We start from the raw sequence: 144,179 nt of genomic DNA on the forward strand, positions 1-144,179 counted from the left end.
GGAATTATAGGGGTCGCCAAGATCGCCATGGCGACTGGGCCCCTTGCTGCAGGGGGCCCAAGGGCCCCCTGTACTTCTGCGATAGGAGGGAAGGCTGAGAGGAGCTCACAATCATCAGCCGAACTGAAATTGGCACTGTGCGGCAGCTCCTCATATTAGGCTTAGTGAAAGCAGTGCGTGCTCTTTGTCTCCCCCTAGAGTGCAGTACCCGCCAGGAAGAGGTAAATGTCTGCTGTTTTTTTTAAAATAAGCCTATCTACTGTATTTGTGATTGTATGTGTGTGTGTGAGCATGCTTGTATGAGTGAACATGCTTGTATGTGTGTGTGTGAGCATGCTTGTATGAGTGAACATGCTTTTATGTGTGTGTGTGTGTGTGAGCATGCTTGTATGAGTGAACATGCTTGTGTGTGTGTAAGCATGCTTGTATGAGTGAACATGCTTTTATGTGTGTGTGTGAGCATGCTTGTATGAGTGAACATGCTTGTGTGTGAACATGCTTTTATGTATGTGTGTGTGAGCATGCTCGTATGTGCGTGTGTGTGAGCATGCTTGTATGTATGTTTGTGAGCATGCTTGTATGTGCATGTGTGTGAGCATGCTTGTGTGTGAGCATGCTTGTATGTGTGTGTGTGAGCATGTATGTGTGTGTGTGAGCATGCATGTGTGTGAGCATGCATGTATGTGTGTGAGCATGCATGTATGTGTGTGTGTGTGAGCATGCATGTATGTGTGTGTGTGTGTGAGCATGCTTGTATCTGTGTGCGTGCATGCTTGTATGTATGTGTGTGTGAGCATTAATGTATGTGTGTGTGTGTGAGCATGCTTGTGTGTGTGCGCGTGTGAGCATGCTTTTATGTGTGTGAGTGTGTGTGAGCATGCTTATATGTGTGTGTGTGAACATGCTTGTATGTGTGTGTGAGAGCATGCATGTATGTATGTGTGTGTGTTCATATATGTATGTGTATGTATGCATGTGTGTGTGCATGTGTTTATCAGTGGCGGTGCATCCAAAAGGGTGCACAGGTTCCACCCCCTCTATGACCAATGGATAGATTCATGCATAGCATAGCATGAATCTATCCATGGCCACCGCTGCCACCCCCATATTTAGGTGTCTGGTTCCTTTTGGGGTGCCGGGTGCCTGAATTACAGCGGCGGGGGGTGTTTTTGTAGCGCCTGATTAGAGCCATGGGCTATAATAGGCTTCAAAATAGGTGAACTGCGAGCGCCATGCTTGACGCTCACAGTCTACCCAGCCAGGTGTGTTAGAAAAGTGAATTAATATTCACTTTCCTAACACTGAACCGCCTCTCCACCAATCAGGTGTGCGGGTCTTTTACCCATCACTTGATTGGCTGAAACGATAGACACAGCTATTGGACGCCCATCAGGAGGAGAGGACGGGAGATGAGGATGGCAGTAGCTGCATGGAGGACCCCGCTCAAGGCCGTTACCCGCTGCCCCACCAATACAGGGTAAGTGGCGGGCAGTGGGGATTCACAGTGGCAGCATTTGATGGGCACAGTAGCAGCATTTGATGGGCACAGTGGTAGCATTTGATGGGCACAGTGGCGGCATTTGATGGGCACAGCGGTGGCATTTGATGGGCACAGCGGTGGCATTTGGGCACAGCGGCAGAGTTTGATGGGCACAGTAGTGACATTTGATGGTACAGTGGTGGCATTAGATGGTACAGTGGTGGCGTTTGATGGGCACAGTGGCTGTAATTGATGTTTTTTTAAATCGGTTCCTTTATATGCAGCCACCCACTTGGGACTGGGCCCTGGTGTTCCACCATCGGGCTCGGAGAAAAGAGCCCTGTCCGGAGGTTGGGGGGGGGGGGGGGGCCCGCCATGGTTTCCTGCATCGGGGCCCTGAAGGTTCTAGTTACACCACTGGTGTGGGGGATATTTTCTTGCCACACTTTAGGCCCCTTAGTACCAATTGAGCATCGTTTTAAACACCATGGCCTACCTGAGTATTGTTACTGACCATGTCCATCCCTTTATGACTACAGTGTCCCCATCTTCTGATGGCTCCTTCCAGCAGGATAATTCCCCATGTCACAAAGCTCAAATCATCTCACCACTGGACAATGTGGTCCCTGTACTCCAATGGCCTCCACACTCACCAGATCTCATCCAATAGAGCACCTTTGTGATGTGGTGGAACGGGATATTTGCACAATGGATGTGCAGCCAACAAATCTACAGCAACTGTGTGATTCTATCATGTCACTATGGAGCAAAATCTCTGAGGAACTTTTCCAACACCTTGTAGACATGTGCGATTCGTTTCGTACGAATCTCAAATTCTTACGAATTTACCTAAATTCGTACGCTTGGGAGGATCCGAAATACGAATTGCCATGCGTCCAAATTCTGTATGAAATACGAACTTTTGCTTACGAATCCGAAGGAGGAAGTCAGCACAGCACAGGGATGGTGGGAGCCCCTCATCTAATGAAAATTCATATTTCGGATAAGAAATCCTTCAATGGAATTTCGGATAAAAAACAAACTTCCATCAGCATCGACTGTCATATTGAGGTATATTTTTGCCGTTAAATTCATCGTAACGAACGTTCGTACAAGTTAACGAACCTAACGACAATTCGTATTTCGTACGAATTGAAACGGAATTTCAGACATGAAATACAAAGTACAAATTAATTTTAATACGAACCGTAACGGAACAGAACAAAACAAATTTATTGACGGTGCCCATGTCTAACACCTTCTTGAATTTATGCCACGAAGAATGAAGGCAAAAGGGGGTCCATCCCGGTACTAGCAAGGTGCACCTAATAAAGTGGCCTGTGTGTGTGTGTATATATATATATATGTGTGTGTGTGTGTATATATATATATATATATATATATATATATATATATATATATATATATATATGTATGTGTGTGTGTGTGTGTGTGTGTGTGTGTGTGTATATATATATATATATATATATATGTGTATATGTATATGTATATATATATGTATATATGTATATATATATATATATATATATGTGTATATATATATATGTATATGTGTATATATATATATATATATATATATGTATATATATATATATATATATATATATATATATATATATATATATATATATATATATATATATATATATATATATATATATATATATATATATATGAGAGTGAGAAGGGCAGAAGGTGGGGGGAAAATTTGTTTTAATTTAAGGCGGAGGCCGTTAAAATGAGACAAATGAGAAATAACACCTGGCGTTATCGCTATGATCGTTCTAATAGTGTCTCGTTTAACGTGAAGCTTGTCCCCACACCGGACATGACCTGACACATGGCACTCTTGTGAGCCAGAGATGGTAACACGAGATGTCAGGGGCCCGGGGCCGGGAACAGACTGTGTATGAAGTGTTAGTGCTTCAAAGCTCACATCATTACCCTGATCTTATGTGATGAGACATGATCTGCGTCACAGCCAACCTGTTTAGCATCACCGGCCTTTTCTAGGTGTCTGGTCCTTTTAAAAGCTCAGGTCCATCACCTCCCATGTAAACAATGAAAGTGACACCCAACATTCGGAGACGGTTCCGCTCATAATGAAATGACTTCACTCCTTTTGTTTTTGTTCAGCTCAATCACACACATATGACAATCCCTAAAGCCGACCTCCAGCCTCACCTTCAGTCTTGCACAGTTGTACCGGTTCCTCTCCTGTACTGAAAATGCTTACTCTGTCACTGCACACCGTGAGCTTCTCGTAATGTGCTTTAGAAGTTGCAGTAAGTCAGAGGGAGCCCACCTCATTTCTTGGCTGGAGAATGGCCAGCATCATCTAGTCCGGTCTTCTCCAAACTGTGGCCCGGGGGCCAGATGTGGCCCTATATTTGCTTTTATCTGGCCCTCGAGGCAATATTTCACCAACAATGGGGCCTAATTCAACCCACTGACACCAACGAAGGGGCACAATTCCTCCAAATGACACCAATGATGGGGCACACTTCCTCTCAATGACAACAACCACGGGGCACCAATAATGGGGCACAATTATTCCCAATGACACCGACGATTGAGCATGATCCTTCTCAATGACACCAACCATGGGGCACGATTCCTCTTACTGACACAAAAAATGGGGCCTACTGATGCCGGGACATATTCTATTCCCAGTGGCCACAGTCTGGCCCCCCTAAAGTCTTAAGGACTGTAAACTGACCCTTTGTTTAGAAAGTTTCAAGACCCCTGATTCAGCTCAAGGGTCTCCAAACTTTCTAAACGAAGAGCCAGTCTACTGTCCTGCAGACTTTAGAGGGGTCAGACTGTGGCCAGTGGTAGCAAACAATGCCCTTTTTTTGGTATTAGATAAATAGTGTCCCATCATTGATGTTAGTGAGAGGAATAGTGTCCCCTCATTAGTGTCAGTGGGAAGAATAGTTTCCCTTCATTGGTGTCAGTGGGAAGAATAGTGTCCCCTCATTAGTGTCAGTGGGAAGAATAGTTTCCCTTCATTGGTGTCAGTGGGAAGAATAGGGTCCCATCATTGGTGTCAGTGGGAAGAATAGTGTCCCATCATTGGTGTCAGTAAGAGGAATAGTTTCCCTTCATTGGTGTCAGTGGGAAGAATAGTGTCCCATCATTGGTGTCAGTGGGAGGAATAGTTTCCCTTCATTGGTGTCAGTGGGAAGAATAGTGTCCCATCATTGGTGTCAGTGGGAGGAATAGTGTCCCATCATTGGTGTCAGTGGGAGGAATAGTGTCCCATCATTGGTGTCAGTGAGAGGAATCGTGCCCCATCATTTGTGTCATTGGTGTCAGTGGGAAGAATAGTGTCCCATCATTGATATCAGTGAGAGGAATAGTGTCCCATCATTGGTGTCAGTGGGAAGAATAGTGTCCCATCATTGGTGTCAGTGGGAGGAATAGTGTCCCCTCATTGGTGTCAGTGGGAGGAATAGTGCCCCATCTTTGGTGTCAGTGGGAAGGATAGTGTGCCCTCATTAGTGTCAGTGGGAAGAATAGTGTCCCATCATCGGTGTCAGTGGGAAGAATAGTGCCCCATTATTACTGTCAGTGGGAAAATGAATCCACAATCATTTATGTCAGTGGGAGGAATAATTCCCCATCATTAGTGTTAGTGGGAAGAATATTGCACAATCATTGGTGTCAGCAGGAAGAATAGTGCCCCATCATTGGTGTCAGTGGGAGGAGTGCAGTGCACAGGAAGACCTGTAAAATATGTTATCACATAAAGGGCTATTGGTGCCCTATTTGATAACAATAAAGTTGTGAAAACAAAGTAAGAAGATATTAAATGAAATGATATATAATATATAATAAAATACAATATTGAAATGGAAATTAAATTAAAGTGTCAAATTGAAGAATTAAAGCCCCCCTGACCTTTACGTAAGCGCACATACATACATAAGCACGCGCATTGAGGAGCCTAATGCCCCGTACACACGAGAGGGATTAAGTCTGACAGACCTCCAAAGGAGTTCCGCCGGAGTTCCGACGGAGTTCTGGCGGACTTTTCGACCGAACGGACTTGACCACACACCATCACACCAAACTCCGACGGAGTCGAACGTGATGACGTACGACTGGATTCGACGTAGGAAGTTCCTAGACAGTAGCCAATAGCTGCCCTAGCGTCGGTTTTAGTCCGTCGGAGTAGCACACACACGAGCGGATTTTTCAAAGGGGACCGGGTCCGGCGGAGTTCCGTCGGGAAAATTTAAAGCATGCTTCATTTCTAAAGTCCGTCAGACTTTAGCTTCGCTAAAGTCCGTTGCAGCCCACACACGATCGGATAGTCCGCCGGACTCAGTCCGTCGGAGTTTGGATGTCGAAAAGTCCGCTCGTGTGTACGGGGCATTAGTGTGAAAACCGTGATTGTGCAACACATGTTCTGTATCTCCATGAACACCAGTAAGAACCATAATTCTAGGGTCATTATTCATGGCTAACTATAAACCAGCTTTCTCCAAACTGTGGCCTGGGGGCCAGATACGGTCCCTTGCTTTCTTTTATCTACCCTTTGGGGCACTATTTCACCCACTGATGGGGCATAAATTCCCTGCATTAACACCAATGAGGGGCACAATTTCTCCCAATGACACCAATGATGGGGCACAATTATTTCCAATGACAGCAGTGATGGGACACAATTCCTACTAATGACACCAATAATGAGGCCCAATGACACCAAAGATTGGACACAATTCCTCCCAATTTTACCTATGATGGGGCACAATTCCTCCCAACGACGGGGCACAATTTCTCTCAGTGACACCAACAATGAGGCAAAAGTCCTCCTTTTGACACCAATGATATGGCACAGATTTTCCCCAATATGGGACACAATTCCTTCCAATGACGCCAAAGATGGTACACAATTCCTTCCCATGATACCAATGATGGGGCACAATTCCTCCCAATGATGGGGCACAATTTCTCCTAGTGACACAAATGATGGGAAAAAACGCTTTTCCCAATAACACCAACAATGAGGTTCAATGACACTAATGATGGGACACAATTCCTCCCACTCACATCCATAATGTGGTACAGTTTCTCCCAATTACACTAACAATGGGGCCCAATGACTCCAATGATGGGGCACAATTTCTTTCAATTACACTAATGATGGGACACAATTCCTCCCACTCCCACCAATTATGAGGCACAGTTCTTCCCACTGAAAGCAATGATAGGACATTGTTTTTTCCCACTGCCGTTGGGACCTTTTCTACTCCCACTGGCCACAGTCTGGCCCCCCTAAAGTTTGAAGGACAGTAAACTGGACCTTTGTTTGGGGACCTCTGCCCTAAACTGATAACCTCTATAGACCATATCACACTGATATATATGAGATATGAGATATGAGATATGAGATATGAGATAGACCAAAACACACTGGAACACCCATGTTCTTATTTAAGGTTAAGGTAAAAAAAGGGGGCGTCGGAATACACTGGACTGCATCAAAAATGCACTGGAATGCAACAAACGCACCTGCATCTGGAGCGCATGCGGACTGCGTTTCTATAGTGTGAACTGGCCCTAATTATGCGTTTGATAAACTGTTGAATTAATATCATATGACAAAAAAATGCTGTGTTGTGTTTGGGAGGTTTTAACTAATCTTCAAGCCTAAAATGTGCATTTTAACATGCGTGCAAAAATAAAATAAAAAAGGGGGTTAAGTTGAAAGTTCAACTGAGCCTTCAAGCCTATTGATTTTTTTTTAACTGTTGTCAAAAAGTGTTTTTGTTCTAAACTTGCTCTCATTGTAATTCTTTTCCCCTTGTTACATAAACATTGTTAATGAAATCAATGTTCACAGGGATAAAGTGTATCTGTGAAATGAAAATGCTTCTCTCATCTCGCAGGGTACCATGGGAGTTCTGCTCTGTCATCCACATCTTCATCACTAACAAAAGATTTATAAATGTCATTCTTTATTTCTCCTGGGGACAGTCACTGTCTCTGCGCTATCCTATTATCTTTCCCAAAAACAAGAATGTGAATTCCAGCAGGGCTGGACTGGGACAGAAATTTAGTCCTGGACTCAATCCAGACCGGCCCACTTTAATTGAATAACATGCTGCCCCCCCAAAAGGCCCCCACATCCACTATTGTATATCAGGAGAGAGAGAGGGGGGGTTGAGGGAAAGGGGGTTAGATGAGGGGGGCTGAGAGACAGAGGAGGGGGGCTGAGAGACAGAGAGAGGGGAACTGAGAGACAGAGGAGGGGGGTCTGAGAGACAGAGGAGGGGGGCTGAGAGACAGAGGGAGGGGGACTGAGAGACAGAGGAGGGGGCTAAGAGACAGAGGAGGGGGACTAAGAGACAGAGGAGGGGGGGGCTGAGAGACAGAGGGGGCTGAGAGACAGAGGGAGGGGGGCTGAAAGACAGAGGGAGGGGGGGCTGAGAGACAGAGGGAGGGGGGGGGCTGAGAGACAGAGGAGGGGGGCTGAGAGACAGAGGAGGGGGGGGCTGAGAGACAGAGGGGGCTGAGAGACAGAGGGAGGGGGGCTGAGAGACAGAGAAGGGGGGGTTGAGAGACAGAGGGGGCTGAGAGACAGAGGGAGGGGGACTGAGAGACAGAGGAGGGGGCTAAGAGACAGAGGAGGGGGACTAAGAGACAGAGGAGGGGGGGCTGAGAGACAGAGGGGGCTGAGAGACAGAGGGAGGGGGACTGAGAGACAGAGGAGGGGGCTAAGAGACAGAGGAGGGGGACTAAGAGACAGAGGAGGGGGGGCTGAGAGACAGAGGGGGCTGAGAGACAGAGGGAGGGGGGCTGAAAGACAGAGGGAGGGGGGGCTGAGAGACAGAGGGAGGGGGGGGCTGAGAGACAGAGGAGGGGGGCTGAGAGACAGAGGAGGGGGGCTGAGAGACAGAGGGGGCTGAGAGACAGAGGGAGGGGGGCTGAGAGACAGAGAAGGGGGGGTTGAGAGAGGAGGGGGGCTGAGAGACAGAGGAGGGGGGCTGAGAGATAGAGGAGGGGGGCTGAGAGACAGAGGAGGGGGGGCTGAGAGACAGAGGAGGGAGGAGGGGGGCTGAGAGACAGGTGGCTGAGAGACAGAGGAGGGGGGCTGAAAGTACCTGGAACGTACCTGGAACGTACCTGGACTGCATTTCTATGGTGTGAACTGGCCCTCAAGGTCAAAGTGACAGAGGGAGGGGGACTGAGAGACAGAGGAGGGGGCTAAGAGACAGAGGAGGGGGACTAAGAGACAGAGGAGGGGGGGCTGAGAGACAGAGGGGGCTGAGAGACAGAGGGAGGGGGGCTGAAAGACAGAGGGAGGGGGGGCTGAGAGACAGAGGGAGGGGGGGGCTGAGAGACAGAGGAGGGGGGCTGAGAGACAGAGGAGGGGGGCTGAGAGACAGAGGGGGCTGAGAGACAGAGGGAGGGGGGCTGAGAGACAGAGAAGGGGGGGTTGAGAGAGGAGGGGGGCTGAGAGACAGAGGAGGGGGGCTGAGAGATAGAGGAGGGGGGCTGAGAGACAGAGGAGGGGGGCTGAGAGACAGAGGAGGGAGGAGGGGGGCTGAGAGACAGGTGGCTGAGAGACAGAGGAGGGGGGCTGAAAGTACCTGGAACGTACCTGGAACGTACCTGGACTGCATTTCTATGGTGTGAACTGGCCCTCAAGGTCAAAGTGACAGTTTTTTTTTAAAGCTAAACTCCAGGCACAAAAACTTTCATTTAATTATATTCTTCATTAGCCAATTTGAGTGTACCATTTGCCTTTAGAAACCTAGATACTACATTGAAAAAGTAGCAGGATCATCAGCACTGTGCTGTCCATTGCCTATGCAGAGAGCAGAGATATGGGCGGGGCCCAGAAGGTCCTCCTATTACAGGCTGCCTGCAGAAAACTACAGGAGGGGGCGGAGACAAGACCAGTCACCCTGCACAAGGAGAGAAACCAGCAGTGAGCGGTCTTTATTACAGGAAGCTCCTACACAGAGGGCTTGACAAAGAGGCCGCCACCTTGAAACGTGTTACCCTGGAGACAATGTTGCACTCTTCTGGTATCAGGAGCAGCTTGGAGTACGGGCAGTTACATCGTGTCCATTGGCGTCACTTCTGCTTCTCAGGGAAGTGCTTTGGCGCAGCCGGTGCCAGTACTTGGAAGTGCGCTATAGCAGTAGAGCAGTGGACAATGTCATTCGTTTTTTTTTTGTTGTTTTTGTTTTTTATTATTATAAATACTTTACAATTTTATAATTTTTTACAATAATTTATTAATTTATTATTATTTTACAATTTTTAGGAGCCCCGTTTGGGGGCTTTGGTGAAAAATCATGAATCTAACCAGACCCCCAACGTCTCACTTTTGGGACAGAGAAAGGTGCTGAGGACAGAGATTCCCCCGGTTCCTTTTTCGGCAGCCAACAGCAGGGGGAATCTGCACAGCAGAACGTGATTAAGGTGTGCCCAGGCACACCTGGCACACCCTGTGTGCACGCCTATGATTTAGCCCTTGTTCACACAGGGGCGACTTGCCATGCAATTTCTGTTTAATCTATATTTATTGATTAAAAGTTTTTTACAATTACAAACATTACAATACAACGTAGAACATATCCTTTGAAACACATAGATCACATATAATAAATTGATCTTAACTAAGCAGTATTAACTAACAGTGTCAAGGCATATATATCCACAACGCCCTTTTCAATAAAAAAAAAGAAAAAAAAAAAGAAAGAAGAATGTATATCAAATTCAATGCCAAAATATTTTAGGTCAGGCTGGATCGAACAATAAAAATGAATAGTGGCATATCCTGAATATGAAGGGCTAATAGACAGAGAGCCCTCTTATTAGTATCATGGGCCCCAGGGAAAAGTAATGCACTGGGGCCCCTACCAGTATGGCCCAAATTTACGCATCTACTCTTAAGAATTAAAGTATAAATAGTCAATAGAGTTAAACATATATTTATTAGCACGTTCAATAAAATCGATTGTAAACAATAAGAAAACATGCCATAAATCAAAGACTAATTTAACGCAAAGGGCCCAGTACAGGGGGGAGACAGAAGGGCAAAGTAGAGGGTGGGGATCAGGAGGGCAAGATACTGGGATCAGGGGGGCAAAGTACAGCATCCCAAGAAAGCCTAATAAAAAGCATGACTATCCCCGCAGATCTGGGACATTTGGCAAGTATGATGTAATGCAAGATTAGCATGGGGCTCCCCATGCACCCAGAGCCCCCGGGCAGTGCCCAAAGGTGCCAATGCATTAAGACAGCCCTGAATAGACCCTAATTTATAAAAAAAGGATAATAAAAAGACAAATTTAAGATATTGAATATATATATATATATATATATATATATATATATAATTCTTCTTCTTATTTTTTTTACCTTTCACAAACAATAAGTACTTAAAGCGGTTCTTCACCCTAAAGGGTAAGTTCCGCTCATCTGATCCCTCCCCCCCTCTGGTGCCACAATCGGCACCTTTCAGGGGTGAGGGGGTTGCAGTTACCTGTATAATCCAGGTATCTGCACCCACTTCCGGGACAGACTGCCACAGATGCCCGCCCCCCTGTTGTGTCCTGGGAAACACACAGTTCCCAGGACACAGCGGGGACCAGCAGAGACACGCAGCGCGACTCACGCATGCGCAGTAGGGAACCGGGCAGTGAAGCTGCAATGCTTCACTTCCCGATTCCCTGACAGAGGATGGCGGCGGGGGCAGCAGAGAGACGAGCGATCGCTCGTCATCTGCCGCCGACATCGCTGGACCCTGGTACAGGTAAGTGTCAATTTATTAAAAGTCAGCAGCTGCAATATTTGTAGCTGCTGGCTTTTAATATTTTTTTTTAAGGTGCAGAACCACTTTAAAAAGAAAAAGAAAAGAGAGATTAAAAGAGAGAGAAAAAAAAAGGAGAAATAAATAAAAAGGAGAAAGGGGAGGGGGATAAAGCATGCCCCTATCCCGGGACCTAACACCATCCCTGGAGCCTTCACATATTTCTTAGAATATAAACAATTAGATGATAGTCAAGTACACAAAAAATAAATAAAAAATTGTCATGCAATTTGACAGTTCCAAATCGGTGCGACTCTGATGTTGCGTTGCTGCATTGATTTGAAAAAAAAAAAAAGGTTCCTGCGCTATTTTTTGGGATTTCAGGTGCGATTTGCTTAGACATCTGTGCATGAAGTCGCATAGATGTTAGGCAAATCGTACCTAAAATCGCACCGACCTGCGGCTTTGAAATCGTGCTACTTCAAGTGAAGTAGGACGATTTCAAAGTCGCATTCAGTGTGAACAAGGGTGCTAAAAACTGTAGAGCAAGATGACAGTGAAGAAGTAATATAATAAAGAATGGAGACTTAGAACAAGAATTTACAATTTACAAGCTAATAAATAATACTGTATGACAACATTTCCATTAGCGGCACTCACATTATGGCCCCCATTAAAACACCATTAACTTGTGTTAAATACATTTCAGTTCCTCCAATGATAAACGCATTCTAATCCCATTTCACCGTGTGCTAATCGTTATCCTAATTCATTTTACTACATTTAATTAATTTCACAAATTATTAGCGGTATATTTAGCTCTGGAAATTGTACAATGGCAGAATATAAAAACAAAGATGGCTTTGGACTATTAGAAGTAAATTAATGAAAGCTGTCTTGTGCAACTCTAAATAATGAAAAACATTATTCTGCAAACAGTTGTCACTATAACCACCTGGCCTTCAGAAGATTTACTCCCCTTCGTGACCAGGCCATTTTTTGCTTTTGACACTGAGTTACTTTAACTGACAATTGTGCAGTACAATGTGCACAAAATAATTTTATATAATTTTTTTTTACAGAAATAGAGCTTTCTTTTGGTGATATTTGATCACCACTGTTTTTTTTTTTTTTTGCACTATCCACAAACAATTATCAAAAATTTAGAAAAAAACAAACAATATTTTTAACTTTCTGCTATAAAACATTTCCAATATAAAAAATTTTAAATCGAATTTCCAATCGAATGACCAAAATATATCTCACAAAAGTCAGTACACCCCTCACATTTTTGTAAATATTTTCTTCTATCTTTTTATGTGACAACACTGAAGAAATGACACTTTGCTACAATGTAAAGTAGTGAGTGTACAGCTTGTATAACAGTGTAAATTTGTTGTCCCCTCAAAATAACTCAACACACAGCCATTAATGTCTAAACCGCTGGCAACAAAAGTGAGTACACCCCTAAGTGAAAATTTCCAAGTTGGGTCCAATTAGACATTTTCCCTCCCCGGTGTCATGTGACTTGTTAGTGTTACAAGGTCTCAGGTGTGAATAGGGAGCAGGTGTGTTAAATTTGGTGTTATCGCTCTTTCACTCTCATACTGGTCACTGGAAGTTGAACATGGCACCTCATGGCAAAGAACTCTCTGAGGATCTGAAAAAAAAGAATTGTTGCTCTACATAAAGATGGCCTAGGCTATAAGAAGATTGCCAAGACCCTGAAACTGAGCTGCAGCACAGTGGCCAAGACCATACAGCGGTTTCACAGGACAGGTTCCACTCAGAACAGGCCTCGCCATGGTTGACCAAAGAAGTTGGGTGCACGTGCTCAGCGTCATATCCAGAGGTTGTCTTTGGGAAATAGACATATGAGTGCTACCAGCATTGCTGCAGAGGATGAAGGGTGGGGGGGGGGGGGGGGGTCAGCCTGTCAGTGCTCAGACCATATGCCGCACACTGCATCAAATTGGTCTGCATGGCTGTCATCCCAGAAGGGAGCCTGTTCTAAAGATGATACACAAGAAAGCCCACTAACAGTTTGCTGAAGACAAGCAGACTAAGGACATGGATTACTGGAACCATGTCCTGTGATCTGTGACCAAGATAAACGTATTTGGTCCAGATGGTGACAAGTGTGTGTGGCGGCAACCAGGTGAGGAGTACAAAAACACATGTTTATCTTGCCTACAGTCAAGTATGGTGGTGGGAGTGTCATGGTCTGGGGCTGCATGAGTGCTGCCAGCACTGGGAAGATACAGTTCATTGAGGGAACCATGAATGCCAACATGTACTGTGACATACTGAAGCAAAGCATGATCCCCCTCCCTTCGGAGACTGGGCTGCGGGACAGTATTCCAACAGAACGACCCCAAACACACCTCCAAGGCGACCACTGCCTTGCTAAAGAAGCTGAGGGTAAAGGTGATGGACTGGCCAAGCATATCTCCAGACCTAAACCCTATTGAGCATCTGTGGAGCATCCTCAAACAGTGGAAGAGCGCAAGGTCTCTAACATCCACCAGCTCCGTGATGTCGTCATGGAGGAGTGGAAGAGGACTCCAGTGGCAACATGTGAAGCTCTGGTGACCTCCATGTCCAAGAGGGTTAAGGCAGTGCTGCAAAATAATGGTGGCCACACAAAATATTGACACTTTGGGCCCAATTTGGACATTTTCACTTAGGGGTGTACTCACTTTTGTTGCCAGCGGTTTAGACATTAATGGCTGTGTGTTGAGTTATATTGAGGGGACAGAAAATTTACACTGTTATACAAGCTGTACACTCACTACTTTACATTGTAGACAAGTGTAATTTCTTCGTTGTTGTCACCTGAAAAGATATAATAAAATATTTACAAAAATTGTGAGGGGTGTACAGGCATACCCCACTTTTAAGTGTATTCACTTTTGTGAGATACTGTATGTATTGATCCAAGCTTGCCCAATGTAACTATGCACATTTCTCCATACCTGGAATTCTTTGTTAGGCTGATCAGCACTGCTCTCCTACATACCTGAACACTGTCATATATTTCTATTCTATATGTCAGAGATGATTGTATAGGAAAAGCACACTTCCATTCTGAAGCAGAAATGAACATCAGGGAACACATGTGTAGCGCCCTGCTCCTAATGAGCAGACACTATTATTTTTATAAATTTAAGTTTGTCTGAAGCTGCAGTTTGTTCAGACTAATTATGTCAAAGTCCTGGTTTCTGTACCAGTTCAGCTGGGTTGTGCTAGTTTCCACTTGGCCATGGGTGTCGCTCTCACCACCAGTAAGTGTTGGAAATGCAAGAGGCTGAATGCATTGGGTACCCCTTTTACTCAGAAATAGCCCGGTGGGAGTGGTTCACCCGCTGTGCATTCTGGGTAAGGGTACTTAAGATAAAGGTGCCATATTTTTGGGGAGTTCGTTATCCCGATCCTCGTGGCCCTCCTGGCCTGAGGTGTGTGCTGCCTTTCTCTATGTCTTGGGGCCTGCTGGCCCAAGGCTTTGCAACTGAAAGGGTGGGCCGAGAGGTCTTGGGGCCTACCGATCCAGGGGGGTCCTGTGCTGTCTTGCCTGCGGGGAGAAGCTAAGCGACTAGAGGGGATGACTTATTCAGGAGAGGACCGAGCAACAAGGCTGGTATCTCTGGAAGAGCCTGGAGACTCAGTTGGAGGATGCATCCCGGGTCACCTACCACACAGGATCGCCAGATCGGCTGAAAGAAACTGGTACCGTGTGACAACAACTTTACAACAAGTTGCTGGTTGTGCTTTCCTGTGGCAGGGAATTGCACAATGATTTAGTTGAATTGATAAGTCTGTGGTAGAGACTTTGTTCGAACATCTCACCGGCTGCTAGGTCTGTGAGAGAGGCCTATCTGGTGGTTGTCAGATCCAGCCTGTGGAAGCTGTTTATCCTCTGGATCAAGGAAATACCTCTAACCCGCAATTACAAGATACCTGAATCCCCCTTAACCCTCTATTGCAAAACTTCATGTTCTTTCAAATAAATCTTTGGAAAAAGGAGTGTCAGAGCTAACATTTTTTAATCCACTCTACAATGGGACCCCTAGGACGGACACAGTAAACAGGTGAGGTAATGGTAAGCCCAACAAAAAACCCAGCAGCTCCTTCGGGGGTTAGTGCTACACATGTAAATGTCATCTGCTTTATCCTCTATATCCTCCATCTATTCCCAGTGCTGATTAGAATGAATTCAGATTGTATATTTATACACCATTAATATGACCACACAACCCAGTTGTCCCATTTCCCCCACAGACTGAAGACTGCGGTCTCCATGGTGAAGGGCGAGGAGTATCAGCGATGATCTGGAATCATTAATGAAAGGAAATAAGAGGTCCTGGAAGTCTTAATTACATGTGTTGGGCACGTGGAGGAGGACACTCATACTTCAATTATCAGACGTGTTTCCATGTCTCCGGGGGAAGGGATGCCACTGGAAAAAGAAGGAGAATTAATTAAAATAAAATCAATAATTATGCAAGCTGGGTGATAATTAATGCTAGATTGGTCTAAAGATAGAACTCCTTGAAGAATCATAAATGCATGTTTTTTTTGTTTGTTTTTTTAAAGGGAATCTATCATGTTTTCTTTGATGACACAGAATAAGTCCCGTATGTGCCTGCAAGTCAGAATTCTCTGGCTGAACGTTCCACATCAATGGTTAACTGATATAAGTGCAAGGCTTACTCAGCAAATATGTCATTGTCTCATGACAGCTGCCCTTTATAGAAGACCTTTCAGTATAGCTAGATTTAGATGTGCAACAAGATTGCCGCACCTTTGAAAAGCGATCCAACTGTTTTAATCTCATATATATCACACCGACATATTCCAACAATGGGACAGTTGTGCCATGGCCCCAGTCCCTAGAATGGGTTGTGCTCGGCAGCGGTACTGCCAGTGGAACGTTTTTGCTGGTGCTGAAAAGCAAAGCATTAGAGTGATTGCATGTGAACACCCCCATCCCCTTCCATTGTAGTGCAGCTGAGCTGCTTGTTTTTACTGCCCCCTAACCACAAGTGTAAATGAGCTCTAACTTTATAAGTCTTCATTAAAGGGGTTGTAAAGGTAAAAAAAAATTTCACCTTAATGCATGCTATGGTGGTGGTGACGGAACATCACTTCCGTTACACATTCTGACGGGTCACCTAATCTGACAAAATACCGGAAATGCTGAAATCCTTGAAGTATAGTTTATTGGTACATTGGAGTAACAATAAAACAATAAAGCTGGGGAGTTTCGGCAGAAGCCTTAAGCCTTGTACACACGATCGGATTTTCCGACGGGAATTGTGTGATGACAGACTGTTGGCGCAAAAGCTGACCATTTGTACGCCCAATCCGCCAATTGTTGCAGACAAATGTTGGATGGCAGGTTTTAAAATTTTCTGCGGACAAATGTCTGTTGGTGGATTTTCCGAGCGTGTGTACACAAGTCAGTCGGACAAAAGTCCAAAGTACAAACACGCATGCTCAGAAGCAAGGACGAGACGGAAGCGGTCGGTCTTGTAAACTAGCGTTCGTAATGGAGAATTAACATTTTTGACGTGGCAAATTATGAAATCTCAAAATGCAGCGCACAATTCTCTTCTTCTGTAATGGGATAATAATGAAGCTGCTTTGCAGGTGATACTGATGGAGACAAATTTTCAAAGGCTTTTTTTCCTAGTGATAGCAAGAATAATATTATTATGCTTTTTTTTTTTTTTTTTAGCAAGTTATCACAACACCGATATCCCGTAGTTTTTAAGATCAAAGATACAACTATGTTGGTGTCTCTTGTCAATTTTACATTGTATTTTTTAAAATGTACCTGCCTACTCCCAAACTGTCGTTTGAAGTAAAACACATAGCCAAAGCCAAGTATTATTCTACACAATTTTTTTATTGTGCATTATAAAAATATATATCTATAAAATTAGACATGCTATCTACCAATAGAACTATATAAGACTTCCTGCCAATCGGGTCTCAGGACCGCTTCCTGATTGGCCGGGAGAAGAAGCATGAAGACATTATTATTTGCTAATGTGACTCAATTCACACAAGTAGGTGGGCTCTGCGCCCCCAGCCGACCCTTTTTGGAAGCCAATTAGAGCCTCAGGCTCTAATCATGTGCTTCAAAAAAAAAAAATAACACATTGAAGTTCTTGCATCCGGCGCCCTGCATGTAGATTAGGAACTGGGCACTCGGATTGGGGCGGCGGCGTCCCTGCGCCCTGCATAAGCTTCTGCCATTGCGATTATCCAAAGTGAATACTTTTATAGTAAAGACTAATTTTAATCCATTAGATTCTCAAGTTCATCAATAGTTAAAGCTTTCAATAAAAAATTAATTAGCCCTAATGAATGTCAATGTCACACTTCAAAAGTGAAGTGTGACTGTGACATTCATTAGTGCTGATTATTATATTTTTTGTTATCTCAAGATGATAGTTTCTAAGAGAATTACAGTGGCTGTGACTGGAGATTCTATTGGCCAATTTGAATGCTTTTAACCATTTATGAACTTGAGAACCTAATCAATTAAATCTTTTGTAATAAAGTATTATGTTTGGATAATCAGTAGTTTTTTGTGTGTATACAGTGTATATATATATATATATATATATATATATATATATATATATAGCATTTATTTGGAATGTGTATGGATTTTAGGAAGTAACCTAGAGCAAAAAATAAAGGTGTAATGTCCCCCCGAGTCCATACCAGACCATAGCTCCCAACTGTCCCTGATTTTAAGGGACTGACCCTGATTTGGAGCAATGTCCCTCTGTCCCTCATTCCTCCTCATTTGTCCCTCATTTTGGCCTGATGTATATAAAATGCACTTTTTATCTTTCAAAAAGTGTTTCCCAGCGCTAAGCCTTTCAAACTATTTCTAAATTGCTGCATTTATACATTTTATAAGCCAATATAAAGGAATAGTAGTGGTAAAAAAAGCACTTGTGGATTTAATAAACCTTTTTTTTTTTTTGGTTAATTCTACTTTAAGGGGGCGTGTCCGATGTCTACATACGTTTGGTAATAGGTGTTCCTCATTCCCATCTCAAAATGTTGGGAGGTATGCCAGACCCTTAACTACTTCAGGCCCGGAAGATTTTACCCCCTTCCTGACCAGAGCACTTTTTGCGATTCGGCACTGCATTGATTTAACTGACAATTACACGGTCGTGTGACGTGGCTCCCAAACAAAGTTGAGGTCCTTTTTCCCCCATAAATAGAGCTTTCTTTTGGTGGTATTAAATCACCTCTTTGCTTTTTTTTTTTTTTTTGTGCTATAAACAAAAAAAGAGCGACAATTTTGAAAAAAGACTCAATATTTTTTGCTTTTTTCTCTAATAAATATCCCCCAAAAATATATCCAAACAATTTTTTTTCCTCAGTTTAGGTTGATACGTATTCTTCTACATATTTTTGGTTAAAAAAATAACGCAATAAGCGTATATTGACTGGTTTGCACAAAAATTATAGCATCTACAAAATAGGGGATAGTTTTATGGTGTTTTTTTTTACTAGTAATGATGGCGGTTTTTCTCAGGACTGCGACATTATGGTGGACACATCGGACAATTTTGACACATTTTTGTGACCATTGGCATTAATACAGCGATCAGTGCTATGAAAATGCATTGATTATTGTAAAAATGTCACTGGCAGTGAAGAGGTTAACACTAGAAATTGATCAATGTGTTCTCTAGTGTGTGTTCTAACTGAAGGGGGGAGGGGACTGTGCAGGGGAGATGACAGATCGCCATTCATACTCTGTATGAACAGACGATCTGTCTCTTCTCCCCTCCGAGAACCGGAAACTGTATGTTTATGTTTACACACACAGATCCTGGTTCTTGGTGTGCCCAGAGTGATCGCGGGAGCCCAGTGGGGATCAGGACCACCAGGCACTTGCATCAGGTCCGTAGGAGAGCAGGGGCTGTGTGCACGCACCTCACACCTGCCCCCTAGTGGCCGAATATGTTACCGACGGAACATGATGGCGATTCGCGTTGCCAAGCCATGTTGCCGCAGTACAACTGCGGCGGCTGGTCGGCAAGCGGTTAATCTGAGTCATAAAGCCTGAAGAAGGAAAAAAAGTTGATACGCAGACCCACCCGCTCCCACGCTTATGATCTATGGCTATGGGATTCCTGGCCATGTAAGTTAATGAGGCCGGTGACAACATTGTTTGTTACGAACTCGGTGTTGCCTGCTCTCAACTGTGTCTTTAAAACAGACCTTCAGTCATTTTTTAAACTTTCCATCTATTAAACCTTCTGCCCCTTTCTGCCAGTAAATCCCTTATACAGCCCTCTTCCTGTTTCTTGTCTGGTCATTAGCCTAGGCATATGACATCATGCACAGCTCTCTCTCTCTCTCACTCTTGTGAGAGTTTGCCAGGAAGGGAGGGGAGATGAGTCATAAGAGGGCCAATAAAAGCTGCAGAGCTGGAGGTGTGCCTCTGTGTGTGTCTGTGTAAATCCAGGAAACTGAACAGGCAGCAGCTTCAGCTGGCCACAGTTAAAATGGCTGCAGCCAGACTCAGCGGAGGGAGATTTCTGCAGCACATTTGGCAAGTACAGAATCACAGTATATATAAAATAATATGCAAAGTGTTTGGAGGGAAGCTTCAGAACGGCAAAGATGTTTTTATTACAAATTACGTGAGCCGACTGCAGTTCCTATTTAACAACCATTACCCATACCTCCCAACTTTTTAAGATGGGAATGAGGGACACCTATTAGCAAAAGTATGTAGGCATAGGACACGCCCCCTGCCACACCACCTTAAAGGATAATTATACAACAAAAAATTATTAGCAAATCATAGCTCCCAACTGTCCCTGATTTGGAGGGACTGTCCCTGATTTGGAGCAATGTCCCTCTGTCCCTCATTCCTCCTCATTTGTCCCTCATTTTGGTCGATATAGTTGTATATAAAATGCACTTTTTAAGTATCTAAAAGTGTTTCCCAGTGCTAAACCTTTCATCCGATTTCTAAATTGCTCCATTTGTAAATTCCAAAAGCAAATATAAAGGAATAGTAGTGGTAAAAAAAAGCACTTGTGGGTTTAACAAATCGTATTTTTTTTGTACAATTCTCCTTTAAGGGGGCGTGGCAAGGGGCATGTCCTATGCCTTATTACTTTTGCTGATAGGTGTCCCTCATTCCCATCTCAAAATGTTGGGAGGTGTGATGTTGACTCCATAAGTGCTTTTTTTTACCACTACTTTTCCTTTATATTTGCTTTTTAAATTTACAAATGCAGCAATTTAGAAATCAGATGAAAGGTTTAGCTCTGGGAAACACTTTTTGAGAGATAAAAAGTGCATTTTATATACATCCAGGGCAGGACTTACCATTGGGCTTGACTGGGCTCAAGCCCATGGGCCCCCGCCCAATAGGGGGCCCTGCCGAGATACATAGCCCGTGTACTCGGCTCCACTCACAGTCATGCCCAGTCCTACCCTACGATGGACATAACACAGGGACTTGGCGTGACTGTGAGCCGAGCTGAGTACACTCGGCTACTCTCGGCTCCGCTCGGGACTGCGAGAGGACCCGAGAGCCGCCAAGAGGACCCGAGAGCCGCCAAGAGGACCCGAGAGCCACCGAGATACACAGGACTCTGTATCTTGGCGGCGCTATTTTTAAACTTCAAGACTGCAAATGACAAGACTGCAAATGACAAGACTACACTGACAAGGCTGCAATGACACTGGACAAGGCTGCAGATGGACACTGATAAGGCTGCATTTATGTGCGTTTAAATGTAAGTTTGGGGTGTGTGTTATACGCCGATAAATACGGTAATGAATAGAAGGTGACTCAAGCCCAGGGGCCCCCACCACCCTAAGTCCTGCCCTGTATACATCTATATAGATCAGACCAAAGTGAGGGACAAATGAGGAGGAAAGAGGGACAGATTGACATTGCTCCAAATCAGGGACAATCCCTTCAAATCAGGGACAGTTGAGAGCTATGCCATTTAGAGCTGGAAGCTGTCATGTATTAGTAGTGATAGTAATACCATTATTATACATGTTATTTACTAAAGGCAAATCCACTTTGCACTGCAAGTGCACTTGGAAGTGCAGTCGCTGTAAGTCTTATGCTACATACACACGATTGGACTTTCCGGCAGACCGGAATCGGTCGGATAATTGGATCGTGTGTGGGCTCCAGCTGACTTTTTTTCCCCAAAAGTCAGACGGACTTAGAAATAAAACATGTTTCAAATCTATGCGACGGACTAAAAATTGTGAAAACCGTTCGTCGGTATGCTAGTCTGATGGATCAAATACGACGCAAGGGCAGCTATTGGCTACAGGCTATTGACCATCCTTGTTTAGTCCCGTTTACGTCATCACGTTCAAAATGAACTGACTTTTGAACTGACTTAGTCCGGTCGTGTGTGGCCAAGTCCGTTCGTTCAGAAAATCAATCGGACCTCCGCTGAAAGTCCGTCGGGAAGACCGTCAGACCTAGTCCGTCGAAAAGTCCAGTCGTGTGTACGCGGCATAAGGGGTAGATCTGAAATGAGGGGAAGCTCTGCTGATTTTATTATCCAATCATGTTCAAGTTAAAATACTGCTTTTTTATTTTCCTTGCATGTCCCCCTCGGATCTACAGCGACTTTACTTCCAAGTGCACTTGTAGTGCAATGTTCGATAATTTGTCCGAACGCCTGGACAGCCAAGGTTTGGACTGAACCTTAACCACTTGCCGACCGCCTCACGCCGATGTACGTCGGCAGAATGGCACGGGCAGGCATAAGCACGTACATGTACGTGATTTGCCTCCCGAGGGTCGGGGGCCCGATCGGGCCCCCGCCCGGTGCCTGCGGCGGTCGGTTTTCGTTCGGGAGCGATTCCGGACGAGGGGACGGCCATTCATTCATGGCCACCCCCTCGCGATCGCTCCCGACGAATGGAAATCCCCGGTGACATCACTTCCTCTCCTGTAATGTAAACACAGGAGAGGAAGTGATGTATTCTCTCCTCCGTGTCGGTATTTTTCGTTCCGACACGGAGGAGAGCGGATCAGTGAGTTGCACCAACACATCCCACACACAGTAGAACATGCCAGGCACACTCACACCCCCCCTTTACCCCCCGATCACCCCCCCAATTACCCCTGCCCCCCCAGTCACAGTGACACCAATGTCATTTTTTTTTTTTTTTTTTTGCATTGGTGTCATTTGTGACTGTAATAACTGTTAGGGCAGTTAGGGTTAGCCCCCTTTAGTTCTAATGTACCCCCCTAACCCCCCCAATAAAGGTTTAACCCCGTGATCACCCCCCGTCGCCAGTGTCACTAAGGCTGGGTTCACATTGCAGCGGTTTATGAGAACGAATGTGATTCGCACCGCACTGCAGTGCAAATCACATCCGATCTCTGTGCGATTCGAGTTCAGCCATTCGCCGCACCCGCCGCACCCGCCACACCCGCCGCACCCGCCGCAAATTCGCACGGGACCCTTTTTTTGGCCCGCAGCAGAATCGGATCGCATGGGTGTTCACACCATGCGATCCGAGTTTGCAGATCGCACTGCGATATGCGAACTGATCTGGGGGTGTCAGTAACATTTCACTGACACTCCCAGCAGTTCGCATAGGGCAGTGTGAACTGCCGCCGGGAGGCATGCGATGCGGGAACCCGCCGCGGATTCGCGGCGTTTCCGCATCGCTCCAGTGTGAACCCAGCCTAATAAGCGATCATTTTTCTGATCGCCGTATTAGTGTCACAGGTGACGCTAGTTAGGCAGGTAGGTATTTAGGTTCGCCGCAGCTTTTTATAGCGCTAGGGACCCCCATATACTACCGCATAAAGCCCCCTGATTGCCCCCTAGTTAACCCTTTCACCAGTGATCACCATATAACTGTTACAGGTGACGCTGGTTGGTTAGTTATTTTTTTATAGTTTCAGGGCACCCGCCATTTATTACCTAATAAAGGTTTAACCCCCTGATCACCCGGCAGGTGTCATTTGTGACTAATAACTGTTAGGGCAGTTAGGGTTAGCCCCCTTTAGTTCTAAGGTACCCCCCTAACCCCCCCAATAAAGGTTTAACCCCGTGATCACCCCCCGTCGCCAGTGTCACTAAGGCTGGGTTCACATTGCAGCGGTTTATGAGAACGGATGTGATTCGCACCGCACTGCAGTGCAAATCACATCCGATCTCTGTGCGATTCGAGTTCAGCTATACAGATAGTATGGCTGAATTCGTGTCGCACCCGCCGCACCCGCCGCAAACTCGCACGGGACCCTTTTTTTGGTCCGCAGCAGAATCGGATCGCATGGGTGTTCACACCATGCGATCCAAGTTTGCAGATCGCACTGCGATATGCGAACTGATCTGGGGGTGTCATTAACATTTCACTGACACTCCCAGCAGTTCGCATAGGGCAGTGTGAACTGCCGCCGGGAGGCATGCGATGCGGGAACCCGCCGCGCATTCGTGGCGTTCCCGCATCGCTCCAGTGTGAACCCAGCCTAATAAGCGATCGTTTTTCTGATCGCTGTATTAGTGTCACAGGTGACGCTAGTTAGGCAGGTAGGTATTTAGGTTCGCCGCAGCTTTTTATAGCGCCAGGGACCCCCATATACTACCGCATAAAGCCCCCTGATTGCCCCCTAGTTAACCCTTTCACCAGTGATCACCATATAACTGTTACAGGTGACGCTGGTTGGTTAGTTATTTTTTTATAGTTTCAGGGCACCCGCCATTTATTACCTAGTCTCACTAGTGTACCCCTAAATTTAGGGGTGTCTACTTTCTAAAATGGGGTCATTTGGGGGGGGGGGTTTGTGCCATCTTGGCATTTTATGGCCTTCAAAACTGTAACGCCCTTAGAAAGCCTGAAGGCGGTGCTTGGTTTTTGGGGCCCCGTACGTGGCTAGGCTCCCAAAAAGTCCCACATATGTGGTATCCCCGTACTCAGGAGAAGCAGCAGAATTTATTTTGGGGTGTCATTTCACATATGCCCATGGCATGCGTGAGCAATATATCATTTAGTGACAACTTTGTGAAAAAAAAAAAAAGTTTGTAATTTTCCCGCAACTTGTGGCAAAATATAAAATATTCCATGGACTCAACATGCCTCTCAGCAAATAGCTTGGGGTGTCTACTTTCTAAAATGGGGTCATTTGTGGGGGTTTTGTGCCATCTTGGCATTTTATGGCCTTCAAAACTGTAATAGGTAGTGAGAAGTGAACTCAAAAAATTACGCCCTTAGAAAGCCTGAAGGCGGTGCTTGGTTTTCGGGGCCCCGTACGCGGCTAGGCTCCCAAAAAGTCCCACATATGTGGTATCCCCGTACTCAGGAGAAGCAGCAGAATTTATTTTGGGGTGTCATTTCACATATGCCCATGGCATGCATGAGCAATATATCATTTAGTGACAACTTTGTGAAAAAAAAAAAAAAAAAAAAAAGTTTGTAATTTTCCCGCAACTTGTGGCAAAATATAAAATATTCCATGGACTCAACATGCCTCTCAGCAAATAGCTTGGGGTGTCTACTTTCTAAAATGGGGTCATTTGTGGGGGTTTTGTGCCATCTTGGCATTTTATGGCCTTCAAAACTGTAATAGGTAGTGAGGCGTGAAATCAAAAATTTACGCCCTTAGAAAGCCTGAAGGCGGTGCTTGGTTTTCGGGGCCCTGTACGCGGCTAGGCTCCCAAAAAGTCCCACATATGTGGTATCCCCGTACTCAGGAGAAGCAGCAGAATTTATTTTGGGGTGTCATTTCACATACGCCCATAGCATGTGTGAGCAATATATCATTTAGTGACAACTTTGTGTAAAAAAAAAAAAAAAAAATTTTTTTTTTGTCATTATTCAATCGCTTGAGGCAAAAAAATAAAATATTCAATGGGCTCAACATGCCTCTTATCAATTTCCTTAGGGGGTCTACTTTCCAAAATGGGGTCATTTGGGGGGGTTTTGTACTGCCCTGTCATTTTAGCACCTCAAGAAATGAGATAGGCAGTCGTAAACTAAAAGCTGCGTAAATTCCAGAAAACGTACCTTAGTTTGTAGATGTGACAACTTTTGCGCAAACCAATAAATATACAATTATTGACTTTTTTTTTACCAAAGACATGTGGCTGAATACATTTTGGCCTAAATGTATGACTAAAATTGAGTTTATTGGATTTTTCTAATAACAAAAAGTAGAAAATATCATTTTTTTTCAAAATTTGCGGTCTTTTTACGTTTATATCGCAAAAAATAAAAATCGCAGAGGCAATCAAATACCATCAAAAGAAAGCTCTATTTGTGGGAAGAAAAGGACGCAAATTTTGTTTGGGTACAACATTGCATGACCGCGCAATTACCAGTTAAAGCAGCGCAGTGCCAAAGTGTAAAAAGACCTCTGGTCATTTACCAGCAAAATGGTCCGGTCTGAAAGTGGTTAAGCTCATCCCTAAAATATTTATAACTACATTATATGGTTGAAGTTGTGTGGAGTTTGACTTTAAATAAGCAAAAATCCTGGCAGTACAATGGTTCACCTTGTAGTCTCTTGCCTGGAGTCCTTTGACCTCCTCCATGGCTCAGCAGACCGTCTAATGAAAACCGCCGGGAGAGCACTGATTCGCGCTGACCTCATCTCCTTGATTAGATGCTTAAAAACATGAGCACGGATTCTATTATTCTTCCCGTAGATGAGTGAGTTGGTCAATTCTAAAATCCGAGTGTTGGGTGCTCTTACCAAAGCGGTTTGCAGTCCCTAAAGACGTAAAGAATCCAATTACCTTTCCTTTTATCTGTGACAAGAACATTGTCATGTCTTTGTAGGCGATGAAGCGACTATGTACTCGTTCATTATTTTCTGCGTCAGTTCCACTTTATAGATGGGATTATGGTCCCAGCGCAGCTCCATCCTTCGCAATCAAATTGTCTTTATTGATGTTTGTTTAGCGTATCATCGAAAAAGTGCTACAATTCTGAACCAACAAGGGTCCCTTCATCAGGCCAAGTGACATCAATCATAATTACTCATCAACGTTTATACAGATCATACGTCACCAATGAAAAACAGCAAATCACCGTCATCATTATGTCAAGATGAGGTCACATCCCACCAAAAACTCTAAATATCCACAACAGTTGATTAAATAGTTGTGTTGAGCATTTAAAAGTCACCGAAGACCTGCATGCTATAGAATATAAAATAGAGACATGTCTTAATGTGTAAATGTAATGTAAATGTTCCTAAATGATGAACAATGTTATGTGAAAGAGGGGATCGGTATACAGAGAAATCAGTGCTGGCCAGTGTGTAGAGAACCCAGTGCTGGATAGTATGTTGCGAAATCAGCGCTGGATAGTATGTATAGAACCCAGTCCTGGATAGTATGTAGAGAACCCAGTGCCAGATAGTATGTAGAGAACCCAGTGCCGGATAGTATGTAGAGAACCCAGTGCTGGATAGTATGTAGAGAACACAGTGCTGGATAGTATGTAGAGAAATCAGTGCCGAATAGTACGTAGAGAACCCAGTATTGGATAGTATGTAGAGAACACAGTGCCGGATAGTATGTAGAGAACCCAGTGCTGGATAGTATGTAGAAGAGAACCCAGTGCTAGATAGTATGTAGAAGAGAACCCAGTGTTGGATAGTATGTAGAGAAATCAGTGCCGGATAGTATGTTGAGATATCAGTGTTGGATAGTATGTAAAGAACCCAGTGCTGGCTGGTAGGGATGAGCTTCGTGTTTGAGTCGAACATACGTTCGACTCGAACATTGGCTGTTCGTCCGTTCGGCGAAGTCCGAACATTTTGGTCCGTTCGCGCCAAATTCGTGTGGCGCTCACGGCCCACAATGCACTGCGATGGCGCAGTGCATTGCTGGCTCATGATTGGCCAAGCATGCACTGTGACCCCGCATGCTTGGCCAATCGCAGCGCCAGCAGCGAGGAGAGCCATGATTGGCCACAGGCAGGATGCCTGTGGCTAATCATAGCTCAGGCTGTGTAGTGCACGCCCCACACTATATAAGGCCGCCAGCGCGGCGGCCTTGTGTAGTGTGTTGGCGTCTGAAGCAGTGGGTGTTCTGTGTACCTTCAACACAGTACACACCGATCGTTTTCGGCCAATTTTCGATCTTGCTGTTGTGAGTGTGTGCTGTCTGCGTGCTCTGTACCCAGTACATACCGCTATATCCACCTACATAGCTGTTCTCTATTTGAGCCCACTTGCCATCTGCAGGAGTTATTGGAAGTTGTGTGTGCCTCCAGCACAGCACAGTATACATCTGTATATACCCCTTTATCTCTGGTGTTCTATAATAAAGGCATCTGCAGGAGTTAGTGGGTGTTCTGTGTACCTCTAGCACAATATACACTACCCAACTGCTTTTTTACCCAACTCCCTTCAGACCATTACCATGTCTGGAAGGCCAGCAAGGAGAGGCAGACAGGCGCGAGCACATAAAAGAGGGCAAGCACGCTTGTCCTTCTTTTCGGCAGCTGGACATGTTGAACCGCAACATGCCAACGACTTGGTAGAGTGGATGACCAAGCCCTCTTCATCCTCCTCATCCTCTCTCACCCAGTCTCAGGGTACTAGCAAAGCAGCTGCCAACGCATCGTCTTCCCTCCTCTCAATGTCATCATCAGTGACTCCTTCCCTAGACCCACCACGTCCTCCTGAGGAGTCTCCTGAACTCTTTGAGCACAGTGTTGGGTACATGCTCCAGGAGGATGCCCAGTGTTTTGTGGGCTCTGATGATGACACTCAGCTAGAGGAAGGCAGTAGCGTGAGCGCAGAGAGAGGGGATGCTCAAGAAGGACAGCAATCTGGCAGTCATGTTCCACAAGCTGCAGCATACTGCCAGGTTTGCTACAGCGATGAAGAGGGAGGGGATGATGAGGGCACTGACTCCACGTGGGTGCCTGGAAGGAGAGAGGAGGAGGAGGAGGAGGAGGAGGAGGAGGAGGAGGCACATGTCCAACGAGGCAGGATGCCCTCCGGGGGCCAGCTTAGGGGCAGCACACCGACTGAATCACACCGCAGAGCTCCGCCTGTGCAGAGCGCTGCCTCTGCGCGTTATTCTAAAAGTTCTTTGGTGTGGGCCTTTTTTGAGACGAGTTCATCAGATCGCACCGCTGCTATTTGCAACATATGTCTCAAGCGTATCTCACGTGGCCAAAACATCAGCCGCTTGGGCACCACATGCTTGACCAGACATATGTTGACCTACCATGCAGCTCGTTGGCAAGCGTACCTCAAAGACCCACACCAAAGAACAAAGCGGAGCTCTCCTTGCTCCTCATCAGCTGGGATCTCCAACCCCACTAGACCTTCAGTCCTCTCTGAAACCTGCTCTGAGAGGAATGAAGGTGTAGAATTAGGTGTGTCACAGCCAAGTGCTTCCGGGAACTCTGCTAGCGGTACACCCACGTCCGATTATAGCAGGCAAATGTCCCTGCCCCAGCTGCTGGACCGGCGAAAGAAGTTCACTCCCAGCCATCCACATGCCCAGCGGTTGAATGCTAGCTTGGCTAAATTGCTAGCACTTCAACTGCTGCCTTTTCAGTTGGTAGACTCGGCCCCCTTCTGTGAGTTTGTACAATGTGCGGTTCCTCAGTGGCAGGTCCCCAAACGCCACTTTTTCTCACGGAAGGCGATTCCGGCTCTCTACCGGCATGTGGAAGGCAATGTCCTTGCCTCGCTGGACAGGGCGGTCAGCGGTAAGGTGCATATTACCGCTGACTCCTGGTCCAGCAGGCATGGACAGGGACGTTACCTGTCTTTCACGGCCCATTGGGTCACTCTTCTGGCAGCTGGGAAGGATGCAGGACAAGGTGCAGTAATGTTGGAGGTTGTTCCGCCACCACGCCTCCAAAATGCTACTATTGGTTGTGACACACCTCTCTCCTCCACCCCCTCCTCTTCTTCTTCCTCCATGGCCTCTTCCAGTGCTCTGTCCTCAGAACCAGCGGTGCTCCGTAGGCGTTGCAGGGGCTACGCAAGTACGCAGGCAAAACGATGCCATGCCGTGCTTGCGCTGGTTTGTTTGGGGGACAGGAGCCACACTGGGGCGGATGTTTTGTCAGCTCTGCAGGGGCAGGCCGAGAGGTGGTTGACGCCATGCCAGCTTAAGCCAGGAATGGTGGTTTGCGACAATGGCACCAACCTCCTCTCCGCCCTCCGACAGGGACAACTGACCCATGTGCCCTGTGTAGCTCACGTCCTTAACCTGGTGGTGCAGCGGTTCTTGGGCAGGTACCCCGGCTTACAGGATGTCCTGAAGCAGGCCAGGAAAGTCTGTGTGCATTTCCGCCGATCATTTAATGCCTGTGCTTGGCTGGCTGAGCTCCAAAAGGAGTTGAACCTGCCCAAGAACCGCCTTATATGTGACATGCCCACCAGATGGAACTCAACATTGGCCATGCTGCAGCGGCTGCACACGCAGCAGAGGGCCATCAATGAGTACCTGTGCGACTATGGCACCAGGACAGGGTCAGGGGAGCTTGGTTTTTTCTCACCACGCCAGTGGGGCATGATCAGGGATGCATGCACTGTCCTGTCACCGTTTGAGGAGGCCACAAGGATGGTGAGCAGTGACAGTGCATGCATCAGTGACACTGTACCTCTTGTCCACCTCTTGGAGCATACGCTGCGTGGAATAATGGACAGGGCACTTGAGGCAGAACAGAGGCAGGAAGAGGAGGACTTCCTTGCCTCTCAAGGCCCCCTTTATCCAGACAGTGTTCCTGCTGTGCCACCCATCACACAGGAAGAGGATGAGGAGGAGGAAGAGGAGGAGGAGGATGATTGTGTCAGCATGGAGGTGGAGGCTGGCACTCAGCATCAGCATCAGCAGCAGCAGCAGCAGTCTTGTAGGGATGATTTACAGTCCCAAGAAACCCGTGGACTTGTACGTGGCTGGGAGGAGGTAGCTGCGGATCATGTTGTCCTTAGTGACCCAGAGGACTCCGGACCGAATGCCTCAGCTAACCTACGCTGCATGGCCTCCCTGATCCTGCCAAGCCTGCGGAAGGATCCTCGTATTCTTCAGATCAAGGAGAGGGACCATTACTGGCTGGCCACTCTCCTTGATCCACGGTACAAGGGTAAGGTTGCCGACCTTATCTTGCCATCGCAGAGGGAGCAGAGGATGAGACATCTCCGGGAGGCCTTGCAGAAAGGTCTGTGAAACGCGTTTCCAGAGACTGGGAGGTTACAAACTCCTGGTCCTGGACAACGTGTTGCTGAGGCATCGGTCAGAAGGAGCGGTGGAGAAGGTGGCTGTCTGACTGATGCTTTCAGACAATGTTTTAGTCCGCAGCCCCAAGGTATGATCGGTTCCAGCACCCATCGCCAGCGTCTGATTTACATGGTGCAGGAATACCTAGGGGCAAGGTCAGACTTGGACACCTTTCCCACCGAAAATCCTCTGGCTTACTGGGTCTTGAGGATGGATCACTGGCCAGAGCTTGCACAGTATGCAATTGAGCTACTGGCCTGTCCTGCATCCAGCGTTCTTTCGGAACGCACCTTCAGTGCTGCTGGTAGCTTTGTTACCGATCACAGGGTGCGCCTGTCCACCGAAACAGTTGATCGACTGACCTTCATCAAGATGAATCAGTCTTGGATCACCCACAGCTACCAAGCACCTGAAGCTGATGTAACAGAATAATTTTTTTTGAAATATCACATCCCTTCAAGACTGCCTATGCTGATGCTGAGTGACTGTCCTGTTATGTTGATTATCTATCCTCTTCCTCCTCCGCTGATATGTTGTAAGAACATTTCTGGTTCTGGTTGATGCCATCAGCCCAATTTTTCTGCCCCTGTTTAACAGGGGCGTTTAAGTACAATTTTTGATGCAATGCTTTGCAGCAGGACTAATTCCTGCAATCAAACAAGAGTATATGGGAGAGGTTGCAGTGTGGTGGCACCAGCACCAGTGCCTAAGGCCCAATTTTTCTGCCCCTGTTTAACAGGGGCGTTTAATTACAATTTTTGATGCAATGCTTTGCAGCAGGGCTAATTCCTGCAATAAAACTAGAGTATATGGCAGAGGTTGCAGTGTGGTGGCACCAGCACCAGTGCCGAAGGCCCAATTTTTCTGCCCCTGTTTAACAGGGGCGTTTAATTACAATTTTTGATGCAATGCTTTGCAGCAGGGCTAATTCCTGCAATAAAACTAGAGTATATGGCAGAGGTTGCAGTGTGGTGGCACCAGCACCAGTGCCGAAGGCCCAATTTTTCTGCCCCTGTTTAACAGGGGTGTTTAATTACAATTTTTGATGCAATGCTTTGCAGCAGGGCTAATTCCTGCAATAAAACTAGAGTATATGGCAGAGGTTGCAGTGTGGTGGCACCAGCACCAGTGCCTAAGGCCCAATTTTTCTGCCCCTGTTTAACAGGGGTGTTTAATTACAATTTTGATGCAATGCTTTGCAGCAGGGCTAATTCCTGCAATAAAACTAGAGTATATGGCAGAGGTTGCAGTGTGGTGGCACCAGCAGCAGTGCCTAAGGCCAAATTTTTCTGCCCCTGTTTAACAGGGACATGTAATTACAATTCATGATATAATATTTCACAGGAGGGCCCCTTCTTGTGCCCACCCAGAGTAACGGTGAGGACTTATAGTGTTGTGGCACCAGCACCACAACCACCAAAGGTCAATTTTTCTACCACTGTTCAACAATGGCATGTAATTACAATTCTTGATATAATCGTTCACAGCAGGGCGCTCCAGCGCCCACCAAGAGTCACTTTGAGGGCTTACAATGTTGTGGCAAAACCAACACCTTGTTCCGCCATTTCTGCAGAGCATATAGGGCAGGCCCCTACTTTCAAACATCCATTTACAAACATCTCCTACTTGCAAACGGAAGGAGACAACAGCAAGTGAGATGAAAAAAGATGGACGACAAAACAAATTATACAGGGGTGATAACCCTTCCCTATGTTTTCCAAAAAGCTTAAAAATAGTTTTTTTGACTGGAGCTACACTTTAAAAATGTACCAGTTGAAAATTACAAACAGATTCAACTTAACACAACAAACCTACACAGTCCCTGTCTTGTTTGCACCGCCTGTATACTGCTGTTCTGAGTATATAGGGCCTGGGGGCCACACGCATTTCCTTTTTTTAATATGGGTACGGGGTTCCCCTTAATATGCGTACAAGACCTAAAGGGGCTGATAATGGGCAGGGAGTGCTACCCATGCCATTTTTCTGAATGATTTTCAACCATATTGCAGGAACCAGATATAACATTAAAACCGCAAGCAGTTTTAAATGGTGTTATTTCCGTTTAATGTCATTTTGTGCAAGGACTGTTCTAAACATGGGAAACTTCACAGGCATACTACAGACACCCCCCAGGCACCATATTTAAAGGAATATTTATTTCACTTTTTTTTTCACTTTAATCGTCATTAAAATCAGTGCTCCCGCCAAAACGGCCATTTTTAAAAACATTTTAGGCATTGACCCATGTCCCCTGGGGCAGGAGCCAGGTCCCCAAACCCTTTTTAGGACAGTATCTTGCATATTAGCCGTTAAAATTAGCACTTTTCATTTCGAACGTTCGAGTCCCATAGACTTCAGTGGGGTTCTAAAGTTCGTACGAATTTGGGGTCACTACCACCCCCATTTTCCTTTGTATATAAAGAGCTGAAGAAAGTATTCAATAAATTAGGCTTCTCCTTGTCCCCAATGAATTCAGATTATTTTGTAAAGGGCCTACAATGCTGTCATAGTCCCTACTGAGTCTTTTAGACAGCCAGGCATGGTCACACCCCAAGTTGCTCTGGGTGGTATTGAACTCATGGCGGTCAGTTGCTGCTCCTGTTTCCTTATCTCTGAGCCACACCTCAGTTCTATTCAGCCTGCTTTCCAGCCATGCCTAGTTCAGTATAAAGTACTGTGGGTAATTGTCTGTTTGTACCTGTCACTCCTGCATCAGCTGAGGCAGGTTTCCCAATTAGCTGGGTATAAAAACCTGTCTCACTATGAGGGCTTTGGCAGTTCATTTTGTCCTGTTTGCTAAGTGGTTGTGTGCTCCTGGCTCCTGGCTCCTGGCTCCTGGCTCCTGGCTCCTGGCTCCTGGCTCCTGGCTCCTGGCTCCTGGCTCCTGGCTCCTGGCTCCTGGCTCCTGGCTCCTGGCTCCTGGCTCCTGGCTCCTGGCTCCTGGCTCCTGGCGCAGTGTTCCAAGACTGACCCTGACTTCAGATCCTGGCTTTGTTTAGTGTTATCCTGACTTTTGGAATCTCTGACTGTGGCTTTACCTTGACTATTCTATGGCTCTTCCTGTCAAGCCCCTGTGCATGGATTCACAGTCCAGGTAGCTTTATCTCTTTGTTACTGTGGGCTGTGTCTATTTCCAAAGGTGAGTGTACATCTCTGCACCATGGACTTCAACCTAGATATCATATCATATCATATCATATCATATCATATCATATCATATCATATCATATCATATCATATCATATCATATCATATCATATCATATCATATCATATCATATCATATCATATCATATCATATCATATCATATCATATCATATCATATCATATCATATCATATCATATCATATCATATCATATCATATCATATCATATCATATCATATCATATCATATCATATCATATCATATCATATCATATCATATCATATCATATCATATCATATCATATCATATCATATCATATCATATCATATCATATCATATCATATCATATCATATCATATCATATCATATCATATCATATCATATCATATCATATCATATCATATCATATCATATCATATCATATCATATCATATCATATCATATCATATCATATCATATCATATCATATCATATCATATCATATCATATCATATCATATCATATCATATCATATCATATCATATCATATCATATCATATCATATCATATCATATCATATCATATCATATCATATCATATCATATCATATCATATCATATCATATCATATCATATCATATCATATCATATCATATCATATCATATCATATCATATCATATCATATCATATCATATCATATCATATCATATCATATCATATCATATCATATCATATCATATCATATCATATCATATCATATCATATCATATCATATCATATCATATCATATCATATCATATCATATCATATCATATCATATCATATCATATCATATCATATCATATCATATCATATCATATCATATCATATCATATCATATCATATCATATCATATCATATCATATCATATCATATCATATCATATCATATCATATCATATCATATCATATCATATCATATCATATCATATCATATCATATCATATCATATCATATCATATCATATCATATCATATCATATCATATCATATCATATCATATCATATCATATCATATCATATCATATCATATCATATCATATCATATCATATCATATCATATCATATCATATCATATCATATCATATCATATCATATCATATCATATCATATCATATCATATCATATCATATCATATCATATCATATCATATCATATCATATCATATCATATCATATCATATCATATCATATCATATCATATCATATCATATCATATCATATCATATCATATCATATCATATCATATCATATCATATCATATCATATCATATCATATCATATCATATCATATCATATCATATCATATCATATCATATCATATCATATCATATCATATCATATCATATCATATCATATCATATCATATCATATCATATCATATCATATCATATCATATCATATCATATCATATCATATCATATCATATCATATCATATCATATCATATCATATCATATCATATCATATCATATCATATCATATCATATCATATCATATCATATCATATCATATCATATCATATCATATCATATCATATCATATCATATCATATCATATCATATCATATCATATCATATCATATCATATCATATCATATCATATCATATCATATCATATCATATCATATCATATCATATCATATCATATCATATCATATCATATCATATCATATCATATCATATCATATCATATCATATCATATCATATCATATCATATCATATCATATCATATCATATCATATCATATCATATCATATCATATCATATCATATCATATCATATCATATCATATCATATCATATCATATCATATCATATCATATCATATCATATCATATCATATCATATCATATCATATCATATCATATCATATCATATCATATCATATCATATCATATCATATCATATCATATCATATCATATCATATCATATCATATCATATCATATCATATCATATCATATCATATCATATCATATCATATCATATCATATCATATCATATCATATCATATCATATCATATCATATCATATCATATCATATCATATCATATCATATCATATCATATCATATCATATCATATCATATCATATCATATCATATCATATCATATCATATCATATCATATCATATCATATCATATCATATCATATCATATCATATCATATCATATCATATCATATCATATCATATCATATCATATCATATCATATCATATCATATCATATCATATCATATCATATCATATCATATCATATCATATCATATCATATCATATCATATCATATCATATCATATCATATCATATCATATCATATCATATCATATCATATCATATCATATCATATCATATCATATCATATCATATCATATCATATCATATCATATCATATCATATCATATCATATCATATCATATCATATCATATCATATCATATCATATCATATCATATCATATCATATCATATCATATCATATCATATCATATCATATCATATCATATCATATCATATCATATCATATCATATCATATCATATCATATCATATCATATCATATCATATCATATCATATCATATCATATCATATCATATCATATCATATCATATCATATCATATCATATCATATCATATCATATCATATCATATCATATCATATCATATCATATCATATCATATCATATCATATCATATCATATCATATCATATCATATCATATCATATCATATCATATCATATCATATCATATCATATCATATCATATCATATCATATCATATCATATCATATCATATCATATCATATCATATCATATCATATCATATCATATCATATCATATCATATCATATCATATCATATCATATCATATCATATCATATCATATCATATCATATCATATCATATCATATCATATCATATCATATCATATCATATCATATCATATCATATCATATCATATCATATCATATCATATCATATCATATCATATCATATCATATCATATCATATCATATCATATCATATCATATCATATCATATCATATCATATCATATCATATCATATCATATCATATCATATCATATCATATCATATCATATCATATCATATCATATCATATCATATCATATCATATCATATCATATCATATCATATCATATCATATCATATCATATCATATCATATCATATCATATCATATCATATCATATCATATCATATCATATCATATCATATCATATCATATCATATCATATCATATCATATCATATCATATCATATCATATCATATCATATCATATCATATCATATCATATCATATCATATCATATCATATCATATCATATCATATCATATCATATCATATCATATCATATCATATCATATCATATCATATCATATCATATCATATCATATCATATCATATCATATCATATCATATCATATCATATCATATCATATCATATCATATCATATCATATCATATCATATCATATCATATCATATCATATCATATCATATCATATCATATCATATCATATCATATCATATCATATCATATCATATCATATCATATCATATCATATCATATCATATCATATCATATCATATCATATCATATCATATCATATCATATCATATCATATCATATCATATCATATCATATCATATCATATCATATCATATCATATCATATCATATCATATCATATCATATCATATCATATCATATCATATCATATCATATCATATCATATCATATCATATCATATCATATCATATCATATCATATCATATCATATCATATCATATCATATCATATCATATCATATCATATCATATCATATCATATCATATCATATCATATCATATCATATCATATCATATCATATCATATCATATCATATCATATCATATCATATCATATCATATCATATCATATCATATCATATCATATCATATCATATCATATCATATCATATCATATCATATCATATCATATCATATCATATCATATCATATCATATCATATCATATCATATCATATCATATCATATCATATCATATCATATCATATCATATCATATCATATCATATCATATCATATCATATCATATCATATCATATCATATCATATCATATCATATCATATCATATCATATCATATCATATCATATCATATCATATCATATCATATCATATCATATCATATCATATCATATCATATCATATCATATCATATCATATCATATCATATCATATCATATCATATCATATCATATCATATCATATCATATCATATCATATCATATCATATCATATCATATCATATCATATCATATCATATCATATCATATCATATCATATCATATCATATCATATCATATCATATCATATCATATCATATCATATCATATCATATCATATCATATCATATCATATCATATCATATCATATCATATCATATCATATCATATCATATCATATCATATCATATCATATCATATCATATCATATCATATCATATCATATCATATCATATCATATCATATCATATCATATCATATCATATCATATCATATCATATCATATCATATCATATCATATCATATCATATCATATCATATCATATCATATCATATCATATCATATCATATCATATCATATCATATCATATCATATCATATCATATCATATCATATCATATCATATCATATCATATCATATCATATCATATCATATCATATCATATCATATCATATCATATCATATCATATCATATCATATCATATCATATCATATCATATCATATCATATCATATCATATCATATCATATCATATCATATCATATCATATCATATCATATCATATCATATCATATCATATCATATCATATCATATCATATCATATCATATCATATCATATCATATCATATCATATCATATCATATCATATCATATCATATCATATCATATCATATCATATCATATCATATCATATCATATCATATCATATCATATCATATCATATCATATCATATCATATCATATCATATCATATCATATCATATCATATCATATCATATCATATCATATCATATCATATCATATCATATCATATCATATCATATCATATCATATCATATCATATCATATCATATCATATCATATCATATCATATCATATCATATCATATCATATCATATCATATCATATCATATCATATCATATCATATCATATCATATCATATCATATCATATCATATCATATCATATCATATCATATCATATCATATCATATCATATCATATCATATCATATCATATCATATCATATCATATCATATCATATCATATCATATCATATCATATCATATCATATCATATCATATCATATCATATCATATCATATCATATCATATCATATCATATCATATCATATCATATCATATCATATCATATCATATCATATCATATCATATCATATCATATCATATCATATCATATCATATCATATCATATCATATCATATCATATCATATCATATCATATCATATCATATCATATCATATCATATCATATCATATCATATCATATCATATCATATCATATCATATCATATCATATCATATCATATCATATCATATCATATCATATCATATCATATCATATCATATCATATCATATCATATCATATCATATCATATCATATCATATCATATCATATCATATCATATCATATCATATCATATCATATCATATCATATCATATCATATCATATCATATCATATCATATCATATCATATCATATCATATCATATCATATCATATCATATCATATCATATCATATCATATCATATCATATCATATCATATCATATCATATCATATCATATCATATCATATCATATCATATCATATCATATCATATCATATCATATCATATCATATCATATCATATCATATCATATCATATCATATCATATCATATCATATCATATCATATCATATCATATCATATCATATCATATCATATCATATCATATCATATCATATCATATCATATCATATCATATCATATCATATCATATCATATCATATCATATCATATCATATCATATCATATCATATCATATCATATCATATCATATCATATCATATCATATCATATCATATCATATCATATCATATCATATCATATCATATCATATCATATCATATCATATCATATCATATCATATCATATCATATCATATCATATCATATCATATCATATCATATCATATCATATCATATCATATCATATCATATCATATCATATCATATCATATCATATCATATCATATCATATCATATCATATCATATCATATCATATCATATCATATCATATCATATCATATCATATCATATCATATCATATCATATCATATCATATCATATCATATCATATCATATCATATCATATCATATCATATCATATCATATCATATCATATCATATCATATCATATCATATCATATCATATCATATCATATCATATCATATCATATCATATCATATCATATCATATCATATCATATCATATCATATCATATCATATCATATCATATCATATCATATCATATCATATCATATCATATCATATCATATCATATCATATCATATCATATCATATCATATCATATCATATCATATCATATCATATCATATCATATCATATCATATCATATCATATCATATCATATCATATCATATCATATCATATCATATCATATCATATCATATCATATCATATCATATCATATCATATCATATCATATCATATCATATCATATCATATCATATCATATCATATCATATCATATCATATCATATCATATCATATCATATCATATCATATCATATCATATCATATCATATCATATCATATCATATCATATCATATCATATCATATCATATCATATCATATCATATCATATCATATCATATCATATCATATCATATCATATCATATCATATCATATCATATCATATCATATCATATCATATCATATCATATCATATCATATCATATCATATCATATCATATCATATCATATCATATCATATCATATCATATCATATCATATCATATCATATCATATCATATCATATCATATCATATCATATCATATCATATCATATCATATCATATCATATCATATCATATCATATCATATCATATCATATCATATCATATCATATCATATCATATCATATCATATCATATCATATCATATCATATCATATCATATCATATCATATCATATCATATCATATCATATCATATCATATCATATCATATCATATCATATCATATCATATCATATCATATCATATCATATCATATCATATCATATCATATCATATCATATCATATCATATCATATCATATCATATCATATCATATCATATCATATCATATCATATCATATCATATCATATCATATCATATCATATCATATCATATCATATCATATCATATCATATCATATCATATCATATCATATCATATCATATCATATCATATCATATCATATCATATCATATCATATCATATCATATCATATCATATCATATCATATCATATCATATCATATCATATCATATCATATCATATCATATCATATCATATCATATCATATCATATCATATCATATCATATCATATCATATCATATCATATCATATCATATCATATCATATCATATCATATCATATCATATCATATCATATCATATCATATCATATCATATCATATCATATCATATCATATCATATCATATCATATCATATCATATCATATCATATCATATCATATCATATCATATCATATCATATCATATCATATCATATCATATCATATCATATCATATCATATCATATCATATCATATCATATCATATCATATCATATCATATCATATCATATCATATCATATCATATCATATCATATCATATCATATCATATCATATCATATCATATCATATCATATCATATCATATCATATCATATCATATCATATCATATCATATCATATCATATCATATCATATCATATCATATCATATCATATCATATCATATCATATCATATCATATCATATCATATCATATCATATCATATCATATCATATCATATCATATCATATCATATCATATCATATCATATCATATCATATCATATCATATCATATCATATCATATCATATCATATCATATCATATCATATCATATCATATCATATCATATCATATCATATCATATCATATCATATCATATCATATCATATCATATCATATCATATCATATCATATCATATCATATCATATCATATCATATCATATCATATCATATCATATCATATCATATCATATCATATCATATCATATCATATCATATCATATCATATCATATCATATCATATCATATCATATCATATCATATCATATCATATCATATCATATCATATCATATCATATCATATCATATCATATCATATCATATCATATCATATCATATCATATCATATCATATCATATCATATCATATCATATCATATCATATCATATCATATCATATCATATCATATCATATCATATCATATCATATCATATCATATCATATCATATCATATCATATCATATCATATCATATCATATCATATCATATCATATCATATCATATCATATCATATCATATCATATCATATCATATCATATCATATCATATCATATCATATCATATCATATCATATCATATCATATCATATCATATCATATCATATCATATCATATCATATCATATCATATCATATCATATCATATCATATCATATCATATCATATCATATCATATCATATCATATCATATCATATCATATCATATCATATCATATCATATCATATCATATCATATCATATCATATCATATCATATCATATCATATCATATCATATCATATCATATCATATCATATCATATCATATCATATCATATCATATCATATCATATCATATCATATCATATCATATCATATCATATCATATCATATCATATCATATCATATCATATCATATCATATCATATCATATCATATCATATCATATCATATCATATCATATCATATCATATCATATCATATCATATCATATCATATCATATCATATCATATCATATCATATCATATCATATCATATCATATCATATCATATCATATCATATCATATCATATCATATCATATCATATCATATCATATCATATCATATCATATCATATCATATCATATCATATCATATCATATCATATCATATCATATCATATCATATCATATCATATCATATCATATCATATCATATCATATCATATCATATCATATCATATCATATCATATCATATCATATCATATCATATCATATCATATCATATCATATCATATCATATCATATCATATCATATCATATCATATCATATCATATCATATCATATCATATCATATCATATCATATCATATCATATCATATCATATCATATCATATCATATCATATCATATCATATCATATCATATCATATCATATCATATCATATCATATCATATCATATCATATCATATCATATCATATCATATCATATCATATCATATCATATCATATCATATCATATCATATCATATCATATCATATCATATCATATCATATCATATCATATCATATCATATCATATCATATCATATCATATCATATCATATCATATCATATCATATCATATCATATCATATCATATCATATCATATCATATCATATCATATCATATCATATCATATCATATCATATCATATCATATCATATCATATCATATCATATCATATCATATCATATCATATCATATCATATCATATCATATCATATCATATCATATCATATCATATCATATCATATCATATCATATCATATCATATCATATCATATCATATCATATCATATCATATCATATCATATCATATCATATCATATCATATCATATCATATCATATCATATCATATCATATCATATCATATCATATCATATCATATCATATCATATCATATCATATCATATCATATCATATCATATCATATCATATCATATCATATCATATCATATCATATCATATCATATCATATCATATCATATCATATCATATCATATCATATCATATCATATCATATCATATCATATCATATCATATCATATCATATCATATCATATCATATCATATCATATCATATCATATCATATCATATCATATCATATCATATCATATCATATCATATCATATCATATCATATCATATCATATCATATCATATCATATCATATCATATCATATCATATCATATCATATCATATCATATCATATCATATCATATCATATCATATCATATCATATCATATCATATCATATCATATCATATCATATCATATCATATCATATCATATCATATCATATCATATCATATCATATCATATCATATCATATCATATCATATCATATCATATCATATCATATCATATCATATCATATCATATCATATCATATCATATCATATCATATCATATCATATCATATCATATCATATCATATCATATCATATCATATCATATCATATCATATCATATCATATCATATCATATCATATCATATCATATCATATCATATCATATCATATCATATCATATCATATCATATCATATCATATCATATCATATCATATCATATCATATCATATCATATCATATCATATCATATCATATCATATCATATCATATCATATCATATCATATCATATCATATCATATCATATCATATCATATCATATCATATCATATCATATCATATCATATCATATCATATCATATCATATCATATCATATCATATCATATCATATCATATCATATCATATCATATCATATCATATCATATCATATCATATCATATCATATCATATCATATCATATCATATCATATCATATCATATCATATCATATCATATCATATCATATCATATCATATCATATCATATCATATCATATCATATCATATCATATCATATCATATCATATCATATCATATCATATCATATCATATCATATCATATCATATCATATCATATCATATCATATCATATCATATCATATCATATCATATCATATCATATCATATCATATCATATCATATCATATCATATCATATCATATCATATCATATCATATCATATCATATCATATCATATCATATCATATCATATCATATCATATCATATCATATCATATCATATCATATCATATCATATCATATCATATCATATCATATCATATCATATCATATCATATCATATCATATCATATCATATCATATCATATCATATCATATCATATCATATCATATCATATCATATCATATCATATCATATCATATCATATCATATCATATCATATCATATCATATCATATCATATCATATCATATCATATCATATCATATCATATCATATCATATCATATCATATCATATCATATCATATCATATCATATCATATCATATCATATCATATCATATCATATCATATCATATCATATCATATCATATCATATCATATCATATCATATCATATCATATCATATCATATCATATCATATCATATCATATCATATCATATCATATCATATCATATCATATCATATCATATCATATCATATCATATCATATCATATCATATCATATCATATCATATCATATCATATCATATCATATCATATCATATCATATCATATCATATCATATCATATCATATCATATCATATCATATCATATCATATCATATCATATCATATCATATCATATCATATCATATCATATCATATCATATCATATCATATCATATCATATCATATCATATCATATCATATCATATCATATCATATCATATCATATCATATCATATCATATCATATCATATCATATCATATCATATCATATCATATCATATCATATCATATCATATCATATCATATCATATCATATCATATCATATCATATCATATCATATCATATCATATCATATCATATCATATCATATCATATCATATCATATCATATCATATCATATCATATCATATCATATCATATCATATCATATCATATCATATCATATCATATCATATCATATCATATCATATCATATCATATCATATCATATCATATCATATCATATCATATCATATCATATCATATCATATCATATCATATCATATCATATCATATCATATCATATCATATCATATCATATCATATCATATCATATCATATCATATCATATCATATCATATCATATCATATCATATCATATCATATCATATCATATCATATCATATCATATCATATCATATCATATCATATCATATCATATCATATCATATCATATCATATCATATCATATCATATCATATCATATCATATCATATCATATCATATCATATCATATCATATCATATCATATCATATCATATCATATCATATCATATCATATCATATCATATCATATCATATCATATCATATCATATCATATCATATCATATCATATCATATCATATCATATCATATCATATCATATCATATCATATCATATCATATCATATCATATCATATCATATCATATCATATCATATCATATCATATCATATCATATCATATCATATCATATCATATCATATCATATCATATCATATCATATCATATCATATCATATCATATCATATCATATCATATCATATCATATCATATCATATCATATCATATCATATCATATCATATCATATCATATCATATCATATCATATCATATCATATCATATCATATCATATCATATCATATCATATCATATCATATCATATCATATCATATCATATCATATCATATCATATCATATCATATCATATCATATCATATCATATCATATCATATCATATCATATCATATCATATCATATCATATCATATCATATCATATCATATCATATCATATCATATCATATCATATCATATCATATCATATCATATCATATCATATCATATCATATCATATCATATCATATCATATCATATCATATCATATCATATCATATCATATCATATCATATCATATCATATCATATCATATCATATCATATCATATCATATCATATCATATCATATCATATCATATCATATCATATCATATCATATCATATCATATCATATCATATCATATCATATCATATCATATCATATCATATCATATCATATCATATCATATCATATCATATCATATCATATCATATCATATCATATCATATCATATCATATCATATCATATCATATCATATCATATCATATCATATCATATCATATCATATCATATCATATCATATCATATCATATCATATCATATCATATCATATCATATCATATCATATCATATCATATCATATCATATCATATCATATCATATCATATCATATCATATCATATCATATCATATCATATCATATCATATCATATCATATCATATCATATCATATCATATCATATCATATCATATCATATCATATCATATCATATCATATCATATCATATCATATCATATCATATCATATCATATCATATCATATCATATCATATCATATCATATCATATCATATCATATCATATCATATCATATCATATCATATCATATCATATCATATCATATCATATCATATCATATCATATCATATCATATCATATCATATCATATCATATCATATCATATCATATCATATCATATCATATCATATCATATCATATCATATCATATCATATCATATCATATCATATCATATCATATCATATCATATCATATCATATCATATCATATCATATCATATCATATCATATCATATCATATCATATCATATCATATCATATCATATCATATCATATCATATCATATCATATCATATCATATCATATCATATCATATCATATCATATCATATCATATCATATCATATCATATCATATCATATCATATCATATCATATCATATCATATCATATCATATCATATCATATCATATCATATCATATCATATCATATCATATCATATCATATCATATCATATCATATCATATCATATCATATCATATCATATCATATCATATCATATCATATCATATCATATCATATCATATCATATCATATCATATCATATCATATCATATCATATCATATCATATCATATCATATCATATCATATCATATCATATCATATCATATCATATCATATCATATCATATCATATCATATCATATCATATCATATCATATCATATCATATCATATCATATCATATCATATCATATCATATCATATCATATCATATCATATCATATCATATCATATCATATCATATCATATCATATCATATCATATCATATCATATCATATCATATCATATCATATCATATCATATCATATCATATCATATCATATCATATCATATCATATCATATCATATCATATCATATCATATCATATCATATCATATCATATCATATCATATCATATCATATCATATCATATCATATCATATCATATCATATCATATCATATCATATCATATCATATCATATCATATCATATCATATCATATCATATCATATCATATCATATCATATCATATCATATCATATCATATCATATCATATCATATCATATCATATCATATCATATCATATCATATCATATCATATCATATCATATCATATCATATCATATCATATCATATCATATCATATCATATCATATCATATCATATCATATCATATCATATCATATCATATCATATCATATCATATCATATCATATCATATCATATCATATCATATCATATCATATCATATCATATCATATCATATCATATCATATCATATCATATCATATCATATCATATCATATCATATCATATCATATCATATCATATCATATCATATCATATCATATCATATCATATCATATCATATCATATCATATCATATCATATCATATCATATCATATCATATCATATCATATCATATCATATCATATCATATCATATCATATCATATCATATCATATCATATCATATCATATCATATCATATCATATCATATCATATCATATCATATCATATCATATCATATCATATCATATCATATCATATCATATCATATCATATCATATCATATCATATCATATCATATCATATCATATCATATCATATCATATCATATCATATCATATCATATCATATCATATCATATCATATCATATCATATCATATCATATCATATCATATCATATCATATCATATCATATCATATCATATCATATCATATCATATCATATCATATCATATCATATCATATCATATATCATATCATATCATATCATATCATATCATATCATATCATATCATATCATATCATATCATATCATATCATATCATATCATATCATATCATATCATATCATATCATATCATATCATATCATATCATATCATATCATATCATATCATATCATATCATATCATATCATATCATATCATATCATATCATATCATATCATATCATATCATATCATATCATATCATATCATATCATATCATATCATATCATATCATATCATATCATATCATATCATATCATATCATATCATATCATATCATATCATATCATATCATATCATATCATATCATATCATATCATATCATATCATATCATATCATATCATATCATATCATATCATATCATATCATATCATATCATATCATATCATATCATATCATATCATATCATATCATATCATATCATATCATATCATATCATATCATATCATATCATATCATATCATATCATATCATATCATATCATATCATATCATATCATATCATATCATATCATATCATATCATATCATATCATATCATATCATATCATATCATATCATATCATATCATATCATATCATATCATATCATATCATATCATATCATATCATATCATATCATATCATATCATATCATATCATATCATATCATATCATATCATATCATATCATATCATATCATATCATATCATATCATATCATATCATATCATATCATATCATATCATATCATATCATATCATATCATATCATATCATATCATATCATATCATATCATATCATATCATATCATATCATATCATATCATATCATATCATATCATATCATATCATATCATATCATATCATATCATATCATATCATATCATATCATATCATATCATATCATATCATATCATATCATATCATATCATATCATATCATATCATATCATATCATATCATATCATATCATATCATATCATATCATATCATATCATATCATATCATATCATATCATATCATATCATATCATATCATATCATATCATATCATATCATATCATATCATATCATATCATATCATATCATATCATATCATATCATATCATATCATATCATATCATATCATATCATATCATATCATATCATATCATATCATATCATATCATATCATATCATATCATATCATATCATATCATATCATATCATATCATATCATATCATATCATATCATATCATATCATATCATATCATATCATATCATATCATATCATATCATATCATATCATATCATATCATATCATATCATATCATATCATATCATATCATATCATATCATATCATATCATATCATATCATATCATATCATATCATATCATATCATATCATATCATATCATATCATATCATATCATATCATATCATATCATATCATATCATATCATATCATATCATATCATATCATATCATATCATATCATATCATATCATATCATATCATATCATATCATATCATATCATATCATATCATATCATATCATATCATATCATATCATATCATATCATATCATATCATATCATATCATATCATATCATATCATATCATATCATATCATATCATATCATATCATATCATATCATATCATATCATATCATATCATATCATATCATATCATATCATATCATATCATATCATATCATATCATATCATATCATATCATATCATATCATATCATATCATATCATATCATATCATATCATATCATATCATATCATATCATATCATATCATATCATATCATATCATATCATATCATATCATATCATATCATATCATATCATATCATATCATATCATATCATATCATATCATATCATATCATATCATATCATATCATATCATATCATATCATATCATATCATATCATATCATATCATATCATATCATATCATATCATATCATATCATATCATATCATATCATATCATATCATATCATATCATATCATATCATATCATATCATATCATATCATATCATATCATATCATATCATATCATATCATATCATATCATATCATATCATATCATATCATATCATATCATATCATATCATATCATATCATATCATATCATATCATATCATATCATATCATATCATATCATATCATATCATATCATATCATATCATATCATATCATATCATATCATATCATATCATATCATATCATATCATATCATATCATATCATATCATATCATATCATATCATATCATATCATATCATATCATATCATATCATATCATATCATATCATATCATATCATATCATATCATATCATATCATATCATATCATATCATATCATATCATATCATATCATATCATATCATATCATATCATATCATATCATATCATATCATATCATATCATATCATATCATATCATATCATATCATATCATATCATATCATATCATATCATATCATATCATATCATATCATATCATATCATATCATATCATATCATATCATATCATATCATATCATATCATATCATATCATATCATATCATATCATATCATATCATATCATATCATATCATATCATATCATATCATATCATATCATATCATATCATATCATATCATATCATATCATATCATATCATATCATATCATATCATATCATATCATATCATATCATATCATATCATATCATATCATATCATATCATATCATATCATATCATATCATATCATATCATATCATATCATATCATATCATATCATATCATATCATATCATATCATATCATATCATATCATATCATATCATATCATATCATATCATATCATATCATATCATATCATATCATATCATATCATATCATATCATATCATATCATATCATATCATATCATATCATATCATATCATATCATATCATATCATATCATATCATATCATATCATATCATATCATATCATATCATATCATATCATATCATATCATATCATATCATATCATATCATATCATATCATATCATATCATATCATATCATATCATATCATATCATATCATATCATATCATATCATATCATATCATATCATATCATATCATATCATATCATATCATATCATATCATATCATATCATATCATATCATATCATATCATATCATATCATATCATATCATATCATATCATATCATATCATATCATATCATATCATATCATATCATATCATATCATATCATATCATATCATATCATATCATATCATATCATATCATATCATATCATATCATATCATATCATATCATATCATATCATATCATATCATATCATATCATATCATATCATATCATATCATATCATATCATATCATATCATATCATATCATATCATATCATATCATATCATATCATATCATATCATATCATATCATATCATATCATATCATATCATATCATATCATATCATATCATATCATATCATATCATATCATATCATATCATATCATATCATATCATATCATATCATATCATATCATATCATATCATATCATATCATATCATATCATATCATATCATATCATATCATATCATATCATATCATATCATATCATATCATATCATATCATATCATATCATATCATATCATATCATATCATATCATATCATATCATATCATATCATATCATATCATATCATATCATATCATATCATATCATATCATATCATATCATATCATATCATATCATATCATATCATATCATATCATATCATATCATATCATATCATATCATATCATATCATATCATATCATATCATATCATATCATATCATATCATATCATATCATATCATATCATATCATATCATATCATATCATATCATATCATATCATATCATATCATATCATATCATATCATATCATATCATATCATATCATATCATATCATATCATATCATATCATATCATATCATATCATATCATATCATATCATATCATATCATATCATATCATATCATATCATATCATATCATATCATATCATATCATATCATATCATATCATATCATATCATATCATATCATATCATATCATATCATATCATATCATATCATATCATATCATATCATATCATATCATATCATATCATATCATATCATATCATATCATATCATATCATATCATATCATATCATATCATATCATATCATATCATATCATATCATATCATATCATATCATATCATATCATATCATATCATATCATATCATATCATATCATATCATATCATATCATATCATATCATATCATATCATATCATATCATATCATATCATATCATATCATATCATATCATATCATATCATATCATATCATATCATATCATATCATATCATATCATATCATATCATATCATATCATATCATATCATATCATATCATATCATATCATATCATATCATATCATATCATATCATATCATATCATATCATATCATATCATATCATATCATATCATATCATATCATATCATATCATATCATATCATATCATATCATATCATATCATATCATATCATATCATATCATATCATATCATATCATATCATATCATATCATATCATATCATATCATATCATATCATATCATATCATATCATATCATATCATATCATATCATATCATATCATATCATATCATATCATATCATATCATATCATATCATATCATATCATATCATATCATATCATATCATATCATATCATATCATATCATATCATATCATATCATATCATATCATATCATATCATATCATATCATATCATATCATATCATATCATATCATATCATATCATATCATATCATATCATATCATATCATATCATATCATATCATATCATATCATATCATATCATATCATATCATATCATATCATATCATATCATATCATATCATATCATATCATATCATATCATATCATATCATATCATATCATATCATATCATATCATATCATATCATATCATATCATATCATATCATATCATATCATATCATATCATATCATATCATATCATATCATATCATATCATATCATATCATATCATATCATATCATATCATATCATATCATATCATATCATATCATATCATATCATATCATATCATATCATATCATATCATATCATATCATATCATATCATATCATATCATATCATATCATATCATATCATATCATATCATATCATATCATATCATATCATATCATATCATATCATATCATATCATATCATATCATATCATATCATATCATATCATATCATATCATATCATATCATATCATATCATATCATATCATATCATATCATATCATATCATATCATATCATATCATATCATATCATATCATATCATATCATATCATATCATATCATATCATATCATATCATATCATATCATATCATATCATATCATATCATATCATATCATATCATATCATATCATATCATATCATATCATATCATATCATATCATATCATATCATATCATATCATATCATATCATATCATATCATATCATATCATATCATATCATATCATATCATATCATATCATATCATATCATATCATATCATATCATATCATATCATATCATATCATATCATATCATATCATATCATATCATATCATATCATATCATATCATATCATATCATATCATATCATATCATATCATATCATATCATATCATATCATATCATATCATATCATATCATATCATATCATATCATATCATATCATATCATATCATATCATATCATATCATATCATATCATATCATATCATATCATATCATATCATATCATATCATATCATATCATATCATATCATATCATATCATATCATATCATATCATATCATATCATATCATATCATATCATATCATATCATATCATATCATATCATATCATATCATATCATATCATATCATATCATATCATATCATATCATATCATATCATATCATATCATATCATATCATATCATATCATATCATATCATATCATATCATATCATATCATATCATATCATATCATATCATATCATATCATATCATATCATATCATATCATATCATATCATATCATATCATATCATATCATATCATATCATATCATATCATATCATATCATATCATATCATATCATATCATATCATATCATATCATATCATATCATATCATATCATATCATATCATATCATATCATATCATATCATATCATATCATATCATATCATATCATATCATATCATATCATATCATATCATATCATATCATATCATATCATATCATATCATATCATATCATATCATATCATATCATATCATATCATATCATATCATATCATATCATATCATATCATATCATATCATATCATATCATATCATATCATATCATATCATATCATATCATATCATATCATATCATATCATATCATATCATATCATATCATATCATATCATATCATATCATATCATATCATATCATATCATATCATATCATATCATATCATATCATATCATATCATATCATATCATATCATATCATATCATATCATATCATATCATATCATATCATATCATATCATATCATATCATATCATATCATATCATATCATATCATATCATATCATATCATATCATATCATATCATATCATATCATATCATATCATATCATATCATATCATATCATATCATATCATATCATATCATATCATATCATATCATATCATATCATATCATATCATATCATATCATATCATATCATATCATATCATATCATATCATATCATATCATATCATATCATATCATATCATATCATATCATATCATATCATATCATATCATATCATATCATATCATATCATATCATATCATATCATATCATATCATATCATATCATATCATATCATATCATATCATATCATATCATATCATATCATATCATATCATATCATATCATATCATATCATATCATATCATATCATATCATATCATATCATATCATATCATATCATATCATATCATATCATATCATATCATATCATATCATATCATATCATATCATATCATATCATATCATATCATATCATATCATATCATATCATATCATATCATATCATATCATATCATATCATATCATATCATATCATATCATATCATATCATATCATATCATATCATATCATATCATATCATATCATATCATATCATATCATATCATATCATATCATATCATATCATATCATATCATATCATATCATATCATATCATATCATATCATATCATATCATATCATATCATATCATATCATATCATATCATATCATATCATATCATATCATATCATATCATATCATATCATATCATATCATATCATATCATATCATATCATATCATATCATATCATATCATATCATATCATATCATATCATATCATATCATATCATATCATATCATATCATATCATATCATATCATATCATATCATATCATATCATATCATATCATATCATATCATATCATATCATATCATATCATATCATATCATATCATATCATATCATATCATATCATATCATATCATATCATATCATATCATATCATATCATATCATATCATATCATATCATATCATATCATATCATATCATATCATATCATATCATATCATATCATATCATATCATATCATATCATATCATATCATATCATATCATATCATATCATATCATATCATATCATATCATATCATATCATATCATATCATATCATATCATATCATATCATATCATATCATATCATATCATATCATATCATATCATATCATATCATTCTTTTTTGTTTTCCAAATAACTTTATTGAGATAATTGTGGCAGAGCAGTGTGACAGGACTCAGATAGTCAATAAAAGCCAGTTTCACTATATTACCAAAAGTATTGGGACACCTGGCTCACAGTCTTCACTCTAATTCATCCCACAGGTGTTCAATCAGGTTGAGGTCAGGATTCTGTGCAGGCCAGTCAACTTGCTCATCCCTGTCTTCATGGACCTTGCTTTGTGCAGTTATATTGGAACAGGAAGGGGCCATCCCCAAACTGTTCCTACATAGTTGGGAGCATAAAATTATCCAAAATGTCCTGGTATGCTGACACCTTAAGAGTTCCCTTCACTGGAACTAAGGGGCCAAACCCAACCCCTCACCATAATCCCCCCTCCACCAAAAGACGTGGACTAGTGCACAAAGCAAGGTCCATAAAGACATGGATGAGCAAGCTTAAGGTGGAGTTACTTGACTGGCCTGTACAGAGTCCTGACCTTAACCCAATAGAACACCTGTGGGATGAATTAGAGTGAAGACTGTGAGCCAGGCCTTGCTGTCCACATCAGTGCCTGACCTCACAAATACTCCTCTGGAAGAATGGTCAAACATTCCCATAGACACACGCCTAAACCTTGTTGATGGCCTTCCCAGAAGAGTTGAAGCTGCAAAGGGTGAGCCAACTCTATATTGAACCCTATGGACTAAAACTCGGATGTCCTTAAAGGTAGGTGTCCCAATACTTTTGGTAATATAGTGAAACTGACTTTTATTGACTATCTGAGTCCTGTCACACTGCTCTGCCACAATTATCTCAATAAAGTTATTTGGAAAACAAAAATAACCTGCCTTCAGGGTGAATCAACAGCCGGGGGATATGATATGATATGATATGATGCATTGCAGGCCGGTCAGGTTCCTCCACCCCAAACTTGCTCATTCATATCTTTATGGACACTGCAGAAGAGAGAGCAGATGGCTTTGCATTATTCTTGTTTTTTTGTTTTGATGGTGTAAAGCCCTTGGGTGGACAACTTTTCTGTTGAGTTATTTTGAGTTTGGTTTAATAAGTAATAAGTGTGCCAACAGGTCCAAAAATCACAGTTCAGACTGGCATGGGCTCGCTCAAATACTTCTACCACTAAGCTAACAACCCCAATATCACAATATGCATACATACACAGTATATATATATATATATATATATAAAAAATTTTTTTTTATATATATATATTTGGACAGCCAATTAGTGGAACCTGCAAATACCTTTTTATGTAATTTACCCTCTTATAATCGTCTTCCTTCTTCCTTGTGGCACTGCATTGCATGAAACATAATTGAGCCTAAAATTTTACAGTTGAGTAATTAAGAAAATATTTTGGATTGTAGAGGGGAACCAGAACATCTGAAGCAGTTGATGTCAATGTAAGAAGTATAGAATGACTCAGTAGTGGCCCTCTGATATCACCATAGGGCCACACATAATGTTCAATATATGTAATGGTAGAGATGACTTGCAGAGACCTCAGACATACTAAAGGATATTAGTATGGGACGTTACGCGCACACATTCTGCACATGCGCGTTCTGATTTTAAACGGACTTGTAAGTCCTTTTTCCTTGCAAGGATTACTGCTGCAATTTTTAAATATTTGCTTTGGAGTTTTTGTATTGCAGCTCCCTTCTTTCACTAAAACTCTTTGGGAAGACTTTCTATACTATTGGAACCTTTCTCCTTTTTGTATATTATCATCTCCTGCTGCCCACACCACTAGGACTCCATTGGATGTCTATGGATCCTTCCAGTGGGGAACACCAGAGTCTTCCATCAGTGAATCTTTGATTCTACAAAAAGCGCTGTTTAACCCCCCCCCCCCCCCATCCCCGAGTAAGGGACTTTCTGGTAAGCCTTGCCTCTTAAGGAGGTGACGGGGAAACACAGATTTGAGCACCCTATCTACGTTATATGTTGTTATTTCAATTTTAACGTCCTTTTTCACACTTTTGTGCGTTTTGTATGCGACTTTGGTTTCACCACACACTGTCACATAGGACTACACTAATAACAACTATTTGGTTGTATGCAGCACAATTTATTATATTGCGATGCGCAATTGCACTTTCTTTGAATTTATGCTAGTCGTGTTTAGGTTATATTGCACACTTATAATATTGTGTTGTACTTATACGTTTTTCATGCGTAGGGTAATTTTGTGCTTAAACTTAGCACTGCACTCTATCATTCTTAATACTAAAGGATATGATTTTCAGACACAGGTTTCACTGGAGACCCCCTTTACAAATTAGTGCTCCCACCCCCGATATTGACTGCTGGAATCCAAGGGCTGCACAACCACAAAAGCCACATGAGGTCCTTAGATACAGTTTGTGCACTAGAGATCTACATGAAACTCAATGCGAAAAGCAGTAAAAAGACACAGGCTCCTTGCAGATAAAATCCTTGCTAAGACTTAAACCCTGGACCCCAACAATCTCCTTCTCAGAGAATTCCCCATGCAGTATACATCCCAACGAGGCTCTACAGAGCATCAAAGCTGCATCTGTTGCATAACTCCCAACTGTCCCTGATTTGGAGGGACTGTCCCTCATTTGGAGAAATGTCCCTCTATCCTCCTTATTTGCCCCTCATTTTGGTCTGATCTATTTAGTTGTATATAAAATGCACTTTTTATCTATCAAAAAGTGTTTCCCAGTGCTAAACCTTTCATCTGATTTCTAAAATGCTGCATTTGTAAATTCCAAAAGCCAATATAAAGGAATAGTAGTGGTAAAAAAGCACTAGTGGGTTTAACCAATCTTGTTTTTTGGTACAATTCTCCTTTAAGGGGGCGTTGCAAGGGGGTGTGTTCTATGCCTGCATACTTTTGCTGATAGGTGTCCCTCATTCCCATCACAAAAAGTTGGGAGGTATGCTGTTGTCAGCATTGAAGGCTCTCTTCAATATTGGAAAACTGACACTATACTTTTTTTGTTACAATAATTCTTTAATAATTCTTTTTTTTTTTTTTTTTCTTAATGGTGGCGTGTTACCCTGGCCGTCCCCACTGGAATACCCTCCTGATTATCACATGAACATTGAGTCTTCATGCTAATTAGGACTGATTAGCTTCTCATATCCTCCTTGTTGCTGGAAAGGTGCAGAATGGGACAAATTAGCTGGCAGTGCATAGGGAAATTCTGACCTTCATGCCACGGCAGAGCTTACGATGAATAGCAATGAATTATAATAACTTCTAATTTATTCAATAATATGTGAAAAAGGAGTTATTAAATTATATGGTTTCTACTGTTGCAGCCAATTAACTCGTTCACTGAACAGCATTAGTTAAGTGTTGAAGCCATCTTGCTGATTAGGTCTAATCTAATGGCCCCATACACACGACCCAAATATCGTATGGAAATGTCGTCCGAGGAAGAATCGTACGATTTTCGAACCGTGTGTACACTGCTTCCGAGAGCCGATCACAACAGTTGATCCGATATTATTAGATCGGAAAAGCACAAATTTTTCCTTGTACGATAACAGATTGTATGATCTTCGTTTAGTCAGTATAGTTGTCGTCCAAAAATACAATACAAATACATTACAATGCTTGACATCACTTCCGTTTTATTTATTTTTCTGTCGTACGAGAACTTTCATGACTTTATTTACCGATTCAATTTCTACTTGCGACTATTATGCAAAAAAGGTTGCGTGATCTGTCGTATGATATTTCGACCTTGTGTATGGGCCATTAGTGACAACAATAAAACCTCTACAAGCCTTATTGAGTTTACTCCGCAGATCTTAAAGCGGAGTTCCACCCAATTATGAGAGGTGGTCTCAAACTAAAGACTACCTCTCCGCCCCTCGTTTTTGGATATTTAAAACATTTTTTTTACCTTCTAACTTTACTAACAGTACTTTTGATCCAGTCGGGCCGAGGAAATCACATCCTCTTCTGCGGCCCCCCAGGACTCGCGCCACGTGACTTGCAAATGCGCAGTTCGAAATCGGCAATCATGGAGCAAGGCTCCACTGCTGGTTTCCCTTAGCTGGAATGGCAGCGCCTGCACCCGATACGATGGATGGACCCCTGGGGGGGGGGGGCACCTCCCTGGACAGGTAAGTGTCCTTATTAAAAGTCAGTAGCTACAGTGTTTGCAGATGCTGACTTTAAAAAGGAAAAATTTCGGCTGGAAATTTAAATTGAAAATTCAGTTTGGAAGAAAGAAAAATCATGGTTATATGCCTGGACAAAATACAAACAATATATCTGCTCTATATGCACATTTCCCCATGTTTTGGCTTTTTAAAAAATAAAATACTACAACTATACAAAAACATATGTCGATCATGCCAAAAATCCAGGAATTCCTATCTACTTGTTTGAGCTCTGGCCTGTGGCCTTTGGGTTTGTTGCAGACATTTTACATGTATCATTCTACTCTACTCTTCATCTGATTCATGTGCAACCAATTACTATGGAATATGCTCCTCAAGTTCAATTTAAAGTGTTACTAAACCCACAACAGTTAAATAAGTGTGTACTGTATATGCAGTAAAGCATGCTTGTTGGCTGTGGAACCTCTGCATTGTGTAAAAAGGCTGTTTGATCCTATCTTCTCTCATCCTCCCCTTCTTCCACAGTCCCCAAACCTTCTCCTGATAGAACAGAGCCTCAGGGACAAGCTGCACATGCTCAGTTTGGTGTTTATTGCTAGAGACCTTTTTTTTCTTTTTTCTTGGGCGGGTGCATGTGATCAGCACAGGGCCAATCAGCACTGTCCAGAAAGAGGGTCAGGGGCCCTGCAGCCTCATGGGACAGTCAGAGCAGAATGAAAACTCCCCCTACAAACTTTAACTGGACACTGATAGAAGTTACAAGACTGCTATATATTACTCATGAGAAAAGGGATTTAGCAGTTTATATTTACTAAAATTGCATTTCCATGTTCTGTGTACTGTGGGAGACCAGATATAGTGAATGCAGGGTCCTGGGTTTAGGAGTTTATGGGATAGGTGCCTCCTAAATCGTTGAGTCGGCATACCTATCAGTGCTGGCCAACGCATAGGCCCAGCACTCCCGATCCTACGGTACCTAACTTGGCGTTTTATTATTTGTTACAATTAACAACATTTTAAGTGCTTGCAAACATTACTGTGCCCTGATGAAGCAGCATTTTTTGCCCTGAAACACGTTGGTTGTTTAGTGAATCATTAAAGCTGTAATGGACTCATGAATTTGGCCTGGCGCATCTTCTGTTGGTTTAATCACTAACATTCTAAGCATTGTTGTCTAGTTCTCTTTTGCTGAACTACGGTTCTGTTTCAAATGCAGCATTATGAATTGCCATGCTGCCTTAGACTCTGTCTGTCTGGATGGTATGGTCCCCTGCTGACTTGGCACTATTATGTGTGACTCCTTGTAAGCCGCATTGAGTGGATCCTCGTCCTCTTCCCTCTTCTCTGTGTCTTATTGTGGTGTGGGGGCGTGCAGAATGATCTGACGGCTGTGTGGGGAGGTTCTGACCGAGGGGTATCTCCAAATGCAGTGCTAATTATGTGCAACGTGTTACCAAACATTTTTGCATATATTATATCTTGTTTTTAAATTAATTTGATATATTATTATAAATTTTCTTTTTCTTAAGCCGCGTACACACGGGCTGACTGTATGGCCTACTTAGTCCGTCGAAACACATTTCAGCGGACAGTCCGCTCGTGTTTGGGCTTCAGCGGACTTTTTCAGCGTGCAGTCTGGCGGACTAAGTATTTCGGAATTTCCGAAATACTGTCCGTCATACTTTGGTTTCAGCGGACAGTCCGCTCGTCAGTAGGCTAGTTCGACGGACTAAGAATGACGCATGCTCAGAAAGGATTTACACGGCGGAAGGGTGCATTGCTGTGTATTGGACTTCCTATTTCTAGTCCCGTCGTACGTGCTGTACACGTCATCGCGCAAACTTTCGACGGACTGTTTGTGCATCCGTGTGTGGTCAAGTCCGTTCATTCGAAAGTATGACGGACTATCCGTCGGATTGTATGGCGGACTAAGTAGGCCATACAATCCGCCCGTGTGTACGCGGCTTTAGCAAACTCATCCTCTGAAGAGACCCCAAACACAATGGCTCAAAATGCGTCAGTAACTATTATGCAATAGTCATTATTATATGATGTGCTATTATGTGTATAACCCTTATGTTTGCTACCTCCTGTATTTGGCATGTGTATATCCCCATTCAAGCTCTTATTTTGACACTCATGTAATAACCCACCTTATCTTCCAACAAAGAATTTTTATTCTTTACTCAATGGTTATTTTTCTCATCTATATATAACTTCCTAAACCCCCCCCCCCCCCCCCCGGGGAACCGTTTCCATTTTTTCTGCCCATATTGGGGTGAGCAGCACCTGTATCTCTCCCTTGTGTTTCTTCTCTTTTGCCATCCACAGGCAGCTTTCCTCTTATAATAATAAGACACAGACGTTTAATCAAACACAATTTTACTTAAGCGCAGTGCAGTACAGAGGATGCTTTTCCAGTCTTTTGCAGTGTAAGAAGACAATGACTCTGCAAAACCCTGTCTCTGTGAAATACTAACACTGAGTGAGTGAGGGAACATTGAAGACAGGAGGGGAAGACAGAGGGAGAAACCAAATCACTTTAGTAAACAAGCTGTAGTGGCCCAAAACTACCACTAGATGTCAGCATACTGCAAAAAAAAAAAAAAATCTCATACATAAATGCGTCCCCAAATATTATGGAGGTGAGAAAAGGTGGAAATGTTTTGTAGTCCAGCCAGAACATCCTATAGTGAGCTCTCAATGTTACCTGATAAGCCTGCAGCACTGAAATACCAATGCACATTGTTGTCGTGGTTGCAGGAACATTTGTTGGCAATTTCGGAAAATGTAAAAAGGTCAATTGTTGTGACATGAAATGGCAATAATTTGTATAAAGATTGCAATTCTCAGAATATACAGCAGATAAAGGTCTTCATGACTTTCAGGAAAATGTTAAAGTAAAGATAAGCTGACACCCACAACAGTTTCCTCTTCAGAGAAACAGTATTGTTACCTTACCAGAGGGGTTAGCCAAGTCTCTCCTCATCTTCGTGTTAATAAAAAGGTAAACAGCTAAATACTTAATAAGCTTAAAAAAAAACGTTCACAAGCAATTTATTTATATATACTTAAATCCACGAGACTAAAAAATAAAAAAAAAAAATAAAAAAAAAAACTCGCCTTTTTATTATCAAAAATTCTGAGCTCCAGTCCAATGATTTTGTTTAGGCTGAGATGATGTCATCAGTCTGCTGCAGGCAGGAGGAAGCATTTCCTCAGCGATCAGCGATATTGTAACTTTGTACCAAGTCACAAGGTGAGAGGCTGGGGGCTGATCTGTATCGAGCTTTGTTTTGTTTTTTTTACTTTTTCCCAAAAAACTAATTTGTACAGACATTAAAAACTCATACTCAACACAGAAAGAGAAAAAAAACAAAAACAAAAAAAACAACGAACAAACATATCAATATAAAAGAAAACGCACCCGTGTGTCACAAAATACACACAAAAAAAAGTAATCTAGAAGCTGCAAACACTTAAAGTGGTGTTCCACACACACAAAAAGAAAATGCTTAAAATTCCTAAAAAAAAATAAAACATTTGGAAATTATTTTTTTTTAACTCGCCTATAAATGCCTGTTGCTAGGAGGTCCCTCATAGTCTGCCTCCTTCAGTGCCTGGGCTCCTAACGTCACTTTCCCTTGGCACAGGAAGGGCTCAGCTCTGCCTCCCCCCCTCCTGCTAGTCAATCGGGGACACGTGACAGGTCCCAGATGACTGCGCGGCCAATCACGGCACACAGCGCCGCTCTCGCATGCGCAGTGGGTGCCTGGTTGTGAAGCCACAGCCAAGTTCCCTCCCTCCTTTAAAGAAGTTATCCTTCTCAGTGAATTAATTAAAACAAATAAAGTGCTGTGCTGAAGAAACAAACAAAAAGAGTAACCACTCCAGCCCCGGAAGGTTTACCCCCTTCATGACCAGGCCATCTTTTACAATACAGCACTGCGTTGCTTTAACTGACAAGTGCACAATCATACGACGCTGTACACAAATACAATTTTATTTTGGTGGTATTTGATCACCTCTGCGGTTTTTATTTTTTGCGCTATAAACAAAAAAGGAGCGACAATTTTGAAAAATAAATTTTTTTTTTACTTTCTGCTATAAACACACCAAAAAAAATAAAATCTAATTTCTTCATCAATTTAGGCCAATATGTATTTTGCTAATTTTGCTACATATTTGTGTTAAAAAAATAAATAAAAATAAGCGTATATTGATTGATTTGCGCAAAAAGTTATAGCGTCTACAAACTATCAGATACATTTATGGCATTTTTCTTTATTTTTATTTTTTCCCAGTAATGGCGGCGATCAGCTCCTTCTTTTTTTTTTTTTTTTTTTTTTTTTTTTTTTTAGCAGGACTGCAATATTGCAGCGGACTAACCGGACACCCAGTGCTAAAAATATGCACTGTTACTGTACTAGCAACACTGGCAGGGAAGAAGTTAACATCAGGGGCGATCAAGGGGTTAAGTGTTTCCCTAAGAGGTGCTTGCTAACTGTGTGGGGGTTGCTCTGACTAGATGAAGACAGAGATCTGTGTTCTTGCTTATCAGGAACACAAGATCTCTATCTTCTCCTCTGTCAGAACAGCGATCTGCCTTGTTTACATAGACAGATCGCTTTTCTGCCTCTCTAGGGAACTATCATGGGTGGCCGGCGGACATTGGCATTGGCATCCCTTGTGTCCAATCAGAGTGCGATCGTGCCTATTGCAGGAAATGACGTACAGGTAGGTCGTTTCACGCAGTAGAGCTGACCTGCCGCAGTACATCTGTGGTAGGCAGTCGTCAAGAAAAAAAATTACAATATTTGTATAAAAATATAAAGAAATAAATAAATCATATAGTGCACTTATAATTCATTATAAGTGAAATGAAGTCCTATAACTGTCCATTAAAGTAAATCCAAGCAATTCATGATAAAGTGTTCCTCAGTCAATTCCAATACAAAATGTGTCACCGCCATTCACCATCACCCATAGTGCGGTAGGAATATCTGCTTACCAAATAACCATCACCCTCTTATTACAAGAGAGGTCATATAAAGCCTGTATGGTCTCCCAAAATCGCCAATACACTTCCTAGATCACTCTCTCGGCTCCTAGGGTACTACCAATGGGCAAACATGCCAAGGCTCCAGCAGAGCATATTCATGTGAAAAGAACAAAAACATGCCTCTCCAGAGTATTTGAATATAAAAGTGCACTTACAAACATGTAAAACAGATACGCATAAGCAGTAAAATCACCAAGCCAACATTGATCCGTAGTTCCAGGTGTGCAATGATGTTGGCATGAAGCTCCTCTTGACGCGTTTCATCATCAAAAGACATCTTCCAGATCTATTGTTTCTTTAGCGCATCCCTTTATGTGTTTTAATTCAAACAAACTTATCAAACTGTATTAAACTTTTGTGAACTGTACGGGCACTAGGATTTAAAAGATTGTGTCATGTCTATGCAGGAATCTAAGTTCAGAAAGTATATGGTGACCTTTAATGGTGCCTGAGCAAAGATACAAAGATCGCTCCATCCTTCTAGAGAATAAAGCAGATAAAAGCATTTTATTTATTTTATTATTTTATTAATTACAGGTACTCATATACAGCTTTTAAGGGGGGTTTAAAGCTTAAACATTTTTTTTACCTTAATGCATTCCTTGCATTAAAGTAATAAAAAATGTTTAGGCATTAAATGTTGCCCCCCCCCCCCCCTTATATTTACCTGAGCCCTCATTCGATCCAGCGATGTGCACGTCTGCAGCTTTTCCCTCTCCTGACTTCCTGGTCTCACTGGCTTTGATGGGGTTCCCGGGAGCAATCTTATTCCTTTTTTTTTTATTTTTACACTGTCCCTATCATTTTATTTTTTAATCACTTTTATTATGTAAACATCCCTTGCAACAGCAATACAGGATGACATGTACTCTTTTTAAAAGACCCCAAATCTCTCCTCTACACTTTTAAAGCAAACGATTAAAAAAAAACCAAATTGATATTTTGCTTTAAAAATAAAAACCAAGAACCAAAGTATTGGAGTTTAACGGTTGCCAACTATAATCCCAAATAGGAAAATACTACTGAAATTTATAAAAATATTTTATTATTATTTATTTATGTAAAGTTTCTTTAATATGGTCAAAATCTTACAATAAAAATGTGGATGCAATGCAGCCAGAGAGGGGCCTCACTATGGCATGGCCTTTGCCTAAAACATAAACCAAATAATGTTTCTATGTAGCTACAATCTATACGAAATAATAATTCACCTGTGTATGGAGGCAAGGGAATTAATTTTCTGTAAAAATGTGTTATTTAAAAAATTAATTCCCTTGCCTCCATACACAGGTGAATTCATATTATTTCATATACAGTAGATTGTAGCTACACAGCAACATTATTTTGTTTATGTGTTAGCCATAGACCATGCCATAGTGAGGTCCCTCTCTAGATGCATTGACCCAGATGTACTGGTCTCTTCCATGGTTGTACTGGATGTGCGTTGGCCCTCCCCTATTTTCCCTGATGTTGTGAACTATACGCACCATGGTTCGCATGTTGGCTTTACATATAAAAGTGAGTACTCAACCATTAAGGAATAATTTTCACATCTGATATGTAGTCTTTATTAAGAAATTATAAATTTGTGATACATACATACCTACAGTTGTTCTTGGAATTATATAAGTTTGAGATTCAAATACTAATTACCATACATCTCCCAGTACCAATAGGATCCCCCTGAGGAAGCCTTTGAAAAAACGTGTAGTGATCCAAATTGGTGATGGTACACTGATTCCTGTGTCTGAACCTGCATTAGGAAGAATTCCTTTTTATCTGTTTCTCTACTACTATATTTTCAATGAAGTGGGCCACTAAGACAGGTTTCTCTGTATATGCACACATCATACTAGCCATCCAGTCTATGGGGGAATGTAATGTACATTTAGTTGCACAGACCTTTTGTTACATTTTTATTTTGAGATTTTAACCATGTTGTTAAATAAACATATTTTTTTTAAAATTGAGTATTCCTTTTTCCTAATTGGCATTACAGTTTGCAACCGTTAAAGTCCATTGCTTTGGTTCTTGTTTTTGTTTGCCATTGTGGATGTGGTGCCACATCAATCAGGCTACGCCTCTTGATTTTGTACTTTTTGGTTTAAAAAAAAGCCTTGTTCACATGGGCCTGGAATCGGAAGTGGTGTATTGAAGTTGCTCTAGTTCTCCACGACCATAGAGATGAGCAGAGGCCATCTTTCCTTTGTTCATCTCTGTGCCCAGCTGCCTAGATTCCCGGAGCTACTGATCCTCCATGTAAGCTCGGGTGCCACCGGAAAGCAGAGGGTGAGATCGTCTAAAAGTGATCCAGCGGCAAATGCGTCACCCGGACCACTTTTATCAGAGAGACTGGCGCCTGAGGACAAAACAAATACCGGGGTTATGGCATCTACCCAGTTTCCCTGAAAATAAGCCCTACCCTTAAAATAAGACCTACAAGGACTTTAACTAGGGCTTATTTGGGGGGTAGGGCTTATATTGCAGCCATCACCGACAATCACACTAGGTCTTATTTTGGGTAAACAGGATAGCTGCAGCCATAACCCTGTTATTAAACATCAAAGGAATGATGTGTTTTCCCAGTTAGGCGGTTAACTGGGTCTTTACATCCAGGGCTAGAACAGACTGCCCAATCATGGGGGCACTGTGATTGGCTGTCACAGTGGTCACATGATCAGAAGCCTATCCTGCCAGCTCCCACTCATTACTAGACACTGGCAGTTGTCTATGACGGTGTTCGGTCACTGTGCTGGGAGCAAAGAAACCTTGCCCATCTATGGACATATATATGCTGCCCCTGAGCATTAAAGCAGTATTAACCCAAAGACCAAAAATGTAATATATTGCAAATTACCATTCATTAGATGTGGTGGCTGCAATACTTATGTATCACATAGCATATACGTGCTGAAAGGGTTAATCCTGTGTCTAGGGTGGTCCCTTTAACCTCTCAGACCTTAGATCCAATGTATTGTATAAATTCAGATATATCTGGAATCAATTCTCGAAGGACAAATAAAACCACACACACACCATGGCGTCCTTCAAGAACTAATTGTATTGAGTTATTACAAAGCGATTGATATAGTACATTTCGCGTCACACAGAATAAAGCCCCGTACACACGAGCGGACTTTTCAACATCCAAAGTCCGACGGACTGATTCTGTCAGACTATTCGATCGTGTGTGGGCTGCAACGGACTTTTGACTCGCCAAAGTCCGAAGGACTTTAGAATATGGAACATGCTTCAAATTTTTCCGAAGGAACTCCGCCGGACCCGGTCCCTTCGAAAAATCCGCTCGTGTGTATGCTATTCCGACGGACTAAAACCGACGCTAGGGCAGCTATTGGCTACTGGGTATGAACTTCCTTATTCGAATCCAGTCGTACGTCATCACGTTCGAATCCGTCGGAGTTTAGTGTGATTGTGTGTGGCCAAGTCCGCTCAGCCGAAAAGTCCGTCAGAACTCTGTCGGAACTCCGGCAGAACTCCGATGGAACTCTTTCGTAAGTCTGTCGGACATAAGTCCTCTCATGTGTACGGGGCTTAAAACATGCGCAGTAGACATCAAGACGATTACAGCTGGTCAAGACAAAACGCTATTGTTCTTTGTTAATATGAGAAAAAGATAAGAGACAGTACATGATTTCTTCAGTAGCTAAAGGAATGCTGAGAAAATGTGTGAAAGTTTTAGATAAGTGTGTGAGAACAAATGAGTTAGAAGAATCTCATGTTGAGACAGTTATCTGAGAAGTTAAAGGGGTGTTCAAACTGTACATATTGTAAAATGGAAGTTTGTGAATATTAAGATGGCTGACAGAAACAAGATGGATGCTTAACATAACCTTTCAACCCCCTCTTAAGTCATGGAATGACTTTATACAGATCCGCAGCCTCCTGAAATCTATGGTTCTTGCTACGTTTGTTATATTCATTTACATAAAGCTGCAGATATTGTGTATATGCGTGAGAAGGTTGGTCTGGTGTAGTACATTTGCTAATACAAAGTAGAATAAGCTTGAAAATCAGGTAGCCTATCAATCCTAACAATAGTACTATGATAATCATAATCACTATGTCCTTTAACCATGAAAACATTCCACCTAAACCCAAACTAGAAAAGGGGTTCCATCCATAATTACCCATGTCCCTTGCTTGTTTCACTAATTCATTTACCTGTGTTCGGTGTTGATTAATAACATCATAGTAGTCTGGGATTTCCAGGCTGGTATTGTGAAACCATGTACAACATTCATAATCTTGGGTCATTTCGCATAAACCTGTCAGAGCTGCACTCATGCTTTCAATAGCCAATTCGTGTAACTCTAGTTGTCTTCTAATTGCTTTGAGCTCGACATTGAGTAGTCCTATATCTTGGGAGTTTTTTTCCATAACATCATTTATTAAACTAGTGTAGTTATTTAATCTGTCCATCATGGTTATGCCCCATCCTGTCCAGGATGGAAACCATGTCCATGACTTATCTGAAGTAGAAAACATAGGTGGGTTTTCTCTCTTGTATTTATAAGTTAACCTATGTACTGGACTTGAAGTCACTTGTATGTGATGTTCCTGATTCTGGCCTAGGGCTGACATGACTGGTACCAACTGTGCTAAATAACACCATCCTTTCACTCCTGCGGGGATCCATGGGTAACAAATTTTAGCACAGCATACGTATGTATTGTTTCCCAATGAAAAACTTCTTAGAGAACTACGTTGGGGCTCAGTTCCAGCCTCAAATGCAGCACTAACAAGTTTACTCACAAGTATCCCAGAGGTTGTGTTCCTGTATGTAGTAAGTTCACTAATGGTGTTGTTAAGGGATTGATTTTTGTAACTACACATATGACCCATGATAATGTTACTGGTGTGGAAGGGAATACCCTTGGAACACATACCTATTCCGTTGGATGTATTGCCTAACTGAACACACCACTCAGGTTCATGTGTCTTTCCTAAAGTGTAAAACATAATACTCTGATTGCGGTACCCTTCCGAGACATACTTAATACTTAAGACTAGAGTATTTTCCAATAATGACTTGAGGTTTAGAGGGACAACTAAAAGTGGGATTTTAGCAGTTTCTGGGTGCAACTTACTACAAATCCAGCATTTTTCATATCCTGACTTTCTAGCATAAGCATATTTAAATTTTAACAGTAACATTTTTCCAGAAAAACTTGTTTCTTTGATCAATTCATTAGAGACATCTCTTTTACTGCGATTTTCTGAGGTGAAAGTCAGTGTGGTTGGTGTATATTTCGCTTTTACCACATATGAGTTTCAAGGCACCTAAGTCTTCAGGATGAAAGATACAGTTAGTTATTATCCACACTGGGACAAAGATCAGAAGTAGAAACATCACCAGAAGGCAAAAGGCCTTCCCAGAAGTCTGTGGTGAAATGAGTGACATCACTGTCCTTTATGTCTGTGCTTGTCTTTTGAGGACTTAAAACACCTGCTTCACCTCTTTTCAGCCTTTCTTCAATTCCTGGGCTTAGATCAACCTTCTTTACTCTGCTGGCATGGATCCAAGTAGGACTTTCCTCTGTAAGGATGGCGGTCCTGGTGACGGCTACCACTTTGGTCACTGGTCCGAATGGAACCTCTTGCGGTTTTCGACCTTTCTGAAGTCTCTGGACCACAACTTGATCACCGACCTGAAACGGGTGGGTTGGTACCTGTGAAGAAGGAGAGGTGCAAGCAACTCTTCTTTCGACAATATCAAGAGTCTCAATCAGTTTTTTTTACATATTCCTCCTGTATTTGTTCCAAATCACCTTTCTCTACCATCAAGGGATGATTAGCCCACAGTGTGGGGAATGGCCTACCCATCAGTACCTCAAAGGGGGAATAACCCGTCACACGGTGAGGGGTCATTCTGATTTCAGCTAATACAGCTGGGAGAACTTTTTTCCACTTGCCAAAATTCCCACCCGTAGCTTTCCTTATCCTGTCTTTAATTGCTCTATTCATTCTCTCTACAATTCCTGAACTCTGTGGATGGTAGGGGAGATGAAATTTCCAGTCTATTTTTAGTACTTTTACAAGATCTTGGCAAATTTTAGCTGTGAAAGCTGGGCCATTGTCTGAATTTATTTGCAATGGACATCCCCATCTAGGAATAATTTCCTGTGTGAGGATCTTCACTACAGTTTGTGCGTTTCATTGTTGGTGACAAAAATTTCTGGCCAGCGTGACATCATGTTCACTATAACCAAAAGGTATTGTTGTTTCTTTCCTTCTTTGGGCATATGTGTAAAGTCTATCTGTAAATGGGTAAACGGTGTTGTTGGGTACTCAAGATGTTCATGCTTTGATTTCTTTGGGTTTGTTGGATTGTTCCTAATGCAAGTGACACATCTCCTTACAAAAGCTTTGACTAGATTAGGTAATCCTGCAATGAAAAAATCTGCATCTAGAAGTTCACATGTGGCCTGCCATCCCTTGTGACCCAGTCCATGGTATTGTGCAATGAACAGGGGGGCGCTAGCAACAGGAATACACGGCTTCCCCTCTTTGCAGATTAATCCTGTTTTAGGATCCTTTTGTACCATCCCATCACAGTTCCATTGCGCAATATCATCAGGGGTGGCAAAAGCCTGTAGTTCCGTGAGCCAATGTGTCTCTTTCAGGGAATATGGCTGAGGTGTTAGCATGGGCATTTGAATGTTTGCCTTTTGTGTAGATGCAGCTTCTTTAGCTATTCTGTCAGCTAGTGCATTACCTTTGGCTATATCAGTCATTTGGCCTGTATGTGCCTTACAGTGCATGATAGCTAGTTTTGAAGGCAACTGAATTGCATCTAGTAATGCTGTGACTAGGTCAGAGTGTGAGATGCTCTTTCCATCTGCTGCCACATATCCTCTGCGAAGCCATATTACACCATGGTCCCAAACCACACCATGAGCATACCTGGAATCGGTGTAAATGTTTACCTCTTTTCCTGCAAACAGCTGGCATGCACGGGTCAATGCTATCAATTCAGCAGCTTGTGCAGACTGATAGGGTATTGGATTGGCCTCAAGGACAGCATCCGGCAGTTGGACAACAGCATATCCTGCATGATAGACATTATCACTTGGTCTGCTGCAAGAGCCATCAACAAAAACTGTTTGTGCAGTAGGAATTGGTACTGAAAGCATATCTGCTCTAGGTGAAGTGTCCTGATGTATTGATTGTGTACAGTCATGAGGTGGTGGTAAGTCATCCTGTTCTCCTTTAAGACCTAATAAGGCATTCAAAATTGGAGCTGGGCCAGAGTTTATGTTTGAACTTTTTATTTTCAGGTTTGGATTGGACAGGAGGATGACTTCATACCCACTCAATCTTTGTGCTGACATATGCTGAGTATGTAAAGTTTTGAGGAGTGTGGTAACGTTGTGTGAGGTGTGTAAAGTAGTGTTATGGCCCAAGGTAAATGGTGCTGCCAACTCTACAACCATAGAACAAGAAGCCAACGCTCTGAGACAAGCAGGCATGCCTTGCACCTGTACTGGAACCACCTTTGAGAAAAAAAGCTACAGGGCGCAGTCTCCCACCATGTTCCTGGGCCAGTACTCCTGCCATGGTTCTGCAATTTTTCCTAGCAAACAAGTGAAACATTTTGCTAAAATCAGGGAGGCCGAGGCTCGGGCTGGTAACCATTGCACTTTTCAACATGGTAAAAGCATTTAACATTTCATCAGACCATTTTACAATGTCAGACATTTCAGAGAGGGTTGCTTGTCTCAATATATTGTCATAGAAAGAACAGTCAGGTATCCATTGGCGGCAGTAACCAATCATTCCAAGAAAGGTTAGCAGGTCTTTCTTGGTAAGTGGGCGGGGCAGACCCACTATAGCAACAGTTCTTTTGTGACTGACTTTCCTAACTCCCGGAGACAGCACAAACCCTAGGTACTCAACCTCCTGTTTACACCATTGTAATTTTTTCTTAGACACTTTGTGACCACACGTATGTAACCATTTCAATAAGGATAGGCTATCAGCTCGGCAGTCCTCCTCTGAAGAACTACAAATCAAAAGATCATCAACATATTGCAACAGTACAGAACCATGAGGGGCAGTCCAAGGCCTGAGGGTGGCTTGGAGTACTATAGAATAGACCACAGGTGAGTCTATATATCCCTGGGGCATTCTACACCAGGTAAACTGGTGATTGTGTTGGTCAATCGACACAGTAAAAGCAAAGAGTGGCCTTGTTTCCTTGTCTACAAGGACAGAGAAAAAATCAATTACAGTAAAACATTTGGCTGTTGCTGGAATGGAGGACAGTAGTGATGGAACATCAGGTACAATGGGTGCTATTGGGACTATGAGGTCATTTATGGCCCTCAAGTCCTGTACAAATCTGAAGGAGCCATCCGGGTTAACAGGTGTGTTGTATGGAGAAATAATTTCCTCCAGGATTCCATCCTGCAGAAACTTTTTCACCATTGGCACTATGCCATCCATCTTTTCTTTAGAGAGTGGATACTGTTTGTGATAGATAGGAAATGCACCTTCTTTGAGAGTGGCCTTGTATGGTGTGCATGAAACAAGTCCTACATCCAGATCTGATGTAGACCAGACCTGGGGGTCTATATCCTCAAAATCTTCTTCACTATTTTGTTGTGACAGCATCAATAAACCTGGTTTGCATGCTACTATAGTGATTTTATCTGAGGAAATGTCTAGACTAGTGATGGACGAACGTTTCGCCCGGCGGTCGTTTCGCGGCGAATTTCCGACTTTCGCCGTCCGCGGGTTCGAACGCCTTTTTCCGTCGTTCGCCCCGGCGGACTTACGTGTTTAATGTATACAAGAACTTTAACCTTTCGTGACACGTTTATCATGTGTTACAGGACAACCAATTGAGACATGACAGCTCATGGACACTTGGACATTCCCCCTAACCTATAAATACACCCGATCCGGTGGCCATTTTACATTCTTTCTTCTGTCACTGTAGGGAAAGGATCCTGTGTGGAGTAGGGACAGAGAAAACGCTAGCTATTTGGTACACAAAAGTTCTTTTCAGGACTGGTATAGGTGTTAGGTCAGCAGCCTGAGTTTCTTTTGTCAGTTTAGATAAAGGGACAGAGCGCTGTATGCTGCTATTTTAGGGACAGCTCAGCCAGATTAGTCTTTCTTCATCATCATCATCATCATCATCATTAGCTGTTACTATCAGGTCCACAAAAGAGCTGTTCCAGCTAATCGTTCCAGCCTACTCTTTTTTGCCAATTTGTATAGGGACAGGCAGGAAGCAGTGTGTCAGGCAGTGAGGATAATTTTAAAGACTTGCTGTTACTATTAGTTCCACAAAGGTTCTTTTCAGGACTGGTATCAGTGGTACGGTAATAGGCTTGTACACGTATAATATTCTTTCTTCCAAATATAGAAAGAATATTATACTTGACTGCTGCCCTTCTGCTGCAGTCTGCTAATCATTCACAACTCACTTGTTCCACAAAGCTCTTTATCAGGACTGGTAACTTGGTCTGTCTAGGGTGCTACGGTACATAGGCTTGGGTGCGGTACAGTCTGCTGTTCTGTAAGGACCGCTATCGGTCCACAATACATAGGGTTGCCGTGCACTACTGCTGACCGCTGCCCTATACTGCAGCAGTCCTTCAGCGGTATAGGGACTGACGCACAGTCTGCTAAACACTAATACACAACCTGCTTGGTCCACAAAAGTTCTTATAAGGACTGGTAACTTGGTATAGGGTGCTACGGTACATAGGCCTGAGTGCGTTACAGTCTGCTGTTCTGTAAGGACCGCTATCGGTCCACAATACATAGGGTTGACGTGCACTACTGCTGACCGCTGCCCTATACTGCAGCAGTCCTTCAGCGGTATAGGGACTGACGCACAGTCTGCTAAACACTAACACACAACCTGCTTGGTCCACAAAAGTTCTTATAAGGACTGGTAACTTGGTATAGGGTGCTACGGTACATAGGCCTGAGTGCAGTACAGTCTGCTGTTCTGTAAGGACTGCTATCGGTCCACAATACATAGGGTTGCCGTGCACTACTGCTGACCGCTGCCCTATACTGCAGCAGTCCTTCAGCGGTATAGGGACTGACGCACAGTCTGCTAAACACTAATACACAACCTGCTTGGTCCACAAAAGTTCTTATAAGGACTGGTAACTTGGTATAGGGTGCTACGGTACATAGGCCTGAGTGCAGTACAGTCTGCTGTTCTGTAAGGACCGCTATCGGTCCACAATACATAGGGTTGCCGTGCACTACTGCTGACCGCTGCCCTATACTGCAGCAGTCCTTCATTGGTATAGGGACTGACGTACAGTCTGCTAATCACTAACACACAACCTGCTTGGTCCACAAAAGTTCTTATAAGGACTGGTAACTTGGTATAGGGTGCTACGGTACATAGGCCTGAGTGCGTTACAGTCTGCTGTTCTGTAAGGACCGCTATCGGTCCACAATACATAGGGTTGCCGTGCACTACTGCTGACCGCTGCCCTATACTGCAGCAGTCCTTCAGCGGTATAGGGACTGACGCACAGTCTGCTAAACACTAACACACAACCTGCTTGGTCCACAAAAGTTTTTATAAGGACTGGTAACTTGGTATAGGGTGCTACGGTACATAGGCCTGAGTGCAGTACAGTCTGCTGTTCTGTAAGGACCGCTATCGGTCCACAATACATAGGGTTGACGTGCACTACTGCTGACCGCTGCCCTATACTGCAGCAGTCCTTCAGCGGTATAGGGACTAAGAGTTTTGTCACAGGGTGATTTAAAAAATGACAGGCAGAGGAAGAGGCAGGCCCTTCCGCAGGGGTGGTAGGGGTAGGGCAGGAGCAACAGCCTTGAGCCAAAGTGGGAAGTTGCAGAAGGTGCGTTCAATTACTTTAAAGGACGCACCAGACTTGGTTGAGTGGCTCACTCAGCCTTATTCTTCTGCACCCTCCTCATCCTCTCGATCTGCACCCTCTTCTTCACTCTCTGCTATGTGCACCCCCAAAGACACTACCACCAACAACACCACCACCACCACATACCTTCCGCTTGAGTGCAAATGGGGGCCTTCATGCTCCAGTGTTTTAATAGGGACCCCCGTATAAAAAGCATGAGGGTCAAGGACCAGTACTGGGTGGCAACGTACTTAGATCCCCGGTACAAACACAAAATGGCGGAAATGTTACCGCCGTCGCAGAGGGCTGTCAGAATGCAGCACTTCCAGGCCTTGCTTCGAGAAATGCTGCATTCTGCTTTTGCGTGCGCTGGCAGAGGAGCAATTCCCACTCCCAGAGAAGGATTTGCGGGTACCAATCCAACAGCGCCTGCAAGAAGAGGCCGGTTTGAAGATGTGTTGGTGACTTCGGATATGAGGTCATTCTTTCAGCCGACCCATCGACAGGTGTCATCCGGATCCAGCATCAGGGAACGCCTAGACCGTCAGGTGTCCGACTACATTGGGTTAACGGCCGATGTGGACGCTCTGAGGAGTGATGAACCCCTAGACTACTGGGTGGGCAGGCTTGACCTCTGGCCAGAGCTTGCCCAATTTGCAATCGAACTGTTGGCTTGCCCCTCATCCAGTGTCCTGTCCGAAAGGACGTTCAGCGCAGCAGGGGGGATTGTGACCGATAAGCGTACTCGCCTAGCTCACGACAGTGTTAACTACCTCACATTTCTAAAAATGAATGAGGCATGGATCTCGGAGGAATTCAACACATGTGATCAGTAGACCATGTATATGTCTATAAACAATTTTTGGAATCAAGCACACAGACCTTCTTAATTCATTTGGCTCACTTCCCTGACCCAAAAAAGCACACCGTACTATATGCCCCTACCCTCCTCTTTGAAGAGGTTGAGCGGTGTCATATTTCTACTGGGGCTGCTTATTATGAGGGGTTCCCACCATCCCTGTGCTGTGCTGACTTCCTCCTGGGTGTTCTTATTATGAGGGGCTCCCACCATCCCTGTGCTGTGCTGACTTCCTCCTGGGGGTTCTTATTATGAGGGGATCACACCATCCCTGTGCTGTGCTGACTTCCTCCTGGGGCTGCTTACGGTGCTGCTGTCAGCGCTGTATGTCACGGAGCTGCTGTCAGCGCTGTATGTCACGGAGCTGCTGTCAGCGCTGTATGTCACGGAGCTGCTGTCAGCGCTGTATGTCACGGAGCTGCTGTCAGCGCTGTATGTCACGGAGCTGCTGTCAGCGCTGTATGTCACGGAGCTGCTGTCAGCGCTGTATGTCACGGAGCTGCTGTCAGCGCTGTATGTCACGGAGCTGCTGTCAGCGCTGTATGTCACGGTGCTGCTGTCAGCGCTGTATGTCACGGAGCTGCTGTCAGCGCTGTATGTCACGGAGCTGCTGTCAGTGCTGTATGTCACGGAGCTGCTGTCAGCGCTGTATGTCACGGAGCTGCTGTCAGCGCTGTATGTCACGGAGCTGCTGTCAGCGCTGTATGTCACGGTGCTGCTGTCAGCGCTGTATGTCACGGAGCTGCTGTCAGCGCTGTATGTCACGGAGCTGCTGTCAGTGCTGTATGTCACGGAGCTGCTGTCAGCGCTGTATGTCACGGAGCTGCTGTCAGCGCTGTATGTCACGGAGCTGCTGTCAGCGCTGTATGTCACGGTGCTGCTGTCAGCGCTGTATGTCACGGAGCTGCTGTCAGCGCTGTATGTCACGGAGCTGCTGTCAGCGCTGTATGTCACGGAGCTGCTGTCAGCGCTGTATGTCACGGAGCTGCTGTCAGCGCTGTATGTCACGGAGCTGCTGTCAGCGCTGTATGTCACGGTGCTGATGTCAGTGCTCTGTATTACGGTGCTGCTGTCAGTGCTCTGTATCTCCTGCACCCTCTTGTTTGCCTACCCTGGTCCCTGACCTTCCCTCTCCTCCATTGCCTTCATTAGCTCCATAGTCCTGAATTGTCAGAACAATTTCCCAAATAAAAAAAAAATGCTTGTAGTTATCGATCCCAAATTCACCTCATACATGTATTATGCTATTGTCCAGGTGGTGGGACTACGTGCTACCCCCTAATAATTACCCCGTGGCCGCAAATTCGACCTAAAGGTTTGCGAAATTCGCCTCCCATTGAAGTCAATGGAGCCCGCGGCGAACGGTCGTTTTCGCGAACGTTTGTGTCCGTTCGCGTTTCGCGTTCGCGAAACGTCCCGTCGGAAGTTCGTCCATCACTAGTCTAGACCTCCTTCTGAGTTGGTTCTAATTGTGATTCCTAGTGGCCCAAACAAGTCTCTTCCCAACAAATTTACAGGACACCTTGGTATTATCCTAAAAGAATGTGTGCATATGGTGTACCCTTCATCATCTTCTATTGGTAGGGGTGGAGTCCTATATGTTTTTGTCAGTATCCCCTTAATTCCCAAAGAGGGTTCCGCTGGTTCCCACTTGCCTCTGAAATGATCTTCACAAATAGTACTCCTAGTGGCCCCGCTATCAACGAGATAGGGGAGGAGTCTCCCATTTATTGAAATAGCAACCATTGGACTGTCAGTGAAATCATCTGAGACAAAAGGAAAAGCTGGGACAGTACCCTCCGGGCCCCATCATTGTTGTTGATTTCCCCATTTGATTGGAAATGTTGGACCTTGTTGGATGGATGCCTGTGGTTGTTGTGTCTGGTTAGGGACAGAGCTGGAATCGGGAGTCTGAGGAGCGGTGGGGTGAGGACACTGACTCACCCAGTGATCCTCAGCACCGCAATTGAAACATCCATTGTTTCTAGAGCGACTCATCCCTCTTCCATTTCTGCCTTTAAATCTGCCTCTAAAATTTCCTCTGCCTCTAAAATTTCCTTTCGTATTCTCTTGGAAATGTTGTGTGGAGACAGGCGAGGGCTTTGGTATATCAAAACAACCTGCTGCATCTTTCTGTGAAAGAGCTTTGCCAAAGTCAGTTCTAGAAAGTGTTGACCATTCAGTAATCATTTGTTTATCATTTGTAATCATTTGGGACCACTAAATGGGGTTTGAGATTACTCAGGAAAGTCTGGATCAATAATGGATCCAAAGTTGTCAGAATACCCAAAACTACTTTCTGTCCATCCTGCCATATGATCCACCCAAGAGTTAACTAGGCAGTGATGTACATTCCATTTTCCTATGAAAGCAAAACAATGTATCATGCTTGACTGTCACCTAACGGTGCAGACAATCAGACAACGGTGTGAATCAGACAATTGGACAATACCTCAACTTAGATTCCTTTAACAAAAAAATATCAGTACTGTCCGTGTTACTTTTTTATACTAATATAGCTACAATCACTTCAAGTCTGTAACAGAATACATTTGGAACAAGTTCCAGAGTATTTCAGATACAATAAACGCACAATCTTGCTCATGGAGCTGCTGTTTTGTTTCAGACAAATTTAAATCTTCTATGAAATTAACTTTGCAATGTACATTAATCAGTTTATCTTTCCCAAAATAGCTTTACCCAAATTGTAACTTTATAACCTCCAGGAATACTACTCACCAAGTATGCCTTTTGGTTCTTGAAACAAAATAGCAGTCCACATATACACACTCAGCGCAATTCTTTCAGCGTTATACTTTTAAAGCGAAAGCAGTTATACAATCATACACAAAGTTTACACAATACATTGATCATCAGTCACCAGTTCCGTCCCGAACAGAACTAAAACTCTAGAGTACTCTGTAAATTTTTCTAAGGTCACCAAGACCTTTTCTTCTAAGGTCACCAAGACCTTTTCTTCTAAGGTCACCAAGACCTTTTCTTCTAAGGTCACCAAGACCTTTTCAAGTGTCCCCAAAACACTATATGACCCCTAAGGTCATGACCGGTCAACTTATCTATACTTATGAGAGGTTCTATAACCCAACAGCAATCTCTGTGGGATGGTAGCCAAGTCACACACCTGACACCTGGACCCCGGCAAGTCAATTTCACTCAATAAGAATAGAATTCACTTACCGAGCCATTAAAAGTAGCTTTCCAAGTCCGTTAAGGGTAAATAAACATCCATCCCGGGACAAGCCCCCAGTGCTGAAAGGGTTAATCCTGTGTCTAGGGTGGTCCCTTTAACCTCTCAGACCTTAGATCCAATGTATTGTATAAATTCAGATATATCTGGAATCAATTCTCGAAGGACAATTAAAACCACACACACACCATGGCGTCCTTCAAGAACTAATTGTATTGAGTTATTACAAAGCGATTGATATAGTACATTTCGCGTCACACAGAATAAGACATGTGCAGTAGACATCAAGACGATTACAGCTGGTCAAGACAAAACGCTATTGTTCTTTGTTAATATGAGAAAAAGATAAGAGACAGTACATGATTTCTTCAGTAGCTAAAGGAATGCTGAGAAAATGTGTGAAAGTTTTAGATAAGTGTGTGAGAACAAATGAGTTAGAAGAATCTCATGTTGAGACAGTTATCTGAGAAGTTAAAGGGGTGTTCAAACTGTACATATTGTAAAATGGAAGTTTGTGAATATTAAGATGGCTGACAGAAACAAGATGGATGCTTAACATAACCTTTCACACACTTAAAAAATATATCAGATATTTTGGGTATAACAAAGAACTGAAGGTCCCTCTAGTTACAGACCATTATGGGTTAAATCAAACTTTCACAAACTGCATGTTCAGCTTTCTATAGCGTGGGACTAAAGCATGTTGACAGCCCATCTTAAATTAATTTGATTACATTTAATTAAGGAACATAATCTTCAAGGGTCTGCGTAATTAATGAAAAAATAAGGCTTATAACTTCAAGAGTTTGTTTTTAAATCTAAAATATTAGCAGGCTTTAGGCTGTTGACCGCACTGCGCTCTGTACCCTCATGATGAATAACCAAACTAATTACAGATGTTTTTTAATGAATGTTTGTATAAACCCAATCAACGTCATTTCATTTAAGCTTGGCAGACTGCCCTCCGGTGTTTTATCGTACACAGTATTGCCAGAGGATAATGTAAAAATCATTTTTCTACTAGGTTGTTGAAAACATCAGTCACTGATCACGCCGAGACACTAAATTTAGCTTACTGCAAAATGACCATCTGAGCAATGTGTAGCTTGTGTGCAGTATTTCCTAGAAATGTGATTAACCTCTGTTCACATTCTAAAAGAAGAGGCATTCTGTGTTTATGGGCACATTTCTCTATACGGGATAATGAAAGGGGATACTTAGCCAAGATGCTGCAATGGAATAAGGATCTGTCGTTGTTGCTGAAAGCAGATAACTCACTGTGCTGGAATAGGATAATTCACTGCCCATGGTACTGCTAGGGGATTATTTTCAGCCCATGGAGCCAAAAGGGGATAATTTGCTATCCATTGTACTGGAGTGGGATCATTCTTTGTCCATGGTACTGCAAGACGATTATTCCCTTTTCATAGTGCTGAAAGGGGATAATTTGCTGTTCACTGTACTGGAGCTAGCTATTTCACTGCTCATTGTACTGTAAAGGGGACAATTCTCTCTCCATGGTACTGCAAGGAGATCATTTGTGCTCTATGATGCTGACGGGATATACCGGTAGTTCACTGTCTACTATACTGGAGTTGGATAAATCACTGTCCATGGTACTGCAAGGGGATCATTCTCCATTGTGCTAAAAAGAGCAAATTTCACTGTCAACTGCACTGGAGTTGGATAATTCATGGTACTGCAAGGGGATAATTCTCTGTCCCTAGTGTGGAAAAGAAATGGACACCTTCCAAAAGGGAGCACCCTGTCCATGTTACTGCAAGGGTTTTTTTTTCTCTGTCCATGGTACTGAAAGGATATAATTCACTGTGTACTGTAGTGGAGTGAGATAAGTCATTGTCCATGGTACAGCAAGGGGATAATTCTCTGTCCATGGTCCTGAAAGGGGGATATTTAACATTTCATGTTGCTGAAAGAGGACAGTACCAGTTATTGGTACTGGAATGGGATAATTTCCTGTTCATGATGCTGAAAGGGGATACTTCACTGTCCATGATACTGCAGTGGGATCACTCCCAGTGAATCGTGCTAAAAGGGGATAATTTACTGTCTATGGTACTGAAGTGGGATAATTCTCTATCCATGGTGCTAAAAGGGGATAACTGTATCCATGATGCTGAACAAATAGAACTCTCTATACATGGTACTGAAAGAGTATATTGCAATGAGAATTGAAATTTAAGCAACACACCACTGCTATAAGGTCCAGATATAACCTTATTCCATTAAAAGTCAGGGGCATCTAGACCTCCTAGCAGTTTAAATTCTTGTTATATTATAATACAAGCCAAGGAGACTGTAGAGATCCTCTAGGGCAGTGGCCTCCAACCAATAAGTTAGGTGCGGCTCTTTGGCTTGCCTTTATCCAGCCCTTGGGGCACTATTTCATCCACTGATACCGACAATGTGGCATATATCCCCCCCCCCCCACTAACACCAACAACGGGGCACAATTCCTTCTATTGACACAAATGATGGGGCACAATTCCTCCCAATGACACCATTAATGAGGCCCAATGACACAGATGATGGGACACAATTCCTCCCAATGACACCAATAATTAAGGTACAATTTCTCCCAATGACACTAACAATGGGGCCCAAGGACTCTGATAATGGGACACAATTCCTCCCAATGACACCAATGATGGGACATAATTCCTCCTAATGACAGCAATGATGACACACAATTCTTCTCAATGACACCAACAATGAGGCCCAATGACACTAATGATGGGAAACTATTTTTCCCACTCACACCAATGATGAGTCACAGTTCCTCCCACTGACACCCACGATGGGCCACAGTTCCTCCCACTGACACCAACGATGGGGCATTGTTTTTTCCTACTGCCGTCTGAACCTTTTCTACTCCCAATGGCCACAGTCTGGCCCCCCTAATGTCTGAAAGACAGTGAACTGGCCCTATGTTTAGAAAGGGAGATCCCTGCTCTAGGGTGTAGTAGCTGCCAACATCAATACCTTATGTTAACAATACCAGACCCTACAGGTCCAGTGCTACCTTTCCACTTTCTTCAAATGAAAAAGTATAATTCTCTCTTCATGGTGCTGAAAATGGATAATTCTCTAACCATATTGTGAAAGAGTATAATTTGTCCATGGCGCTGATAGGGGATAATTATTTGTCCATAGTGTTGATAGGGGATAGTTTTTGCCCATGGAGTTGAAAAAATATAATTCTCTACTCATGTTGCTGAAAGAGTACAATTCCCTATCGATGGCGTGGAATGTGCCCCTTTTATATGGGGCTGAAAGGGAATAATTCACTGTCCACCCTACTGGAAAGGGCTAATTCACTGTCCGTGGTGCTGAATAGAGGACCATTCTCTGTCCATGGTGCTGAAGTGGTTTCATTTACACTTCATTGTGCTGAAAGGGGATAATTTACTGTCCATGGACCTGGAGTGGGATCATTTTCTATTCATACATGCATTAACTACTTCATGGTCTTGTAATGTATTTTCATGAATGTGTTTCTTACTGGGATTTTCTGCCTCCTTGTAACATCCTTTGATTGTTCCTGAACCTCTCCTTTTACCCCTCACTTTAATTTGCTTAGAATGAGCAGAGCAGTTTAGTTGCAGTCATGTGCACTGCTCTACACTATAAACCTCATAGTGCATAGCTTATCTCAGGAGTGAGTAAGAGAGGGTGGCTACATTCCTACATACACTGCATGAAGTTGCACAGATGTCAGCAAACCGCGCATGAAATCGCAATGGACTGGGGGCTTTGAAATCATGCGATTTCAAAGCCACATTTAGTGTGAATGGGGTGCGAGTGTCACTTTAACTCCACAGGATTTACAGTAAAGCCTTGGATTACGTGTAACTCAGTGTGCGAGTGTTTTACGAGACGAGCAAAATTTTTGTATACATTTTAACTTGATAAACAAGTGAGGTCTTGCAATATGAGTAGCGTCACATCACAACTGAGTATAAAAGAGAAGAGACTCCAAGTCATGTGACATGTGAAATCCCATTTTAGTCAATGATAGCTGTTTTAATTAGCACTAATGAAGTTGCTCCGACTTTAGAAAAGGTTCCTGTGCTACTTCAAGGTGACTTCTATACGACTTGTGCCCGTAGGCGTTAATGGAAGACGCCTTCAAGCCAGATCCTCATCTATATTGATGTGATTCGGATCCGACATTACAGGAAGATTACACAGGCTTTCCTGAAGTTGCCTTGAATTCGCATTGCTATAATCTTTTTATATGGACTATATACTGAAGGACTTATGTATAAATGGTTGTGGAATGAATCATCTGAGATTCCATTATTTTTTATGGGGAAATTTGCTTTGATATACAAGTGTTTTGGATTACAAGCGCGTCTCTGGAACAAATTATGCTCACAATCCAAGGTTTTACTGTACTTTTAAATTTTAGGGGACACAAGTTCCCAGATCCAGACTGAGAGCAAGGAAAACATGCAACTGGCTGCTTGGCATTACATGGGGTGGAGGGATGGGCAAGGTATAGCAAAAACTAAAAAGGATTGTCTGAACAGAATTTTGAAGGTAATGCACATTGCATACATCTAATCACCAATAGGCCACATACACTGATGCATTTTTCCACATCCCCCAGGGCTTAGTCACAGTGGTTGCCTCTATGAGTAAACCCTGGGGCAAGACCAAACGCGTTGGGGTCGACCTATCTGGAGGAGATGTGGTTGTCTTTATGACTAAGCCCTGGGACAAGATAAAACACGTTGGAGGTGGCCTATCTGGAGGCACTCTGGTTGCGTCTGACTAAGCCTTGAGGCAAGACGAAACACGTTGGAGGTGGCATATCCAGAGGAGCTATTTGGGGCACAAGTTCCCAGATCTAGACTGAGAGCAAGGAAAACATACAACTGGCTGCCTGCCATTACATGGGGTGGAGGGATGGGCAAGGTATAGAAAAACTGAAAAAAGGATTGGCTGAACAGAATTTTGAAGGTAATGCACATTGTGTATATCACCATAGGGCCACATCCACTGATGCATTTTGCCACACTCCCCAAGGCTTAATCATAGGTTGTCTCTATGATTAATCCCTGGGGCAAGACCAAATGCTTTGGGATTGGCCTATCTGGAGGAGCTGTGGTTGCCTCTATGACTAAGCCTTGGGGCAAGACCAAACGCGTTGGCCTATCTGGAGGAGCTGTGGTTGTCTCTATGACTAAGCCCTGGGGCAAGATGAAACACGTTGGAGGTGGCCCATCTGGAGGAGCTATGGGGCACAAGTTCCTGGATCCAGACTGAGAGCAAGGAAAACATACAACTGGCTGACTGCCATTACATGGGTTGGAGGGATGGACAAGGTATAGCAAAACCGAAAAAGGATTGGCTGAACAGAATTGTCAAGGTAATGCACATTGTGTATATCTAATCACCAATAGGCCACATCCACTGATACATTTTGCCACACCCCTCGGGGCTTAGTCATAGAAGTTGCCTCTATGATTAAACCCTGGGCCAAGATGAAACACATTGGGGTTGGCCTATCTGGAGGAACTGTGGTTGCCTCTATGACTAAGCCCTGGGGCAAGACGAAACATGTTGGGAGGTGGCCTATGCGGAGGCACTGTGGTTGCCTCTGACTAAGCCCTGGGGCAAGATGAAACATATTGGAGGTGAGCTATCCGCAGGCACTGTGGTTGCCTCTGACTAAGCCCTGGAGCAAGACGAACCACGTTGGTGGCCTATGTGGAGGCACTGTGGTTGCCCCTGACTAAGTCCTGGGGCAAAGGCAAAACACATTGGAGGTGGGCCATCCTTAGACACTGTGGTTGCCTCTTTCTAAGCACTGGGGCAAGACGAAACGTGTTGGAGGTGGCCTATCCAGAGGAGCTATAGTTGAGGCCATTTTCGACCTTTTAAGCACTCAGAGCTGTCCTGTGTGCAAGGTTCACTCATGATTAGTTACACTGCTTCTTGGATTACACCCATACTCCATCCAGAGTGGGACAACAGAGCTATAACTTTGGTGCTTGGAGTGGCGCTCCACCAAGCATGCGCAGGGCCACATTGCCTATATCTGTTTGAATTGCATAGATAGCCATTTGGTTGATGTTCAGTTACTTTTCTAGGCTCGCTGACTAAATGCCAGTGAGAAGATTCCATGTTACTATAAACGTAATATTTTAATATAGATATATTGTCATGGTTCTGGTTCATCGAATTTTCACTCGGAGGAGCAGAGCCGCTGGGAAAGTAAATGGATGCGTCAATCTAAGACGGATGAAACAATCCAGACTGTTAATATACACTCTTTGCTTATAACTCTTCCTTATTCCCCATCCGCTATTCTATAAATACTCAAATTTGATAAGTTAAGACCTAGCCGGCACAGAAGAAGCATCCTCCCAGCATGCTTTGCCAGATAAACCAATTCTCTCATCTCTGAGTTGGGCGTGTGGCCGCCTGTTCCCTGATGTAAATGAATGTTAGCATGAATATGTATGAGGGACATTGATTTTATGCCCAACGCCACAGTATGGGTGTTAACGGCTTGTCTTTATATCTGTGATTTAGTTTCTTTTTAAAAGCTAAGAGATAAAAAATGGCCAATGTATGAAGATCAGCAGATGGGAAATATGTAAAAATATAAAAAAATCCATTTCCTTTGAAGGGGTAATAAACCCAAAACCAAACACGTAAAATATATTGCAGCTTACCAATCATAAGATGTGGTGGCTGCATTTTGTCCCTCGGTTTTCACCTGGTGATCTAGCCAGTAACACACCTCCTGTATTCGAGCGCCCCCACTCTGGATGAAGGAGCACAGGGGGCACCTTTGGACAGCAGCATTGTCCGTCTGGGGAGAGGGGAGTGTTAGAGGGACTAGCAGATTTAGATACACTAATAAATTCAAGCTCCAGCTGACACTATTTAACCAATTGCCAACCGGCCCATGTACACATACTGTGGGGCGGTGTCTCTTCTGCACGATATCATGTACAGGTACATGATTTCTCTCTTTCGTGTCTGCCAGTGACTAGCTCCCACTATGAATGGACACAGTGGGAGCCAATCAGTGGGTCCAGTAGACCCGGTATCCACCGGGGACCCGCCGATCATTCACCGAGAGAGGCAGAACAGTGGTCTACCTATGTAAACAGGGAAGATCAAAAAACAAACTCTGGACTGCCACACTCTTCAGAAAACCACTTTCTTTTATTGGAAAATCACATCACAGCTCAACAAACACAGCGAACAAGGAAAAATTGCTGACGTTTCACACTAGCTGTAGTGCTTATTCATATGAATAAGCACTACAGCTAGTGTAAAACGTCAGCAATTTTTCCTTGTTCGCTGTGTTTGTTGAGTTGTGATGTGACTTTCCAATAAAAGAAAGTGGTCTTCTGAAGAGTGCGGCAGTCCAGAGCTTGTTTTTTCGTCTGTTGCTAGTAGTAATAGCCAGCACCTGTGGCTTCCCAGCCAAAGAGACAGTTTACAGAATGCATGTGTGCTCCTGGAGAGGTGAGATCCCTTCTCATTCATAAACAGATCGCCGTTCTGTGACAAGGGAAAACCGAGATCCTGTGTTTCTGCTATGCAGGAACACTGATCTGTCTTCTCCTAGTTAAGGCACCTCCCCCACACAGTTAGAAAGCACTCCCTAGGAACAGATTTAACCCTTCGATCGCCCCTGATGTTAACCCTATTTGCAGCCAGTGTCATTAGTACAGTGACAGTGCATTTTTTTTTTAGCACTGATCACTGCATTAGTGTCACTGGTCCCCATTAAGTGTCAAAAGTGTCACTTTAGTGTCTGATTTGACCGCCGCAATATCACAGTCCCACTATAAGTCTCTGATCACCGCCATTACTAGTAAAAAAATAAATAGATATCAATATACACTTATTGGGAATTTCTTTTACCAAAAATATGTAACAGAATACAGATTGGCCTAAATTGATGAAGAAATTTGATATTTTACAATTTTGTTATTGGATATGTTTTATAACATAAAGTAAAAAAAAAAATATATATATTTTTTTAAATTGTTGGTCTTTTTTTTTTTTTAATATCACAAAAAAATAAAAAACGCAGAAGTGATCGAATATCACCAAAAGGAAGCTCTGTGGGGAAAAAGGACATCGATTTTATTTGTGTATGGCATCGCATGACCACGCAATTTTTAGTTAAAGTAACGCAGTGCCATAACACAAAAAATAGCCTAGTTATGAAGGGGGTAAATCTCCCGGAGCTGAAGTGGTTAATCAGTTACAGCAAACAGTTTTTTTCCTTTTGGGATAAAGGTTTTAGATAAATTATAAAAGCTAACCATTGCAAGCACCCCTGTCAGAGATAAATGGTTTCCCTCAAACTGCTACAGTTGCAGGACAGCTTGTTCTATAGAAAAATATCAGCCTTACTGACAGGATCACCAGAGGGACATAAAAGAAAGAAAGCCTAAAAAAGAAAACAAATGCAGCCATCACATCTGAGAATTGGTAAGCTGCAATATGCATGATAAATATTTGCTTTGGGGTATAACCACTTTCAGACCGGACCAATTTGCTGGTCAAAGACCAGACCACTTTTTGCGATTCGGCACTGCATCGCTTTAACTGACAATTGCGCGGTCGTGCGACGTGGCTCCCAAACAAAATTGACGTCCTTTTTTTCCCACAAATAGAGCTTTCTTTTGGTGGTATTTGATCACCCCTGCGGTTTTTATTTTTTGCGCTATAAACAAAAATAGAGCGACAATTTTGAAAAAAACGCATTATTTTTTACTTTTTGTTATAATAAATATCCCCCAAAAATATATAAAAAAACCATATTTTTCCCTCAGTTTAGGCCGATACGTATTCTTTATTGATTGGTTTGCGCAAAAGTTATAGCGTTTACAAAATAGGGATAGTTTTATAGCATTTTTATTAATAATTTTTTATTATTTTTTTTTACTAGTAATGGCGGCGATCAGCGATTTTTATTGTGGCTGCGACATTGTGGGGGACCCATCGGACATTTTTGACACATTTTTGGGACCATTGTCATTTATACAGTAATCCCTGCTATATAAATGCAGTGATTCCTGTGTAAATGACACTGGCAGTGAAGGGGTTAACCAGTGGGTGGCAGTGTAGGGGTTAAGTGTTCCTAGGGGTGTGTTACTAACTGTGGGGGGGTTGGGCTTTCATTTAGTGAACACTGATCTCTGCTCCAATCACATGGAGCAGAGATCAGCGTCACTAGTTGCTAGGCAGAATGGAGAAATGCTGTTTACAACGGTATTTCTTCATTTGGCCGCTCCGTGAGACGATCGCGGGGATGCCCGCGGCGATCGAGTCCGCGGGTCCCGCGACCGGACTCACGGGGGTCCCGACCTGCCATCGGGTGCGGCACGCTCCCGATGGCAGGGCGGCAAATTTAAAGGGACGTACATGTACGCCCATTTGCCTGCCCGTGCCATTCTGTCGACATACATCGGCGTGCGCTGGTCGGCAAGTGGTTAATAACGATTGAATTAATGTATTTCTTGTTTCGGTCTGGACAATCTCCATAACATTTGGTAATTATTAAGTAATATGAAAGCTGGTTCTGCTCCTCCTCCCTCCCTTCATGTGTCTGCCCCGCCCACACTCCCCAGCAGTGTTGTGCCTCAGATAAAGGGATGTGTGGGTAGGAAGTTTGAAGGTTAGCTGCCAGAGGAGAAAAGGTGTCGACAACAGATGCCTGAGTAAGCTCTCCATCCATCCACTGTGAGTGAAGTCTCCCCCTCCCCCTTCTCTCTCCTGCCTCCCATTGGGTAAACTAATGTAAGAGGGACGCAGTAAGGGGTGCTCTGTGGACTCTGATTCAAGTGGAATGCCCTTTACACATGAGTCCACAGCATTTCCCCTTACATCATAACCCCACCTTAAATCAGGGGTTAACATAACAGTGTAAGTGGAAATTCTGTGGACTCTGATATAAGAAGGGTTCTTATGTAAGGGGTGCTTTGTGGACTCTGATGTAAGGGGTCTTCTGGGAACCCTGATTAAAGGGGGATGCTGAGAACTCTGATGTAAGTGGGGGTTCTGGTTATTAAAAACCCTAGAAACCCCCATATATTACAGTTCCCCTTTTACACCAGAGTCTGCAGCATTCATTGTTACATCAGTGTTCTCAGTGTTCCTCCTTAAATTAGAGTCCCCATAGTTCTCCCTTACATCAGAATCTGCAAAGTCACCCCTTACAGTGTAAGGAAACTCGGCAGATGCAGATATAAGTGGAACTCTGCAGATTCAGATGTAAAGGGAAACTATGCAAATTCAGATATAAGTGGAAACTCTGCGGATTTCAGATGTTAATGGGAACTCTGCAGATTTAGATGTAAAGGGGAATTTTTCAGATTCAAATGTAAAGGGGAATTTTACGGACTCAGATTTAAGGGAGAACTTTGCAAATGTAAGGGGGAGACTCTGTGGATTCAGGTGTAAAGGGGAACTCTGTGGATTCAGCTGTAAAGGGAGACTCTGTGGATTCAGATGTAAAGGGGAACTCTGTGGATTCAGATCCACAGGGAAGCTCTGCAGATTCAGATGTAAAGGGAGACTCTGTGGATTCAGGTGTAAAGGGGAAACTCTAGGATTCAGATGTAAAGGGAGACTCTGTGGATTCAGGTGTAAAAGGAAACTCTGCAGATTCAGACGTAAAGGGGAACTTTGAAGATTCTGATGTAAAGGGGAACTCTGTGGATTTAGATACACAAATGAACTCTGCAGATTTAGATGAAAAAGAGGAAATCTCTGGACTCTGGTGTAAGGGGAGGGGGGAATGTTGTGATTAAATCCATGTGATTAAAAATGTTACTTAATCACAAAACATATGTATAATGTATACTACAAAAAAAAATAGCTGGGCACCGTTTAAGTGTTAGGGGTTTGGCTTAAAGAATAGGTTGCAACCCTACCCAAGACAGCAGGAAGGGGGCCCGTTGCAGAACATGGAAAAGGGTCCCATTGGGGGATTGTAATAAAGGGAGTAAAAGGCCATGCAATCAATGGCAAGGGCCCTGAGTTTGAAAAGATGGGGTGGGGTGGGGGGGGGGGGCCCTTCATGGTTTTTTGCATCTGGGGCCTGAAGGTTCTAGTTATGTCTCTGATTTGACAGTTTGGTTGAGTTCACAAGCAAATGTGACAGTTCCATTGCCAGCAAGTGACGGGAACATAACTGTTTTTTGAAGCAGTTGATTGATGGGCTTAGTTCCGCTTTAGGTGAATCGACACATTAATATTCTTCGGACTGGAGGCACCGTGTTACCGGTAATGTTGTGAAGTGCTCCGTGGCGGTGGAAGAAAAAATCTGTTAATATCAGCAGAATGAGACAGGCAATATTGATGACGGCTTTTACTGTTCGGAAGTGGACTCATTTCCGAGGATATTAATCAAGAAGAAGAGACTTCAGTGACTGGCAGTTTCTGCAACAGTAAATATTACAAATGAACGCTACTGACGGAAGAATATTTCTATTGCAAACGTATTTCCGTTACTATGGAAAGTCAGAGCAAATTAAAGAGGACCTGTCAGTTGTAGAATATTTTTGCATCGATCAGCTCCATACAAGTTATGACATTTTATGGTTTCCTGTGTTATTCTTTATCCCTGATTTCCTTTTGGTGTTAGGTGGGAGTGGCTTAAAGAGAACATTTTGGGAGAATGTCATCAATCTGCTGCAGGCAAGAAAAAGCATTTCCTTAGCCCCCCCCCCAGAGCTCTGCCTTTGAATTTCAAGAAAGGCAGTAGGGGGGATCGGATACAGTGCATCACTGATCAGGGTAAAGAGCCAATGACGTAGACTCTTTACCATGTGATCAGTTGTGTCCAATCACAGCCAATCATATGTAAAGAAATTACCGTTATCAACATTTTCTTTCCTCAGCGCTGTCAGTGATAACCGGCTTTCCAGTTACAGGAGACATTTACACTGATAATCAATTACCTGATTATCAGTGCAGCCCCACCAATGTAGCATATCAGTGCCCATCAGTGCAGCATATCTGTGCTTATTAGTGCAATATATCAGTGCGTATCAGTGCTGCCTCATCAGTGCAGCCCCATAAGTGCCAATCAGTGCCCATCAGTGCAACATATCAGTACAGCATATCAGTGTCCATCATTGCAGCATATCAGTGTGCATCAGTCCAGCATAGCCGTGCTTATTAATGCAATATATCAGTGCCTATCAGTGCTGCCTCATCAGTGCAGCCCCATCAGTGCCAATCAGTGCCTATCGGTGAAGCCCCATCAGTGCCAATCAGTGTCCATTAGGGTAGCCTCATCAATCCCCATCAATGCAGCCTTTCAGTGCCCATCAGTGCAGCCTCATCAGCGCACATTAGTGAAGAAGAAAAATTACTTATTTGCAAAATTGTACAACAGAAACTAAAATGTATTTTTTTTTTTTTAATATTCAGTATTTTTTCATTTTTTGTATCAAAAAATAAAAACCCAGCGGTGATAAAATACCACCAAAAGAAATCTCTATCTGTCTCAAAAAACTATATAAAAAATGTAATTTGGGTACAGTGATTCATGACCGTGCAATTGTCATTTAAAATGTGACAGCGCTGAAAGTTCAAAATTGGCCTGAGCAGGAAGGGGGTAAAAGTGCCTGGTATTGAAGTGATTAAGCTGTACTGTATGTGTAAGGGATGGATTTTTACACTGGCCATTCAAAGTATGAACTGCAGAAATGAGCTGTTTGTGCATGATGGATTTTTATACTGGCTGGTCACAGTATAAGAAGCAATAGTGACGTTGAGCTGTATGTGTATGTGATGGTTTTTTTTTTTACTGGCCAGTCACAGGGGGAGATGCCGAAGAGGGGCTCAACTGTGTGTGAGGAATTTCTACTCTGGCTGGTCACAGGGTGAGATGCAGAAGAAGGGCCGAGTTGTGTAGGTGATGGATTTTTTACGTTGGCTGCTCACAGAGTGAGATGCAGAAGATGGTTTGAGTTGTGTAGGTGATGAATTATTACGCTGGCTGGTCACAGGGTGAGATGCAGAAGAAGGGCTGAGCTGTGTAGGCGGTGGATTTTTACATCAGCCGGCCACAGGACTAGAGACAGAAAAATGACTGAACTTTAGAATTTTAATTTTTAAACAGCATGGTCACAGTATAGGTGCAGTAAAGACTTTAACCACTTCCACACTGGGCCTATTCTGACACTCTTCTCCTAAATGTAAAAAACATTTTTTTTTTTTGCTAGAAAATTACTCATAACCCTCAAACATTATAATGTTTTTTTTTAGCAGAGACCCTAGGGAATAAAATGGCGGTCATTGCAACTTTTTATATTTTTGCGTAGCAATTTTTCAAACCCGTTTTAAAAAATGAATTCAATTCATTAAAAAAAATAAAACAGTAAATTTAGCACCATTTTTTGTATAATGTGAAAGTTGATGTTACGCCAAGTAAATAGATACCTAACATGTCACACTTTTTAAATTGCGCACACTTGTGGAATGGCACCAAACGTGCTTAAAAATCTCCATAGGCGACACTTTAAATTTTTTTACAGGTTACCTGTTTAGAGATGATGAGATCTGAATGATGCCTGCAGCTGCAGGCATCATTCAGATATCCCCACTCAAAGTCAATGACGTCATATGACGTGATTGGACTGGAAGTAGTTAAAGTGAATGTGTATGTGATGGATTACTACATTGGCCAGCCACAGGATGAGAGTCATAAGGCGGAATGACCTATGTGTGTAGTAGATTTTCACACTGAGGCCGCGTACACACGGGCGGACTGTTCGCCCAACTTTGTCTGCTGAACAGTGTTTCAGCGGACAGTCCGCTCGTGTGTGGGCTTCAGCGGACAGTTTCAGCGGACAGTCTGACGAACAAAGTTTTTTGGAATTTCCGTAAGACTGTCCGCTGAAACTTGGTTTGAGCGGACAGTCCGCTCGTGTGTAGGCTTGTTCGATAAACTAAGTCTCGCGCATGCTCAGAAAGAATTTACACAGCGAAGGTTGCATTGCAGTGTATTGGACTTCGAATTTCTCGTCCCGTCGTACGTGCCGTTCATGTCATCGCGCAAGTTTTCAGCGGACTGTTCGTTCGTCGTGTGTGGTCAAGTCCGTTCATGCTAATTTTGAACGGACTGTTTGTCAAACTGTTTGACGAACCTAGTTGGGCGGACAGTCCGCCCGTGTGTACGCGGCCTAACCAGTCGATGAATGAGAGGCAGAAAGGAGACTTTAGTGTGTGATCGATTTTAACATTGGCCGGTCACAGAGAAAGAGGCAGAAGCGATACTGCGCTGTATGTGTAATGGAATTTTACACTGGTTGGCTGTGGTAAAGGGAAGGAGCAGATGAATGCATTGTTGGGGGCTTGCACTGAGATCTGTATTACAGGTAATAAATACATGGAAGTGTCACACCTAGCACATTAGTATGATTGTCGCTGTAATCTCATGCAGCCATTGCTCTAAACATAGGGGCTCTTAGATATGCTGTAATGGGTACCAGATCAGCAAAATGAGGGAAACGAAAGCAGAACAGAGAAACAGACACACACATCAGAGTGGAAAGGAGTGTAAATGGAGAGATAATAGAATATAATAGAGACAATGAACAATACATAGCCCAGACAATAGGGAAATTGTGCATTTGAGCAACTAGATGGTAACAGCCGGCTGAAACACTATTACCAGATCAAAAGAAGAACAATAGCAATTAGTACATTAGTAATTAGAACTGAAATATAGGGGATTAGTTCATTTTTAGAATAAAACTTAAAAGGGACCCATATTGCCTACAGCTATGTGAGCTCATTAATCTTTTCATATGGTACATTTCTGCAGTTCCTGGAAAAAAAAAACACGCTTCGCTGAAGATGATTTGTAATGGGAATTATGAGATGCGACGTACCGTTTTTACCGTAATGATTTTGAATCAGCTTTGTTGCTAAAAGATAACTAAGAATATTAAGAAAAGTAGCTTGAACTCCCTGGTAGGTACTTGACCAGAACTACATATCCAAACCCCAAAACCTCAAATTAGGAATTTAATGGTAACAAATTAGAAGATATTATTTATATACAGCCATGTAAAACTTGGTTAATCCTTTGAGCAGAGCTAAACATAAAAATTCTTGCAAATACATAATTACAATTCTTGTACAAATCAAAGAAACAACATATACAAACCACAAATATAATGCAAGTTTTTCTCTTTCGGAAATTCCACAGGAAAAAGTCCATTGTGTATCAGTTCCCTTATGCTCTGTACACACGGTCGGACTTTTCCGAAGGAAAATGTGAGATCGGATTGTGTTGTTGGAAATTCTGATCATGTGTGGGCTCAATCGGACTTTTTCTGTTGGAATTTCCAACACACAAAGTTTTGAGATCTGGATCTAAAAAATTTTTTTCCGAAAACAAAATCCAATAGTTTAAATTCCGATCGTGTGTAGACAATTCCGACGCACAAAGTGCCACGCATGCTCAGAATAAATTATGAGATGAAAGCTATTGGCTACTAGCCTCTTTATAGTCCCACCATACGTGTTGTACGTCACCTCGTTCTGAACGATTGGATTTTCCGTCAACTTTGTGCGACTGTGTATATGCAAGACAAGTTTGGGCCAAAATCCGTCTGAAAAAATAAGACGGATTTTGTTGTTGGAATGTCCGACCGTGTGTACAGGGCATTACTCTTCAGTTTTGATTCCAAACACCTCTTCCTAAGCCATCCTGCCATATAATGAATCAAAGTCACAGTTTACTCTATGAGCAAAAACAATTTTATGCACTCTGGTCCAAGCATTTCCCCCACTCATTGTCTTTTTGGGCACTGGTCCCTTTACTGCCCCTGTGAGTTATCCTGCCTCTGGAGCCTATGAGAGAAGACCCAACCACTGGAAATGTTGCCTCCATGAAAAGAAGGAGTGCACATCAAGTAGGCAATGATGTGGACACCCCGTGAAGAACCCTAGACTGTAAACAGAAGAAGAGAGAAGGATCAGCATGTGCCCTTGAGTTCATTTATGTAAAATCAGCATTTGTATAGATATTCTTTTTTTAAAACAGTTGGCTAATATCCTGGAGCTGGGCATTTGATCTGGTTCGCTTGTTTACAGTTTGCTTTTATCTCTGCGCATTTCTTAGGAACCCAACCTGCTTCCTCAGGATATGGATGTCCAAAATTATTACCATCATTGCATCTTCTGTGACCACAAATAATCTCTCATGCTATGGAAACAACTCAAAGCAGGAGAAGGAAAGCGAGAGTAGGGCTATAGACTGGGAGGGGGAGTTACAGGAGGACTGGTGAGGTTGGTTGTAAAACTGTTGGATAATGAATTAGAAAACCGAGGTCCACATTTAGTCAATTATCTTTTGTGTCAGATATAATTATCATTCTTCGTTCAAAAGGCTTCCTTTCCTGAGTAGTTTTGAAGTTCCCTTTAAGAACCAAAACTTTTATGTCTTCCATTGTGTGGTCTGGTTGTGAGAAATGATGTCCCATAGATGTGCATAAATCACCCTCCTTATTATGTCCCTAATAAATTAAGTGTAAATTAATCATGGTTTGCAATTTATGTCCTGTTTTGCCAACATAAGTCTGATGAGACACAATTTCTCACAACCACATCATGCCATGGAAGACATGACTGTTTTGATTCTTAAAGGGAACTTCAAAACAACTCAGGAAAGAGAAACTTTTGAACTAACAATGATCATCCTATTTGACACAAAAGATAATTGGCTAAATGGGGACCTTGGTTTTCTAAATCATTATCCAACAGTTTATGATCACCATCCTCACCTCTGCGACTGTAACTCCCCCTCCTAGACTGTAGCCCTCTCCCTGTCTTATCTCATTAACTACCTAAGTTTATTAACCTTCTTTTATTTGGTTCTTTCATATGCTGCTATGCTGCCTGCCGCCATCCATTGAATCCAGCTTCCTCTTCTTTCTTCTGTCCCCCAGGCCCCTTTGTAATTCCCTACCCCCCTTATTGTGAGCAATTGATATCGAATTAATTTGGGTATGGTGTTGCATAATCAAGTAATCGTCAGTCAAACTATTACAGCACTGAAAACTGAAAATGGCCTGGTAATGAAGGGTGGTAAGTACCAGGTGGTACTCCAGTGGTTTAGGGACTGAAAATAGAAATGCTGCAAGAAAAACATGCACATCTGAAGGTAACAAAAATAGAAACCAATCGATAAACAATCATTAAACTATGGATAACCCCTCATTAGGAAACGAACCTCCTTTTAACAAGAATCAGAGTTTGAGATGATGAACTAGGCTGATTACAATCAAAGTCATGGTTCTGTCCTGCAACATTCACAATCAACCCTCTCTATCAAATGCTCCAAAACCTTCACTTCACTTCAATCTGTAACTGCAACCACAGTAAATAGACAAGTGCAAAAGGGGAGAGGAACTTGTTGTCATGGAAACAATCGGGATGTTTAATTTAATGCAATACAGTTCATAAAACATATTGACCCCATTTTTGTCTTTATTCTGCTTTCTGTGTAGTTTGGCCTTGGGTATTAAAGTTCCTGAAATATCTGTTTTCTGTTCATGATTCAGTCACTCTCTCCTTTTCATGTACTGTCAGGGCTGGGCTGGCAGCTCAGCTGTTGGATAATTGCCAGCTCCTCTCTCCACAGTGACTCACCTGTTGATGATATCCTGCTCGCCAGTCCTGCCTACTTAAGCCGTCCAGTCCAGATGATCTCTGCCTTCACCTTGGTCACATCTCTAGAGACGCTCTCCTGTGTTCCTGGTAAAGGCTTGCTTGGCTGACATTCCTTCTGGCTCCAGATCCTGCTTGCTGTTCTACTACGCTCATCTCTGGCTCCCTGACATTTTGGCTTGTCTTACTATCCGTTCTGGTTCCTGAACTCTGACTATGTTTTGACTATGTTTACCTTTTTTTATTATTATTAAACAAATGTGATTTAACTGTACATCTGTCTCAGTCTGATTAATGGTTTCTGACATGTACCCAACATGGAATAAAGAGAGGATGGGTGAAGGTGATGCTCTCACCAATATTATTTGTTTACACTTACCCCCATTTGCGCAGGTTTGGGGTGCTTAACCCTCCCCCGTACTTCTTTTTTTCTTTAAATTCCCACTGAAGCCTCTCTTGACTAAACTGTTTCAAGGGGGCCTTCTGAAGAAAAAAGAATCTGCACACAGTCGCTGGGGCTCTGCGCTTAGGTCGGTACTTACAATGCCACAGGATCATTGGCTGCCTCATCCCAAAATCCACTGGGCACTCTTCAGTGAGGGGGAAAACAAGGCTCACAACACCACAGAACAGCTGGAAACCTCCTTCCAACTTCAACCGAGCTACAACCTTGAAGAAAACCTCTTAAATAGGCCCCCCAGCTGTACTTCAGCTGGGACCTTGCTGAACATGCAGCAGTGCTTCAGCGAACTGCCCTTAGGGCAGGCAGGGGACTCCTCCTACAGAACTGGATCCAGGTCCAACTCCACTCCTGGCTATTTATGGGCTCTCCAGACACTTGCTGGGCACACCTTTCCAGTGATTGGCTGGGTCCACATAAATATTCAGTCTGCCCATCTGCCTTTCTCTCCACTGTGATTCCAGAACCCTCTAGAATGCAAGGGGGAATAATCAGTTCAGCAGCTTACGAAACATTGATCAGGCTAAAGTAATCAACCACTGCTCCACTGGCTACAGAAGAGCCAAATTAAATTGCCTGATAAGGTGTACCTTAACTAGGAGAGTGCTACACATACATGGCTCTAGAAGGCAGGGTTGTGGAAGAGTACAGTGTCAATATATAAAATATTTTCAAGAAAGCCATGCTTTTAAATGAAGACAGAACATACTCACCTTTTTGTGATGCCCTCCCTGATGAACTTCACTAAGAAATCTTCTGTTGAATCTGAATCTTATGCAAAGTTCTTAGTGAAATCGGCACTTCCAAGAATATTGATCTCCCGAGTCCCACTGCATGTTTTACTGGTTTATTCTGCTGACCTCCTATGTTTCTACTGCAGGTGTTTCACAGAAGCCTAGGGTTTCTCGAGAGGTTGCTGGAGATCCTTGAGCTGTGACTACATGACCTTTTAACTGTTGCTGCCTGCATAGTTTAGAAACCAATACCCCTTGGCAGAGCACCAATAACCTTTTTAGCTGTCTGTAAGGGTGGCATCTGGCTGCCACTGGCCACCAATGTAATAGGTCTCCTTTCCAATGAACTCCGATTGAATTTATTTTATCTGGGGTTCCCGGAGACCTGAAAATAGTTTCAGGTGTTCCCCTTAGGATACAAAGGTTGAGCTTAACTTAAAATGGAACTAAGCCCTCCTATCCATTTTAACCACGAAAGCTGCCATCTTGTTTTTTATCTTCAACTGTCATGGTTCTGCACATGTGATTAGTTATGACACCAACCATTTGAGAGTTTAGTCGAGAGCACAACCAACATGACAGTTAGCATTCCTGGCTTGCCGGCAATATAACAGTTTTTTTAAACCATTAAATTAATTGATGGGTTTAGTTATGCTTTAAGAAGGAGAAAGTGCACACATGCAGTTTGAAGGGCACAAACATCATCTACTTAGCTCAGGTCGAGAAGAAGAGAGCACACTGTGCAGTTTGAATGGTCTGGAGAAGCTGCTACTGAGCTCAGCTAGAGAAGAAGATATTGCTTGCAAACAGTTCAAACGGCAAACAGCGGCCACTAGGGGGCGCACAATTATAATGCCCAGCTCATCTGGCAAACGTCAGGATGGAGGGAGATTGAGGGGCCAGCAATTTTTCTAGAGAGCCCTCTAACGCTGTATCCTGGCCTAGGCAGACAAGGCCCAGGCCTAGGGCAGCACTTTACATGGGGACAGCATGGAAAGAGTCTCTGCTGGCTTGCGCTACACTCTTAATGTAGCGCCAGTCTTATGGGGCGGACTGGGCTGAGAGGCAAATTAGTGTAGCACCCCCATAAAGCGGCCGCACTGCTTCCAGTATGCAGGCGGCCGGCATTCTGCAACTGTTTGGGACACCGCTTCTAATTTTGACTGTCCTATCATCCTGGACCACAAACCTTCCTCGCTGTGCTATGTTTTCTGCTACACCATTGGCATGGTTATATGTTGGTAGTCCTCTCCATAAAATTATCAAAAAATTGTGCTTAGTAGTGGGTTAGTAGAACTATAAGCAACACTTTTTTTAAAATTTTGGATAGAATAAGGGAGGGTTATAGGGTTATAGCCCCTGTCAGTTTATTTTTTTTTACCATCCCTGCCCCATTGCAGAGATTTCTCTTCACTCCCTGCCCCATAGCCAAACAGGAAGTGAGAGGAAGGCTATGCAAATTAAGGGAATCCATTTACCCCCCCCCCCCAGCCCCTCAGAACTAGTGCCGGTGTTGTGCTGAATACTGTCCCCTGTCGGATAGTGTCTGCCCTGTACTGCGCAGTACGGAAGACAAGGAGATGCCGAAAGTCTCCAAAGATGAATGGCACCTTCGCACTGAGCCCAGGTTCAAGCCCCACCATCCAAGTGGACATAGAGTTAGAATAAAAAAATTGCTGAGCGAAGCGAGGCGGTGCCCGAAGCGTGGCGAGCGAAGCGAGCCAGCGCGGGGCCCTGTTACTAAGTGCTACCGTATGTCCACTTGGATGGTGAGGCTTGAACCTGGACTCAGTGCACAGGCGCCGTTCATCTTCGGAGACTTCCAGAGTCTCCTTGTCCTCTGTACTGCGCAAGCGCTGCGCCCGCGCAGTACGGGGCAGACACTATCCGATGGGGGGACAGTTTTTGGCAAAACACCCCCACTTGAAAATTTCCGAGCAGGTCTTAAACAGCAAGGGGTGTGGCCTTGACAGGAAGGGGTGGGTCATATTTAAATTAGGGGGAGTTTAGTCAAGCCTAGGGAAGCACAAAACCTAAATACACTACTGGAGTCCCCCCTACAGCTTCATATATAATAGGAGGAGCAGCATTTGAAACAGGAGGGGGCGCTGTCATTCAGCTCTGGTTTAATTTTTTTTTTTTGTAAAGTTATGCACTGTGAATGGAACAATGTAATGTTAGTGTTATCCCAATTTGGCTGTAAAAGTGGAGATATGCTTTAACTAAGTTCATAGATGATGTATCTGTCTGTAATCTGTCCCTTTCTGCTGTTTCTACTTGCAATGTCCTCACTAGCCTTGTGGGCACATTATAACAATACATGGATTTATTCGTTTTTTTTTTTTTACTTCCAAAGACTCGTTAATCCGTAGCACAGGATCAGCCATAGCATGGTGTGGCAGTATTGATTTGAGTAAGGTGAGAACTGACGTCAGCCACACTAGTTTAATCAATCCTTCCTGTAGGTGAGGATGGGGCTGGCGGAGAATATTTCAACCTGCTAACACTGAATCCCAATCACGGAATTATTACGCACAGCGAGAACAGGATAACCAAACTACCCGAATGGTCACCGAGTCGCTTATCAAGCTTTAATCTGCATAAAGCCGCCTTAGATCTGGTCCATGCTGAAATCAGATGTCCCCAGTGTATTTCCCTTTGAATCAATCTTCATGGACTTAGCCTGGCTATTTTGGCTTAAAGGAGAACTCAAAATACAAAAGGGAATTTTCAATAAAACTTTATTTTGCAAAGTCAATACATGCAAAACTCTGTTGTTGCTTTTACTCTCTAAAACAGCAGAAAAATTATACCAAACATCATATTAGTCCTGCAACAGTGTATGGTATGTAGTAACACGCTTGCTCTACATGTTTCGCATATGAATGCTTCATCGGGAGCTTAGTAGCTGTTCTACAAAAGAGGGGGGGGGGAGACATAAAAGCATATAAAAGCATATATAAATACAAGAAACAATACATAATCTAACAAAGTACATTGGTAGAGTGTTCCACATTTTTTAGCAGAATTCATCCAAAAGGTAAACATGCAACAGATACCCATAACTGACATGCAATAGGCGATTTGAGGTTGAATGTGGGGGGAGGGTGTGCCAGTTTTCTGCTGTTTTAGAGCGTAAAAGCAACAACAGAGTTTTGCATGTATTGACTTTGCAAAATTAGGTTTTAATTAATATTACCTTACTGATGACAGATGGCACTAATATGTGGCACTGATGACAGATGGCACTAATACGTGGCACTGATGACACATGATACTGACACGTGACACTGATGACAGATGGCACGTGACACTGACAGGTGGCACTGATGACAGATGGCACTGATACATGACACTGATGACAGATGCCACTAATATGTGGCACTGATGACACGTGACACTGATGTGGCACTGATGACAGATGGCACTATGTGGCACTGATGTGGCACTGATGACGGATGGCACTTATACGTGGCACTGATGACAGATGGCAATTATACGTGGCACTGGGGACAGGTTGCACTGGGGACAGGTTGCACTGGGGGCACGTGGCAGTGGGGGCACGTGGCAGTGGGGACACAAGGCAGTGGGGACACAAGGCAGTGGGGACAGATGGCACTTTATTTTCATTTTTTTTTTTACTGACTGCTGCAGCGGTTCATCTCTCCCTCCTCACACGTTGTCTCTGTGTGAGGAGGGAGAGTCGGCGATGAGAGATGATCCCATATGCTTTAACACCGTTTTAACTGTGCTATTTGGCCACTTGTGGGGGTGTTTTAACCCCCGCTAGCGGCCGAAAAGGGATTAAATCCGCCCGCAAAAGGTTTTGCTTTCGGTGTGACAGCGCTGCTCCATTGATTTCAATGGGAAGGAGCGGTGGAGGAACGGGGAGTTCACCGATCCTTCACCGCTCCAAAGAAGCTGCTGGCAGGACTTTTTCTGACGCCCTGCCAGCTCCCTCAGGCTTTCAAACTGGAGTGAACGATGCAGCTGTTTTAGGCGGTTTGCAGGCGCTATTTTTAACGCTATAGTGCCTGCAAACCACCCCAGTGTGAAAGGGGTCTGAATATTGATTGGACCCTGGGCAAACATTTTCTTGGGCCCCCACCTTTGCAGAACAGGCGGATGTTAGGCTTAATAACCACAGTTGTAGGCAGGACTTTCAAGCATGCCCCTTTACCTCCCCAGTGGGCAGCATTCAGCATAGGTGATGGTGGATGTGACCTCAGGGGGCCATGATATACATATGAATGCCACCTTTTTTTTACATATGAATGTCAGATAACGTCAAATAACGGTCAGCCGCTATTTACATATCAATGTCGGTATTTACATGTAAACACGGAGTCTGCAGGTGAGTCGTCTGTACACAATAGGGCAGAGCTGGGCAGCATTAGTAACAGAACTTCACACTGATATATCAGGACACAACACTGGACTAAAACCTCCCCCTGGAAGATGTCATCTGTGACGAAACGGCGTGGGGAGTAGCGGTGTGCTGAAGCCACCCCAAACCACGCTTGTCCCAGAAGCAACAGGCAGTGATCGAGAGCCGGCCGGCTTGAGTACTATTTGAGACGATTTTATACCCACGGCAAAATTGTAAGTGCAATATTGTTGTTTTTAAGTAATAAATGTTTTTTTTTTTTAAAGAATTACACTATGGAAGCCTTTCTATCCTTACATGGGGAATGAGTGAACACCATTCATACTGAGGATATCCTGAGTGGAGTGTCTGGGAGCATATTGCTATCCAAGCACAGAGACCTGGGACTGCGGAGTAAGCCACAGTCATATGTGATCTCCTTAACAAAAGATCGAGCAAGCTGGTAAGCGGCAGTATTATCGTTGGTGGAGGATCTTTCCTAATATACTCTGTCACATCTTCTTGGGTGTCGTGGTTTCATGTCACTACAGAATGGAGGGTTGAGGAATCATCGTTTGAACTGTCACTTTGAACTATATATTTTGTGGCAATCCATCGGAGTTAATTGGACACTTAGAGAGTTCTTGTAGCCTTCATTGTTTTGGTTCATGCACGCCTCATTAGTGTTGTGTTATACTATTGATGCAACATTGGGTTACTTAGAGAATTCATAATCTTTTTTGTGTAATTCTCTGTTTATATCCATATGTCATTATAGTATGATAACATCATTTATTCAGCTCAGCTTTTGTTCACATTTGATATCACTCTTCGAGTGACACTAGAATAGCGCAGTAATTTTTTTTTTCACAATCTGTACACAACAATAGGGCAGGGCTGGGCAGCATTAGTAACAGAACTTCACACTGAGATATCAGGACACAGCACGGGACTAAAATTTCAAGGGACAAGGAAATTTAAACTGGCACAGTTGCCAAGTATGAGGTAGCTGCTTTGGGCCCCCACAACAATGACAGGGCCCAGGGCAGCTGCCCCTTTTGCCCTGCCTTAAAGACAGCCCTGTAAACAGGTATAATTATTCACTTGCAGAAAATATTCTTAGCTGGAAGGAGGAAAACGAAAGCAGCCACCACACCTAGAGTATGATAAGCTGCAATATATTACACACAGGGGCTTAGTGGACAGCACCTCTGCTGCTTTGCAACTCTGGGATCCTTGGTTTGAATCCCAGCCAGGATTGGGATGCAACTATTTGCACAAAGTTTGCTTCACCCTTCTGCTTGTGTACCTCCATAGGAGCCACTGATTTTTACTGGTTCTTCCCCAAATAGTGCCGAGCCTACCAATCACACAGTTAACATTCCATTTACTCTTTTAAGATTTATTGCTTATAGAATGTGTAACAGAAGAGGGGTTGGAGTGGTATGGGATACTGTAAGAGGGGTCTCAGAGAGCTACCCCTTGCAACCTAAAGGTAGAATAGCACACATTCACTAGGATCCTGAGCTCAGGTCAGTACTCACAATGTCCCAGGGATGCTACACACCATCTAGCTTCCACCAGGCACTCTTCAGTGAGTTCTCCAGACCAGATCCTTAGGTTAGCTCCAAAGGTAAATTAGGAATAGGCCCCCCAGCTCTGCTATAGCTGTGAGCCCGATTAACATTGGCAAACTCCAGCAGGACTGCCTGAAAGGGGCAGCAGTCCCTGCAGCTGGGGGTTTCTCCATCAGGACAAGAACGGGGCTGCTCCAGACCTTAGTCTATTTATGTCCCCCCCCCCCCCCCAGCCACCTACTGGGCACACCTCCTCAGGGATTGGCTTTACCTTAAATATTCACGCTGTCCAGTTGACAGCCGTTAATGTTCTGGAAACCTCTAGAATGCAAGGGGAAGCAATCAAACCTGCAGCCAGTGAAATCTAGAACTGCCCAAAGAAATCAACAGCTGCTCCAATGAGCAGAGGAGCCAAAAAGAACTAGATTTACCTACCATCCTAGCAACCTACCGACACTTGCTTAAGCTTCTTTCCACTCCCCAAAGACATGTTGGTAGGTCAACTGGCTCCAGTATAAATTGGTCCTAATATGAGTATGTATGTGAGGTGGAGACCTTAAATGGTAAGCCCCTTGAGGGCAGGGATACCTGTCATCATCATTTTTGTTCTTGTGTTTCAATTAGGGCTGTAGATAATTTTTTCCTGGGGAGGGGGGTTTAGCTTTGGGCACCTAGAGGAAAACAAGTAGGTGGGGTGTGTGGCAAATAATGGGTGTGGCAAATATGTCCGTACAGTGAGAGGGGCTTAAAATTTGAGTCTACTCACTGTGTACATGGTAACATATGGCTCAGTCCTTTTACCCAAAAAATATTCTTTAATTACTGTGCCACAAGTAAGAGTCCAACCGGGGTCAGGGGTCTGTAACGCAGTGGTCATGCACAAGTTAGTAAACAGAGTACAGCAAAAAATGATCTCCCTCCTCAAAAATTCCCCCCCCCCCCGCCTCCTGTATCAGATCTCCTTCCCACTAGTAAAAATGACCTCCCTTAGTATAGATCCTACTCTCTGGTACAGATCTGCCTCCCCAGTACAGCTACCCCCTCCCCCCTCCAGTACAGAGCTCCCTAATACAGATCTTCCCCTCAGTACAGATATCCGCTCTTCCCCAGTACAGATTTCTCTTAGTACATTTCCTCACCCTCATTTCAGATCTCCCCCACAATACAGATCTATCACCCCCAGTACAGCCACCGCCCCAAGTACAGATCCCCATAGTACAGTACAGATATCCCCCTTCCCCCAGTACAGATTTGTCCCAGTACATTCCCCCCCACTTCAGATCCCCCCCCATACAGATCTATTAGCCCCAGTACAGCTATTCCCCCCCCCCCACAGTACAGATCCCCCCCTCAGAACAGATATCTCCCCTTCCCCACAGTACAGATCTCCCCCACAGTACAGATCTCCCCTTCCCCACGGTACAGATATCTCCACAGTACAGATTCCTCAGAGTACATATCCTCTCCTGCACTTCAGATCTTCCACCTCATTACAGATTTCTCTCACCCCAGTACAGTTCACCCCCGCAGTTCAGATCCCCTCCCCCCAAAACAGATCCCCCCCCCCCAGAACTGCCACAGCCTGTGTCTGGGTTCTGACAGAAGGCAGGAGCGACTGCAATGCTTCAGGTGTGTAGAAAGTGTTAGTGCTACCTACAGCACCATTGATGTTGATATTGATATTGATGGAGGAGGGGTTTGGACCCCCTTATCCCCCCCCTTATATACACCCCATTCAATATCACATACGTAGTGCATTGGCTGAACTATGTGTCTCCCTAAATACACTATGCTTTCTTGCCTTAAAGAAGAACTGCAGTCTGCTGACATAATTTGTAATAAAACATCTTTGCCATTCTGAAGCTTCTCCAAACACTTTGCATATTATTCTATATATACTGTGATTCCGTACTTGCTAAATATGCTGCAGCAATCTCCCTCCTCTGAGTCTGGCTGCATCCATTTTAACTGTGGGTGGCTGTAACTGCTGCCTGTTCGCTTCCCAGATTCCACGCAGACACACACCTCCAGCTCTGCAGCTCTCATTGGCCCTCTTATGACTCACACCCCCTCACTTCCTGGCAAACTCTCACCAGAGTGAGAGCTGTGCATGATGTCATAAGCCTAGGCTAATGACCAGACAAAGAACCAGGAAGTGGGCTGTATAAGGGATTTACTGGCAGAAAAAAAAAAATGTTTTACTATCCAAAATTAAAACAACAAGGGCATAAGATTTAATAGATGGAAAGATGAAAAAAAAATGACTGAAGGAGCGCTTTAACCACTTAAGGACCGCCGTATTGCCATTGTACGTCAGCACAATGGCACAGGCAGGCACAATCACGTACATCTACGTGATTGCCTTCCAGCGGGTGGGGGGTCCGATCGGACCCCCTCCCGCTGTTTACGGCGGTCCGATTCGGTCCAGGAGCGCTCCGTGATGAGGGGATGGCCGTTGGTTTTCGGCCACCCCCTCTGGATCGCTCCTGGCCAATGAGAAGCTTCCTCCCCTGTGTATTGTTTACACAGGAAGGAGGAAGTGATGTCATTCTCCTCGGGGCGGTCTTTTTGACCGGACTACGAGGAGAAGAGTAAAAGTAAGTGTGCACCAACACTACACTGACATGTAGGTACACACAGGCACACAAACCCCCCCCGATCCCCCCCCGATCGCCCCCCGATCCCCCCCCCCCGCCCCCCCTCCCCCCCCAGTCACAGTGTCACTGATTGCATTGATCATTTCTTTACTGATCAATGCATTCAGTGTCAGTTGTGACAGTAAAAACTGTCAGGACAGTTAGTGTTAGGTCCAGGGTAGCCCCCTATCACCCCCCAATAAAGATTTAACCCCCTGATTGCCCCTAGAGTTAGCCCTTTCATCCCCTTTTGCCAGTGTCACTAAGCGATCATTTTTCTGATCGCTGCATGTGTCGCTAGGTAGCTAGTTATTTTTTTAGGTTCACCGCCAGGTTTTTATATCGCTAGGTACCCCGATATACTACCCAATAATGTTTTTAACCCCCAGATTGCCGCTAGTTAACCCTTTCACCCCCTTTTGCCAGTGTCACTAAGCGATCGTTTTTCTGATCGCTGCATTAGTGTCGCTACAGTCGCTAGGTAGCTAGTTATTTTTTTAGGTTCACCGCCAGGTTTTTATAGCGCTAGGTACCCCGATATACTACCCAATAATGGTTTTAACCACCTGATTTCCGCTAGTTAACCCTTTCACCCCCTTTTGCCAGTGTCACTAAGCGATAATTTTTCTGAACGCTGCATCAGTGTCGCTAGTGTCGCTAGGTAGCTAGTTATTTTTTTAGGTTCACCGCCAGGTTTTTATAGCGCTAGGTACCCCGATATACTACCCAATAATGGTTTTAACCCCCTGATTGCTGCTAGTTAACCCTTTCACCCCCTTTCACCAGCGATCACAGTATAAGTGTCACTGGTGACACTGGTTAGCCAGTTAGTTATTTAGGTTCCCCGTCAGGTTTTTATATAGCGCCAGGGACCCCCATATACTACCTAATAAAAATTTGAACCCCCTGATTGCCCCTAGTTAACCCTTTCACCACTGATCACCGTATAAGTGTTACGGGTGACTCTGGTTAGTTTGTTTTTTATAGCATTTTATATTCAAATCCGGAAGGCAGTGCTTGGTTTTCGGGGTCCCGTACGTGGCTAGGCTCCCAAAAAGTCCCCCACATGTGGTATCCCCGTACTCGGGAGAAGCAGCAGAATTTATTTTGGGGTGTAATTTGACTTCTGCCCATAGCATGTGTGAGCAATATATCATTTAGTGACAACTTTGTGCAAAAAAAAAAAAAGTTTGTAATATTCCCGCAACTTTTGGCAAAATATAAAATATTCCATGGACTCAACATGCCTCTCAGTAAATAGCTTGGGGTGTCTACTTTCCAAAATGGGGTCATTTGGGGGGGTTTTGTGCTATTTTGGCATTTTATGGCCTTCGAAACTGTGATAGGTAGTGAGGAGTTAAATCAAAAATTTGCACCCTTAGAAATCCTGAAGGTGGTGATTGGTTTTCGGGGTGCCGTGCGCGACTAGACTCCCAAAAAGTCCCACACATGTGGTATCCCCGTACTCGGGAGAAGCAGCAGAATGTATTTTGGGGTGTCATTTCACATATGCCCATAGCATGTGTGAGCAATATATCATTTAGTGACAACTTTGTGTAAAAAAAAAAAAGTTTGTAATATTCCCGCAACTTGTGGCAAAATATAAAATATTCCATGGACTCAACATGCCTCTCAGTAAATAGCTTGGGGTGTCTACTTTCCAAAATGGGGTCATTTTGGGGGGTTTTGTGCTATTTTGGCATTTTATGGCCTTCGAAACTGTGATAGGTAGTGAGGAGTTAAATCAAAAATTTGCACCCTTAGAAATCCTGAAGGTGGTGATTGGTTTTCGGGGTGCCGTGCGCGACTAGACTCCCAAAAAGTCCCACACACGTGGTATCCCCATACTCGGGAGAAGTAGCGGAATATATTTTGGGGTGCAATTCCACATATAACCATGGCATGTGTGAGCAATATATCATTTAGTGACAACTTTTTGTAAAAAAAATTTTTTTTTTTTTTTTGTCATTATTCAATCCCTTAGGACAAAAAAAATAAATATTCAATGGGCTCAACATACCCATCAGCAATTTCCTTGGGGTGTCTACTTTCCAAAATGGGGTCATTTGGGGGGGATTTGTACTGCCCTGCCATTTTAGCACCTCAAGAAATGAGATCGGCAGTCATAAATTAAAAGCTGTGTAAATTCCAGAAAATGTACTCTAGTTTGTAGACGCTATAACTTTTGCGCAAACCAAAAAATATACGCTTATTGACATTTTTTTTACTAAAGACATGTGGCTGAATAAATTTTGCCCTCAATGTATGACTAAAATTTAGTTTATTCGATTTTTCTTATAACAAAAAGAAGAAAATATCTTTTTTTTTCAAAATTTTCGCTCTTTTTCCATTTATATCGCAAAAAAAAAAATCGCAGAGGCAATCAAATACCATCAAAAGAAAGCTCTATTTGTGGGAAGAAAAGGACGCAAATTTCGTTTGGGTGCAATATTGCATGACCGCGCAATTACCAGTTAAAGCAGCGCAGTGCGAAATTGCAAAAAGACCTCTGGTCCTTAAGGTGTTTATTGGTCCGGAGCTGAAGTGGTTAATAAAAGATTGTGTTTTTTTTTATGCCAATCCCTGCACATAAGTTCAAAAATAGGATAAAATTAGTTAAAAATTTGTTTTATTAGGAAATAGACACGCTTAATATCAAGAGAACAATTCACGTTGTTCTCTTGTTCCTGTGTGACCCGTGGGGGCCCCATTTAATTGTTGGCTTTAAGTAGCGAGATAACACAATACCGCTGGAAATCGGTGACTCAGTCTTATTCAATATTATTTTTTAATGCATGTTCTGTACACCTGATCCTGCTTACTAACAGCCACGCTGATGATTGAACCGTGACTTTAAATTTTGTCACATTAGCACCTGAATGCTGTTGCTTTGCCACTACTGCTGTGCTTACTAAAAAAAAAAAAAAAAAAAAAAAAGGTTTAACAACCCATAAATGCTTCAGCACACTCATTATTGCGGTGTTACAATGACGGCACCTCGTCCACAAAGGAACGCAGTGGCACATCATACAAACCTACACGCTTATTGAAAATGCCATTTCCGAGGGTTTAAACGTGACACAATTACATGAAATGTATATGGAAAATCAGTTATGATGTCATGTTCTTAGAAGGGATCATAATTGTGTATATTTATTTACAAAGTATCAATGTCAATCATGTTTTTTTATGTTTTTTTCATGAGTGAATGTGATTGTCTAAAAATAATCCAATCAGTGCGCGTTACTGCTTTAACCCTTTCACGACTAAGCCCATTTCTGACATTTGGTGTTTACAAGTTAAAAATCCGTGTTTTATGCTAGAAAATTACTTGGAGCCCCCAAACATTATATATATAGATATATATATATATATATATATATATATATATATATATATATATATATATATATATATATAAGCTGAGAATCTAGAGAATAAAATACAGGCATACCCCACTTTTAAGTACACAATGGGGTTTATTTACTAAAGCTTAAAAGTGCAAAATCAGGCTCACTTCTGCATAGAAACGAACCAATGAGCTTCCATGTTTTATTACAAAAGCTTAATTGAACAAGCTGGAGTTAGAAGCTCATTGGATTCTATGAAGTGAGCCTGATTTTTCACTTTTAAGCTTTAGTAAATAAACCCCATTGTGTACTTAAAAGTGGGGTATGCCTGTAGCGATTGTTGCAATATTTTATGTCACATGGTATTTGTGTAGCGGTGTTTTAAAACGCAACTTTTTGGGAAAAGGGACACTTTCATGGATTTAAAAAAACAAAAAACGAAGCAGTAAAGTTAGCCCAATTTCTTTGTATAATGTGAAAGATGGTGTTACGGCGAGTAAATAGATACCAAACATGTCACGCTTTATAATTGCACGCACAAACTATGGTACCTAAAAATCATAGGCGACACTTTAATTTTTTTTTTACGGTTACCAGGTTTAAGTTACAGAGGAGATCTAGTGCTAGAATTGAAAATAAAATAAATGTGAATTGCGCTAAACCTATAAAACTATTTAATAAAATAAAAAAGTAGCCTTACCAATGGGATCAGACCATGCTGGTCACAAGAAACGAATCGAAGGCCACATGGATCTGAATCAACCACGGGAAGGCACACTCAACAGTAGGGATGAGCTTCGTGTTCGAGTCGAACATACGTTCGACTCGAACATCGGCGAATTCCGAATGTTATGGGCCGTTCGTGCCAAATTCGTGTGGCGCTCACAGCCCACAATGCACTGCACCATTGCAGTGCATTGCTGGCTCGTGATTGGCCAAGCATGCACTGTGACCCCGCATGCTTGGCCAATGACAGTGCCGGAAGCGAGGAGAGCCATGATTGGCCACAGGCAGGATGCCTGTGGCCAATCATAGCTCAGGCTGTGTAGTACATGCCCCACACTATATAAGTCCGCCAGCGCGGCAGTCTTGTGTAGTGTGTTGGCGTCTGTAGGAGTTAGTGGGTGTTCTGTGTACCTTCAACACAGTATACACAGATCGTTATCGGCCGATTTTTCGTTCTTGCTCTTCTGTAGTGGTTGTTGTCTGAGTGCCCTGACTGCAGTATACACCGCTATATTCACCTATATAGCTAGCTATATTTCTCTTTTTTAATAGAGCTTGCAGTCAGTGGTAGGAGCTTGTGCGTGCTGTCTGCGTGCTCTGAACCCAGTATACACCGCTATATCCACCTATATAGCTAACTATCTTGCTCGTTTTAAATAGAGCTTGCAGTCAGTGGTAGGAGATTGTGCGTGCTCTGAACCCAGTATACACCGCTATATCCACCTACATAGCTCTTCTCTATTTGAGCCATCTGCCACCTGCAGGAGTTAGTGGAAGTTGTGTGTGCCTCCAGCACAATATACACTACCCAATTGCTGGTTTTCCCAACTCCCTTCAGGTCATTACCATGTCTGGAAGGCCAGCAAGGAGAGGCAGACAGGCGCGAGCCGATAAAAGAGGGCAAGCAGGCTCTGTGTCTAGAGACAACAGTGCTGGTCGTGGACGCGGTGCATCGTCATCATCAGCACGTGGCCATGGGACACGCTTGTCCTTCTTTTCGGCAGCTGGACATGTTGAGCCGCAACATGCCAACGACTTGGTAGAGTGGATGACCAAGCCCTCTTCATCCTCCTCATCCTCTCTCACCCAGTCTCAGGGTACTAGCAAAGCAGCTGCCAACGCATCGTCTTCCCTCCTCTCAATGTCATCATCAGTGACTCCTTCCCTAGACCCACCACGTCCTCCTGAGGAGTCTCCTGAACTCTTTGAGCACAGTGTTGGGTACATGCTCCAGGAGGATGCCCAGTGTTTTGTAGGCTCTGATGATGATACTCAGCTAGAGGAAGGCAATAGCGTGAATGCAGAGAGAGGGGATGCTCAAGAAGGACAGCAATCTGGCAGTCATGTTCCACAAGCTGCAGCATACTGCCAGGTTTGCTCCAGCGATGAAAAGGGAGGGGATGATGAGGGCACTGACTCCACGTGGGTGCCTGGCAGGAGAGAGGAGGAGGAGGCACATGTCCAACGAGGCAGGATGCCCTCCAGGGCCAGCTTAGGGGCAGCACACCAACTGAATCACACCGCAGAGCTCCGCCTGTGCAGGGCGCTGCCTCTGCGCTTTATTCTAAAAGTTCTTTGGTGTGGGCCTTTTTTGAGAAGAGTGCATCAGATCGCACCGCTGCTATTTTCAACATATGTCTCAAGCGTATCTCGCGTGGCCAAAACATCAGCCGCTTGGGCACCACATGCTTGACCAGACATATGTTGACCTGCCATGCAGCTCGTTGGCAAGCGTACCTCAAAGACCCACACCAAAGAACAAAGCGGACCTCTCCTTGCTCCTCATCAGCTGGGATCTCCAACCCCACTAGACCTTCAGTCCTCTCTGAAACCTGCTCTGAGAGGAATGAAGGTGTACAATTAGGTGTGTCACAGCCAAGTGCTTCCGGGCACTCTGCTAGCAGTACACCTACGTCCGATCATAGCAGGCAAATGTCCCTGCCCCAGCTGCTGGACTGGCGAAAGAAGTTCACTCCCAGCCATCCACATGCCCAGCGGTTGAATGCTAGCTTGGCTAAATTGCTAGCACTTCAACTGCTGCCTTTTCAGTTGGTAGACTCGGCCCCCTTTCGTGAGTTTGTACAATGTGCGGTTCCTCAGTGGCAGGTCCCCAAACGCCACTTTTTCTCACGGAAGGCGATTCCGGCTCTCTACCGGCATGTGGAAGGCAATGTCCTTGCCTCGCTGGACAGGGCGGTCAGCGGTAAGGTGTATATTACCGCTGACTCATGGTCCAGCAGGCATGGACAGGGACGTTGCCTGTATTTCATGGCCCATTGGGTCACTCTTCTGGCAGCTGGGAAGGATGCAGGACAAGGTGCAGTAGTGTTGGAGGTTGTTCCGCCACCACGCCTCCAAAATGCTACTATTGGTTGTGACACACCTCTCTCCTCCACCCCCTCCTCTTCTTCTTCCTCCATGGCCTCTTCCAGTGCTCTGTCCTCAGAACCAGCGGTGCTCTGTAGGCATTCCAGGGGCTACACAAGTACGCAGGCAAAACTATGCCATGCCGTGCTTGTGCTGGTTTGTTTGGGGGACAGGAGCCACACTGGGGTGGATGTTTTGCCAGCTCTGCAGGGGCAGGCCGAGAGGTGGTTGACGCCATGCCAGCTTAAGCCAGGAATGGTGGTTTGCGACAATGGCACCAACCTCCTCTCTGCCCTCCGACAGGGACAACTGACCCATGTGCCCTGTGTGGCTCACGTCCTTAACCTGGTGGTGCAGCGGTTCTTGGGCAAGTACCCGGGCTTACAGGATGTCCTGAAGCAGGCCAGGAAAGTCTGTGTGCATTTCCGCCGATCATTTAATGCCTGTGCTCGGCTGGCTGAGCTCCAAAAGGAGTTGAACCTGCCCAAGAACCGCCTTATATGTGACATGCCCACCAGGTGGAACTCAACGTTTGCCATGCTGCAGCGGCTGCACACGCAGCAGAGGGCCATCAATGAGTACCTGTGCGACTACGGCACCAGGACAGGATCAGGGGAGCTCGGTTTTTTTCTCACCATGCCAGTGGGGCATGATCAGGGATGCATGCACTGTCCTGTCACCGTTTGAGGAGGCCACAAGGATGGTGAGCAGTGACAGTGCATGCATCAGTGACACTGTACCTCTTGTCCACCTCTTGGAGCATACGCTGCGTGGAATAATGGACAGGGCACTTGAGGCAGAACAGAGGCAGGAAGAGGAGGACTTCCTTGCCTCTCAAGGCCCCCTTTATCCAGACAGTGTTCCTGCTGTGCCACCCATCACACAGGAAGAGGATGAGGAGGAGGAAGAGGAGGAGGAGGATGATTGTGTCAGCATGGAGGTGGAGGCTGGCACTCAGCATCAGCAGCAGCAGCAGTCTTGTAGGGATGATTTACAGTCCCAAGAAACCAGTGGACTTGTACGTGGCTGGGAGGAGGTAGCTGCGGATCATGTTGTCCTTAGTGACCCAGAGGACTCCGGACCGAATGCCTCAGCTAACCTACGCTGCATGGCCTCCCTGATCCTGCAAAGCCTGCGGAAGGATCCTCGTATTCTTCGGATCAAGGAGAGGGACCATTACTGGCTGGCCACTCTCCTTGATCCACGGTACAAGGGTAAGGTTGCCGACCTTATCTTGCCATCGCAGAGGGAGCAGAGGATGAGACATCTCCGGGAGGCCTTGCAGAAAGGTTTGTGCAACGCGTTCCCAGAGACTGGGAGGTTACAAACTCCTGGTCCTGGACAACGTGTTGCTGAGGCATCGGTCAGAAGGAGCGGTGGAGAAAGTGGCCGTCTGACTGATGCTTTCAGGCAATTTTTTAGTCCGCAGCCCCAAGGTATGATCGGTTCCAGCAACCATCGCCAGTGTCAGATTTACATGATGCAGGAATACCTAGGGGCAAGGTCAGACTTGGACACCTTTCCCACCGAAAATCCTCTGGCTTACTGGGTCTTGAGGATGGATCACTGGCCAGAGCTTGCACAGTATGCAATTGAGCTACTGGCCTGTCCTGCATCCAGCGTTCTTTCGGAACGCACCTTCAGTGCTGCTTGGGGCTTTGTTACCGATCACAGGGTGCGCCTGTCCACCGAATCAGTTGATCGACTGACCTTCATCAAGATGAATCAGTCTTGGATTACCCACAGCTACCAAGCACCTGAAGCTGATGTAACCGAATAATTTTTTTGGAAATATCACATCCCTTCAAGACTGCCTATGCTGATGCTGAGTGACTGTCCTTTTATGTTGATTGTCTATCCTCTTCCTCCTCCGCTGATATGTTGGAAGAACATTTTTGGTTCTGGGTGATGCCATCAGCCCAATTTTTCTGCCCCTGTTTAACAGGGGCGTTTAATTACAATTTTTGATGCAATGCTTTGCAGCAGGGCTAATTCCTGCACTAAAACTAGAGTATATGGGAGAGGTTGCAGTGTGGTGGCACCAGCACCAGTGCCTAAGGCCCAATTTTTCTGCCCCTGTTTAACAGGGACATGTAATTACAATTCTTGATATAATATTTCACAGGAGGGCCCGTTCCTGTGCCCACCCAGAGTAACTGTGAGGACTTATAGTGTTGTGGCACCAGCACCACAACCACCCATGGTCAATTTTTCTACCACTGTTCAACAATGGCATGTAATTACAATTCTTGATATAATCGTTCACAGCAGGGCGCTCCAGCGCCCACCAAGAGTCATTTTGAGGGCTTACAATGTTGTGGCAAAACCAACACCTTGTTCCACCATTTCTGCAGAGCATATGGGGCAGGCCCCTACTTTCAAACATCCAACTTACAAACATCTCCTACTGCAAACGGAAGGAGACAACATCAAGTGAGATGAAAAAAGACGGACGGCAAAACAAATTATACAGGGTTGATAACCCTTCCCTATGTTTTCCAAAAAGCTTAAAAATAGTTTTTTTGACTGGAGCTACACTTTAAAAATGTACCAGTTGAAAATTACAAACAGATTCAACTTAACACAACAAATCTACACAGTCCCTGTCTTGTTTGCACCGCCTGTATACTGCTGTTCTGAGTATATAGGGCCTGGGGGCCACACGTATTTCCTTTTTTTAATATGGGTACGGAGCTCCCCTTAATATCCGTACAAGACCCAAAGGGGCTGGTAATGGGCAGGGAGGGCTACCCATGCCATTTTCTCAATGATTTTCAACCATATTGCAGGAACCAGATATAACATTAAAACCACAAGCAGTTTGAAATGACGTGATTTCCGTTAAATGTCATTTTGTGCAGGGACTGTTCTAAACACGGGAAACACGTGGCACTTCACAGGCATACTATAGACACCCCCAGGCACAATATTTAAAGGAATATTGCACTTTTTTTTCACTTTAATCATCATTAAAATCTGTGCTCCCGCCAAAACGGCCATTTTTAAAAAAATTTTAGGCATTGACCCATGTCCCCTGGGGCAGGAGCCAGGTCCCCAAACCCTTTTTAGGACAGTATCTTGCATATTAGCTGTTAAAATTAGCACTTTTAATTTCAAACGTTCGAGTCCTATAGACTTCAATGGGGTTCTAACGTTCGTACGAATTTGGGGTCCGTTCGAAAGTTCTGGTGCGAACCGAACCGGGGGGTGTTCGGCTCATCCCTACTCAACAGTAATCTAAACCTAAATGTTAATATGGATGTCTATTACACACCATAAATCATATATAAAATCATGATAGCCAGTGATTACAATATACAGCAATTAAATGGTGAGTGAACAAATGTAACAGATAAATATGAAGAGTGTAAATAATTAACCCAAAAGAGTGTATGTAAAAAGTCCCTTGGATAAAATAAAGTCCAACAGTCAAAAATAAATATACACCCACACATGAATGAGTAGAAAAAGCAAAAAACAAGTCCATCCAAAGTTCTTCAAATATGTGAGCCGTGTTCAATCCACCACCACCTATGTGAAGATTCACTCCTTACCAGAAGTCTATGACCCCCCCATAACAGAGGACCACAGAAAGCATGAAAGTAATATTGCAGCCTCTCAAGCCGTCACACCGTCCCACTGGTTAAATGATCTCCACAGCATAAGAATAGGCTAATCATCTCCAGATTCTCCCCAACCAATCGAGACTCACGGATGGATGCAGATATATATAAAAAATAGGAAGGCTCCAAATAGTGTAAAACCTTCATTTTAATTCTATTAAAATATGTAAAAATACACTTACAAACACAAGGTATATCAGGCCTTAAGTTTGGTGTGCCTGTCGGACGCACGCAAACAAACCCGTCCTTCCTGGATGGATCCATTTCTTTGTGGATCCTATTGGAGGTAGACTATATTGTCAAAAGTATTGGGACACCTGCCTTTACACGCACATGTAAAAAGAAGAAAAAATACTGCACTATACAAAATTGAAGATAATGCTACAAAAAGCAGCTACATACGAATGTGACAAAAATTCATGTGAAAAGAAGAGAAGAAAATGTAGCGCTAATATCAAAAACAATAAATCTAAAATAAACAAGTGATATGTTAAATATATGTAAGTCCACTACAAGTTCATCTAGAGGGATAACAAGGCCACCATGGATCCAAAGCCAGCCGCAAACAAGGGAAACCGACAGCACACTATACTTCAGAGGGTAATAGCATCCACAAAGGTAAATATAATTAAATACTTTTACCAGAGTTGGTGGACCTGTGTGTCAGCGACACCAGATCAGACAAGCATAAAACGAGAGGCCACTTGAAGAGGGGATAGCAGGTCACCAGGAATCCTCCACCAGCATCAATCGATGTACATCGTCTGGAGACTCTTATAAAGCCAGAACCAGGGTGAGGAGGAGGTCCAATATTGGTATATCTCCCAAGGTGGTCAATAAATTCATGGAACGGGTGTTATGAAAAACATAAAAAGTGAGCTCCCAATGGTGTAGGTCAAAAAATGCAATTTGGCTTTTTATTTGCATTAAATACCAGCTATTTGACAAAATTGCAGCAACAAAAGATAATAAAAAATATATAAAATAGTGATCACAAAATTCTTAAAAGCAATATGGGGCACAGAAAAACCGGGCCTACGCGTTTCATCCAAAATGGACTTCTACCGGGGCATCAAACAGCTCCCCCATATTGCTCAACTATAAATACACATACCCTAGCTCTATACACCAATGACATCGCTTCCTGAATTGTCAATGAGCATAATGGCCAATAGGAAAGAGGCAACCACACAATCCGCTGTGTCACACCCCAGCACTGGCCACTAATATCCAATAGTAGCATGTATAACAAACTGCTGTGGGAGCCCGCGAAAATTCGCACCAATAATTAAGGACTGATAACCATCCAATCCATCCAAGGAAATCAGCCATACACAGAACATATATTAGTTTCATCCAATCACAGAAGGCCATGTACATCAGATATAAAATTCTCTGAAGGGGCGGTCGTAAGCCACCAATAATAAAATGCTGACATAAACATTGCACACCACTGCCCAATATTAAACTGAGAGCATAGGTGAAAGGCAGACAGCCCGTCGTCCAATCTGGACTTGTAACAACGGGGACATGCCAGGACAGCCCCTCAACATGTCCCTTGTGGCTGTCCTGGCATGTTCCCGTTGTTATGAGTCTAGATTGGACGACGGGCTGTCTGCCTTTCCCCTATGCTCTCAGTGAGGTCTGACAATGCTCCCTGCTGAGGGAGATACACCACCTCCCTCTCCTCCCTCCTTCACTTTTCATGTGCTTGTATAAACCAAGTGCGGCATCATCAAGCAGGGATGACAGAAATCAGAGGGAGAAGGCAACATAAAATTCGGTATTGGTGCAGGCCACCATACCCAGTTTCAATAGCAAAAAGGAATGTAGGGGGGAGGAATCCCTAGACAAGTAGCTAATAAATGTGGCATCAAATGGTAATCTCAAAAACTTTATTAGGGACTATAGTAAATAGAAAAACAGTAACCCATAAGTTTCAAAATATGCTACAGTGAAGCTATAACATTAGCGGCGCTGGGAAACCAAAAACTGTAGAAATCATATCCCATTTCCAATACATATGTCATAAGTCCATTAAATAAGTTCATATGGGGTCTGAATCCAGCTGAATCCCATCACCACACCGAGTGTGAGAAATTCCCAAAGGTAATGAACTTACCAGATGGATCAAGGTAATTTGCTTGTATTAATCAATTCCTTTTAGCAGACACTGCATCCTTCCATCTAGGTATTGCTTGTGACAAGCAAGAGAAATGTACACATAGCGTAATCCCGTAAAATGTATTTCGATGATTAAAATCCCCCCTTACAAATCTTAAAATTCAAACAAGCATGTAATATTGCAATGACTCCCGTCTCACTCGCATGTCTATCTTTCACCACTCTGCTGATATCTCATAGAGCGGCTTCCCGGGTTGAGAAAACAGCTGATCGAATGGCGCAGGTAGCTGCGTGGTCACGAACTGACGCGTTTCATCATCACTTCGTCAGAGGGTGCATACTAGCACATTATAGCTTTGCCTTGCAGGCACAAATTTTTTTTAAAAAATCTCTGTCATTTTACTACCACTTTAACACCTCCACCTGTCACTAAAAAAAACGTTGTTATTATTAAAACCAAAACAGAGTCCGGACTCAAAAGCAACAAGGTATAACCAATGTAGCAAATAAACGGCCACATACTGTACACTCATAAACCACCAACCATGTGTCCTAGCTCAAATATACAGCATATATGTATTTAAGACGTACTATGGAGAGATGATAGGTGGTGAACGGGTAATGGACATAACCCGAGGCATCTCATCTGGGTCATGAATAAATGAATCCTAATTAATTGGCCATAGGAATGTACATGGCTGAAAATTGAGCTAAGATGAAAAAGCGCATCTAGATCAAGGAATGTAAGAATAATTAGTCCTCCTATTGCCAGATGGATCAATAAGGATCTAGATATGAACATGCAGGCTAATGGAAAATCATAACTGAGCCAATGTCATTATCCAGATAATGCCCACGTTGGAAAAATGCTGATTAAACAAACAGTCAGCTGAATATTTTGAACATTGTTATTGCTGGTACACAGATAATTAAAGGTAAATTGCATGAATCTGATGTCAGGGATCATATTGGTTAGTCCATCAGATCGCAGCCAGTTCCATTGGCATAGGGAGGTCACCCACACAAGCATCGATCTGACAAAAGTGATCTGTCCTGGACATACCGCGTATAGTGAATAATTGTGAGTGACTGTTCTAGGAGTGCTGGGGAGGGTGATCGGGAGAAAGCCGTTCACCTCTGGTATCCAGGAACTTGCCCTGGAAATAGTCAGAGCAGCATAATTGGCATTGGCTCCAGACAATTACACCCCCCATACATGGCAAAGCGGCAAGTTCCCCAATGGAAGGATTTAAAGCCCCAAACTGTGATGTTCTCCAAGGGGAAGCATAGACTCTCTGTTAAGCTGGCTAAAGTTCCATCACATGGATGCTCACGGTAAAGTTGTGGGCATCAGGACACGATGATTTAGGTGAGGTTTGAGATAACAAAAGTGTTCTGGTTCCAGTGCTGTCTCTTATCTATTGGAGGTAACTATACTGTACAAACCCACATGGACAGTTTAAAGTTTTTATGATATTATGCACTTACATGTTTTTTATATTCAGATAAAACACATCGGACACCTAACTGACATTTTTTTAAACTTTTTTGGGAACCAGTGACATTATTACAGTATACAGTGCTAAAAATATGCACTGCTATTGTACTAATGACACTGGCAGGGATGGGGTTAACCTCAGGGGTGATTAAGGGGTTAAATGTGTTCCCTGCAGATGTTTTCCAACTGTATGGCGGATGGTGTGACTGGGGAAACACACAGATCCATCTCCCTGCTTAGCAGAAAGACAGGATCTGTGTGATCTCCCCTGCCTCTGGCGGCACGAGCGCGCCCACAAAAGCGAGTTCCTGAGCTGACGTGCAGCTACGGCAATTCACTGGGCCATGCCACCTTGCCGCAGTATTATGGTGGTTGTTTGGCAAGCGGTTAATTTTTATAATTATTAGACATAGGAGAGTGCAAACAGATCCATTAGGTACTATATGAGCAGTTGAATCGAAGATGGCTTTCCATCTACTTTAAAGTGTATTTCCAACCAACTTTTTAATAGAGACTGTAAGATGTATAACCATGTTTGGTTTTTAAGTTATCCAAGACTTCTTTGGGAAGACTAAGCTTTTACTTCCTGTCTTGTTTATCTGGGGTTAGGGTGAATTTTAGCTGGCCAATGCACCCGTGCTCCAATTAGGTTTGGCCATAGGGGCTTAAGCCCACTACTGCATCAAAGTGCCCAATTTTCAGTGGGTCCTATACTATTCAAAGAATGAAAGATCCCGCTTCTCAACCATGGGAGAACTACACTCCTCTTTATGGGAGAACTAAAAGGACTCCTCCTATAACTCAGGTGGACACTGATTAAAAGTACTGGTGGGGGATGATTGGGTGGTCCATCCCAAGGGGTCTGGTCAAGACCCATATAACAGATAAACAAAGACTTGGGGGGCACACTCCAACTATGCATCACATTAAAGATGGTGCTGCTATAAGAGCATACAAACACAGCGAAAGATTATAGCGCATACATACAAAAATTTAATTTAAAATCCTATAAGGCTACTAAGCACTTGAACATAATAAGCAAATAAGCAAATATGGGGATTTGGTCACACTATATGGCCATACATTGCTTAAGCCCACTACTGCGTCAAAGTACCCCATTTTCAGTGGGTCCTACACTATTCATAGAATGAAAGATCCCACTTCTCATCCATCGGAGAAATACACTCCTTTTTATGGGAGAACTAAAAGGACTCCTCCTATAACTCAGGTGGATACTGATTAGAGGTACTGTTGGGGGATGATGGGGTGCTCCATCCCAAGCGGTATGGTCAGACTCAGGACCCATATAACAGACAAAGACTTGGGGGGCACACCCTAACTATGCATCACATTAAAGATGGTGCTGCTATAAGACCAAATTTTGGGAGAACTCTTCCAGTTGGGACACTTATAGTGACAACCAGGGATTCCCTGACTTTGGAAGGATTTCATCATACTTACTGTTTTGGTTTTAGGACAGGAAACAGAAGGAAATCACCCCAAATGGGACACAGATGGCAAAATAACTCAATAGAGGTTATGACCCTCCATTACTCTATCCAAAATGGAAAAAAAAATTTAAATGTAATACTTACCTTTCCGTAATTTTCCTTTCCTGGCACCTATCCATGGCAGCATGTATATTTTATGCTGCCATTGAGGCACTAGGAAAACATTTTGCTTTTAGTTCTACTTTAAATTGTAAATCCCCTAATCAGGGAATATACTGGCATTGAGCCAAGGCAGTCAACACTGCAAAAACTACAGCTCCTAATAATTATATGAATAGAATATAACCAGAAATCTATCCATCCCCACAAGCCTGTTAATATACAGTAGCTCTGTGCTACCAGTTGAAAGCTTTAAAGCCTGCCAAATACCGTATTTATCGATGTATAACACGCATATTCATTTTAAGTTGAAGTTTCAGGAAAAAAACTTTGAAGCAAAATAAGGGTCAGTGCCCATCTGCAGCCTCACCATTGCCATCAATGCAGCCTGATCAATGCCCATCTGCAGCCTCACAAGTGCCATAAATTCAGCCTCATCAGTCCACATCAATGCAGCCCCACCATTGCCATCAATGCAGCAGCCTCACCATTGCCATCAATGCAGCAGCCTCACCATTGCCATAAATGCAGCAGCCTTGCCATTGCCGTCAATGCAGCAGCCTCACCATTGCCATCAATGCAGCAGCCTCACCATTACCATCAATGCAGCCCCACCATTGCCATCAATGCAGCAGCCTCACCATTGCCATCAATGCAGCAGCCTCACCATTGCCATAAATGCAGCAGCCTCGCCATTACCATCAATGCAGCAGCCTCGCCATTACCATCAATGCAGCAGCCTCGCCATTACCATCAATGCAGCAGCCTCACCAATACCATCAATGCAGCAGCCTCACCATTACCATCAATGCAGCAGCCTCGCCATTGCCATCAATGCAGCAGCCTCACCATTACCATCAATGCAGCAGCCTCGCCATTGCCATCAATGCAGCAGCCTCGCCATTGCCATCAATGCAACAGCCTCACCATTGCCATCAATGCAACAGCCTCACCATTGCCATCAGTGCAGCAGCCTCACCATTGCCATCAGTGCAGCCTGATCGATGACCATTTGCAGCCTAGAGGGGGCAGGGAGGGGGGCGAGACAAGTGCCTGACAGATTATATACAGTGAGAATCACCTATGATAGACAGAACAGTGGTCCAATGGCGGCCCAGGAGACAGAACTTCCTATTACAGAGGCCGCCAAGTAAACAGGAGATTCTCACTGTATGAAATCTGATGGCATTCGTACCGCCCCCCTCCCTGTCCCCTCCGAGGCAGCTAAAATTGAAGTACTACTGGTGTATAACACGCACACGCTATTTGCACCCGATTTTCATGGTTAAAAAGTAAGTGTTAAAAGCCAACCAATACAGCATTTTATTTAAACTTTGCTTTTTCTATCAAAGCTGTTCCTTTATACCTTAGCTTACTGGTCTGGCGTATTTTAGCTTTTATTTCTCAAAAACAGAAACATGCTGTTCTTTGCTCGTTAACCAGGTTGACATGAAAACAGAAGCTCGCTGAAGGAGATGGCTTCCCTGCGCAGAATAATAGGCCGAATACGTCTTTCCAACTCCGGTGTAAATCTTCTCACCCAAACTATAGCAAAATCTCCAGCAGATAATGCTTTGATGCATCGACAAGACTGCCTGAAAACAGTTATTAGTCTCGGTGTGATGTTATTGTTTTGGAATATCTGGGCCTAACAGTGGCCAACTGAGAGCTGTCAGCAGAAAAAACAACTGTGGATTTATGAACAAGCCTTAACCAGCAGAGAGGAATGAAGATTTATAGATAGGATGAAATTCACAGAAGAGACATTCGTCTGGATTGAGAGCTGTCTTGGTTTTTGCTTGTTCGGCTGCAAAACTGCCCTAAATAATACAGGGGTCAACACTATTGCTAACAAAGTGACAGTGCAGATTTACAAACTGTCCCTTAGCGATATAGACGTTCCTTCCTTGCTATCAATGAGGAACTGTAATATTTTAAAATTGAACCATAATGGTTTTAGGTCAATTATATTGTAAAGTAGAGAAAAATGCAATTACTGAAAGGCAACGCACACTTTCAAATGTCTTCGTTGTGGATGCCAGGGATGGGTCCTGGAAGTTAGGTACGTGTCCCTATTATTTGGATTGTGATAGACAGAAGGAGTAGTCAGGGATTCTTGGCCATGCAGGGTGAGGGGTTCAGGGGTGATCCGGCAGAAAGGAGAAAACTAATTTAGGGTACAATCACACTAGCCGCTACATTGCAGTGCAGTGGTGCCTGGTGTGTATTAAAGTAAAAATAAGCTGCGCTGAGTTAAATAAAGTTTGATAATGTGACATATAAACCATTGAAACAGGGGCGTAACTATAGGGGGTGCAGCAGTCGCGACCGCAACCGGGGGCCTGTGATGCAGGGGGCCCATGCAGCCCCCTCCACATATGGCCGGCAGCAGCATAGGCAACTAGGGGTACCAGTGCACCATGCACACGGGTGGCTGGAGGTGGAGGGTGACTAGCAGAGCTCCATGCTTGACTATCGTACTGGCTGCTCTTTAGTTGTGCATTCCCCGCATGACCTGTGTCCTCAGCCGGCTCCTCAGAGTACCCCTCTCCTGCTCCATGCATTGTCGCTCAGTCCGATGTCTGTTCTCCCCAGCCAGAGTCCCGCCCCCCTGAGTCCGGCCCACACTGCACTGCATACTTCTCCCGGGTAAACAAAATTTAAGCACACAGATGCAGTGCAGCCCTATGAGAGCCCCCTGGAGGACACTGCAGGCTTGTCTGCCAGCCCTCCTCCTCCCCCGTCATACACAGATGATGAAAGGTCTTTCTGGGAGATATGCTGATCGCCCGTCCAGCACACTGGATGGGGCCCAGGCCAACATGGATGAGTGCGCGGCCTACAGCTTGGTCATGGTGAGTGAGAGGACCCCATCCCCCACACATCATTACATACCCCCTTCATCTCCCCTGGGGACAGGGACCCCTTCTCACCTGGGGGCAGTAACTTCATCTGCCCTGGAGAAAAGGACCTCATCTCTTCTGGGGACGGGGACCCCATCCTCTCTAGGGACAGTCCCCCAATGGGGCACCTAAAAAAAAAAATAATAATAAAAAAAACTACTGATACCAGAGGTGGAACTACAGGGCTCACAAAGGTCATACCTGTGACCACGCCCTGGAGTTCCACCGGCAGACTTGGAGGGAAGGGCCCTGGCTGGGGTTCAGGGGGGCTCTTCATGGTTTCTTGCATTGGGGCCCTGACGGTTCTAGTTACGCCACTGCATTGAAACATGCATATAAATCAAAAAAAGGCTGTAAACCCCACCTGAGTGTCCAATTTGCTCTTATGTGTCTCTGAAGAAAGAATGTTCTTTGGCACAAAATATCAGAGCAACAATCTACGTGTGATTCTTCAACAGATTCATCCATGGTGACATATGACTGAGACACCTAAGAAGAAGTGAGAGAGTAAGATAGGAAAGGTCCTCCACCTTTAAAAATCACTGCTGCTTACCAGCTGGATAGATCTCTTGTTAGGGAGATCCAAAAATGCCTGTGGCTTGTTCCCCAGCCCCGGGTCTCTGTGCTTAGCAGCAAGCATCCCAGATTCCCAGATTCCTCCTTGCTAGATCACCCCAGTGTATGCCAATGGTCAGTTAGTCCCCCCATGTAAGGATAAAAATGCTTCCATAGTGTAAATCCTTAAAACGTTTATTAGTTAAAAGACAAGATTGCACTTACAATTGAGGTAGATAAAAATAGTCAAGTCAAGAGCTGGCCGTTGCTTCTGTGACTTTGCGTTAACTCGGTGAGGTCAACACGCCGCTCCTCCCTACACTGTGTTGTCCTGGGGCACGTCGTCCTGGCGTGTATTACCATAAAGGTGCACTGATTCTGCATCCCCTAGTGTGGCAAACTTATGTTTGTATAAGTGGGAAAAAGAAGAGATTTTTGACGGTAAGTGCAGCTGAAGATTTTTAAGAGGTTCATGGCTGATATCCTGATAATTTGGGAGGGAACAGATAAGGAACTTGATGATTTTTTGAAAAATATAAATAACAACCAGTACGGTATAAGATTCAGGGCAAATAGGGATAGAAGAAAGGTGAACTTTTTGGACCTTAGCATTACTGTTGAAAACAATTTATTAATTACCAAAACCTTTTACAAAGATACAGATAGAAATGGGTATATTCCAATAAAGATACAGATAGAAATGGGTATATTTGCCACGAACAGCTGTCATCACCCTAAATGGGTGAGGGGCATTCCCAAAGGACAATATATGAGAACTAAGCGGAACTGCACAAATATAAAAGACTACGAAGTACAAGCAAAAAGTACTCAGAAATAGGTTTGTAGATAAGGGATATAAAAAGGAGGATCTAAATGATATTAGGGACTTAGTAAGTAAAATGAACAGGGAGGTAATGTTAGAAGATAAAAACCCCAGCCAAGCAGGGGTAGAGCACTTTATACCATTTGACCCTGTGCGCCACCTGAAGACCATCATAATGCAATGGTATGCAATAATGGTATGCGATAACTGGCTACACCATAGACAAGGCATTTTTCCTTGTCCTGCAATGGGACTATGCTGGAATAGCCGCTTAATGCAGGCTCATCATACTAGGCGTTAATCTACCCAGTTTTCCCAGGATCGTTAAAGCGGTGCTCCACCCAAAAGGTGAAGCACCACATTTGGCACTTTTCGGGGGGGGGGGACTGTGTACCTGGTTTTGACAGGTACCCACTTCCACTTCCAGCTGCCTTCGCATGGTGAACTCATCCGTAAGTTCACTGCCACTTTCCCTTACCTGGGATGGTGGAAGCAGCACCCAAGAGCCAATTGAAAAATCAGCTCGGATGAAGACACCACTGGATTAGTGGACAGGTAAGTTCCCTAATATTAAAAGTTAGCAGCTACAGTATTTGTAGCTACTGACTTTAATTTTTTCTGAAGACGCCTGGAGCTCCGTTTAAGTCCTGGTATGGCACCTGGAATTTGGAAGCTCAGACAGATTTTGGGTGGTAAAGAGCCTCCAACCCTGACTAATGCCCCGTACACACGATCAGAAATACCACCAGCAAAAGTCCGATGTAAGGTTTTGGTTGAAAATTGCGACCGTGTGTATGCTCCATCAGACTTTTGCTAGCGGAATTCCCGCCTGTAAAAGATTGAGAGCAGGTTCTCTATTTTTACAACGGAAAAAGTTCAGATCGGAAATTCCGATCATCTGTATACAATTTCGTTGCACAAAATAACATGCATGCTCAGAATCAAGTACGAGACGGAAGAGCTCGGTCTGGTAAAACTAGCATTCGTAATGGAGATAGCACAGGGCAGACAACTATTTGCATAGAAAATTGGTAGCCTGAGGAGTTCATACAATAGTGAGCACAATCTGGTCCTGGACTCTGAGAGATCAGGAACAGCAGCAGATAACATATATGTCCCCAGGCTGTGGTACTACTACAGCCTGCGTCTTCTGTCAGACCAGACTGAACCCAGGCCATCACTTTCTTGTCTTACTTGCACGCTTGCTTCCAGTCTGTGTCTTTGTTAGTCGAGTTGTGGCAGGAGGTGCAGGAGGAGGTGGAGAAGGTGGAGGAGGAGGATGGACGAACTTACAAAGGTGTGTATTTTTCTGTCATTTGGCCACTCAACCCCTTATTTAGGGTCTGTAAAATTATATTCTCACATAAGAGGCATTGTCCCTTCTTCATTTACGGCATTTTTGCTGCTACTATGCAGCCATAGCCCTCTTGAATGCTGGGGGGGGGGGGTCTCTCAGGGTTGCATGAGCATCCCAAATGAGGGAAAGTGTTGCCTCCTCCATGTACCTCCCCTTCCTGGGCCTTTTGGGTGGAAGGCGGAGGGAAAGGACCTGGGATTGGGTCAGTCCACTGGGCCCGGCCGCCTCCTGGCTGCCACTTCCCCCTGCCACCTCCTGGCTGCCACATTCTAGACCCTCATCATGGCTGAGGCTTTCCTGTGTATAAAAAAGGGACATCATTTTAGTTTTTGCTTCATCAATCACACACAATTTTCAGCTCATGACTGTTGTAAATTGAATGTTAATAAATATAAAAGACTATCATTCTGACCCCAGCATTTTTCATTCTTCTCCCAATCATTTTTGGCCAGTCCTGTCTATTGATATGTAAAACACTTTTTGTTCAATCATTCATTTCTTATCAATAATAACATCTAGTTAACATCATTCATTTCAGGACAAGAAATATGTAGAAAAATACTATACCTGCATCAAGTTGGGCTCCTCCACTTCTTCCTGGCTGGAAGGCCCAGGTTGGTCCGTGGAAGCATCAGCTGGGGTGGAAGGAAGTGTGTAAAGTGATGACCTCAATTTAGTCTGGTCTTCCAGAAAAAGCATTTTGTCATAGTACCACAGACTGGGTACATACACCTCATTTCTCCTCTGCTGCTGCTTCTGACCTCTGGGATGCCAGGACCTTATTACGCTCCTTCTTGTATGTGCTCCTCAAGCTACCAATTTTCTTGTCCAAAAAAATTGCTGTCTGCGTTTGGGACCTCCGTCTTCACAAATTCCAACAGTTTCTCCAGCGCTGTCTTCTTAGCTGGACTGTTATGGTGTAAATTATGTTTGACTTGCCAAAAACTGGGCGGCTCCCTGTATCTATAAACTGGCTCATAAACCCCGGCTTTTTGAAGGGATTCATTATTTCTGCAAAACTAAAAACAAGAGAAAAACCCTAATGTCAGGCTAAACTCTCATAATTGTATCACAATATACTGTAGGCCTCAATTTAGAAGCAGTAGAGGCCACTGATGCCCCAAGTTAAAATGTTACCTTCGCTCTCACGATTGGCACTTCCTCCACTCACCGATCATACGTCCGACGCTTTATATACACTGCGCATGCAGTCACCTGCCCCTGAGTTCTTTCTAGAATATTCCATGCTCTGTCTTTTTCGTCGTAGTGGGAGAGGAACATGGAGACACAGCAGGTGCGTAATAGCTGTAATGAGGAGGAGGAAAGCCCAGAGCAAGAAACGTCCCAATCCAGGAGGAGATTTAAGGCATCAAATATGTCCTTTAGTGAGATGGTGGAGATGGTCGACATCTTGAAGAGGGCAGACTATGATGCGAAGAATGGACTAAAGTTGTGAAGAGTCTGCGCCAGAATTTTGGGGTACGACGATCCAAGGAGCAATTGAGGAAACGCTGGTCAGACCTATTTGCCAACTAAATACAATGTTTTTGGCAGATACAGGGTTAACTACATTTTGTCATGCTAATTTTTATTAAAAGAAGTTTAGGACATTATTGTCTAGATGTTTTTGAAACTAGAATGAATTGCAAGCTTGATTCACTGTAATGTAAGGAGAGGATACTCAGCAGTTTCCACATCTGGACTCAGGTGCACTAGTGTGGGACACCAGAGCAACATTTTAGAGTGACCCACACAGGTGCTCCAGTGGATACTTGGGGTGTCTCCATGTGTGAAACTTGTCCAAAAAAGGTAAGTATTCCAGCTTTGTTAAAGGAAAAAATCATGTCTTCAGCTTGGAACTCTGCCAAAACAGACAATTGTACCCCACTTCCAAGCAATGTTTCATATTCCTATTTCTGGCCTTAAATATGTGTGCTAAGTGTACTCTTTTTTTCATTCTCATAGGGAAGAAAAGACTCAGGACATTGGAGGACAACAGGAACCCCCCCACCTCCGGAAGAAGGGGAACAGAGGACACCACAACCTCAGGATGTGGAGGAAGGAAAGGTGGAAGAAGTGGTTGAAATTGACACCACAACAGGCCAGTGTCTGAGACCACAGCTTCAGGTAATAGATGTATACCTGCATATTTATAATACATATTGTGTTTTTTGATTTTAGGTGATGTGCATGTTGTGGAAGAACAATACATAGTTACATAGTTAGTAAGGTTGAATAAAGACACCAATCCATCCAGTTCAACCTGAGTGAGTACACACTTGCATCGGTCCCTACCCTCAAGGAGCCCACAACCTACTAATTTCACCAGTGAAAGTGCACAAATGCTAATCCAGGACATAATGGTGTGTAGTCGGGATTTAGACATCATAAAGCAAAAAAAACAACAATGATATTGAACAAAAACTGAAGAACATGATTGATGTATTAGGGAGACTCTAAACAACAACTACATGACACCATTTTTTTATTTTTTGGAGACATTTCCTAAACTTTTTATAAATCTTAAAAGCCAAATTTTGAAGATGCACACAGAGTGTCAACATATGCTATCTGCCATCATGGGATATCAATGTACACCTTTTGTGGGTGCAACCTCTACCTCGCAACTGCTTAGACACACTGTTTGTCATACCTTTTACTGGTGAGCCATGGTTTTGCTTTCTGTATGATATAGATATGGACTGTTTTTGTACTCAATGCTGAAGGAAAACTATTTTTGTTTAGGTGTTATAAACAATAAAAGACTGCTTTCGGCAAAGTTGGCTGGCTGGTGATCTGGAACCCCAAAATATCAAACTAGGTATTAGAGATGTTATATCTCCTGTGTTTGTTTGCCTTAGAATGATGAGCTCACGTGTTGTGGCTGCAGTTTCTAGAGTCCTGGTTAATCGATCCCTCTATGTCAATGCATTTCTTCAGCTGGCTTATTCCTATACGTCAAGGGGAGAAGACAATTTCCTGCTTAAAATCACATAACATGCTATGCATGCCTCGTCTGTATGTCATCACAAATGTGGGAGTACTAATGTGATGAAATTACAATGTGATCTCCAAACTGCAAGTGAGCTATTTAAAAGGTACATTCATAAGAGATGCAGAATAGCCGCCCCAACTTAGTCCCACTGCATGACAAGGCAGACTGCCTTGTCTCTGGTGTGACATGGGAAAAATGTGTGGGCCGCTCAGACTCAATAGGGAGGGGGTATGTAGATAGTGCATCCGCAGCTGCTGCTAGAGTGCTGACAGGGGATGGAGCCCGTCCTGGCTCCTGCAAAGGTTCAAGAAATGATGGGTGACCCCTGGAAGTCGCATATCTATGGTGTCCTGCTGCTGCAGTGTGTGCTAAAAAGATGTACTGCACGTATTACTTTTTCCAGTGCAGGGCAGTACAAGGCAATCCACACAATGCGACCAGCTGGTGTGAACTAGCCATGAGTGTCTGCGAATGCTTTGCTATTTGTGTATGTATTTGATTTATTTACCGTGAGGCTCTCACCTGCAGAGCACTAGCCTGAGAGATCCAGGCATTGTGGTTTATATAGTTTCTTCACAGGATGTGTCAAGTTTCACACTACAGACAGAGGTAATGCAATAATCTGGGCAGTGCCATGCCACATGCTTCATGCTTCAACAGAAAGAGTAACTTCTGACACAGGAATGTGATGATTTATTATACTATAGGCTGTGCATACAGAGCAACAAATGACACCATGAAGCTACATACTCAATGCAAATCTTATGTAGGTGAAAATCTTACAGTATCTCACAAAAGTGAGTACACCCCTCACATTTTTGTAAATATTTTATCATATATTTTCATGTGACAACACTGAAAAAATAACACTTTGCTACAATGTAATGTAATGACTGTAAAGTAATGAGCTTGTATAACAGTGCAAATTTGCTGCCCTCTCAAAATAACTCAACTTACAACCATTAATGTCTAAACTGCTGGCAACAAAATTGAGTACACCCCTATGTGAAAATGACCAAATTGGGCCCAATTAGCCATTAGTCCCCCCCCCCCCCCCGGTGTCATGTGACTTGTTAGTGCTACAAGGTCTCAGGTGTGAATGGGGAGCAGGTGTGTTAAATTTGGTATTATTGCTCTCACTCTCTCAGACTGGTCACTGGAAGTTCAACATGGCACCTCGTGGCAAAGAACTCTCTGAGGATCTGAAAAAAAGAATTGTTGCTCTACACAAAGATGGCCTAGGCTATAAGAAGATTGCCAAGACCCTGAAACTGAGCTACAGCACGGTAGCCAGGACCATACAGCGGTTTAACAGGATAACAGGACAGGTTCCACTCAGAACAGGCCTCGCCCTGGTTGACCAAAGAAGTTGAGTGCACGTGTTCAGAGTCATATCCAGAGGTTGTCTTTGGGAAATAGATGTATGAGTGCTGCCAGCATTGCTGCAGAGGTTGAAGTGGTGGGGGGTCAGCCTGTCAGTGCTCAGACCATTCTCCGCACACTGCATCAAATTGGTCTGCATGGCTGTCATCCAAGAAGGAAGCCTCTTCTAAAGATGAGGAACACGAAAGCCTGAAAGCAGTTTGCTGAAGACAAGCAGATTAAGGGTATGGATTACTGGAACCATGTCCTGTGGTCTGATGAGACCAAGATTATTTAGTTCAGATGGTGTCAAGCGTGTGTGGTGCCAACCAGGTGAGGAGTACAAACACAAGTGTGTCTTGCCTACAGTCAAGAATGGTGGTGGGAGTGTCATGGTCTGTTGCTGCATGAGTGCTGCCGGCACTGGGAAGCTATAGTTCATTGAGGGAACCATGAATGACAACATGTACTGTGACATAATGAAGCAGAGCATGATTCCCTCCTTTTGGAGACTGGGCTGCAGGGAAGTATTCCAATATTATAACGACCCCAAACACACCTCCAAGATGACCACTGCCTTGCTAAAGAAGCTGAGGGTAAAGGTGATGGACTGGCCAAGCATGTCTCCAGACCTAAACCCTATTGTGCATCTTTGGGGCGCAAAGTTAAGGAAGAGGAGTGCAAGGTCTCTAACATCCACCAGCTCTGTGATGTCATCATGGAGGAGTGGAAGAGGACTCCAGTGGCAACCTGTGAAGCTCTGGTGAACACCATGTCCAAGAAAGTTAAGGCAGTGCTGAAAAATAATGGTGGCCACACAAAATATTGACACTTTGAGCCCAATTTAGACATTTTCACTTAGGGGGTGTACTCACTTTTGTGGCCAGCGGTTTGGACATTAATGGCTGTGTGTTGAGTTATTTTGAGGGGGCAGCAAATTTACACTGTTTATACAAGCTTTACACTCACTACTTTACATTGTAGCAAAGTGTCATTTCTTCAGTGTGGTCACACGAAAATAAAATAAAATAAAATATTGACAAAAATGTGAGGGGTGTACTCATTTTTGTTAGATACTGTATAGTACACAAAGGAATGTTTACCATGCCTTTAAATCTCATATAAGCGTTAACATGTTAAAGAGGAACTTACCCATCTACTTATATGTCAATTTCAAAGCTTTAATGCCTTAAAGTAGAAGTCCAGTCAAAAGCTAGCTAATTAAGCTTAAGTCCACTTCCACCCCTATTTCAAGCTCTAGGGCAGGCTTCCTCAACCTTTTAACCCTAGAGGAACCCCAAAAATAATTTTCATGTTTCGAGGAACCCTTACTAAAACCAGTTCATCAGGGCTCAATAGGAACAGTGCCCCTTATATTAGTGGTCAATAGGACGAATGTCCTCCTTAAAGTGGTGTTTAAAATGCTACCCTTAAAGACAGTTAAAAAGATATTTGGTGTCATGCTGCTGGCTTTGCTAAGTGGTGTTGAACCTTGAACTCTGTAGGCACCATCAAATAAGTGGTTCATCAGCCACAGCTCAAGGAACCCCTAGCAACCTCTGAAAGAACCCCAGGGTTCCACAGAACCCTGGTTGAGAATGGCTGCTCTAGGCTAACTACCCTGTAAAATAAAAGATGTCTATACTTACCTAATCTGAAGATGCCCTGGTCCAGTCACATGATCTCCCCAGTGGCCTGCTTCTCTGTAGAGGATAGAGTGCCCACAATGGCTGCAGAGCCTTGGCAATGATATCATCCATATACTTACAATGGGGCATCTGTTGTCGGCTGCCCCTCCTCTACACAGAAGCCAGTACTGGGACTCGATCATGTGACCAGACCAAAGAGCCCCTAGATTAAGTAAGAATAGACATCTTTCCTTTACAGGGTAGTTAGAATAGGTAAAAATGGGGGTGGGAGTAGATTTAAGCTTAGATTTTGACCAGACTTCTACTTTAATACAATAACTGGCAGCAGAGATCCCCCCCATGCACGCTGTTTATTTAAGAAAGGGTCACCGCTTTTACTTATTCACATGTGCATGTGAAGGTTCCAGACTTTTTGCACGAACTTGAAATTTCATAACCTAAAGACAGTATAATCTGAGGAACATTTCTATAAATTTTTATGAAATGTCTCAAACTTCCTTTGAACATCAAAACCCATCTTTAAAAGACCAGCAGGGCAGGGAGGAAGAAGAACGACACTTGCTAATCAATGGAGGGATAAACCTCTAAAGCTATAGAAAATCTGCTGAGCTTTTCCTTGCAGTAACTCAAAGAATGTCCTTGCGGGGGATACACTTTAGGTTCCATATAATATCTCTCATGCAGAAAGTTCAGATTTCATAAATAGCCATTGGACATGTAATAAAGAAATATTGATTTGCCGGGATGCAATTAAACAAAGCTACTTCACTACCTGCTTACCTCAAAAGAAGCTTTCACACCAGGCACTTGAGCGTGAATCAAATCCTTCCATTAAAGCAGATTTATCACTGCTACCCTGGGTCAGACTTCTTTTATGCAGAATTTTCTACATTGTGTTTTGAAGTGAAACGACAGAAAAGCCAGCGTTGGAGGTGCCTGGCGTAACTGGAGACACCTGCTAAAACCACTTGGATTATCACACCTTTCAATCAAAAGCCAAGCTGCTGTATCAGTATGGGTGAAAAACAGCTGGGTGAATTAGTTGTGTTTTCTTTTTTTTTTTCTTTATTCTCTTTATTTAAAAATTTATGATTTAAAAGTTCAAAACAGAGCCATTTGGGCATGTGATTGGTGCACATGGCCATGTGCATAACAGAGTACAACTCACAACTTAAAATTACAACTCTCCATAATTCTCTAAACTCCAAAACACACACCGTTCAGGTTACATAGGGTAGGTGTCAGGTCACCTGAGTCCAGGTGACAAAGCCACTCCGTTTGGGTCTGGAGTGCACCGAAAGGTAGTGGACCCTATGGCTGACTGCTACGAATGGAGCTCTAGGTGATACAGGAGAGCAGGTACTCTGTAGTACCAACATGGATGACACTGGGAACTAGAGAATGAGATTTCCCAGGGTGCCGAAGAGCCAGCGGGTGTTCACCAGAGGTCTCTAGTGGTGGGGATGGATTTAGCTGCAGCCTGGCTCCATGTCCCAACCCCTAGGGCCTCCCAGCTCACGCTCATGGTAGACTACATGGAGGTAGAGAGGAAGCAGCAGACTGAGGCAACAAAGGATAGGCAGGAGATAGCCAAAGTTTGGGGTAACAAGCAGGTAAGGATAGTCAGGAGATAGCCAAAGGTCAGGGTAACAAGAAGGTAAGGATAGTCAGGAGATAGCCAAAAGTTGAGGTAACAAGCAGGTAAGGATAGTCAGGAGATAGCCAAAGGTCAGGGTAACAAGCAGGCAAGGATAGTCAAGAACAAGCCAAGATCGGTAACTGGAATCAGATGTAGAACACAGAGCAAGTAGCACATAGAAGCCAAAAACACAATATTGATCAGCAGGACTGGCTTGCAGTGCACATATTAATATAGAGTTCCCTGATAGGGGCGAGGGCAGAGCCATGCTTTGAGGAGAGATTACCTAAGCAACCAGGTGAGAGTGGCTGGCCTCTTAAACCTCGTACACGCGATAGGATTTTCCGATGGAAATTGTGTGATGACAGGCTGTTGGTGGAAAATCTGACCGTTTGTACGCTCCATCGGATAATTGTCGGATTTTCCGAATGTTGGATAGCAGGCTTTAAAATTTTCTGCGGACAAATGTCTGTTGTCAGATTTTCCAAACGTGTGTACACAAGTCCGTTGGAAAAAAAGTCTAAAGTACAAACATGCATGCTTAGAAGCAGGGACGAGCCAGAAGCGGTCAGTCTTGTAAACTAGCGTTCGTAATGGAGAATTAACATTCGTGATGTGGCAAATTATGAAGTCTTGAAATGCAGCGCACATTTCTCTTCTTTAATGGGATAATAATGAAGCTGTTTTGCTGGTGATACTGATGGAGTTATTGCAAACAAATTTGCAAAGGCTTTTTTTTCTAGTGATATCAATAATAAATATTATTAGCTTTCTTTTTGGGCAAGTTACCACAACACCATTAGTTTTTAAGATCAAATGTACAACTATGTTGGTGTCCCTTGATAATTTTGCATTGTATTTTGTTTTTAAATGTAACTGCCTGCTCCCAAACTTTCATTTGAAGTAAAATACATCGCCAAGTATTATTCTACACAATTTTTATTGTGCATTAAAAAAAGAAAACACATAAAATTAGACAATGCTATCTGCCAATAGAACTTAACCAAAAAGTGCATTCTATGCATCCAAAAAATATAGAAAATATAACAAATCAAATCATTATTATACAACCAAAAAATAAAATAAAAGCCTCATGCATGTGTCCTGCTTCTTAATATAGGGGTCGGCAATGCCAAGAGTTGGTGAAAGCAGGGCTCCGTCATCTGGAGATAATTCAGAAAAACATCTGGATTATTCTCCTGGAGCTCCCGCAGCAAAGGCATATGACATAATTGGTCACGGTTAATAAAGCAACCAATTTTTGGTCCAAGAACTCCTCCTCCTCCAGTTCCTGGACTGGACTTGGGTCAAAGCAATAACTCCAAGGCCAATAATAAATAACACGTTATCTCCTCCGATTCCGTAACATGTCTGGTTGACGAACGGCCGTTCAGAAACAAACTGAAAAGCATGAAATGAAAAGCACGAACTGAAAAGCACTAAATGAAAAGCGTGAAATGAAAAGCATTAATCAACACTCAATCTTCTACTAACATGAAATTAGCAGAAGGAGCCCAAAGGGTGGCGCTAAAGAGCTGAAAAACCATGTAGTACGTCACTATGTTCGTGTTTGTTGGCCGACAATTATGTGCCGTTTGTATGCAAGACAAGTTTGGGGCCAACACCCTTCGGAAAAAAGTCCACGGTTTTGTCTGTGGAACATTTGATCATTGTGCACAAAGCTTAAAGCTGAACTTATGACAGACAAACGTTACTGCATAGTCATGACAGTAGGATTGTGATAAGGAATGAAGTTTCTCTGAGGACCTTCTCTCCCTCCTAGCTACCAAAACTGGACGCTATAGGAGTAGTAAATTTAAATTATTGGTACATTGACTTCTGGGCTTACACAACCGCTCACATATCCTAGGTATAGACCTCAGCTACAGCACCAAATAGATGTTCAGGAGATTTAACTAGAATGTTCCACTAAGGTCTGATCATCTACCATGGAATCAGAGTCTGTCCACAGGTGCCAAACGTTTTCACATTTCTTGGGACATCCACAAGATAAGTATGTTGCTTTATAAAGGGGTATCACAGTATTGACTGACTGCTTCCATGATGATAAGGTAGGGGGCCTAGCTGACTTCCATTTAAGTACTATGGCCTTTCTGGCATAAAATAGGAGGATGCTTATTAAGGTGCGTGTTGCTTTGGCAAATGCCAGAATTAGTTGTGTTTAAATGCAACCTGTCTGGAGGTGTTCTGTGTCACAGTGGAGGCTCCCATCCAGTGGATATGTCATTGGCTATTGACAAGTAATGCTAGTTGCATGAGAGGCAGACATTTGCAGCATCAGACACAAAGATGTACCCAAACTGGAGTTCCAGTGGAGGCAGGGCCGTCTTTAAGGCAGGGCAAAAGGGGCAGCTGCCCAGGGCCCTGTCATTGTTGTGGGGCCCAAAGCAGCTGCCTCATATTTGCCAACTATCCCAGTTTACATTCCCTTGAAGTTTTAGTCCTGTGCTGCTAGTAATGCTGCCCAGCTCTGCCCTATTGTTGTGTACAGATGACTCACCTGCAGACCTGTGTTTACATATAAATACTGGCATTCATATGTAAATAGCAGTCACATGCATATGTAAATAGCTGAGGCCAACGGCATTGATATGTAAATAAAGGCAGCATTCATTGGTATATCATGCCCCCCTGCAGTGAGGAGAAGATGTGCTGTAACCTATCGCAACCAGTGAGCAGTATTACTGTACAGTAATCTCTAGCAGCCAATCAACGAGCAGAGATGTGCTGTAACCTCTAGCAACTAATCAGTGAGCCTTAAGGAGTGCTGTAACCTCTAGCAACCAGTCAGTAAGCAGTAATGATATGCTGTAAGCTCTGGCAACCAATCACTATTGCTGCCTGATCTGATACAGTAACCTGATTTTAAGTCTTGCTGCTATTTATTGTATGTCTCAGAGAAGGTGGAGAGCGAAATTGCATGGGGGGGGGGGCCCTAAGAAATTTTTTTGCCCAGGGTCCAATCAATATTAAAGACGGCCCTGAGTGGAGGGAAAACTCTTTGCATTGAGAGATGTTGGATGATAGCCCAGAGTTTAAAGTCAAAATGAAGTCTAGGTTTCCAGGAAGTGTGCTCCCAAGTTTGGAGCACACTCAATAATTTTTGGTGAGATTTAGACATATGTGTAGGCACCTTGCTGGGCTGCTATCCTTTGGCTATTATTGAGGTAGAAGTTGAATTGAAAGTGAACCTATGGACAGGCCATGGTTATTTATATACTCACTGGTCACTTTATTAGGTACACCTTGCTAGTACCAGGTTGGACCTCTTTTTCCTTCAGAACTGCCTTCATTCTTTGTGGCGTAGATTCAACAAGGTGTTGGAAACATTCCTCAGAGATTTTGGTCCACATGATGGCATCACACAGTTGCTTCAGATTTGTCAGTTACACGTCCATGATGTGAATCTCCCGTCCCACCACATCTCAAAGGTGCTCTATTGGATTGAGATTTGGTGACTGTGGAGGCCATTGGGGTACAGTGAACTCATTGTCATAATAAAGAAAAAATCTTGCGAGCTAGCCAATATTAACCAAAAGAAATGTGCAGAATTGTCTGAAAATATAAATAAGACCAGTTGCTAACAATGATCACATCCCCATATACAGTTGTGCTCATAAGTTTACATACCCTGGAAGAATTTATGATTTCTTGGCCATTTTTTTAGAGAATATGAATGATAACACAAAAACTTTTCTTTCACTCATGGTTAGTGTTTGGCTGAAGCCATGTATTATCAATCAACTGTGTTTACTCTTTTTAAATTATAATGGCAACAGAAACTATCCAAATGACCAGTGCGTCTGGTGAACTTAGAATGGGCGGCACCAGACCCATCCCTCCTTTTAGACTCCTCCCACCTTTAAGCCCCACCTCTTATAGCATCCACCCACTCTGCCCCCTATATTCCACTTGCTTCGACCCATAGTGTCAGGAGTATACAGCCCAGACTCACAGGACAGAGTATACAGCCCCAGCATCACAGGACAGAGTATACAGCCCCAGAATCACAGGACAGAGTATACAGCCCAGACTCCCAGCAGAGTATACAGCCCAGACTCCCAGCAGAGTATACAGCCCAGAATCACAGCAGAGTATACAGCCCAGGATCACAGCAGAGTATACAGCCCAGGATCACAGCAGAGTATACAGCCCAGAATCACAGCAGAGTATACAGCCCAGAATCACAGCAGAGTATACAGTCCAGAATCACAGCAGAGTATACATCCCAGAATAACAGCAGAATATACAGCCAGGGCCAGACTGGGAATAAAAACCAGCCCTGGAAAAAATTTCATACCAGCCCAACAGCATAACGTCATTATTTTCTTGTTCATGAAAGGGAAAACCATACATTTTAAAGCGCATTTGATGAAGAGTGTATTATATATACATATGAAATCATATATATATATATATATATATATATATATATATATATATATATATATATATGCAAATTACAGTTAAAAGTGGTAAGTGGAAAATCATCAAGGGGAAGGGGGACCCCAGGAACTCAGAACGTGTGGGGGGGGGGGGGGGTCACCTTCCAAAGAAAGAATACACTAAGGTAAATGGGTGGGTGCCCACCAAATGCAGCTTTACTCTGTCCGCGAATGCAGTCTCACTGTGCCCAGAAATGCGGCCTCACCATGCCCACCATTGCAGCCTCACTCTGCCCATTATTGCAGCTTCACTGTGCCCATCAAATGCAGCTTTACTGGGCCGTGAATGCAGTCTCACTGTGTCCATGAATGCAGCCTCTCCTGTGCCCCATGTCCCAGTCTGCAGTCCCTGTCTGTAGAAAGGTGTGTTGTTGATGCTCGGTACAGTACCTTGCATGCCAGCAGGATATCCATGACGGCCAGCAGCAGGCAGGGTCTGTTCTCATTTTGGATGGGGACGGTGCTCCTTCCAGAGGATCTGTTTGCTGTGAGATGAAGTGGTCCCTGGCCACCTGCACCTTCAACCGTCCCCATTTTCCGGCCCCAATCAGCCTGTCCTCTGGTCCTGGGGAAGTGGAAATCACTGGGTGGGAGCTGGAGAGAAGGGGGAGCAGAGAGTACTGGCGGGGTTGGAGAACACATGGGTGGGGGCAGTGGAGATCACAGGGGTGGGGAGCAGAGAGCGCTGGGGGGGAACTTGAGAGTACTGGGGGGGCCAAAAAGAACAGGGGTGGAGAGCATGGTAGGCTGAGAGTACTGGGGGGGGGGCTAAGAGTGTGGGGTGGCAAAGAGCACTGGGGGGGGCAGAAAAACAGGGGCGGAGAGCATGGGGGCTGGAGAGTACTGGGGGGGGGTACAAAGAGTAGGAGGGAGAGCTTGAGAGCACCAGTGGGGGCCAGAAAGAACAGGGGGAAAAGCAAAGGGGACTGGAGAGCATTATGGGAGGTGGAGAGCATTGGCAGGGTAGTCCGCCTGCCAAGGGGCCGCTTTTAGTTGCAGCTGCATTGGTGCTCTCTACTGCGCATCACAGTACGGAAATCTCCCGGTATCCCGGTAGGCCAGTCCGGCCCTGTATACAGCCCAGAATCAAAGCAGAGTATACAGTCCAGAATCACAGCAGAGTATACAGCCCAGAATCACAGCAGAGTATACAGCCCAGAATCACAGCAGAGTATAGCATATAGAATATAGCATTTCTCACAAATCCTGGTATATAGCATTTCTAGCATGTCTCACAAATTCTGGCATATAGCATGTCTCACAAATCCTGGTGTATAGCATGTCTCACAAATCCTGGTATATTGCATGTCTCACAAAGCCTGATATATAGTGTTTCTCAAAAATCCTGGTATATAGCATTTCTCAGAAAGCCTGGTATATAGTATTTCTCACAATCCTGGTATATAGCATGTCTCACAATCCTGGTATATAGCATGTCTCACAATCCTGGTATATAGCATTTTTCACAAATCCTGATATATAGTCTTGCAGTCTCTGCTCCAATTCATACTAAAGGTGTTCTATCGGGTTGAGGTCAGGACTCTGTACAGGCCAGTCAAGTTCCTCCACCCCAAACTCGCTCATCCATATCTTTATGGACCTTGCTTTGTGCACTGGTGCGCAGTCATGTTGGAACAGGAAGGGGCCATCCCCAAACTGTTCCCACAAAGTTGGGAGCATGAAATTGTCCAAAATGTCTTGATTTGCTGATGCCTTAAGAACTCCCATCACTGGAACTAAGGGTCAAAGTCCAACCCCTGAAAAACAACCTCACATCATAATCCCCTCTCCACCAAATGATTTGGAAGAGTGCATAAAGCAAGGTCCATGAAGACCTGGATGAGCGAGTTTAGGGTGGAGGAACGTGACTGGCCTGCACCTCAACCCAATAGAACAACGTTGGGGTGAATTAGGGCAGAGACTGAGAGCCAGACCTTCTTGTCCATCATCAGTGCCTGACCTCACAAATACGCTTCTGGAAGAATGGTCAAAACCATAGGGGGTTATTTACGAAAGGCAAATCCCCTTTGCACTGCAAGTGCACTTGAAAGTGCAGTCGCTCTAAATCTAAGGGGTAGATCTGAAATGAGTGGAAGCTCTGCTGATTTTATCATCCAATCATGTGCAAGCTAAAATGCAGTTTTTTTATTTTCCTTGCATGTCCCCCTCAGATCTACAGCGACTTTACTTCCATGTGCACTTTCAGTGCAAAGTGGATTTTCCTTTAGTAAATAACCCCCATAGACACACTCCTAACATTCCCAGAAGAGTTGAAGCTGTCATAGCTGCAAAGGGTGGGCCAACGCAATATTGAACCCTACGGACTAAGACTGGGATGCCATTAAATTTCATGTGCATGTAAAGGCGAGTGTCCCAATACTTTTGACAATATAGGGTAGGTTGGACTAGACAAACCTGTGTCTTTGTTCAACCTTATCTACTTTGTAACTATGGAGTTCATTTAACACATCCCACGTTAAGGCATCAG

Source organism: Lithobates pipiens, unplaced genomic scaffold, assembly GCF_037356315.1.
Source record: "Lithobates pipiens isolate NorthernLeopardFrog02 unplaced genomic scaffold, aLitPip1_a1.2 Scaffold_22, whole genome shotgun sequence".
In the NCBI taxonomy this organism is placed as follows: Eukaryota; Metazoa; Chordata; class Amphibia; order Anura; family Ranidae; genus Lithobates; species Lithobates pipiens.